Source organism: Podarcis gaigeae, assembly GCF_964106915.1.
Source record: "Podarcis gaigeae genome assembly, chromosome: Z".
Taxonomy (NCBI): domain Eukaryota; kingdom Metazoa; phylum Chordata; class Lepidosauria; order Squamata; family Lacertidae; genus Podarcis; species Podarcis gaigeae.
Genome location: NC_139691.1, coordinates 43,791,025 through 43,935,203, shown reverse-complemented (window position 1 = coordinate 43,935,203; position 144,179 = coordinate 43,791,025). Strand labels below are relative to the sequence as shown.

At 43.1% G+C, this 144,179-nt stretch overlaps 1 long non-coding RNA gene and 1 pseudogene across 2 annotated transcripts; one reads left to right on the top strand and one right to left on the bottom strand.

Moving 5' to 3' along the window:
* Positions 1-40,900: 40,900 nt before the first annotated feature.
* Positions 40,901-103,401, bottom strand: LOC310836126. Its single transcript, XR_014559875.1, has 3 exons — positions 103,205-103,401; positions 56,920-57,006; positions 40,901-45,523 (listed from the first exon to the last, which is right to left on the bottom strand). It is a non-coding gene; the product is annotated as an uncharacterized lncRNA (long non-coding RNA).
* On the top strand, positions 49,225-50,370 carry LOC310837113 (high mobility group protein B2 pseudogene; annotated as a pseudogene). The gene has a single exon. The product of its transcript is annotated as a high mobility group protein B2 pseudogene (transcript).
* Positions 103,402-144,179: the final 40,778 nt, after the last annotated feature.

The following is a 144,179-nucleotide window of genomic DNA, read 5'->3' as shown; positions in this document are numbered from 1 at the left end:
TTTCACTCCTCTACTCTTACCTTATTTGGGGGTACAACCCGAATCAGGTGAGTCTGAGGGCCAATGTCATTATATGTCCTTTAGTGGTGATCAAGTGCTAGACTTTACAAATTACCTCCTACAGCTGGGTGAAGTCCAGCCAATGTACCTTCCAGATGTTGTGGGCTACTGCTCCCATAACCCCTGATTGTTAGTCATGCCAAATGGGGCTGCTGGGAATTAAGGTCTAAAAATATAAGGTATTTTATGGAATATTTATTATGGATTGTTTTCTATGGTACATTGTGTGTATGTGTGCCACCCCCTTTTTTTGTTGGGCTCAAACTCCCCAGAGTACAGGATGAAATCCTAAGGAACCCATCTTTGATTAGTGTTGTACTCCAGCATTTGCCTGATGCACCTCAGTTAAAGCAAGGCTGGGTGCACAGTGGGTTGTTTTTTTAAAAAAAAAATCTTTAAGAGCAACTTTTAATTTTGCTCAGAGGTGGTACTGAACATAAGAATGATCTCTAGGTATTTTTTAGTATGTAAAATAAGCAGATTTCAGTTTTATATTCTAATGCCAAAAGACAAGTCCAGAATGTGTGTGTGTGTTTTTAGTCAAAGTGCTTCTCATCATCGGCATTCTGTTTCTGTTTGGAAAGACAGAATATTATTTCTACTCATTTATTTTAACATTTTCTGTTTTTGGTAATTTATTGGAGGTGTACAAAATTCATACCTCTTTCTTACTTACTTACTTACTTACTTACTTACTTACTTACTTTAAATGGTAACCTTGTCAAAATGATTTGTCATAATTTTGGAATTCTTACAGGAGCCTCCATAACATCTAGAACCAACTGCTACCATAGCCCTTTTCACATGCATGCAGGGCAAGTGCATGTTAACTGAGGAGCAGGGCTATGATTTTACCCAACCCCCAATTCCACAACTGCTTCCTGGAACAACTGCATATTGCATGCCCTTCTCAGTCTATGTGAGTTCCTGCACATGCAGGGGCTCCATGTGCTGGTACTTTCTATTATATTCTTGGGTTTATATGGACTGAGCATGGCACACTGATTGTGGAGAGGAAAACTGGAAAACCTTAGCAGATGTCCCGCCTCATGCCATTCTGTTCTAAATATGGACAGCTCTGTCAATTTTGTTTTCTATCAGTATGAAGTATCAAACTTTATTTCGGTCACAGACCAGCATAAGATAAAACATGGGTAAACTAAACACATAAGACTTAAAACAGGTAATGGATTAAAACTAGTAATTAAAAGGTGATTATATCATACATACTTAAAAAGATAGAAACAGGGTCAAACACCTAAAAGCTACTATAAGGGAGGGAGCGTGAATGAGCACAGGTCTTGCATTTCGGGCCCAGTTTATGGCACAAACCATCCTTCAACGAATATCCATCATGGCAGCGCAGAATCTAGCAACATGTATGTAACATCTGGGTTTTTATCTTGAAGTAGCAGGGAGGTATAAAGTTGTTCTGCGCAACCAAGGAATTTACGGTATGTAGTATAGGCAAGATGAACCTAGATGGTTTCTATCATTTATCCAGAGTTACGTTTGGCTCATCCCATTTCCACATATGTTTGCCCCTGCAAAAAAGCAGTTTGTATGAACATCTGTATGTATTTCTGCTTACATTTCTGCAAACAGACATATTTGTGTGTGTGCAAATTTCCTTCTTATATCCATATCTGCAAGCAATTTTTTTGGCATCTTATTTTTACTCATATGCACATTTTTGCATGTGCTCATATACTAATATATCCATGGCCAAAAGTCAGGGACATTTGACTGAAAACATCTCATTTGTGCTGAGTAGTCTACACTGTAGCTCCCCAGGATTTCAGATGGGAGTCTTTCCCAACACTATCTCAAGATGCTGGGGGTTGAACCTGGTACCTTTCTCATGGAAAGCACCGGCTCTGCTCTCTGAAAAGCAATTTGTCTACCAAACATATGCCATCACACTGGGTAAACTGAGCATGTGGGGAGATAGGTAGCCCCAATGCAGAAACACAAAGCCCTTAAGTAGAGAAATCTGGACATACACTGTCTCAATGACTGGATAATGTTGTGATATCTAAATACAATTACCAAATTAACCATCTGCATGCTGTGCAGAACTCTGCAACAAAATTTTGCTAGCCTTATTAGAAACCCTTTTCACTTCTCTTTAAATTTCTCAAACATTTCACTGAAGCCCAAAGTCTAAATTTGCTGAGGGCAATTTTTTTACCAACTCTCTTGCAAAGGACAAATTGACATGCCCTAATGGAATTATTCTTTCTAACCTTCACATTCACTAATCCAATTTATTTTTTATTGCATTTATATATGCTATCTGTCCTCAAGGCAGTGAATGTGGTTCTCCCCCATCCCTTCATCTTACTTGCACAACAAACCTATGAGGTAGGTTAAGCTGTGAGACTAGCCCAAGACCACCCAGTTGAATGGCTGAATAGAGATTTTAACCCTTGTCTCCCAGGTCTGGGTCTAACACTCTAACCACTGCACTACACTGGCTCCAATTCTATTGCTTAGTCTGAAGCTGTGGTTTCTCCTTGACTCCTCTCTCTCTTCACATTTACAATGAGGCAGCAATAAAACTGAATACACAAGATTACCCTGACTTCTTGTCCTCTATTCAAGGCCAAATACTTATCTCGTCTAGTATGTTGCTTCCAGCTACAGAGGATGCTTGAGTGAAACCCAGCAGTCAACATGGCCACTGGTGTGATACTTTCTACATGTACTGTAGATCAAAAGGCTTGAACTGCTTGCTAATGTTTCAGTGTGAAATTTCTACTGAGGAAAGCTATGCCTGATCAAAGGTACAGAGGGGAAGCAGTCCTTGCTGGTTCGCTGGCTTTGAAAGCAAAAATGGGGACTTTTTAAAAAAGAAAATGGTCCATGCAGCCTCTGAGCAAAAAAAAAAAAGTCATTGTTTTTGTGCTCAGTGTATATTTGGTACATGTCACTGTACCTCCCAACAGAGCCATAAAGCAGATGATTGTACAACTCTAAAGCAAAATCAGTCAATGAAATCAAGTGCCTTCCCCTCTTTGGACTCCACCTGGCTCATTCCATTTTATCTTTCCAACATCACTTCTTTGCAAGATGATGTTTTTCATTATATTTGCATAAGGCCCAACTCATTCAGACCCTCTTTTCACAATGGCCAGCAAGATACTTAAGGGAGGATCTGAGTGCATCAGTGATCTCCCCATTTGTGATTCCCAGCAAATGGCATATTGCCTCCAACAGTGGAGGTAGAACATAGCCATCAGTCTTGCCCTACATGAATTTATCTGCATCACCTAATGCATTGTATGCTGCAGCACCCGGGAATTTTTCACTTCGCCTTTTCCTCCCTCTCTGGGGTAATTATTGTACTTTTCCAGAGCTAGAGGCCAAATCCAACCTTTTCAGACTTGTCTCCATTTTGTCAGGAGGTGTTCCTGCTTTATTTGATTTCTCAGCATTATGTTCTTGTCCAACTACAATGCTTTGTTTCTGGTGTGGCATCAAGCAAAAGTTCAGCTTTCAAGTTCTCATGGTTCTTCCCCTCAATCAAAATCTCCACCTTTCACGCTGCAGGGACCGTCCTCAGGATCAGGCTCCTCTGTGGTCGGGAATCCCCATACACCAGCCCACTAAGATATCTCCCTAAATCAGACTCCTCCACTTTCCTGATCTCCTCCCACCCATCCTCATCTAACTGTGCTCTCCATGGTGCCTCCATGGGGCTTATGACAATGTATAAAAAGGTAAAGGTAAAGGTACCTGTCAGGGTTTCAGGGACAGAGAGCGAGGGGGAGGGGTCCCAGGGTGACGAGGAAGAGGACGACGACGACCCGAGGTTGTCAGTGAGTCCGTCAAGTGAATCCGAGGATTCCCAAAAGGGAGCCCCCCTGGTCAGGCCAAGGGGCAGTAGAGAGGAAAGCAGTCAGAAGCAGGGGAACGAAGAGGGAATCCCCAGTGGGGGTTGGAGATCGGGACCGGCCTCTCCGTCGGAACGGAGTGAAGGGGGTGGAGTGGCCAGTGTGTCAGAAAGAGCAGAACAGGAAGCAGAGAGGGGAAGGAGTTCGGAGCAGAACGTCCTGCCGGAAGGGGAGGAGTGTAGTACCGAGAGTAGCGTAACGGTCGAAAGGAAGGTCAGAAGCAACGTACGCGCGCCAAGTTCAAATGTGGAGGCGCGCGGAAATGAGGAGAGCCCTGAGGAGGAGCCTGGTCCCAAAGCACGAAGGAGGGGGGAGCAGGCGTCAGAAGACTCAGCCTCGGGAGAGTCCCGGAGGGAGGGAGCACAGGGGGGCAGGAAGACCCTGCGGAAAAGGAAGGAGAGGAAAAGGTGGAGCAGTACAAGCCTCTTAAGCTGGTGCAGGGGCGGGACTGACTCAGAGGGGACTTCAAACATCTAAGGGTAACAGATGCTGAGCCACGGAGCTTGGATGTAACGACAACAATGTTCTTCAATAAAACCTTTTGTATATAACTTGGACTGGATTTTGGTCTCTTGTGAGCTGGGACCTCGGGTGGCTCTGACAGTAAGTCCCCTCCCAAAGAACGCAAAATTTTTTTTGCAAAGCTCACAAACGGTGACAGCCATGAGTGCGGAGGATCAGCTGACAGCACTGCGAACTACAGTTTCCGAACTCACCGCTGCAGTCCTTGCGTCTCAGAAGAAGCATGACGAAATGGAGAAGCGCTGCCAGGACCTGCAAACAAGGTGGGAGCGTGCAAACAGGGAAGGGTTCCCAGGGTCCAGATCAGAGGGCATTGGACTTGGAAGGTGGGGGGGCAGCCTAGTCACCCACTTCGATGGGAACCTGAAGCACTACCCCAGTTTCAGAGCAGACGTTTTGTATGCATTACACTTGCTTCGTCATGACTTTAAGGATGAGGAGGAGAAAGTGGGGTTTATTGTTTCTCACTTGCATGGGCCGGCCAGAGACTGGTTGCGCAATTTGTGGCGTGAAGATGGCCCTGCCCGCCGCGATTCTGATGAATTCATTAAAGCGATGGATGCCTGCTTCCAGTCAACCGTAGATTTGGATCTTGCACGCAGGGAGATATTTGGACTGCGGCAAGGCAAAGCCACTGTGCGTCAGTACCATTCCAGATTTTTTGCTTTACTGACTGCGTTACGCTGGGAGAAAGACTGCACACCTGTGAGGGATTTGTTCTGGGAGGGTCTCAGCGGTCCCATAAAGGACGAACTTGCCAGGGGAGACAGACCTCAGACCCTGGAGGAGGTGGTGCAGAGGGCTCTGGCGATTGGGATACGTCACGAGGGACGTCCTTGGCACAATGAGGAAGAACGTCAGGTGCGTCCACCAGCGAGGATGTCTTCTTTCATCCCCAGGGAGTTCAGTCAGTCCCATCCCTCGCCGCTGGGGAGGCAGGGGGAGGAGCCGATGGAACTTGGTGGTGCTAAGGCTCAAGCAACAGCCAGAGCCCCAGTTTCCGGTGCAGTAAAGGCGAAGCCTCCTAGAGGGACCAGGAAGTGTTACATCTGCGACAGGGCATTGCACATGGCGAAAGAGTGCCCCCAGAGGCTCCAGAAACACACTGCAGCTTTAGCGACGGTAGCTGCAGAAGTGATCCAGGAAGAGGAACCTCAGGGAAACGACAATGCCTGGCTGCAAGCAGAATTGCTGGGGCTCAGCCAGGCGAATCTGTAGAACAGTCCCCAGCGTCTTTGCAACCCACAGACCCTTTACCACCCAAGCCAGCGGTGCAGCTCACTGCAACACTTCAGTTGCCAAATGGGACCACCCTAGAAGTGCCCCTCACGATCGATTCGGGGAGCAATGCCGATTTCGTGGGGATGCAATTCGTCAAGCAGCATCGCATAGCGCTTCTGCCCGCCACAACGCCTCTGAACGTAGTCACAGTGGATGGCAGGAAATTGCTAGGAGGGCAAGTTGTGCAACAGACACCTCCCATGGTGATGCGGATAGGAGATCACCGAGAAGTCATTAGCTTCAATGTCACCCAACTGTCTGACACGCCTATAGTATTAGGCATGAGTTGGCTGGAGAGACACAGTCCTGCTGTAGCGTGGTACCAACGCCAGATCACCTTTTGCTCATCGTACTGTGCTCAAAATTGCATCCAGTCCTGCCAGGAGGAGGGGGCTGAGCACCAGCTGCGACTTGGCATGGTGCAGGCAGTACCTAGCAAGTACGAAGGGTTCCTGGAGGTTTTCTGCGAGAAGGAAGCTGACCAGTTGCCGCCCCACAGACCTTATGATTGTGCCATTGACCTGGTGCCGGGGGCGCAGTTGCCGACTGCAAAACTGTATTCCATGTCTGAGGACGAGATGCAAGAGCTCAGGGAGTTCATAGAGCACAATTTGAAGCGTGGATTCATCCGGGAATCGAAAGCAGTGGGGGGCAGTCCTGTGTTCTTTGTAAAGAAGAAAGACACGCCCCAAAAAAGACTCATTGTGGATTACAGGTTCATAAACAGTATGACCAAGCCCAAGGCCTTCCCCATGCCCAAGATAGATGATCTCCTAGCAACCGTGAGGAAGGGGAAGATCTTCACCAAATTGGATCTGCGTGGAGCGTATAACCTCATACGCATCCGGGAGGGCGATGAGTGGAAAACGGCCATGTTCACGCCTCTGGGCACGTATGAATACAGAGTTATGCCGTTTGGTCTCCAAAATGGATCTCACGTATTCCAAGCCTTTATGCATCACGTGCTAGCGGGACTCCTCTACAAGAAATGTGTGTGTTTCCTCGACGACATCCTGATCTTTTCGGAGACGGAAGAGGCCCACGAGAGGGACGTAAAGGAAGTCCTGCAAAGACTACGGGAGAACAGGCTCTACGCCAAGTTAGAGAAATGCCAGTTTGATGTGACGGAGGTGGATTTCCTGGGCTACAAGCTGTCCGATAAGGGGCTGGCCATGGACAGCGTCAAGGTCCGCGCGGTGTTGGACTGGAAGAGCCCACGCAATCGGAAGGAAGTCCAGAGATTCGTCGGCTTCGCCAACTTCTACCGCAAATTCATCAGAGGTTTTGCAAAGGAGACAGCAGCGATCACGGACACTCTGAGTTCCAAGAAGAAGAGGTTCGTGTGGACGGAACAGGCGGAGCGCTCTTTTCGGAAGCTTAAAAGCCTTTTCGCCTCCGAGGAGCAACTGCTGCACGTGAATCCAGGCAGGCCCATGCGAGTGGAGACCGACGCGTCAGACAGGGTGGTTGGAGCTGTACTCCTGCAAGAAGATCCACATGGAAACTGGAGACCCGGTGCCTTTTACTCCCGAAAGCTCAGCAAGGCGGAGCAAAACTACACCATATGGGACAGGGAGCTGTTAGCCATTCACGCAGCTTTCAAAGCGTGGCGACACTTCCTCATAGGAGCCAAGCACACAGTACAGGTCCGCACGGATCACAAGAACCTAGAGTATTGGCGCACGGCGAAGCTCCAAAGCCAGAGACACATGCGCTGGGCGGAATTCTTCGCGGATTTCGACTTTCGGATAGAGTACATCCCAGGAGATTCCAACATTATAGCCGATGCGCTATCCAGGAAACCGCAATATCTCGATGAAGCGGCGCCAGTAGCAGCCAAGCACATTTTCGCACCGCAGGCGTGGTCGTGCGCTGCCATCGCAGTAGATCTGGACGCGGTGCGACGCGCGTTGCAAGTGGATCAGTTCGCACAGTCCAAAATGGAGGAGTTGCGCAGAGGTGTGCAGAGTGGAGAAGAGTTCCAACTGCGCGACAGACTGCTAACTCGCAAAGGTGCCCTCTACATGCCAAGCGACGAGCTTCGTGCAAAGGTTCTGCAGCAGTTGCATGACGCCCCCAGTGCTGGCCACTTCGGTAAGGAGAAGACAATAGAACTGGTGGCAAGGGACTTTTGGTGGCCCCGGATGCGCGGAGAGGTAGCGGATTACGTCGCCAGGTGTGACACTTGTCAGAGGTTCAAGCCAGTACACCAGAAGCCAGCGGGGCTGTTGGAACCACTGGAAACGCCACAGCAACCGTGGGAGAGGGTAGCCCTGGACTTCGTTACTGACCTGCCCAGCTCCAGAGGGAAGACAGCGGTACTGGTGGTTGTGGACCTGTTCACCAAGATGGCGCACTTCATTCCGTGCGCAAAGGTGGCGATGGCGGAGCAGACTGCCAAACTCTTCATTGATCACGTGTTCAAGGTGCATGGGCTGCCGCAGTCCATCCTGTCCGACAGGGGGCGCCAGTTTGTTTCCAATTTTTGGCAGAAGCTTTTAGGTATCCTGAACGTCAAGATCAACCTTACGTCGGCGAGACACCCACAGACCAACGGCCAAGCTGAGAGGGTCAACGCGATCATGCAGCAGTACCTGAGATGTTACGCCAATCAGCGACCCGCAGCTTGGGTGGACTACCTGCCGATGGCAGAGTTTGCCTATAACAACACGAAGCACGCGTCCACGGGGGTGACGCCGTTCTTCGCGAACAACGGTCGGCATCCCAGAACCTTCCCGGGGTTCGGGGCACCGAGAGAGGGGGTGCCGCAAGAAGCCGACCAGTTTGCAGCGGAGCTGCAGGAGGTGCACGAAGAGTTGCGGAGACATTTGGAGCTGGCCAAGCAAGCATACAAGGTGCAGGCAGACAAAAACAGGAGAGCGGGGGAGGAGATCCAGGTGGGGGACTGGGTGTGGTTAGCGGCCCAAGCGATGCCAGCCAAGTCGTTGGCCAAGAAGAAGCTAGGGCACAGGCAGTTAGGGCCGTACCAGGTGGAGGCTAAGATCAACCCTGTAGCCTTTCGACTAGCCCTCCCCGAAGGTTCCAGAGTGCATCCGGTATTTCACAGGTCGGTGCTCACCCCCTACAAGGCACCGCACAGGTTTCAGGAGTCTGAAACAGTCCCGCAATTACACACTAAGTCACAGGAGAGGGAGAGGGCGCCTAGGGTCGAACCACTCAACGAGGTCACAGAAATCCTGGACTCGAGATGGGGGAAAGAGGGGGTAGAATACTTTCTAGCCACAGAGGGCACTCCAGCCAGTGCCAACGGTTGGGTGCCGGGCTACGCTTTAGACGAACCTCTTCTAAAAGACGAGTTCCATGCCCTTTTCCCGCATAGACCCATGCCAGCCGAGTACTTTGATGACTGGCTCTTTACGCCCACACTCTCAGACAGTACTTTCCGGGGTTTTTCTTCAGCCGAGGAGAGAATGCCAGAATCTAGCCCGCCCAGGGGATCGTGCTCAGGGGTGGACACAGAACCCTCTTATTGGTGGGACGAGCAACCAGAGGAGGACTGGCGCAGGAAATGGCTGACGGGACCTTGGCCGGCAGCACCAGACGAGGTACCAATGGAAGAGGGAGAAGAGAACACTTTGGGTCAAGAACCCGAATTCGAACACTCATACACCGAACTGCAAGCAGAGGATATGGAGGTACACAACCTGTATCCTGCATCCACCTCCGAAGAGCTGCAGCTCCTACAACCTGCACCCGATGGGCGGGAGGGGGGAAGGGGGGGCTTCGAGGGGGGGATGGATGTCAGGGTTTCAGGGACAGAGAGCGAGGGGGAGGGGTCCCAGGGTGACGAGGAAGAGGACGACGACGACCCGAGGTTGTCAGTGAGTCCGTCAAGTGAATCCGAGGATTCCCAAAAGGGAGCCCCCCTGGTCAGGCCAAGGGGCAGTAGAGAGGAAAGCAGTCAGAAGCAGGGGAACGAAGAGGGAATCCCCAGTGGGGGTTGGAGATCGGGACCGGCCTCTCCGTCGGAACGGAGTGAAGGGGGTGGAGTGGCCAGTGTGTCAGAAAGAGCAGAACAGGAAGCAGAGAGGGGAAGGAGTTCGGAGCAGAACGTCCTGCCGGAAGGGGAGGAGTGTAGTACCGAGAGTAGCGTAACGGTCGAAAGGAAGGTCAGAAGCAACGTACGCGCGCCAAGTTCAAATGTGGAGGCGCGCGGAAATGAGGAGAGCCCTGAGGAGGAGCCTGGTCCCAAAGCACGGAGGAGGGGGGAGCAGGCGTCAGAAGACTCAGCCTCGGGAGAGTCCCGGAGGGAGGGAGCACAGGGGGGCAGGAAGACCCTGCGGAAAAGGAAGGAGAGGAAAAGGGGGAGCAGTACAAGCCTCTTAAGCTGGTGCAGGGGCGGGACTGACTCAGAGGGGACTTCAAACATCTAAGGGTAACAGATGCTGAGCCACGGAGCTTGGATGTAACGACAACAATGTTCTTCAGTAAAACCTTTTGTATATAACTTGGACTGGATTTTGGTCTCTTGTGAGCTGGGACCTCGGGTGGCTCTGACAGTACCCATGACCTCTGGGGTTGCACGCTCATCTCGCTCTATAGGCCGAGGGAGCCGGCGTTTGTCTGCAGACAGTTTCCAGGCCATGTGGCCAGCATGACTAAGCTGCTTCTGGTGAAACCAGAGCAGCACATGGAAACGTTGTTTACCTTCTCACCAGAGTGGTACCTATTTATCTACTTGCACTTGATGTGCTTTTGAACTGCTAGGAGGGCAGGAGCTGGGACCAAACAACGGGAGCTCACCCCGTCACAGGGATTAAAACTGCCAGCCTTCCGATCGGCAAGTGCTGGGCTCTGTGGTTTAGACCACAGCACCACCCGCGTCCCTTTGACAATGAATACTGGATGTTTTGTAAGACACTAATATATGACACTGTCACGTCACACAGAATGAGTTAGTCATAAATTTGTCAAAGCCGCTCCATTCATTTCTAGTTCTCTCATAAGATGAAGAAGACATTTAGTTCATGGAGAACTAATGCAGGAAAAGACTTTGGTGAGGAACTCGTCTGACACAGTGATTACAGCTGCTATAATTAAGTTTCTGGTCATGTTGAATTGAATATGGAGTATAGCAACCCAGACAATCATGTTGCAACTCTGAACCATTTAGGGATTTGTTTTTTGTTTTTCTAATATTAGTCTGGTTAGTTTCAATAAAATCCAATTCCACTGAGTTGAACAGGAAATTGTATTGTTGTTTGTCTCCTTTTTCCTTCTAAAATTGGATACATTTTGTGTGTTGCATTTGATTTAGGGGTAAACAAGATTAGGCCTCTTAACTACATGCAAGAGAACACAAATTGGGTCTAATGGTACAATGGAAAATATGCATCACTTCGTCCCAGATCAAAATATGATTAATTGAATGGCAGCCTTCACCTTAATAGGTGGAACCTGTTTGTGACAGGCCTAGAGCTGAAGGTGTTCTGTGAAAGTGCAAGTATAAGGTGTACTTGAGCATATGCATAGCATAGCACAATAAGCAAAAGCTCATCTCCACCTCAGGACTAGGTCAAGTTTAAAGCCTGGTTCTGTAAGAAAATGTAGCAAGAGCCATATTTCATTCTGCTGACGTTGATATATGGCATGGCTCCAGGCGAACTCTTTGAGTTGTCAACCTCAATTGCTGTCTTTTAAAATTTATTTTAAAATTTAACTCTCTCCCTTCAAGAGTACTTCAAATACCAATGGATCTGAAGGTTGGATGACAGTATTTTCCTATATTCGTGGCACACACCGTGTGTGCAAATAAATACTATCCAATGATTAATTTCAAGACAATATTCCAGCCAGGACAAAATAGTCTGGGTGCTAAGCTTGGCCTATGGGAGAGTTCTGTGGGTCATATAGAGAGGCACATCTGACCCCTAGTCCTGGGGCCATGGGCAGTGATTCATGGAGTCTTGTGCTTCCCATGAAGGAAGAGCCAGGGCTGGAGGGAAGCAATGGTCTGAGCATATGAAGAGATGGGACAGAAACAGGACATGGGACAGAAGCCAAGGCTGGAGGAAGGGCAGGACACACCAGGAGATGAGGAAAAGATGCTGTCTGAGAGGTGGTTCCCTTCCTCCGCTGTCCCCCAGGACCATGAGGGGCTTGAAGACATGGGGCAACTTCCACATAGGAGAAGTTGCAGGTTGCTAGTGTGCGTCCTCCGTTTGGATGGAGGGGTGGTCATGCTATTGCTTCAACCAGCCCAGGTTCAGCACAAGCCTAGGAAGGGAATACGAGCTACTTGGTCACCAGAAATGTGTGTGCATGTTCTGTGCACTTTAGGAGCTACCATATGTGCTCTGTCAATTAAAAAATTAACTACCTGCCATTTGTCCTCCTTGCATTAGGTGCGTTCAGGTCCTTCTTCTGCAAATTAAAACACATGGCCATCCTATCAGACTCTAGTAAAATGCCATTCAGCTTCTATACCGGTGTAATAGAATGGCCATGCAAATAGCCTCAATTCCATGTTTTTCTCACACTGCCTTTTCTTCTTTTGGATTGTGTTTATTTATTTTAAAAAGGGAGTCGCCCTGACTGCTGCAGAAGATAGTAGCATCTAAACATGGCAAGCACACAAGATATGCCCTATCCACAATAACTCCACAGGTTGACTTTACAGACCATAGGTAGACAAACACTTTGAACCTTAACTGGATTATTGGAATAACAAAGGGCTGCTGCAAATCTGATCAGGCCACAAAATATTTTCATTTTCCCTCAGTAACAATTAACTGTGGCTCCCCCTCCCCACTTCTTTTGGCACTATGAGCACAGCTTCCAACTCTGCACAGTTTTCTGCTGGAGAGGAGTAGATGTTCTTGGCGGATGACTGTAGCAAATTAGTCTTTAATGACACTTATGGAAGGGAGCACATGAGGAGGGATGTATCCATGCTTCTGTGCTCCAGTGCTTGAGAAAGTGAATGAAGCAAGCCACGGAACAGCATGGGGAGTGATCAACCTTGGAGATGGCCATCACACCAGCCAAGGAAACTCATTTTGAGCAGCATGATAAAGGCCAGTGACTGTCTGTCAGGAAGGGACCTGATCAAATTTGATGTGGACTCCTGTGAAAAAATATTTGACAACGTGCTATAAAATTGCTGTTCCAACTGCCTTGCAATTGGATTGATAACTGAGTAGAATGTTATAAGGAAAGGACTGTGATGCAAACTAATTTAAACTTCAGTGTTTTGTCAGTGGAAAAATCCTTTATTACAGTATCATTCATTCCTCAGTTTCTTTCTTTTTCTGTTGCTGAGTTGATACTATAGTCCAAGTCCTAAGCACAAACATAATGTTACTAGTGTGGTAACATTTGATTGTTCCATTCCATGGCCATCTCTCATCAAGTAAGGAAGAGGCTTGGTACAGAGAAGACTCTCTGGAATTATTGGACTACAGTTCCCATCATTCCCAGCCAGCATGGTCAATAATCAGGGATGATCAGAGCTGCAGTCCAGAAGCACCTGGAGTTCACAGTTTTCCACTTCTGAGATACAGCATGAAGAAGGAAACAGGCCATGAGGATGCAGCATGACAACATCTGCCTCCCTCATCCATGATAGGAGGCATCCTAGGCATCGACTATATAAGTCTACATTCAAGCTCAGTTTAGGACCCATCTCCAATATGCATTTAAAGCAATATCATGCCACTTTTAACTGTCCCCAAATTCATTTTAAAAACCACACACAAATAAATAAGATTTTATTAAAGTTTTTTCATAATACAATAACATAAAAGGAACTAATCTAAATAAAAACAAAAACACACATACAGAGAAACACAAAGTCCTCTCTCAAAGGTAGCTCTTAATCCTTGTCTCAGACAGAAAGTGGTGGACCCTCCCAGCTCTCACCTGGGAGCTTTCCTTTTATTTTCCTCTTCATTCTGCCTTTCTTCTTAAAACCAGACAGCAAAGGTAAAGGTAAAGGGACCCCTGACCGTTAGGTCCAGTTGTGACTGACTCTGGGGTTGCAGTGCTCATCTCGCTTTATTGGCCAAGGGAGCCGGCGTACAGCTTCCGGGTCATGTGGCCAGCATGACTAAGCCGCTTCTGGCAAACCACAGCAGCGCACGGAAACGCCGTTTACCTTCTCGCCAGAGCGGTACCTATTTATCTACTTGCACTTGACGTGCTTTCAAACTGCTAGGTTGGCAGGAGCAGGGACCGAGCAACGGGAGCTCACCAAATGTAAATTTCCACCAGCAGACAGAGAAACCTCTTTCAGTTGTAAATTATTACTGTCTCAGGGATAATTAAAAAGGGATGACTTTTGCAGATTCACCTCAGGGCTCTTATGTTGGGCAAGTTGTTAATTCCTCCATTAATAGGTTACTCGCCTCTATCAGGGTTCCCAGGAGCTGACAGCTTCTCAGTCTCCCAATGTAAAAAACAGATTAAGCCCCTGTTCACTCTTATCTCCAGAGTGAATTTGATAGCCAAGATTTATGCCTGGCTATTATCAGTCACCACATATTTATTTCAGTCAGCAGCCTACCAACAAAAGATGCTTAGTCTGCCATGTTCCTCCTCTGGAAGTCCCCCAAAGTAGTTTATTAAGGGCACAGAAAGTAGTTAGGAGACCCCTCTTGCCCTTTCAGAGCTGTAACTCCTAGAGTTCCTTGGGAAGAGATTCTCTGCTAACCCATTCTGAGTACTGTTGCTCTCTGGGGTGGAATAGGGGTGTCCCAACAAGTCTCAGTAACCTAACCAAACTAAAGCTCCCAATCCTAACCACATTTATTGAGAAGTAGGTTCTAGGACTTAACTTCCAGGTATTTAGGATTATAATTGCAATCTTAGCACAGACTTTGCAATTCTCCAAATGTTGCAACACTGCTTTCAGCAGTTTCGGTGTCTTGAATTACCAATTGAAAGCAGCATTTTGAAATGCTTAACTTGAGAGCAGATGATAGACATTTAAAGGTTTTTTTATTATTAATGTGGAAACAGAATTGAATACTAGGTGAAAATATGTCAAAGTGACACAAACTAAAAATAGATATTTGTCCATTCTGAGCCAGGAAATGGCTTCCCAGATGAACAGCATTTCCTGCGCATGCTCCTAATTACTTTCCCCATGCCATGGTGCTTGTCTCTGTTTTGAAAGAAGCTCATTTAGCTGTTCAACTAAATACATTCCTAGTTGAGCAATGTTTGGTTAAAAAAGAAAGCAGTAGCTATCTGCCATCATAAATAATTTACAGGAGAGAGATGAGAGAGAGAAAAGCTGGCTCATTTCCATAGGATTCCCATATCATTGCATGAGAGTGGGATGAGAGGAAACTGCTGATGTCCATTTTTGTCTTCTTTTTAGCAACAAACACTTGTTTAGGTTGTTGTTTTTTTCCAAAAAAATATACTCTGCATTGTATTAAAACAGACTTTCTTTTTCACTTATGCAGCACCAGAAGGATGCTGAATTAGCTAAAAGAAGGATATTCCTAGCAATTGCTTAGCATGCAAAAATAAGGCAGAACAGCTGGACAAACAAGTTTGATGTATGGAGTTATAGAACACAAGGGGGGGGGAGAGAGAGATGACCAAGCAAAAGTTAGAAAGTGGGAGGCACCAAGTGCCATCTTAGAGGAAGAGCCATAGCAAAATGGTACATCATCTTCTTTGCATGCAGAAGGTCCCAGGTGCAAGGTAGGGCTGGGAGAATATTCTGGTCTGAAATATTGGAAAGCTGCTGCTGGCCAGCATAGAAAATACAGATGTGTATATTTCATTTTCTCATTTTTCAAACCTCAGGTTCAGTTCTCCACATTGCCACATCAGTTTGTGATAATGATGATGATCATCATTATGCCATCATCTATTATTTAAAAATCTGCAATAATTACAATAAAAATAGCACAGCACCAGCCCTTTCATTAAGAGCTGTCAGTTCTCCAAAGCCTGTTGAAACAAGAAGATCTTCACGGAAGGACAGCAAGGGGCGACACATTCTAGCTTCTCCAGGGAGGGAACTCTAGAATCTGGGGGCAGCCACTGAGAATGCCCTTTCCCATGTCCCTACCAAGTTTGCCTGTGAGGGTGATGGGACCAAGAAAAGAGCCTTCCCCAAATATCTTGAAACCTGAGTAGGTTCATACAGTCTTTTAGAGAGCTTGGACCACTGTAAAACAGTGCCTTCACGTTCCATCCCAGCAAGGTAGCCCAGAAGGATACCATGGTTGATGGTAATGAAAGCTGCCAGGAGGTCCAGCAGAACCAACAGGGACACATTCCACTTGTCCAGTTCCCAGCATTAAGTCATCCAGGAAGGCAACCAAAGCCTGTGAGTTTATACCACACCAGGTAGTGATCTGACCATGACAATGTAACTAAAGGGAATCCCTCTAGTTTAAGATCACCATCATCTAATCCAGCACAGAAAATAAAGCCCAGAGTGTGCTCTGCAGCATGGATAGGGCCAAAAATTACTTTGGACAGACCCATGGTTCTTGTGGCAGACATGAAATCCTGAGTCACCCCTGGCAGGGTAGCCTCAACATGAATGTTAAAGGCCCCCAGCACAACAAGCAGAGGGGCTCCAGCACCAGCCCCAAGCTCGCCCAGGAAGGTTGGTGGTACACCAACAGGATCCCCAGTCTTTCCTGAGTACTTGTTTTCAGATCCATGCATAAACCCAGCAGAGTGCAGGACAGGGCACCTGGTGAGGGGGATGCAACAATGGTAGACACTGCAACTCCACACCCCAGACCTTGCCTGCTGCTGTACAGAAAATCCCGGAGAGCAAAGCTGAGATTACCCCACCACCACCACCACCACCAAACAGTTTCATCAAACCAGCTTTCTGCAATACAAGCCAGTTCATCATGTTCTTCCAGAACCAAGTCCTGGATAGCTGTTCTTTTGACCTGGCATTGACCAGCAGCATTTTCAACTCGGTGGACTGTTGCTAAGACTTTCCTGGCTATTTGAATAGGGGGAGAATATGGGTGCAACCAGCACCCTCTTGTTGTGCCTCCATTGATGATAATGGTACTGTTGCCCCACTCCATATCTCCCTCTGCCCTCTACAACTCCTCCCCTCCTTTGGAGTCACATCCCACTTATTTCCAATCATTTTTTCCTAATATGACATGTTTGCACATTATTTTTCCTAACATAATCATTATGTGTGTGTATAACAAAAGTATTTTCTTCCCCCAATACTTTGATTCATTATTATTTCTGAAAGCATTTGTGGTTGGATAGCTTTGTAGCACAATCTGGACAAGTGCACATTTCAAAGGAGAGCTGTGTTTCAGTTTGCATATTGGTTCCAGAAGTGTGAATTAGGTTGGTTCACAAGAATATTTATTACTCATTCCTATACCACCACTAGTACCATAGCTACAGATCTGAGAGTACTAAACAGCCTCAGGATCACACCAAGTCATTTTGGCTTTTTTATTTTGCCTATATCCCATCTTTTCCCTAAGGAGCTTGAGGAGGCATTCTCCCCCTCTGCATATTATTATCCCAACAAGGAAAGCAAGTATGGCCCTTCCTTATGGCAAGGAAACTATGCATGCACATGTGGACATGCAAGCACACACATTAAAGTATCAACCACTGGCATCAATCAGGGATTCAGGAAGGAGTCTCTTCCAACTCTACCCAGGAAATGGGGAATTCCTGCATGGAAAGCAGAAAGCTATGGCTTTATAATCTCATTTTGATACAACCCCAGTAGGCCCATGGAAGCAACTGTCCTAATTATACAAGGGTACATAGGAAGCTGCTTCAAACTGAGTAGGACAATTGGCCTATGTAGCTCAGTACTGTCCATTCTGATTGGTAATAGCTCTCCAAGCAAAGACATCCAGCCCTACTTGGAGATGCCATGGACCTGCTGCATTGTTAAACTAAGGAGGTCACTCCTACAGGAGGCTATGATGGCCACCAGCTGGGATGGCTTTCAAAGGAAATTGGATGAATTGATGGAAGAAAAAGCTACTAATGTCTACCAGCCACAATGTTTCTGAATGGCAGTTGCTGAAAATCACAGGTAGGCAGAGTGCTGTTGTACTCATGTCCTGCTTGCAGCTTTCCCACAGGGATCTGGTTGGCCACTTTGAGAACAGGATGCTGGACTAGATGGGCCACTGGTCTGATCCAGCAGGTTCTTCTTATGTTCTTCTGCATAAGCAGATGCTCTATCACTGAGCCATAGAGTGTGTGTGTGTGTGTGTGCGCGCGCAGGGCAATCAAATATCTACCCATTAAAAATCATGAAGGCAAAAAAGAAGAAGCAAGCAGCTAAATAAACATGAAAGATGTCACATTTGCTGTTTCCGAAGTTGTGGTTGGCCGTGGAAATAAAAACATATTATTTCTTTTTATCGGCGGGAGGAAACTGGCGAGCCCATTAGACTGCAGACAGCTGAATACCAGCAACAAACCTAATAGGATGAATCAGCTTTAACAACCTCCCTCACGTTGATTTCTTCCAGTGAGTTAAGCAATTTGAACTGCTGCCCCAGCATCTTGGCTGCTAGCATTTAATTTGAGATAAAAACACATGCGTAAACATCCTGTTAACTGATGTAGACTTAAAACTTCACCACCACCACAACAAAAAAGAACCATTGCAATTTCAATGAGTGGGCTGCTTGTTAATTCCAGACAAAAATAGGGGTTTTTTTGTTTTGTTTATTGTGGTAAATATCTTGCGGTATTTCCCCCCCCCCCCCCAAGTACTTCAAAGTCATGGTGTAGGGATTTTTTTTTTTCAAGCCAGCAAGACTAAAAAACAAGGCTATAATTTCAATGTCATTTCAAGGTGATTCCCTAATTGTTGTGACTGTCCTGTGCCAGTAGAGGTGACTCTAATTCCCCATATCATAATCCAAAAGGATTTTAAATGGCAGAGCTGGGAAATTCCTCTTTCTATATCTATAAAGACTGTTTTCATTTAGAGTGGACAGAACAAGGGCAACAGATGGATCAGTGGTCTGATTGAACCTATATGCATAAGAAGAGCACTGCTGGACCAGACGAAAGGGCAGTGATCTGGTCTCGCAGCTCCCTGTAACTGCCAATCAGCAGGCATCTTTGAAGGTGCATCTTCAAAGGATGTTGCTGTAGCTGATGACCGTGGGTGCAGTAACCTCCTTTGAACTTTGATAACTGACCATCACAAGACATTATCCTGTCAAAGTTGGCCTGTAGGGGATGAGGATTTGTTTCACTGACCAGATGCAGTTCCTTCTTGCTTGCATAGTACCTTCCACTACATATGAGGCAGCAGGCTGGTTTAGGAATGTGCAAGACAGGCCACTTGGTATACACAACTCCGTCCTCCAACAGAGGGGAATGGCCAGGAGAGCTTAAGATCATCTTGCATTAATTGACAATGTTCTTAACAACTTGGGTCCATGAAAGCTCAAGGGCCACCCAATAATGTAGTGCCAAATTCAGAAGTACAGAACAATAACTTCACATTTCACAGAGCCAAGCCCCTCACAGCCACATTCATTTTAAGATTCTACACTAATCTTATCATTATACAATAATAGTATTAAGGGATCCATTGCAATGATCAGTGCAGATCTCAATGTGCTGCCTTTCAGTTGGATCTACCATTTTCTGCGCACGCACATGGGCAAATTATTTGGAGTGCTCCATAATCTTCTTTCAGAGTGACTTCAGTTGTGTTTTCCATGAAGTATTGGGGGGGGGGGGGACTTGAATAAAATACTGGGGGGGGGGCAGGGCTCCCTGCCCTGCATAATCATTCACAAGACACAGAAAACACACACCATTTGAATGGTAATGTCAATCAGTTTGGTGTTTGTGTGGCCCCTCAAATATTTTATTGGGGGACTGAAGGGACCTCAGTTCCTAGAACTTGGCTCCTATGGTGAAGTTTCATTGCACATAGCAGAACTTGCACACCATTCTCTTGAAACTGAAACTCCTTGTGTTTTCTGTGCTCCTAAATGCTTGCCTTTGGAGCATGCAGCCATGGGAAAAAACTCCCCCTTCATGCCGATTGGGAGCTTTAGGATGTGGGAGGCAAGGATCCTGCTGCAGAAACAGTAATGAGTCTTTGACCAACCCACTATCCCTGAGCACCACACCACTGGGACTGCCTATTTTCTTATATCCCTGCCTAATCATTGTCAGTGATCCTCCATGGATTGTATCCACCTAGAGCCATGTGTTCAGTACAGTGTGTAGACAGGCCCTCTCCCTGTTGAACATTTGGCTCCTACTGACGACTACTTCTTCTTTTATTTTAATGTTGTATTTTAATTTTGTTTTTAAGTTGTAATCATTCAACTTGTTTTTATTATTGCTTGTAAGCCGCTCTGAGCCCGGCCTTGCCTGGGGAGGGCAGGTTATAAATAAAAATTCTTCTTCTTCTTCTTCTTCTTCTTCTTCTTCTTCTTCTTCTTCTTCTTCTTCTTCTTGGCGTTTTAACTGAATTCTAATTTTAAGTTTTACCTCATTTTAAAAATTATTTTCAGTTTATTGAGTATCCTGTATACCACTTTGCGATTTTATTATTTATTAAATTTATATACTGCCCTTCATCGCAAGATCTCAGAGATGATGGTAATTGAACAGAGCGTATGTTGCCTGAATAAACAAAAGGAATTACTTAGTCAGCAAAGGGCTGCCAGCACCACCCCTGGCCTCTACCACTTGCTGCCTGAATCCGTTGCCTATTTTGCCTAACAATACTATGCTTTCTCAGCAGAGTGAATGTCTGAAATGGGCTAGTACAAAGCAGCCTGATGTGTCCATGCGAGCAAGACCACAGATGGTTAAATATTTCAGTTCTGCAATAATTTATCTGGAGAATCTGCTCACCCCCAATTTTGCCCCTGCTAGAAGACACTTGACTCTCTCCTACTCTTGTATAATGTAAATGAATGGAAATGATAGGGATGGTCACAACATTTATACTGCTTTGCTTTTCCAGTTGAACTCTCTTCTCGGTGTCACAATATTGGCACAATCCACTCAAAGTTAAGCACTTTCATTCCCCATGGATCTCCGTGGATGAGTTAAATGCGTGCTTGGCAGAACCACATACTGGCCTGCAGCCAGTATTATTTACCCCGTAACAGAATTAAATTGCAGACATAGTAGAAACCCCTTGAGGGGTACCAACCGTACCATACAGCTGTTTCCTCTGTATTATTTCTGTCTTGAAATGAATTCTGGAATTTTTAGATCTTGCCTTATTTTCCCGCTGAGGCTGTAACAGAGAGAAGCCAGCTTGAATGCTCATTTCCTACAAAATAAAATAAAAATAAGGATGTCATTCAAATGAGGGGGGGGGGGATCCCATTTCAGAGAAGTGGGTATGGAACAATTGCAAGAGAAGACCAGCTACCTTTTAGCAGACTTCTTTGACCATAAAGAGAGCAAAATAGCTTTCATTCCTCACATCACAACAAATGTTGTTATTATTACCCTTTAATTTTGCATGTGTTAATGGAGATCATTTCAGCTTATCATCAAATAAAGTTATCTAGAAATTTCCATTAGCATACTTTATTGCATCTGGCCACCAGACATAATTACTATTTTTATTTCGTGCAATTGCAATGGGCAGGCAGAGGGAGGGGAGAGAACCTAGATTCTGCATTCAGCAGATGCTTGCCTGGAACACAATTTCAAGTTTGCACATGAAAAGATGGCTAAAGTGTGCCATGTGGTGATTGGATAAAAAAAACATCAACAGAAACAAAATCCACCTCTGGGGAAATATTGCATAATTTTGTATTTCCTGTTTGAAAGGCTCACTCACAATGCTGTTGGTCAGCAAGCCGGAGTACAAGTCCATAGGACACACATTACCAAGGTCCACCGCTGATTTCAGCCAGGTAAAATACTCAAGGAAAAGCAGGGCTGGTGGAGCTGGGGTGACCTGGGGAAAGGAAATGTGGACGTAGTTTGGTCAGGGAAGTATTCCATGAGCCAGAGCGAGCGAGTAAGAGAGAGAGCAAGAGAGAGAGGCATGGAGGGATGCATATGCCCCACCCACAGCCTAACATTCCTCACCTAAAGCAAGGCTCATTTCATATTATGAATCATTCCCAAATGGTGGAGCTTATATTCTGTACTTTCTGTACTTTCCCAGTTTGAAAATCCCCCCCCATCATTTATCACAATCAAAGACCAAAGGTCATGGTGGCCTGGAAGAGCTCTTAAGGTCCTAAGTTCAATCCTTTCCATCTCAAGCAGCTGGGCTGAGGAAGTCCTCTGACCTGGGGAACTACTGCCAGTTATAATGGACAACATCGGTCAAGATGGACTAGCAGACTGACCTGACTTGAGGCAGCTTACAATATTTGTAGATCATCTGCCCTGGAGGTTGAGGGATTCTGTGGTTTTTCTAAGCAAAAATGTCATGCTTCCCATGCATGCTTGCCTCTGTCATCATCATGGATCAATCAAGCTACCAATCAAGCTGGGATTTCAAAGCCCTGGCATGTCTCATCAGTTCACATCTGAGGCCTGGACATTCTGCATCAGAGGGTGTGTCCTTTCCTCCACTAGAGTTTCTAGGAGGCTTCAAATGGGTTTCAGACTGCTTCATTGGATTATCTCTGCCTCAGAATAGGGATGAAGAACTTGCCTCCCCCCAGCCCCAATGTTGTTGTTGGACTACAACTTCCATCATACCTGACCAATGCTCATGGTAGTTGGGCTAACGGAAGTTGGAGTCCAATAGCATATAGAGGGTCACATGTTCCTCATCTCTGGTCTGACAAGGTGAGAGTGCCTAAGGCGTGAAGAAGACACAAGTTAACAAAACACAACTGAAGCCAACAAGATGGAAAAATTTAAGTGCTCATGGGGGATGTCAGAAAGTATAGCCATGTTAGAGGAGACTTCCCTAACATGGTGCCATCCAGATGTTTAGGACTATAGTGTAATTGCCCTCATCCCGGTATGGGAAAGTTGTGGAAGAAGTGTTGGTGCAGAGGTGCTTACCTGACCTAGCAAGTGAGTCACCAATGCTCACTGGGAGGGATGAGGTGCTGGCAAGGCTGGCATGATGCAATCACACCGGGCAAGCTAGTCTGAGTTTCTACTGTCCTGCTCTCACTTTCCCCACCCTCTCTCCCTGTCTCCCAGTAGGCAGCAGTGATTCATCTCCTAGGAGGTGAAGTAAGTCCCTATGCCCCACCATGCCTCCTGCTGCAAGCCAGGAATTATTCTGAAGGGGACCAGATTAGGGTAGGCTGTGTTAGAGCTTTTGAAGATTAGACAATTTCCCCTCAGCCCTCCCCTCAAAAAAACTAATTTAGAAAACCATCGTCAATGAGAGAGGTTTTGGCCCTTGGTTCTCCAGCCTTAATAGTACAAGAGAATGCCAGATGAAAAATGTCGATAGAAGGACATCTAGGGGATATTCAAGAAGGAGCTGGAAGTACACCAAGCAACTATTGCCTTGACATCAGAATGGATTAGCACTGCCACTTCTGCTAATTCCAGTTCACTGTATCATACAGCAAGCTGGAAGGCTATTTATGTAATCAATATGTAATGACAGGTAATGGAAGGATGGCTTGAAATTTAAGCAGCTACAGCCAAGCAAGCAGATCTGCCTTGCTGTGAATACTCATCAGGCAGCACACTAGAAAAGAAACAGAAGTTGGGCAAAAGCAATTTTGCAACAGGCAAAAAGAAAAAAAAAGAATTAAGAGTAAATAAAATATCCTCCAGTTTTTATTTTAAGGGAGGAAAGCATTTTCCCAACATGCACAGATCAACCAAAAATTCACTTTTTCCCTGCCCACTGGTCATTGCTCCTCTGGCACGTCCCCCTTCCCATTCTTCTTAGATTGGTAAAATGAATGATCCCAGTAATTCAGGGATCACATGCTGGATGAGGTGACATTATAGTGCTACATAAGCCAATCAGTTTGGGACACATGATTATACCACATCTAAATCAGCTGAAAGGCAGAGAAAGGTCACATCCACACCACACATGTAAAAAATACCGAGAACTGTAATTTGTTAAGGTTGCGAAGAATTGCAGCTTTGTGAAGGGGAACTTCATGAGGAGTTCCCACCATTCTTTGGGGGAAATCATGCACTTGTGGATATGACCCAAGGGAACAATGTAAATGAATGTAAATTTTCCTCTTTACTGTGTGAGCCTAACCAATCAGTATTCATTTAGATGATGTACACACTATGTAGCCAATAAGGTTCTTTTGTGAACACAGAGGGTTGCCTAGACAACCCCGGAATGTGTTCCACCCTTTCTTCATGCTAACCCCACCATGAAGCATCACCCAAAAGCTCTTTTCAAGGCATAGGTGTGGGAGGTTGTTGCAATTCAGCCTTACAATTAAAAGCCTCAGAATCTCAAGAGAAGATCCTGACTCTTTTGCAAGGTTCTAGGTGCTTCCCAGATCTTTTTGCCCTCAAATTAGAACTTTGGGTCTCTCTCATTCATCACTTTACTATCTGCTCAGTACACAGGAGGACAGGCTTCCTCTGGTATCATCAAACCACCACAGAACAAGGTGAGCCTCCATCTTTGTTGGAAGATTCAGAACAGGAAAAAGAATGCATGGAGAACTATATGCTTCATTCAGCACATAGTGAAACTATGGAACTTGCTACTATAGGAAGCAGTGATGCAAGCCAACTTGGATGGATTTAAAAGAGGATTAGACAAATTTGGGGAGGATAAGGCTATCAAAGGCTACTAGTCCCAATGGCTATGTTCTGCCTTCACTGTCTGAGGCACCATGTATCTGAATACCAGATGCTCAGAATCACAGGTGAGCAGAGTGCTGTTGTTGCTTGTGGGCTTCCCATGGGCATTCGGTTGGCCACTGCAGTAGCAGGATGCTAGACTAAATGGGTCATTAGCCTGATCCAGCAGGCATGTCTTACATTCTTGTGCTCTTGTCTTCTTCATCAGCTGCCGTGAGCAAACTTTAAATGAAATCTTCTCCAGGGAAACTCTGGAGTAGCAGAAACTCAGGTAGGCTCAAGAAGAAAGGAAACAGCCTCTACAGTAACCAAGGGCAATGAAAAGAGACCAGGAAAAAAATGGTAAAATGCAAAATCAATACAAATAATTCTGAAAATAAGTATGCTGATCCTGTTATGCACACCCCTGCTCCAAATGCAACTTTTGTATTTGCTGTAGAATTAATGAACACAGTTGATTTATAACATCAATATGTTTGATAATTACATATTTTTATAGTGGGGAAAAAACTACTTGCAGCCAGCAAATACAAGGACACCTTGAGAGAAAGAAAATAAAACTTTTTAAAAAGTTCCATCTTATAAAACTAAACTGAAATGTGCTGGATCAGAGATTATGGTTTCACATGGCAGGATCCAACACCATATGAAATGCCAATGCCTTTCTTACTAGAAGAACAAGGAAGCATTTGAATACTTTAAAAATATGATATTCATGGGTTGCAAACACACTAAAATGCTATATACATTTTCTGTTACCAAAAGCATTCCTCAGAGAAGACCACTTTTGCTTGGAGGTTTAAAATCCTTGAAGAACCATGTCCTTCCTTCAGCCATTTGCTCCAGAAACTGAAATGTGTCTGCAAGTCATTTAGTATTATAAGTATTGTGTATGCAGCTTTTTCTGAACCATACCAGGGCTTCACTTTCTGTGTGTGTGTGTGTGTGTGTGTGTGTTGCTTGAATGTCCAACCAGGATCACCTATTGTGCAGTGGTAGTGATCTCAGATTGCACATGCTGGCCGTTGCAGAATTCTTTCTGCCTGCTCTGATTTCAAACAGAATCTGTTGCTAGTCTTCTCACTCCTGCTGGGCCTGTGTTAGTCCATCAATCACTAGTAGCCCATTTATTTGTGCACAGTGTTAGTATTTCAGAGGCATATATAGGCTATTTAAATTGTTAAGCTGCTGCACCACAGGAGTGCCCATGAGTGGGAAACTCCCCTTTAGTTTTTTAAAGAAGCCATTCTCCTCCCATTAGGAACCACAAGTTCCCCAAATATGGCCTTTGTTCAGCAGTGTTTAACCAGTGCTCCTTAATAATGCTGTTAGGTCTTCTGGGCAATAGGAAATTGAGGATCAAGACTGCATACCTAGGCAGTCATATATCTCCTTTTAAGCAGTCCACCCTATATATGGGCAAGGAAATCAGTGAAACTATTTCATTATATTTCTTCGGGAGAAGGAGAAATTTGCCAACAGTATCTCAAGTGTGGCTCACCGTTTGCAATAATACTAGAGCAACTCTTCTTGCTTGCTTGCTTTTTGCTGACTCTTCTGTACTAGAATGACCATTGGTCAACTCCAGGAGGTCCTTTATTAATGTTACTGAGTCGATGGTGCCCACAAAAAGTCATTACTTGGCACCACCAATGGAGTCCTTTACCTGCCTATGTATCTGACTGGCAAGTGCTATCATCTGATGATTTCATTTAGCAATATATATACTGAGAATAATGTTGACTCTATGCATGTCTGATAAGTGTGTGTTAAATGACTTAGATCACAGAAGGTCTCTTTGTCTGATGTCAATTATGGAAGACTTGCTCTTAGAGCAAGGATTTTTCATAGAAGGAAGGCTGTCTCCAAGGGAGAAAGTTAATTAGCTCTGCATTAGAAGACATCACTTAGCAGATTCTGTAGCTGTTGTGCTGACAGTACAGATACAATAGGAGGGGTGGCAGTGTGTTCAAAGGCAGGGAAAAGAAATAGCATCCATAAAATGAGGCAAGAGGTTATCAGAGCCATGTGAAGTTCCAAACTAATCACTCCAGCAACATTTCAGAGCATTACAGAATTGATTACTAGAAGTAGCTTCGGTAAGAAACCACATTTTCCTGTTACATAACAACTGTGAGATAGCTTGACACTCTCTCTCTCTCTCTCTCTCTCTCTCTCTCTCTCTCTCCATATATAAATATATAAATTTATAATTTATTAAAAAACAGTTTAATGATCTCCAAATCAATAAGTAAATAAACCAACACATGCATAAACAATCTATATAAATCATCATAGTATTTTACCATTATTTCCAACATGGAAAAAGTTGCCTGAATTCCTGTACATTCTTGTACATTATGTAAATACTCAATTTTTCCATCAATGGATTTTGTGTCTGTTGGCTTCCCAAGCTTTCTAACTTAAGATGAGGGACCTATAGCCCTCCAGATATTGCTTGATCATTGGCCACGCTGGTTATGCTGGCTGAGGCGAATGAGAATCGGAGCCCAACACAAATGGAGGGTCACAGGTTCCCCATCCCTGATATACATTGCATCAATAAGTTGCCAGTGATGACGGTCACTGCTGCAAAAGAGGAAGAGAAGTCTAGAACCTGGGATTGAAATATCTACAATCCTCCTGTTGAGATCCCAAGAGATACCATCATCACCACACCTCAGACTAAGTTGGATACCCCACCATCCCATAGCACACGGAGGCAACTGCTTGCCCAAGGTACTACTGTTAAACACATAAAGAGTCCTGATGGCCAAACATGTGTCTAGTTTACCACCCTGTTCTCACAGCAACCTCCAAATGTTTCAGTGAAGCCACCACTAGTACTCTCCCCACTTCTGATTCTCAGCAAGTGGTATTCAGAGGCATAGTTAGCAGCCACCAATTGCCTTAATCACCATGAATTTGTGTAATCCCCTTTTGTGTAATCTTTGGTAGCCATTTCTGCTTCTGTGTGGGATCAATATTTTAACTATGAAGTACTTCATTTTGTCTGTACTAGAACTTCCAACCTGCAGCATCATTGGCCAACCCTGAGTATTATAATCACAGAGGAAGAAAAAACTTATTCCTTCCCACTTTCTCTGTTGGTAGTGGTCATGTGGCAAAGCCTGGGTTTTTCAGTTTATTTTTTAAAAAAATCTGCCTATGTCTTTTTAATGTTGCATGTGGCCAATGAATAGGGTTAGATACCTGCATCAGACCTTCACACTAAACTCATGAAGGCCTGAGATGAGCTTTCACATATGAAGCATTGGGGGAGGATTGGGTTGTTCAGATGTAGGCCGTTGCCCTTCTGCATATTGAAAAAGGCATTACATTCAATGATATAATCAGAACAGACACACTGAAATTAATGAAGTGAAGTCCACTCATTTCAAAGGATCTACTGTGACTATGACTAACATTGACTATCACCCATTCTTTTTATACAACTTTAGGGAAACAAAACAACATTGACAAGAAGATAGTTATACATCTCCATATATCATGCATGTTTCCTCCTAAGGTCCCATTCACACCATGCATTTCAAGAAACTTTGTGGTGTCATGGCTCCCCACAAAGAATTCTGGCAGCTGTAGTCAGTTACAGGTGTGGAGAGTTATTAGAATAACCTTATTTCCCTCCCAGACCCAAAATTCTTAGTGTGGTCTAACTATCCCTCTTCACAAATAACTCTTACTATGTGACATTTGTTTATTTCCAGGTCAACATTTTGTTAGGCAACTCAGATGTTTGTATAGCAGAAAGATGAGATATAAATATTTAAAGATATAACTAAAGATGGTTCAAGCCTGCCTGGAGGAGAAAATGTCCGCCAACAGAAAGAGACATAAATCTAAGCAAGAAGATTGAAGAAATCTTTGTGCTCTTCATTATCTCATGTTGTTGGCATCCATCTGTCTTGAAAGAGAATGGAGTGTGCAAAGTCAAACCACTGGAGAATCACAGTACCTGCTGTGGCTGCAAAGACCCGTAACTTGTAACAACTATCTTCCACATTGTTTTTGCTGCATTAGCAGCACTGAAGTGACCTCTCCAATGCAACGCTTTTCATTACCTATAGATATGTAAGAAATAGGAAGATGTTATTTTTAGTCTGGCCATTGCTGTTAAACTGTAAGGAAAGACAAGGAAGTATTAGTCAAATGAGAACGTGTTGCCCATTTTAATTCTGAGTGTTGGCAAGGTGGATAGTTTAGTGAGATGGAATGCAGGATAAAAATAAAACTGGGATCAAAGGGGATTCAAGTCTTGAAATATCAGTAGCAGCTGTTGCAAACCTGGCACCTTCTAAATGTTTTGCACTACAACTCTCATCAGCTCCAGCCAGCGTAATTGTGTTGGATGAAGTTGTAATCCATAACATAAACAGAACACCAAACTGGTGAGGTCCAGTTAATAGTATGGATGGGTGCTTACTATAGAGTCATATGTTCCATCTCTAAATAAAGAGGTGGAATTAAGCTGCTGTTGCTCTTGTTGTCTTTGCTTGTTTGCTTAGAGCAGGAGCTAATGCTCTCCAAAAATTGCTTCACTCCAACTTCCATCAGCACCAATACATCATGACCAATGTTGGAGTACAAAAACATCTGGTGGGCACCACATTGTCTCCCCAGTTTTAGAGTCATGATAGTCTGTTAAATGTGCTCCATAAGAGCATCAGACTTGTCTTGGTGGATCAAAGCATGAGCCATCTGGTCCAGCCTCCTGTTGCCAATAACAACTATTCATATGCTCACAGACACTGTTGTTTCTGTTGTTTGTTGTTGTTTTCAAATAACTAGAACGCAAATAGGGGAAGTTGTACCCACATGTGTACAAGAGGACACCTGTGTTTCAGATCAAAGAGGATGATTCTGAAGATGCATCTAGATTTTTGAGCATAATGTGGTATAAAAAGCAACAAATACATGATGCCTACATCCAAGGACAGGTTCATGTGTTAATCTTGCAGTAAATCTCTTCCCACAACAAAATCCCATGCATTCCAACCACTTTTATTTTATAGACACAGTCTCTGTTTTCTAATCCCTCTTCCTCAGTAAATCAATATTATTTTGTGGGGTGGGGCTTTGGGAGTTGCTCTCCTCCTATGCTTTCTAAAATAACTCTTTAATGAACACATGCATTTAACAAGTAAATTATTTTAACCTGCTAGGTTCAGGTTTTGAATGGCCAAGCCCCTTATTTTACTTTCTGAATCCATCTGTGCTGTGTTTTTTGTTGTTGCTTTGTCCTTGTCCTTGTATTGGTTTGAGAACTTTTGTTTTAAAATGGTTGTTTTGAAGTGGTGGTTGTCTCTGGCAGAGGGCTTTCCCACTGTAGAGGTCATAGATTGCACTTGGGGCCTTCTGCATGCAAAGCAGATGCTCTTCCTTGGTGGTATGGCCCCTTCCTTTTGGAAGGTCCCATCAAATCATGGTGGTAGGCTTCATGAAAGCACTGATTGTATGAGAGCCGCCATATTATTATTATGATTATTTATTAAATTTGTGTACCACCGTTCATCTAAAGTTCTCATGGTGGAACACAAAACAAGAGCACACCTTTCAAAACGTTTCCCTTTCTTCCTCAAAACTGTGCTGTTCCTTTTTTATATTTCCCCCTTCCACTCCCTGCCCTCTCTTTTACAAGGGGGGTTGTGCCATTCCATGAACCCCTACACCACTGGCCGGCTTGTTGTTTCCCCTTCTCTGACAGTTGCCCAAGCAAACAGTGTGTTTTCTTAAATTGCGCTCTGACATTAGACTCCCCTGCCAGCTGTTCTAGTTGTTTCCTTCTCCTGATAGCTGTTGACAGTGGCTATAAAAAGCATAATATATTCTTTTTCAAAACTCGACTCGAACATCAGGCTCCCACGACAGCTGGGCTAGTCATTCTCCTGTCCTAATTGCAGTGTGTTTAAGGGAAGGAGGGAAATTCGCTTTTGTTCAGCCTTGCAGTTTTAGCTCCACTATCATCTGATCCTGCGTTTCCCTTTATGGTTTTTCTTTAACGCCACAGCGTTTCCTTCAAAGCCACTAACGAAGGAGGCAGACAAATAATTGCATCACCTGCCTCTTGTTAAAGGGACAGGGCAAGGAATAGCAATAAATACAATACAGTACAGAGAAATTGGAGAGGAGTTGTGGGTTGTTGTTTTTTTACCCCTTTCTTGTGTGATTTTTTTCTTCCTTCTTCCACGTGAGGAAAAGGAGAGAGATTAGTGTCTATTTCTGAAAGTCCATCTTGCCCAACATTGTTTTCACTGACTGGCAGCTGCCCTCCAAGGTTTTTAGGCAGGGGCCATTCTCAGCTCTACCTGGACATGCCAGGAATCGAACTTGGGACTTTATCCATTACAAGCAGATGCTCAGCCACAGAGCTATAGCCCAGTACATCTGATTGGAACATCGGAAACTGCCTTACATTGAGTCATGTTTTTGGTCTATTTAGACAGTGTTGTCTAATCTGATTTGGCAGTGGCTCTCAAAGATTTTGTACTATCATCTCTCCCAGACAGGAATGAGAGTAACTCAGTCAGTAGAGCATGAGACTCTAAATCTCAGGGTCGTGGGTTCAAGCCCCATGTTGGGCAAAATATTCCTGCATTGCAGGGAGTTGGACTAGATGATCACTGTAGTCCCTTCCAACTCTACAATTCTTTGATTCTATAACTGCAGATCTCACAGACTGGACCTAGGACCTTCTGCATGCAGTGCAGCTATGGCCCTTCCTCATGTTTCATGATTTTGGTAGCAGGAGAAAAAATGGGGGGGGGGTAAACAGCACTGGAGTAGGCTGAGTCCAAAGCCCAGTTGGGGATGCCCATCATCTCTCCCCAGTCATCAGATTGACTATTTGATGAGCAGAGAACAGACAATATAACCCAATTCTTCAGCTAGAGAGGGAAGGATGTGCCATTTTCAATTCTCTCTTTTCCTCATTTTTCCAATCTTAAATTCAGCTCTTCACATTTTTTCCAGCAATTTGCTTTGTTATTATTTTAAATATTCATGAACATTCATAAGAATTTTACTGCAAATTGTAACCTGTGCACACCTTTTTGTACATTGTTTTGCCTAATGCACGCATTTCTGTTTTTTTTTTATAATAATTTTTATTAAGGTTTTCCAAATTAGAACAAATCAAAACAAATTAAATCCAATCTATTGCCAATAACTAGGACTTCCCCTCCCTACCCCCTCTTGTGTTCCAAATCTTCCAAATAAGCAATTAAATTCAACAAATTCTTATCCCCAAATTACACTCTTCATCAATAACCCAATTTATCCAAATTCCCATCCCCTAAGATCGATCTATACCCTTCAACGAGTTTCCCCCTTTCAAACATAGTACAGATGGAAATAAGATAAATATAAATAGTAATTTTACAGCCTTTGGATTCCAAATTTTCCCTCCCCTCTTTCCCCTTTGCGTTTCACCTATCCCTCCACTTCTAATATCTTCCTGGAGTTCCCACATTACACTATGTCCCTCAGGTTCTTTGCCAGTCTTTAATTACGGATGTCCAATCGTAGAAGGAGTCTATCCAATAAGGGCCCATTTCTTCTATCCAGGTTTTTATATCCAGGAGTAAAAACTCCAATTTTGTATCCATAAGCTTGTCAAACCTGAATATCCCAAATGTTCCCCCAGTTCTGTCCAGTTCTTGTTGTTTCCTTGTTCTTATCAATCATTCTCCTCCTTTTTATTTCTCTGTTCTCCCACAGAAATGTTCTTTTTCCAAAAGTTTCTAGTGTCTCTGCAGAGGTTTGTTATTCTTGAAGCAAAGCATTACATCATGTTCCTTTCATTTTCCAACAAATAGTTCCATTGTTTCCTGTAGTGTGTAGACCTCTGTAGACAAAATAGTGTTCCATTCCTGCAGTTTCCCAGGAGATTGAAAGTTCCATTCAACTGTTCACATTTCCTGTGAAAAACACATGCAATGTCCCTCGGCTCCTCTAGGTGGATTGCAATAACAAAGTTCCCTTCCAGAATCACATCCACCAGACCAAGTAGCTTGTTGACCGATATTTAAAACAGTTTGTATTCAATTTGTAACAAATATAACCGGCAAAGTCCTTATAACAAAGTCTCTATTTTAATCTTCCTTTTTGACAGCTCTTTGACAGCTGTCAAAACCTCCATCACTTTTCTCCAGGCAGTTTCACGAATCGCTCCAGGGATTCCGGGGGGGTTGCTTTTTTTTTTAAACAATTCCACTTTTCTCCTCCAGCTCGATCTTATAATTTTCCCTCGCGAAGTTGCTGATTCGGCAAGATAAGGTTACACTCGATCTTAGTTGTCCAGTCCTTTGTTTTGGCTCTTCTACAATTTAGGGGTAGGCTGACTTCCTTTTTTCCACCTCCCCCGTTCGCTCCGAATTTTAAAAATTTATCCCCCTTTTTTTTAGTCCATATTCCAATTACTCACGGGTTCTTCTTTAGAGCCGAATTTTCAATGGAAGAAGTCAGCGCTCTCCGCCGGATGGCATGCGGCTGCGCTCGGCAGGGATAGCAGAGAACTCAAAGCACCACACTTCTCCCCGGCACCCGATCCGTAGCCTTTAAAAAGGCTCCTTCACGAGTCGGGAGGGCGCTAACGGTGCCAGCCGAGTCTCCATGTCCACGGCCTCAATCTGGCCGTGGTTTTTAAGGGTCCCCGCATCGCCGGTGCGGTAGGACCCAGCCCCCGCCATTCGGCGATGGCGCCGACCCGGAAGTCCGCACACATTTCTGCAAGCAATTTCTCCTAATACAATAATGCACATTTGGAAGTTATTTACATTAATATATTCATCTCTATCCACTGTTCCCTAATAGATGAATATTTTTGCAGACAGTGGCTAGAGATCCGCGTCACAAAATACAGATAAGTGCAAATTTCAAGTGATGCTTGTGTTCCAGTTATCCTATTGTTTCAGAAAATGCATATTTGAGAGATTTGAGAACAGAATCAAATTCTCACCCAACCCTATGTTGATCAGCTGCGGAGGCGGGCTGTGTGCCTGTGTGTGCCCTGAGTATGTCTATGGGCAGATTTGCACCATGCATTTAAAGCAGCATTATACCATTTTAAGCAGTCATGGCTTCCACTGCAGAATTCTGGGAGATGTAGTTTAATAAGGGTGCTGAGAGATGTTGGAAGAAGGGATTTCTGGTATCCGATTCCTCAAAGAAAAAGGTTGGCTGGGTTTGAAAAGGTTGGTTGCCTAATCCAAAAATCCAGGGGAAAAAAGAAAGAAGAGAAAGCTACATGAGTTGCCTCTGCTATCCCACAATGACTTGTGCTGAAAACAGATATCTGAAGGATGCTGCCTTTGGAAAGTGTGTTCTAGTCAACAATTTCTGTTCTGGGAGGACAAACATAGTCACATTCTGCCCCGAAGCCATGTGTGCCACATCCCTTAAAGTGAAATCACACTAAATGGCTACTTAAAACACACACAGCTGTATTGCACAATGCCAGGAAAACCACTTGGGCAGCTTCAACTGGGATATGGGTTCTAAGTCTAAGAAACAATTAAAGAAATAAACTGCTCCAAAATTCAGCTGGCAGGGTCATTCTCCTTGGGATGGCAAATGGATATGTTGTGGTGCCTCACATATCACACAGCAGAGGACTGAGTTTCTAAAATAAGGCTCTGTAATTAATCTAATGTTTTTTCCTCTCTCTCTCCTGCTCCCAAAGAAGGGGGATGATATTATGATGGTGCTTTTTGCATTCTGAATGGAAAAGAAAATGTGTGTACAGAACAGACCAAGAAAGATAATCCCCTGGAACATGAATGTGGAGCAGCAGTTACAAAGTCATTATGTAGTCCCCATTGCCTCAATCACTCCTAAGATATAAAGGGACTATGAAAAATGTGCAGGCTTCTTCAGCCCCACCAGGGGACTGGGATGCACTTAAAAAGAATTGCAGATGCAGGCTTGGGACTTTCCTTGCACTGCTCTGAATATATTTAGAGGAGGAGGAGGAGGTGTTGGTGGGTGTGGGGTGGGAGGGAGGTGGGAAGCTGCAAAAAAAGTGCTGCCTCACCAGCCTGGAGATTGCCGTAGCAACCACTGAGGCTCAGCGCAAATAAGTGCTGAAATGGGGCTTCTTCTCATTCTGGGGAGGATTAGATTATGCAGCTGAAAAATATTGCAAGATTAAAAGTAATTGCTTCCCATCTATTTTTTTACGCAGCTTGCAGAGTTGAGCGGCCACTAACATTTAATGGGCAACTATTATTGATTCCACATTTGTAGAGGTGTGAGTGTGTGTGAGAGAGACAGACAGACAGAGATGTCAGTAGATATGGAAGGATCATTGGACCAGATTCTCTCATTTTCCTCTTCTTTTCCTGACTATTACACCCCCTCTATTTTTATTTTTATTTATATTTCATTCAGTGAGTTCAGAGTGACATAGCTGCTTCTTCCCTCTATTATCCTCTCAACAACCTTGTGAGGTAGCTTCTGGCTAAAAGGCAGTGACTGGGCTGAAGGCTACCCAGTGAGCTTCGTGGCTGAGTGGAGATTTGGACCCTGGTCTCAAAGGATCTAGTCAAATACAGGTCACTACACCACACTCATGATGGCCTCATGTGCCTTCAGACCTGGACCAGTTCAAGCAGCTCTTGGGATGGTCAATGGTCTCCTTGCTGTGGAAAGCAGCTCAGTACCAGAGGTCCAATGATGCCAACCCCTGATGCCTACCTGGAGTGTGGGGTGGGGGTGGCGAATCAAGTATAAGACATCCAGCCATGCAATTTAGCTTACTTTATACATATGCATTACATTTATATCCCACCATTCCTCCAAGGAGTTCAAGGTGGCATCTATTATTTCCTCCCTCTCTGCTTTTATCTTCAGTCACAAATCCTCACAAGGATAAGTAGATAAATTCAATTTTCAGATTTTCAGAAAATTCTGTCCCTAGTTGGATCAGCTTAGCCTAGCAGGTTTGCTGGAGAAAAGGAACTTAACATAACAGAAATAAAGGGGCATGTACCAATGATTTGTCACCATAAAAAAAGTCAGATTCTTCTGAAAGGGGGCATATTGTTCTCCCCCGGTCCAGGCTCAAGGTGATGCCTTCAGGTGGTATTTTTGTGTGAAAGGGGCAATTGTTTGGTACTGTGAGAACTGAGTCTGGAAGAGACAGAGGCCCGACTTTCTCTTTGTGAGAATCCAAAGCTAGAGCATAATAATAATAATAATAGTAATAGTAATAATAATAATAATAATAATTTATTATTTATACCCCGCCCATCTGGCTGAGTTTCCCCAGCCACTCTGGGCGGCTCCCAATCAGTGTTAAAAACAGTACAACATTACATATTAAAAACTTCCCTGAACAGGGCTGCCTTAAGATGTCTTCTGAATGTCAGGTAATTTGACCTCTGATGGGAGGGCGTTCCACAGGGCGGGCGCCACTACCGAGAAGGCCCTCTGTCTGGTTCCCTGTAGCCTCACTTCTCACAATGAGGGAACCGCCAGAATGCCCTCGCGCTGGATCTCAGTGTCCCGGCTGAACAATGGGGGTGGAGACGCTCCTTCAGGTATACAGGACCGAGGCCGTTTAGGGCTTTAAAGGTCAGCACCAACACTTTGAATCGTGCTCAGAAACGTACTGGGAGCCAATGCAGATCTCTCAGAACCAGTGTTATGTGGTCCCAGCAGCCACTCCCAGTCACCAGTCTAGCTGCCGCATTCTGGATTAATTGCAGTTTCCGGGTCACCTTCAAAGGTAGCCCCACATAGAGCGCGTTGCAGTAGTCCAAGCGTGAGATAACTAGAGCATGCACCACTCTGGCGAGACAGTCCGCGGGTAGGTAGGGTCTTAGCCTGCGTACCAGGTGGAGCTGGTAGACAGCTGCCCTGGACACAGAGTTAACCTGCACCTCCATGGACAGCTGTGAGTCCAAAATGACTCCCAGGCTGCGCACCTGGTCCTTCAGGGGCACAGTTACCCCATTCAGGACCAGGGAATAATAATATCTTTATTGTCATTGCCCCCTCTCGGGGACAACAAAATTACTTTCGTTGCATTAGAAAGAGTTGCATTAGAAAGCTGCTGAAGAGCAATGTCCGTGGGCTTGATGTTGTGAACCCCATGTTATGCTCAGCCTATATAGGAACGTGTAAACAAAACTTTCTTTCACTGAAACAAGACAAGTCTCCAGTGACTATTCTGGAAGGAAACTGACCCAGGGTGCACACTAGAACTCCTAAAATATCTCACCGTTCAGAGATTGGGATGCACATGACAGTAAAACTGCATCAATATCATTTTTGTGTGGTGTTTCACCAGTTTGCACAATGGCCCATATACGGTGTATGGATGAAAAAATATTGATACAGAAGCAGTGTAACAACATTGCACGCATACAGGGTTGAATCCAATGCTAGTTCTCCTCAAAGTGGACCCAACTGGGGTGGGGAAGGACATGACTAATTTAGATCCATTCATTTCCATGAGTCTACTCTGAGCAAAACCAAGTTGGATATAGCAGGTAATGAAGGGGAAAGTGAAGTGCCTGATGTGAAAATGTTGGTGCCATATTGATTGCCTTGTGCAAAAATTGGGATTGTTGTTGTTGGTATTAAATGGATTATTGATTTGTTCAGTTCTGCTTCTGAAACAAACACCATGTCATTTGGGTCTGAAACATTCAGGAAGAAACTGGGATGATGAGAATTGTCGAAACATCCTTAATTGTGCATAATACACCATGGGTGCATTCAGACATGGGAAAATTGTGTTAGTTTCCCTTATAATGCTTGCACTTCTGTCTCAGAACATACCTTTCACACTGAAATACTTGTTGTATTATGGCACTGTGGCTTTTTGACCAATATACTGCTATGCAAGGCTAAAAGTGCTTCACCCCATTGGGTTTGGTGTGATGCAACAAAGGATATCACTGAAAAATGTTGCTACTCTCCCATGCTTTCCACAAGTGTGCTTCAAAACCTCCATGATTTCCCCCATAAAGGAAAGAACTGCATGTCGGTATACATATTGGCATGTTGGAAGGGGAATTATTGGGTGTTTTTTATTATTATTTTGATAATGTACTTTGTGGTTTTATATTCTGATTTTATCCTGTGAACCACCCTAAGACCTGCAGGTATAGGGCAGTATATAAATTCTAATTCTAATAATAATAATAACAATACCACACAAATTTTTGTCGCTTTACTCCTGTGATTCTCTGGGTTAAGTGGGTTGCAAATGGATTTTTTTTCTGGAATCAAACATGAAAATAAGCACTAAGGTTACGCTGTATTCCATTAGTTTCCCACAAGTGGTTTTTACATAATGTGAAAGCTCAAATGTAATGCAGAAATTAACGTTTAGAGAAACTTCGGGAAAATGGAACATACTATGATTTGAATGCAACCTGTGATACACTTTTGCACTGCCACCCAGAAATAGGTTGCACATAGTGCTTGGCAAGTGACATAATGTTCAATGTTGAAAAAAAGCAACTGTTTTCCCTTCACCATTAGTTTTAGAAGATTATTAATGTGCCTGGTTTGACTTTTGAAACAAAGTCCATGCCACTTGGAACTGAAAAATTCATGGAGACATTAGCAAGAAGAGGATTTAGAAACATCCTTAATAGTGTATAATACATTTGCTGGCACATATTTGATGGTCTCACTTACATAACCACCCACCAATGGCTTACGTATAGTGGTTTGCAAATGCCACAATGTTCAATGATGTGGGGGGGGACCCAATTGTATCTCCCCCACTAATAGTTTACCTCTGTTTTCTATTCCTCAGTTCTGGGATCTCAGGAAATGTGGCAGCATTGCCATTATCCAAGGCTGTGAGTGGTGAGGACAGCTATAAATGAGGTGGTTGTTGATGTTTTTTTACTCCTTCTACTCATAGTGCATGTTAGCAAAATCCAATTCTATTCATTATTGCACTCTGGTTTTCTCTCAGCTTGGATTAAGGCTAAGACCCAACAAGTTTGCTATCCTAAATTGTAGTTGCCCGGAGAAACATTTGTGATCATCAGCCATCTCCTTCAAGTTTCTCACAAAATGAGTCAGCAGAGCCTAGTCATCTCTGAACCAAGTGTCTGAGCATGATAAAGAAAGGGGGGGGGCACACACACCAACAAACCAATAAAATGCAATAAAATATGTCCCCTCTGTGTTCACATACAAAGTGAACATCCAAATTCAGGTACTTTGTCCAGCACAGGGGTGGGGAACATAAGTCCTGGAACTTAATGTGACCCTTTGGACCTCTCTGATCCTCAAAACTTTCCACAAGGTAGACATACACCCCCCCCCCCCCCGCTGGCCACATTTCTCAGCAACACAAGTGTTTCCTTGAGTGTTTGTGCCTGGCTGGAATGTGTTCTTGAACTCTGGCAATGCCTCTGCCTTGCCTGGATGGAGTATAGAGCTGGGGTGTATGTAAAAGTCAATATTCATTTGTTGCTCTGCAATCCTTTGTCTCTGGACTAACCAACAATTGGCATGTGTCCCCCAGAAGGTTTCTTAGAAGGACTGTGGTATGCAGGCCCCCCCCCCAATCCCTACACTGGGACTAGGATTATTAGGGCACCCCTCCATTTCATGTAAAGAGAGGCTACTGGAGCTCTTCTACGTACCTTTTCCTTTTATGGATATGGATAAACAAAGCAGTAGCAGCAGCAACAACAAAAGACACCAACCCAGTTGTGACATTTTGTCTGAGAAACATTGAAATCCCAAATCAAACAGACATAGGCTCTCATACATGCACACGGACAGCTTCAGTGTGTGTGTTAGAGTGGCAAAACCTTCTGTTTCCACCTCTGCTAGTGGTTGTGGCTATAGAACCATCCAAAAGCTGAATGATTAGCTGCCAATGATGCATTTCTGGTCAGGGGCAGAGGCTGGAGATAGATATGCGATATATAATTTTTTAAAATCACATAGACACCATCAGTTTGATGTAACAGTCGCTGTGTGATGATAAGAGGAAGGCAAAAATAGAAAAAGAAAGAAAGTAGCTAGGATTTGAGGCAACAATAACTGGCTTCTCCACTCGTAGCAGACGATAAGAAAGATTTCTATCTAAAGTTCACTGCCCGTCAGTGTAGACAGCACTGGGCTAGATGGACAAATGAGCGTAAGGCAGCTTTCCGTGTGTTTTGTGTGGTGGATGGGCAATATATTGGTCCCTTCTTTGTCTTATTCATACTTGGAAAGAGCTAGGCCATTGCTTCCCAAAATTTGAGGAAGCCTCCAAGGACAAAGTTGGAGAACCCCTCATCTGTGGTGCTCATCTTAAGTTGGTATATTTATACCTATGTACAAATGCTTCATAAATTTTGCCAACTATATGGTTCAACTCAGCCTCGCCTGGCTGGGTGATTTATCTCTGGTCACTTAATCCTCCTTCTCCTCATTCCCCTGTACCTGTAAAAACCATTGGTGCGACAGCATTTGACGCAACTTACAAAGCACAAGGGAGTAAAATGTCACCGTCCTTTGTGCTTCTGTGCATCCAAGATAAGGTGAGCAGAACTATACATCGATTAACGTGCTGCTCTTTTCCAGAACAGCTGTTTCCACACCACGCTTAAGGAAACACAAGTTGGGGAAAACTGTGTTTATGAGAGGTGTGAAGTTTGAAAAGATCAGAGATAATATGTCAGGAATAAGACCTGCCATCCCTGAAGCTATTTTGATATTTTGCCTTGAGGGGGAGAGAGAGAGATGATAGATGATGATAGATGATGATAGATGATAGATAGATAGATAGATAGATAGATAGATAGATAGATAGATATAGATAGATAGATATAGATAGATATAGATAGATGATAGATAGATAGATAGATGATAGATTAGATAGATATAGATAGATAGATTAGATAGATAGATATAGATAGATAGATAGATAGATAGATGATAGATATAGATAGATAGATAGATAGATAGATAGATAGATAGATAGATGATAGATAGATAGATAGATGATAGATAGATAGATGATAGATAGATAGATAGATAGATAGATGATAGATAGATAGATAGATGATAGATAGATAGATGATAGATAGATAGATAGATAGATAGATAGATAGATAGATGATAGATAGATGATAGATAGATAGATAGATGATAGATTAGATAGATATAGATAGATAGATTAGATAGATAGATATAGATAGATAGATAGATAGATGATAGATATAGATAGATAGATAGATAGATAGATAGATAGATAGATAGATGATAGATAGATAGATAGATGATAGATAGATGATAGATAGATAGATAGATAGATAGATGATAGATAGATAGATAGATGATAGATAGATAGATAGATAGATAGATAGATAGATAGATAGATAGATAGATAGATATAGATAGATAGATAGATGATAGATGTAATTGCCAGACTACTGTTTTTAAATCTTATTTATTTATTTTATTTAGTGTTCTAATTTACTTTTTATTTTATTTTTTACAGATTATAGCATGGATGGCAAGATAGAGACATCATCATCTAACTTTAACAATAAAAAGTCCATAAATCCTAACTTAAACATATAAAAGAATACAAGGCAGTCCATATGTCCAGATGAGTATCTAAACAAGATTGATGATTATAATCAGGCATTCAGATGTAGAAAGGACAGAGAGACCTTCCAACAACTAAATAGATTTGCAATATAAATCTCTTTCCTATCACATGAGCATGTGGGGCACATTTTTTGTTGTCTGTTAGTTAGCCCCCACACCACAACGATATAATTTAAGAGTTTGTGAACATCTGCAAAACAAAGTTACAATGAACAAAAAAATTCTGACCAGAAAGGCAACAACACAGGACATACCCCCAAATCATATCCTTCAAAGAGGCACTTGCAGCATTACTTACATCACCAGCTTTGAAGTCCCTTCTACTGTACAATTATATGATTTTATGAGTTATCTAAACCACCCAGGTCCTTCCTATACAGACACTGTGGAGTCCAACATACCTGGAGCAATATTTTTTGCTGAATCAATCTCAATTTTGAATATAAAGAGATGCTACATATAGATGCGAAGACAGGAGTGCCTGGCGTGCTCTGGTCCATGGGGTCACGAAGAGTCGGACACGACTAAATGACTAAACAACAACAACAACATCAACAACATATAGATTCTAATGCAACTTGCTTCTGAGCTGAATGAAATGTCTTCCGTATTCCAGTAACGCAGAGAAGGACTTACGATGCAGTTTTCCCCATTTTGTGAAACAGAAGTTCCATCAAGATACTGCATGCACCCATGATCTTGTACTTTCTGGAAACAGCTGAATATGTTTTTTGTTCTGACAGGCTTTCCACTTGTTAGGGATTTAAATTTTTTATATATATTTGTTGTTTTAGTATTTTTAAGTGCTTTTAATTATTGTATAAGTAAATCGCTTTAAGATAGTGGTTTAGAAAATGATAAATATATTACTGGTAGTAGTAGTACCAGTGGTAACAACAACAACTACATCTACAACTACAACTATTACAATAATTTAATTCACCTCTTAGGTCCTGAACACTCATTGTGTGACCAGGCCATGACAGCCCCAGCCCCCAGGGATCATAGGAAAGGAATAATGATTCTGACAACGTGTTATGGATTAAATTAGGCCACAACTTTATTAAACTTCCAAATGTAGGAAGACCTTGGCTTAGGCCTTGGACATGTATCCCTCCCAGCCCCCCAGCCAGGGGAACTGGGGCACATTAGGGCAAATGGGATATAGGGGTGCACTGTAAGACATATGTGTATGCAGGCAGCCCAGCCCATATCCCTGCACACAGGGTAGTTCACTGACAGCCTTTTGATCTATGGCCAGTGACACCCATATATATATAACCCCTTTTAAGAGGGGACCCTGGAATCAACGCCGCATGGGGGTGAGTCACCACTTCACACACACCCCGTTATAGGGAAGAAAAGACTAAAGGATTCCACCTTTAGGATTCCATAGCCGTAAAAGTTGTGATGAATTGCTACGGGGAAGACAAAACCTGCCAATGCAGAAAAATTTCTTCCTGGTTCTTCAACAGCAACGAGTCAATGACCGCAGCAGCACCTGCTAAACAGGAAGAAAAGTTAACCTGAAAACACAAAAACATTAAACTAAGGGAGGAGAGGGTGGGTGAATCTCCTGAGCCAACTGCCTGGCTACTGTCAGCTCCACCTCCTATATATAAATGGGACTGGCTCCACCTCCCAGCAGGGTAACTTGACTATTGACGCTGGGCATGAACCTCCAAATAATAACACTGAGAGGCAGGCAGGTCCCTGTTTGCCATTAAGTTCCCTGGGAACTGTAGCACTGCGGGCGATCCCGCAAAGGGCACCCAAAATGTAAAGTGTGAGTGCTCATTGTACAAGCTTACTTTTCTTCAAAGATTCAATTATTCTCTCCAGCAAGGTTTTCATATGACTTACATTTCCAGCCATTTCCCCAGATCATAGGATCTTCTGAATAGCTTACTGAACAGTATGGTTCACCTTATAAAGTGAGAGTGAGCTCAGGTCCATGGCCAGGATTCAAAGATGCAACAGAATGTGTGGATTTCCCCCTCCTTATAGCACCAACCCAGCCTCAACCACCAAAAGTCACACATGAAGATGAGGAACCCTCCAATGGGCTGTCCAATACATGTCCAGCTAGGAGCACAAATTAGGAAAATCCCATGTATGTATGTATGCATGAATGCAATCTTGTCCCATTGTGTTATTCCCACCCACAAGAGGTGAACTGGAGGGGAAGCTGTTTTGGTTGCCGTTTGGGTGGAGGGGGTGAGTTTTTGGCAGCTTTGAGGGTACAGCAGCGCCTGTGAAGCTCTGGTCACTTTCACTGCCATGCAAGTGCATGCATTCAAGTGCTCTTCTTAGAGGCTTTCAGGAAACTAAGAATGGTGCTGAGAGTGTCCAGAGCTCCACTCTTATTATATCAGCAAAAATGCCGCCACCAAGGATTCCTGCTTTTAAAAGTGCCTTAGCATGTTTTAAAAGAAGATGGGGGGAAGAAGGAAACTCTCTGCCACAATGGTAAGTCCTTTCTGCTACCTTCTGCTGCCTGTCAATTCGGTGCTTTCTATCCAAAGAGTGTGGTATTTTCATACACTGTACAGTGGATGCTCGGGTTGCAAACGTGATCTATGCGGGATGCACGTTTGGAACCTATAGCATTCACAACCTGCAGCAGCGCGTCTGCGCATGCAATTCAGTGCTTCTGCGCATGTGCGACCACGGGAACCTGGAAGTAGCCCATTCCGGTACTTCCGGGTTTTGGCGCATCTGTAACCTGAAAAAATGCAACCTGAAGCGCCTGTAACCCGAAGTATGACTGTACTTCCCTATTCCCCCAGGGCTTCAGGCCTGCAAATGTTCCTGTAGGGAAGACTACCATTCTCCATTTTGTACACAATATATACCTGTCAACTTCACACACACATACACACACCTTTTTCTCCCTCACTCCCCTTCCTGCTCTGTCTCACTGTTCTGTATAGGCTGTTCCATGGTATATCAGTTTCTCCTTCCATTAGAATCTAATGAAAAACGTGGAGTTCATTCATTTGAATTACAGTTCATTTTCATAATTAGAAGTAATGAAACAAATGAAATTCATTTATTTAGACTAGCATTTAGAGGACAGCAAAATAATTTCATAATACAATAATGTTTTCTTTCAAAAACATCTGCCATTAGGAGCCCACCTGTTAGCACTGAAGCCTATTGGGGGACTGGGGGGGGGGTATATTGTTGAACACTTATTGTGCACTGGAATGAAGGATTTGATTAAAAACCACTGACATTGATTGATAGATTTCCCCAAAACCTTAGCTGAAATGGGATTGCCTATAAAGAATGGGCTTTTCAAAGCAGCTTGTGGTGTTTGTTCGAAAGCAACATTCCCCCCATATAAAAATCACCAATTAAATAAGTGTGTGAATGATGAACATAAAAAATGGCCCTGTTCAATCAGAACAAAAGCCCATCTAATCTAGCATCCTGTTTCACAGAATCACCGTTTAGAAATCTTGTTGGAGGTGAGTCACAAGTTGAGAAGCCATGGGAGAAACTAGTAGCCAGGGTCAATGAACAAACAAAGCAGGATAAAGATGAAAGTTAGAACCTCCACAGTCAGAGGCTGTATAGGGTGGCGCTGTGGCCTAAACCACTGAGCCTCTTGGGTTTGCTGATCAGAAGGTCGGCGGTTTGAATCCCCATGACGGAGTGAGCTCCAGTTGCTCTGTCCCGGCTCCTGCCAATCTAGCAGTTCGAAAGCACGCCAGTGCAAGTAGATAAATAGGTACCACTGTGACAGGAAAGTAAACAGCATTTCTGTGCGCTCTGGTTTCTATCACGGTGCCAGAAACGGCTTAGTCTTGCTGGCCACTTAACCCGGAAACCTGTCTGTGGACAACTGCCAGCTCCCTGGGCCTGAAAGTGAGATGAGTGAGATGAGTGAGATGAGTGGCATAGTCGCCTTTGACTGGATGTAACCGTCCAGGAGTCCTTTACCCTTTTTCTTCTTTTTTGCTTCCAAATACGAGTTGCTGGAAACTGCAGGAGGGAAGAGCATTGCATTCATGTCCAGCTTGTAGGCTTCCCATAGGCCAAAATATCCCAAAGTTGGATTTTCTGTGTCACCTGCAGTAGCCTGCTGACCATTGAGTGGCATCTTTACTCATGAATTTGGTGCAGCTGTGAGACAGGATAGCCATCTGCCCAGACTCTGTATTCAGTACTAGCCCTCCAGGTCTACACTGTACAGCATGTCGCTTTCTCCTTCCCCCTGAAGTTATTCAGGTGTCTTGAGTTATTTAGATGAATATGACGACCTTGTTCCTTTGTCTCCAAAGCTAATAAGGAAGGAAGTTTTGATTCTCTGACTCATGGAGGGAGATAAGAGGCACTCTTGATCTTCAAGCAGCTGCAGAATTTGGCTGTAGATTTCTATAAATATTTCAGTGAGGCATTGATCATTCTTGCCCTTTCCTTTTCTTTCCCTCACATACCTGGCCAGAAAAGAAAAGAAAATTACCTGGAGTGATTTAGTATGTGGTTCTCCACATCCGCATACATTCCTACTGAGAATTTGGGATCCATTTCATTAAATCATTCCTACATTTCATCCTGTATTTTTTTTTTAATAATGCTTTTCATGATCACACAGAAAGTACAGTAAATTTTAAAATCTAATTCTAACATTTAAAACACAAAAGAAAAAGATATTCATTGATACAGACACAAAGGAAGGGGCTTGAATGAAGGAATGAGAACAAAAAATCAGAGGTAGCCTTTATCCCAGAAGTTGCCAAAATGTTGCCTGTGAGTTCTCATTGCCCCCCAAATCCCCTAACAGTTATGGAATGACTAAAGTTGGGAAATGGACTTGCAGATAAAGCAAACATATAATGGGGGGGGGGAAACAATTTATAGCAATGATCAAAACAAATTTATCAAAAGATGGTATACGTTTATAGAGTTCTGACAAAGCAGCAGTCAATATATCTCCTTATATATTTTTTTCACATTAATTTAATATTAAATTCACCTTCCTCCTTCCACCTTCCTTTCTTGCTCCTTTCTTATTAATACATGTTTCTATTCATATTTTCTATTATTTTTTTATATATTTATATTAACATGAATACAAACTATTAATAAAAAGAAAAGACGTGAGACTTTCCCCACCTCTACTGGAGATGCTGGAGATTGATCCTAGGACCTTCTGTATGCAGAACAATTGCTCTGCTACTGAGCTACACCCGTTCTCTCTTGCAGCCTGAGGCAGAGCACCATATGGCACAAAATCCCCAGGACAGGTGCATTGTCAAAAGCCACACAAAACCAGCATGTGTCACTCCCTTCATTTCCTTTTTCAGTCCAGATGGGAACAGTTTTCAAAATCCAAGAACTTCAAAATTATTACCGTCGTAACTCAGGAATGTTTTCAAAGTGCCCCAAGTTTCTAATTCTCTTAACTTTCCGGAAAGGCATTGCCAATCAGTGAAGGCAAAGTGGAACAGGCTGGGTCAGTAGACTGAGTCTGTTTAAGGCTGCATCTAAATCAACACTTTATTCAAAGAGGACTAAAATAAACTCAATTTTGTATTTAGTAACTGCAGTCATTTACAAATGCCTTTCAGTACACAAGCCCATTCTTCAGTGGCTTGCAAGTAATATCAGCATCCAATCAAAAAAATCACAATGATCAACATCAAAAATAAGCAAATAAGGATCTTTCCACAGAACAGCTGGCAGGAGATAGGCATGTTGGGAGGTGATGGACCACCTGGAACAAGTGCTAGGTTTTTTTCTGTATTTCCCACTCCTCTTTTAGAGGAGGACCATAAACCAGCACATTTTCTTCTTACCCAAAATGATATTTGATTCTATGGTTTCAGTGGTGATTTCTGAATTTACCTGGCCAAAACTGGAACCATTTGGACATTTTGCTGGAGTCTGTGCTTCAGGGAGCTTCTGCAACAATGAAAAAGGGTTCTCACATTTCCCTTTCTCATTATGAAGACAGCAAATCACATTGATCAATTGCATTGATTTCCAGCTCCTCTCATCAGTGGAAAGGTAATGTCACATGGCTCAATTATTGGGCTAAATTTAGAAGGCTTTGTATTATATGTGGCTTATGAGCCTCCTAATCATACTACAGATATAAAAGCCAAGGCAGAGCAGGTCACCCATTAGCCTGCCAATGAAGAATCCAGTATAGGCATAGCCAGAAATTCTGGTAATTAGTCCCATTTTTCTGTTGCATTTGAAACTGGTTTGCAGTGTCAAGGTGGATGTTAATAGGTATAACTAGCATCACAGATGGATTTTCAGGAGTGGGGTGGGAGGGGAAAGTCTGTACATCTTAGCCATTTGAGGTTATCTGAGCCTTCCTCTCCCTATATTTATTCTCAAAAGCTTTAGATGATATGCCTTCTTCCTGCTTTCAAACAGTGCTCAGAAAAGAAATGCTATTTGGAGTTCTCTCTCATATTGAATCCTGTATGTTCCTGGGGGCTTTCAAGGGGAAACCAGGTTAAAACACAGAAGGCTGCAATGAATTTCAGACCAGATTTCTTCTTCAATATGCTATTAGGCCTTTAAGCAGCCTCCAAAGACTGGGTGAATCAACTTAATGAAGCAAATCCAGAAATTGGGAACAAGCATTTGTGGAAACCCAGAGAAAAAATTACACACCAACCCCACATATATGGAGTTCCATGAAGGTACATCTACAGACACTTGAGGAATAAGTGTACAGTTCTTCCAAAGTAGAAATTGAGACCCAGAAAGATTAGGATGTAAGAACTTAAGAAGAGCCTGTTGGATCAGGCTGATGGCCTTATATAGTCCAGCATCTTGTTCTTATAGTGGCTGAACGGATAGTTGCCTGTGGGAAACCTGCAAGCAGAACCCAAGTACAAGAGCACTCCCCACCCCCATGGTTTCCAGCACCTGGTATTCAACAGCACTGCTGCCTCCAACTGTGGAAGAAGAACATAGCCATCATAACTAGCAGCCACTGGTAGCCATATCTTCCCTGAATTTGTCTAATCCTCTTTTAAAGCCCTCCAAGTTGGGGATGAACTATGAAGTAGCCAAGTTTGCTTATGATACCAAATGGTTCAAGGCATTTAAAACAAAAAGTGATTGCAAGGAACTCCAAAAGGAACTCTTAAACTGGTAAATGGGCAATAAATTGGTGCATTCAATTCAAAGTATGTAAGTGTAAAGTGATGCACACTGGGGCAAAAACACCCTCAATTCCCATATATACTAATGGGACTGAACTGGTGGTGACTGGTGGTTCCACTGGTGCTGGAACAACCCCCCTCAGCAGGTTGTGGACTCTACTTGGAGGTTTTTAAGCAGAAGTTGGATGACCATTTGCCATGTATGATTTATTGAAATTTCTGCATTGCAGGGGGTTGAACTGGATGATTCTTGAGATCCCTTCCAACTCTAAGATTCTATAATTCTATAACCTGGAATGTGACCTTGGGGTCATAATGTCTGATGTATCATATGTTCTTTTATATTTTTTTGGAGGCCATTATTATTATTATTATTATTATTATTATTATTTGAAGATGTTGAACCATTGTGAGGCAGCTATGGAAAACTGTAAATTTTATGTTGGAGATCATTAGAAAAGGGGCTGAAAAGAAATTCCCCACTTCCCTCAATCCCTTAAAAAAGGTGATCTGGAGGCAGTAGGTCTGAGGGCACTGTACATGCATATCATGGACTAGTTAGATGCAGAGGAATGTTGGGAGGAACCAGCTGGGGAACCTTGAAGGAAAGAAGTCTCAGAGCCCGAGGGCTGGTGATGGGACAATGATGCATGGTCAGAGGGAGTAGAGAGAAAGGAGGAGGAGGAGGTGCTGAAGAGGTAAGAGGATTTAGTGAGCTGGCAGAGTCTGGAGCAGAGAAAAAGACCAGAATCAGAGGCAGAAGCTGAAGGAGGAGCATGGGACAAAGGAGGCCAAGAGGCAGAAATGAATCAGACTGGTGCAGAGTTGCAGGTGTCTCCCCCTCTTGCTGCAACAAGCTTCCTTCCCAGAACCAGAAGAGACATGAAAAGGGCAGATGAAAGGATGGCTTCACCCAGGTGAAATCTCCAACTGCTTGGAAAAAGCTCTGGAGAGGAGGGGTCTTAGACAGCTGTGGGGAGGCAGAGATTGTCAGTCTCAGTAACTGCTTCATGGGGGTCAGGCCTACTGGGGATGAGCTGCTGTGCTCATTAGGCCTGCAACTCCAGCAAGTTTGTGCAGATCGTGTCTTTGCTAATGAAGAATTAACTTCCCATACAACTGCAGTGAAGGAAGGTGATCCATGCGCTTTACTTGACCCCCCTCTCGACATCACCAATGGCCGCTGCTTCTCTTCCTCAGCTCCACCAGGTGAGGAGCTAAGTACCACAAATGTCTTTTCCCACCGATCAGGGACTGTTACCGCAGCCATTGGCAAAGGCAACCTGAACAAGCCGCTGTACATTTATTTCATGCAAATGTGCCACAAGGAACATAAGAAGAAGCACCTGGACACTTCGGTCAACTTTTCCAACTTCTCCAAGAAATGTTCCGAGAAATGGAGGACAATGTCAGCAAAAGAAAAAGGCAAGTTTGAAAACATGGCAAAGGGTGACAAAGTTCATTATGATAGGGAGATGAAAAGTTATATTCCTCCTAAAGGGGAGAAGAAGAAGAAGAAGAAGAAGAAGAAGAAGAAGAAGAAGAAGAAGAAGAAGAAGAAGAAGGACCCCAATGCCCCCAAAAGACCACCATCTGCTTTCTTCCTGTTTTGTTCTGAGCATCACCCAAGATAAAAAGCGACCACCCAGGTTTGTCTATTGGTGATACAGTAAAGAAACTAGGCGAAATGTGGTCTGAGCAAACAGCAAAAGACAAACAGCCCTTTGAACAGAAGGCAGCAAAACTAAAGGAGAAGTATGAGAAGGATGTTGCAGCATATCGTGCCAAGGGGAAGGGTGATGCAGGAAAGAAAGGTCCAGGTAGGCCAGCATGGCTCCAAGAAGAAAGTAGAACCTGAAGAAGATGAGGAGGAAGAAGAAGGAGGAGGAGGAGGAAGATGAAGATGAAGAGTGGAGTTATAAAGCTGCTGTAAAGATTTTGTGCTCAAAAGTCAATGATTTTGCTAAGAATGTGAAGTCGAATGCAGCTCATTGTTAGCTTCAGTATAAAAACAGTACAGAATTGTGTATAGGTAATGTGATTGTTGGGAGACCTGTACTCTAATTTAAGCAGTAGATGAATGCCACTATTCTTAGATTTTTAAAAGCTGATATTGTCAAATGTTCAGTCATATTTAATGGTTCTTTGGATTCAATGACAGCTTGATTTTGAGCAAAGTTTAAAAAATGGTAGTAAAATTGGTAGTCAACTTTGTCTTGCATACTATTGCATTGTATTACTTTTTTAAACAAATTTGAAAAAGAAAAAAAGAATTAACTGCAACTTGCACAGTGTCATTTACATCCAGCTCGTTCCTGATAATGAACTTGATGTTGACATTGTTGAGGGCTGCCAAAAGACCTCATGGGCCATGTGTGCCTGGGGGTCATGTGTTTAACCACCATGGCTTAGGGATATGGGCAATTGCTCCCCACTCTCAACTATATATAGCGATATGGTGTTCAGGTTCAGAGTTGTCAGCAATGTGGAGAAATATTTTGGAAAGCGGAGAAGGGGGAATGGGGGGAGGACATTCTCGTCTTCCAGAGGATATCCCTGTTCATCTGGCTGCAAATATATAACACTCACTTCCCTTGCCTGAAATAAGTACAACCATCTGGCTATTTCTGAAATTGAAGTTAACTACTGGTGACCCTCAAATCTTGGAGAAGAAAAATGATTCATAAAAAGTGGAAACTTGGAAGCATGCACAGCAAGAATCAATCCACGCAGTGTTTATATTTATTTGAATGCACCATCTTTTCTTCACTCTCTGTCTTCTGACCGAATCCCTGCAGCCAAGCTGTGACAGCTCAAGTCTTTCCCTGCCAGCCACCATTCAAAGGGGTGTCAGAAATCTAACTAGTCGAAATAGCTTTCCCTATAGAACAGCTGTTGCATGAGCTAAGGCACAACATTGTGCCGAATGCAGATTCTCCTGCTGCTTCACTGGCCAAAAAAATTCACGCAGCAAAGATCTTAATGTTATGTAGGTCACACACGCTTTTTTAAAAAAAGGGATTTGCTCTCCTTTTGAAAAATAAAGGGACTGCTCCAATAAGAATCAAGGGTAATAATGTATTTATTAGGCGTTCCTTGAGCTTCTAGATGTAAATAAAATAATAGAGCTATTTGGGGATCTAATTGGACCGGACATTTCATAATTGTACTGGAAAGAAAAACACAAAATTTTATGAAACATATTGAATATGCACAATTTATTGAGTATGGCTTCCATCTGCCAGCAATGCACAAAACATTGTGGAATGATAGTTTCATCTGAATACTGTACATCCAGTGATCCTCAACTGAGACTGCCTCTGTTATATTTTTCCCTCTTTGTGATGGCTCTGCACTCTGCCTTTTTGTTGCTGTTGTTGATATAATTCTCTTTCTTTTCTTCTTTTTACATCTAATTAATTTGTAACTGATGATCAATAAAACACAAATTAAAAAATAATAATAAAAGAAAAGACTCAAGGGTGCTAGGTCATGGGGAATGGTTCTAACTTATGGTAGTTGTAGTCCAACAACCCCCAGAAATCACCAGGCTGGGGGAAGCTGCCTTAAAGAATGACTCTAAGGAGTCTACTCATTGAAATATCCACAGAGCATACACAAGCGAAGAAAAATAGGGTTGGGTGAAAAAAAGCATTTATCCAGTGGTCTTTTTCCATCTCCACTCATGAATTTCTTAAAATGTTCTGGGTCTCTGAGCAACATTAGTCAATCCTACACTTCCCCTAGAAATGAAATGAAACCTACAAACTATATAGTTGGTTGCCAAAGCTTCCAGTAACTGTTATGGAGTTTACTTGTTTTTATAGTATGATATGTTTATTTTATTGTTTCTAAATGTGTTGCTAGTTGCTTGGAAGCCTTTGGGGCAAGTAACATGTTTAATAAATTATTTATTAGTTATTATCATCATCATTTGCTTTCCAGGTGATAAACAATGAAAACAGAAGGGGAGAAAACAGTTAAAAACACAGCCAATAAATAAACAAAAACAATATATAATAGACACTCACAGCAAAGACTCATTTATTCAGCTCAGAAAACCTGTCGGAACAAAAAATTCTTCAACTGTTTCCAGTTGTGGGTCCCTGGCATGCCTCAACATAAATGCTGTTCCACAGAGCAGGGGCAGCCACACTAAAAGCCCTGCTCTGAGCTACTGCAGAGTGAGCTCCTAAGACCTTGGGGACTTGCAGGAGACACCTTCCCAACATGGCTTACTAGGTAGCTAAGGGATAAACCAGGTATAACTTCACAAGCAAGTGGTAGTTTGTGCCATATGAAACCTAACTGCTGTGTTCTGAACTAGCTGCAGTCTCCAAGCCAACCCCAAGTATAGCTCCACTTAGGGCACATTGCTGTAATCTGAAAGGCTACCAATGGATGGACAATAACAAACTAGCTATATATAAATTTTGCGATATATATATATATATATATATATATATATGTGTGTGTGTGTGTGTGTGAGAGAGAGAGATATGATATTCAGATCTTATCCCATGTCAATCTACTAATTTTTGGTAGGCTTGGAGCCTAAGTGAGTTCCGTAGCAGCTCTCCCCAACTTTGTGCTCCCCTGATGCTCCCCTGATGCTCCGCATCATCCCCATGCACTGTCCATGTTGGGGAGGGCATCTGGGAGTACAAAACTCCTATAGGGTACTGAGCTGAGAAAGGTTGTTCTGTAGCATACCAGAGATACACCATAACAAGCAGAGAGACTCAGAGAGAAATGCCATTTCATGACCCCGTACAGCTTTCAATTATTGGAGAGTGACAAGCTAATCAAAGCTCCAAGGAGAAGGCCTCAGAGGTATAAGGCTGCCCACTAGGAGATAACATCTGAATCGTTTTGAATGTCAGTTGTCTTTCTTAGGATGCAGTCTAGCAATTACACTTGAAAACAGGGAGGTATATCCTGTTTCCAGCATCTGCTTCAATCTCCCACCTATCAGCTGGCCTCTTAGGCCATATCTGGCCCAAGCAGAGAGGAAGAGAGCAGCTGAAAGTAAACTCATATGGATTGTATTATTTCCAAAAAGCAACAAGCCAGACAGGTGCAGAACTTGAAGCACCTCCAGAAGTTGCTTGACTACAGTTACTAACTTACCTGACCATTGACCATGAACACTGGAACTGATAGATGTTGTAGTCTAACATTTGGAGGACCAGTCACTGCCCCCCCCCACCTCTAGGTTAAGGTAAATAATGAAACATGCAGCTACCAGCAATTTACCTCCACTATATTACCCAATAAGAAGTTTGCAGAGTGCATGAAAGGATTTATTGTTTGATTTGGACTATTTGTTCTACTGACAAGGACCAAGTGCTGTTGTGGCAGGCACCATGGGAGTTTATGAGGGATCCCAAGATGAGCAATGCAGTAAGAATGACTCTGAGAGGTGTATGCAGAAACTGATGCCCCCATTGAAGCTGTGATTCCAATGCAGAAGCTTTGGTCAGATGAAGAAACTAAATTTATCTCAGCTACTGCATTGATAATGGATAGCTCAGTTAGAGCATGGTGCTGATTACTCCAATCCTGTATGGGTCAGCTGCATATTCCTGCATTGCAAGGGGTTGGACTAGATGATCCTCAGGGTACCTTCCAAACACTACAATTCTATTCTTATAAGACTATCCCTGATGCTGTGTCCCACAGAGTATTCTCTTCTTAATTACTAAGCAGTGCTGCTTGAATCAGTGACAAAGCTCTCTCTTGCTTGCTTGCTTCTCTCCCACCCCCTCTGAAATTAAGAACACAAGAAGAGCCTGCTGGATCAGGCTAATGTCCCATCTAGTCCAGCATCCTGTTCCCACACCTCCTGTAGTTTCAAACAACTGGCATTCAGAAGCAAATTTCTTTCAACTGCGAAGACCAGGGAGACAGCGTTTTGACAGGCAAAAGCCAAGATAAAAAACACTTTAATTTACAAGTATGCTCTGTGACGTTTTAGAATGACATATCTTATATCATTCTAATATCGTTAAACAGGTCAGTGTAGATCCAGCCTAGATAGAGATGTCTAGAGGCCCATAGCATACCCCCTCAACTGTCTCAATCTGACCAGGACATCCCAGAATTATACAAGTCATCCCAGCTTCTTATTGGATCCCAGGATGTCCAGTTTTGGCTCCTGCAAGAGGACAGCCCCATAAGATGCCCTTTTTTTGGGGGGGTGCTCTCGTGTGAGTCACCTGGCTCCTGTGAGAGCATGACCCCCCCCCAAAAAAAAACCCCATGCATTTGGGGGCATTCTCATGCAAGTCACACAACTCATGCAGGAGCACGGATACAAAAGATGCGCATCCCGGTTTTCCTCTGTGGCATGTTGGAGGGCATGCCACATTTGTCCCTCAGGCCTGACATTCCTCACTGCTGCTGTTTTGCCTTGGGAAGCACCTGACCCATACTGTGCTACTTGGGGAATTGTCCTATGAGTTAACCCACATCTGTTTGTTTCTTACATCAGCAGCTAACACTATATGACTGATAAATTCATATATACATAAAATAAAATTTCACTCTCCAAGCCGACAGCAAGACCAAATGTTTCAAAGCTGTCATACAAATGTAAATGTGGTCTTCTAATCCATAATATATCAAGGGAGATAGGAAGTAGGGGGGAAATCAGGGTCAGATTCTCACTATGATAAAAACCAATAAAAACATATCCTTTGGGCTTAGTTGGACTGTGTGAGCCAGTTATACCAAAGACTGAATTTCACATCCATGGGTCAACACTCCCTTTGAGGTTGTTGGCAACCTGGTGTGTCAAACACCACACAACTGCAGTCTTCATATTTTATTTAAGCAGCTTCAACTTATTGATCCAGTAAGAAAAACAATAGTTCCTGGGGTTTTTTGTTTTTTTTTTGCAATAGGAAGAACGAAAGAAAACAAAAAAGTTCATAGCCTTTCACACCAGGAAAAAGAAGCAAACTATGCCTGTGGGATCTTGGTTTCTTGTGAATCTTCAAAGTGGAACACAACAAGCTGCCTTATACTGAGTCAGACCTTTGGTCCATCTAGATCAGTATTATCTACACCACAGTTTCCACCTGTGGTGTCTACCTGGGTCTCCATGTGTTTTTGAACTACAACTCCCATCATCCCTAGCTAGCAGGACCAGTGGTCAGGGATGGTGGGAATTGTAGCCCCCAAACAGCTGGAGACCCAAGTTTGGACACCCTGGTTTACACTGATTAGCAGCAGCTGTACAGGGTTTTAGGCAGGATCTTATCCTAGCCCTACCTAGAGTTGTTGGGGATGGAAGCTGGAACTTTCTGCATGCAAAGCAGGTGCCCTACTACTGAGGGATAACCAACATATGAAAAGGAACAGAGACATCTAGGTAAAGATGCTCTCATGAATATAAGGGTTTCCTAAATAATGCCTATATCAGGAGAAGAAACTTGGAAGACATAGGCTGCACTCCTGTACCCTGACCTGTTTGTAAGCTCTATTGAGCTCAACTTCTGAGTACACTGTAGGGCAAAGTTCTGCAGGTTGCCACCAATAACCCCCATGTTTGTTTGGTTCTGCTGCATTCCACCCCCATCCTAATTTCTGCAGCAAGCTAGGGAGAGGGGCAGCATTTCTGTTTGGCCCAGCATACAACCAGGTTTACCACACTAGATCACTCATTCCTCACAATGCACTTTTTAAGAAACATTTCCTTGGGATACAACCATTTTTTGCTTTTTTCAAAAGTTTTGAAATGTATTGTTCTGGCCCATGTGTGGGGACTGTCTGAGCTAAGAGCTGGCTGCATCCCTCCCCTTAATTTCATGCTGTCCTGAAGCATTTCCTAGCAGCTGTTCTCCATTTACTCAGTGGGGAGGGCTGGCAAAGAGAGTGGCCAAGCAGGTGGTCCTACAGCAAGGTGCTCCATGCACTTTTAACAGCAGCATCCAACCCTTCCTTCATCACCTGCTTGCTTTGGCAAATAATAACAACAGTCCTGGTAGAAGGATCTAGCACGTGTTTTCACCCACCTTTCCCTCCAGCAGGGCTAAAGAACCTGCAGCCTTCCAGATGTTGCTTGGACTCAACTCCCATCAGCCCTAACCAGCATGGTCAATCATCTGGAAAGATGGGAGTTGTAGCCCAATAACATCTAAAGGGCCACCAGCTCCCCATCCCTGCTTTCCAAGTGTAGTTGTCATGGTCATTTAAGCAGATCAGGATCAGAGTAGCAAGAGCTTCAGGATATGGCAACAATACACAGTAGTATCTTCTTAGGCTGTATATTTTCTCTCACACACAAATGCAATTTGTTGCCTAATGCAATTGGAGTAATTGGCTAATTGTTTGTGGCCTTCAGGTGAATTTTCTTGTGGGGTAATGGTCCTTGGTAGAAGAGGATATCATTTGCCTTAGCGGAAGTCTCCAACTCTACCACCACTGTTGGAGGCAGCATGGTTCCAAATACCAGTTGCTGGAAATTGCATGAGAAGAGGGTGTTGTTGCACTCAGGTCATGCTTGCAGTCTTCCCATAGACATCTGATTGGTCACTGTGAGTTTAGGATGCTGGACTAGATGGCCCACTGGCCTGATTGAGCAGGTTCTTCTTATGCTTATGCTTATGCCCATCCTCATATAATGTTGTGTACACAAAGGAATATGCACACCCCACCTGTAGATAAAAATGGTGGCCTTGTTGAAATTCTTTCTTGCTTACCACAAATCTGTTATTCTTGGAGGACCTTCAGTGCTCACATACATCTCTGTTGCCTTTTTCTCTTCTTCCTTCACAAGGAATACAATTCTGAAAGGGATAGTAATTACCAAATATTCCATGAGATTGCAGGCATCATCGGTTTTCCCTTTGCCCCTTTGAAGCAGAGGACCAAACTGTCCCTTTGAAGCGGCAGACCAAAGGGAAGTGCATGGCAACTGAAGAGCAAACTAGAGATGTGTCTACATGGAAGGAGGTTCTGAAGCATGCAAATTGAGGCATTTTAATGTACCATGAATCAGAAAGCTAAGGTTGCTTTCTAGTCTCACATCTCTTTTGCGTGGACAGGCGGAGTCCTCAGATCCCGAGTGGTCCCCCCCCCGTCATGTGGAATAACGACTCTAGACAACGTGCTATGGGATTAAATTGGCCACAACTTTATTAAATTTCAAATGTGGGTAGACCTTGGCTCAGGCATTGGGCGTTCTCCCTCCCCAGTCCCCAGCCGGGGACCTAGGGAGCATCAGGGTTATCCAGTGTGTGGGGGGGGGGATGGGCCGGCTCTGGAGAACATATGTTCAAGCAGAGATAGCCGCCCCCGTTACGCCACCGCAGGGGAGAGCAATGACGACCTTTCGGCGTACGGCCAAAGCCTCCCTTCAAAAACCCCTTTAACGGGGAACCCTGGTATCGCTGCCGCAAAGAGGAAGATGGACTAAAGGATTCCGCCCAAGGCCTGATACCGCCAAAGTTGTGACGTTTTGCTACGGGAAAGGCGAAACCTGCCAATGCAGGGAAATTCCTTTCCGGCCCTTTAACAGCGACCTTATCGTAGCAGCGCCCGCATACCTGTGGAGACAGGTTAACCTGCAAAACCTATGAAGAAAAGTTAACCTGCAAAAGAAGACATTAACTGAGGGTGGGTAGGGTGGGAGAAGCTCTGGAGCCAAGTGAGGATTACCAATTAAGATCCACCCTCTATTCTGTGGGCAGGTAATCCCTCCCCCTACCTGGCCTGGTTTCCCTGGCAACGCTTCCCCCAGGTGGGATTGGACAACTCACTGGGGTAGGCGGGGACCTCCAGGTATCCCACCTGAGGGAAGGCAAAGCCTATGCTGATGGGGCCACTCCAGATCCAGGGCTGCACGCGTCCCCGCAAAGGGCGCCCCCCGTTTTAAGTGGGGAGCGGTCATTGTAGCAAAAATCTTTTACTGTCTTGTATCCATTTGCAAAGCAGAGACAAAATCAAGCATGAGCAATGTGTTAAAGAAATCTCTTAATCTCTTTTGTGGCTTTATCTCCCCTTTGACCTATCAGAACTGAAGATGAAGATGAAAAAGAATGAAAGCATCTGCTAGAAGCTCCAGCAGTCACTAATACAAACAGTATATACTTTCTTTACATTATGCCACCTTAGCACAATTATAGGGCAGCACTACTCACAGTTTACAATAGAGCCCCAGAGCATTCCCTGTCCTCCAGGTTCACCTGCTGGGTCTTCAATGCCTAAAGGGGATAAAGGTCCATGCTGTGACTCCTCAGAGGTTAGCTTTACAAAGAAGAAAGTCAAGCAAATTACTGGCTCACTACTGAGCTACCTCAGGGAGGGGAAAACAACAACTACTGCAACACATAAATGCTCTGGAAATTGAGCTAATTGAGCAATCTATTACCGTTAAAAATATTAGTGTTTTTTGTTTTTTAACAATGTGTTTTTTGTGTTATTATATTGTAAACTGCCCTGCGATCTTCTGATGAAGGGTGGTGTAGAAATTTCCCTCACAAGCTGGCAGCTCTGACATCAATGCTATATATTTAAAGCACTATAATACCACTATTACAGTCATGGCTTCCCCTGAAGAATTATGGTAATTGTAGTTTGTTACAGGTGCTGAACATTGTTAGGAGGCCCCTGTTCTCTACCCATAGCTACAATTCCCAGATCAGTGCATTAAATGTATGGTACAGTATAAAGCTGCTTCTTATCTTCCTAAACTTTAGAACAAGATTTCCTCCCTCACATGCATATTTATGCAGATTTAATCATCTAATTATTTAGATAACATTTCTTTGATTAATTAACTTGGATGTTGTTGTTAGTGGTGAAATGTTTTTATTGAAATTCACTAAAGCTCCATATCTTATAGGTACAAGCATAAAATAAGGCTGTTACAAACAAAGAAAAAGAAAAAACAAAACACAAGAAGAATATACCTGCAATCCCCAAGTATGATGTTAAAAGTATCAGCAAAAGATTCCTGCATTGCAAGGGGTTGGACTAGATTACCCTCATGGTCCCTTCCAACTCTACAGTTCTATGATTCTATGGTTCTATGATTAGTTACTGTTCTTTAGAGAGCAGAGAATGCCATGCTGCTGCTGTTCTTGTTGCTGTTCTTCTTGTTACCTGCCCTTCCCCAGGGTAACAGGGTAACAATAATTTAAAAATCAGTATTAAAAACAGTTAATGCATCTCACGGTCACAAGAATAGGGTTGTCCTAAAACACACACCTCAGGTGTCAAAGGCCAAGGTCACATAGAAACAGCCAACAGAGGCTGTGAGCAGTGGCGTAGCGTGGGTTGTCAGCACCCGGGGCAAGGCAAGTAATTTGTGCCCCCTAACCCGTGGATTTGCGCCCCCTAACCCTAACCCCCAGATGTTGTGCCCGGTGCGGCCGGCCCCCCCTGCACCCCCCACGCTACGCCACTGGCTGTGAGCTATCTTGCTGTGAAATTGTACATATGTTTTATTCAAAAACAAGTCCCTCTAAGCTAAATAGGGCTTTATCCTGATAAGTCAGGGTTGGGCCTGCAGCCTTAAAATCCTGTGCACTTCTACTCTGAAGGAAGCTCTCATTGAATTCAATCGGAGTTATTTCCTGGTAAGTGTGTAGAAAAAAAAACACCCCAGCTTGACTGTGTCAGAATGGCAATAGTAAACTGCTGTTGTGTACCAACTCCACCTTTAGGGACAAGGACCCTTACAAAAGACAAACTGCATTTGAACAGCTGCCCCCTCTTCTCCTTTGGGTGGTATCTGTTTCCTTTTTTGTACAATTCTTTACAAATATGGAGACAGCCTAACTGGCAAGGAAAAGAAGAAGTAGAAATGCTGTGCAACAGGGCTACATATTATGGGCTATCTGTGTGTGCAGCACCTTCTGTCCACATGAAATGGGACAGAAGACAATAAGTGTGCTGCACACAGCAGATGTGATTTCTTTTCAGCTGTTGTCAGTGACTGGCTGCCCAATAGCATTCCAGAAATTAGATTGCTCCTCACCTCAAGTCATTACCGAGTAATTAAATATAACATCAAACAAGAGCCTCCTTTGTCCTAGATATTAAAAAATAAAATGAAGGCGAGGGAGGTGAAGAGCAGCCCTACATTAGCCCAGGATTAGAAGCCCCTGCGAATCTCAGCATGGCAATCTAACAGAGCTGATAATAGAAGGAAAGAGATAACAGAAAGAAGAATGAAACAGCAGGAAGGAGAAAAAAATCGCTGGTGGAAACTGGCAATTCTGGAATTGTTATTGAAGTGATACAAGGGAAAGACATTTCATGAAATGTTATGTCCTGGTTCTAAAAGCTGGAAGCAAGCTGGGAATCAGGAGGAGGGGTGGTGTGTGCAGATTGCAAGTTTTGGTTTGGACCCCTATCTGGTTCTTTTGTAAGACAGCCTGATTGGCCTCAGCCCAATTTGGAGGTTGTACAATTCAATTCTGGGGTCTGAGCTCTCTTTGTTCTCCCACATGTACAATCCCTATTCTCCCCACTCACCCACTGATTTAACGGGGGGAGTGAGATCCTATACCTTTAAAGCTTTTTTTTTTGGAGGAGGGAGTTTATTCGGGGGTTTTTGTCATTTAATAAGTTTTATGTGTAGGAATTCTCCAAGCATAACAATGCATGTACATTGCCTGAGGTCCATGTACAAATTGTAGGTCCATATCGTTATGCTACAGACATGGGATTATAGAGACAGCCCATTTCAACATTTGCATGAGAAACACACCCTGAGGTGGCAATTGCAATTCTACAGGATAGTTTCAAGGGACTGTGAGAAATGTCACTCTCTCGGTTCCTTCAGTCACAAATAGTAGCTGTGAAACGTACCTCAGTTCTTCTGCCAACTAATGATAATAGTTTTGCATACAGAAAGGTATGGCATGCTATCACTTCATTGTCCGCAACCCACTTCCAGGGCTTATATTTAAATGAATTAAATGAAGCTAAGGGGTATGTCACCCATCTGTTCACTGGGTTGGATCCAAACTTCCCATCATGCTTAAAGTAGATACATTGTTGCTAAAGTGAGTCCAATTGTTCTGCTCTATGCATGATAAAATCTGGTTCCAAACCATTATGTGTGAGGTGATGCTTGGTGACATGAAAATTTTACCTGTGCAATTACTGGAATTCCACTTGTGCAAGTCAGCACTGGGTATGAACAGAAAGAGCATACTTATGCAAATCAGTCCAAAGTGACCCCCTGCAAGTGGCAAGCCTCAGAGAAGGGAAGCAATGGATAAGAAACCAATAAACGTAACCAAGGCCAAATTCTTACATCTAGTTAACTTCCAGCACTCTGGGAAACATTCCACAGCAAAAGGATTCTATTGCCAGAAAGATTAATGAGCATTTCCACAAGGAAGCTTGTAATTTTAAACTTGTTATATAATTACAGGTAATGCTAGGGTCAGTTCCTTCCTTGCTTTTATTCAAGGAGATAGGTAGGCAGAACAGTTGCTCAGGGGTCAGCTGGAAAGAGAGGGGGAGGCAATACAAGGAATGACAGACAAGCTGTAGCAAAAACAAAAATGGACCACATGATGGTTATTATAAAGAATGATGCCTTTAAGAGTAAAGCCCTCAAGAAATGGGAAAAACAGTGGGAAGATTTTAAAATGCACATCGAACTGGTCTCCATACATATAATTTGTTGGAGTGCTTTCAGCTTCACCTAGCAAGGCCCCTAGATTTGCTCCTGGCAAAAAAATAATTAGTGGAGTGAGTTCTGTTGTCTCCTCTCATTAGCCAAGTGGGAACACTTTAGCACTTCCTACTTAGCTCTTGTTTCATAAGCAGGTGGCAACAAGCAAAGGGCTAATGAGAAGAAAACGCTAAGGCTGATTCTCCTGGTAACTTTTTTTTTGGGGGGGAGTATTGTTATTTATCCAAAAGTAAATATGTAATAATGTTTATGCTCAGTAGAAGAGATTATTCTAGTGATAACTGAAAACAAAGTGAGCATTTTGCTAGACTACCAGCAGCCTAGAAGTCAGATGATGTGACTGTTTCTTTGCAAGGCAGAACAATTTTATTTTAGCATGAAGTCCCAGTGTGTACCCATTGGTTGGACTAGCAGAGAGATGGGCCAAAGTTCAGTGGTAAAGCAGAAGGTCCCAGGTGCAATCCTGAACATCTCCAGATAGGATTAGGAATGCCCCCTGTCTGAAACCCTGGAGAGTCACTCCAAGCCAGGGTAGACAATGCTGATCCAGATAGACTTATGTCCGAATCAGGATAAGGCAATACAGTGGTACCTCGGGTTACATACACTTCAGGTTACATACGCTTCAGGTTACAAACTCTGCTAACCCAGAAATAGTGCTTCAGGTTAAGAACTTTGCTTCAGGATAAGAACAGAAATCGTGCTCCGGCAGTGTGGTGGCAGCAAGAGGCCCCATTAGCTATAGTGGTGCTTCAGGTTAAGAACAGTTTCAGGTTAAGAAGAGACCTCCAGAATGAATTACCGTAAGTACTTAACCCGAGGTACCACTGTATCCTATGTCCCTTTATATAGTAGGCATTTCACTTTGTGTGCCTTTCTCATGTTGGGTTCCTGGTGAAGTATTTCACCCTGTTCTGCAGGAGGTGTGGACTCTCTCAAACACACACTCTCCCTTTTGGTTTTCTACAATCAAGTGTGATGTCATTTTCATGAAATGATTGATTATAGATAGATGACAGATAGATATGGGGAGGAATTTGTTTAGTGAACTTTGCATAGTAGACTGGTCCAATTCATCACTCTTGTACTTGCTTACAAACCATAATGCAACTCCCAAATGGATTTTGCAGCATTTCTCTGGGAACTGGGAACTTTAAGCATGCGAAAAGAGTGCACAAAAATATCAATTTTATAAAAGATGCGTGCAAAATGTGTGTTTTACTGTTGAATGCATTGGGCAGCATTGAAAAGTGTGCGTTTTACATCAAAAGTCCAAATCGTACGTAAGAAGTGCATACAAAATGTACACAAAGAGGTGGAACAGTATACAATGGTAAGGAATGAGATATAGCGGGACAGAACAGAAAGCAACAATCCAATGGCTGAGTGCCAGAGGGAGCAAACAGGGATGGAATAAGTTGCTCAACCCATCCCAACTTGTAATAAAGGAATTTAAACCTCTAAACCTTGTGAGTATGAAATGGAGAGTCTATTATAGTGCCTGTAAAAGAAAAAGAAGATGTTGGCTCTGTCTGGCCATCGGCCAAGGATTTTGCCTTGCACTAAACCTCCAAAGGCTACTTAATGACTTTAATATCAACAGACACATTTGGTGTGCATTCCAAACTTCACCCTAAGGGGAACCTCAATAGAAAACAAAAATACTGAATTGCTAGCATGCACACACACACACACTTTAACCACATCTTCCTACAGAGATTGTGTGATCAGGCAGTGACAGCCCCAGCCATCAGGGATCATAAGGAAGGAATAAAGACTCTGACGTTATATGGAATTAAAATTAGGCCAAAACTTTATTAAACTTCCAAATGTAGGAAGACTTTGGCTTAGGCCTTGGGTTCGTATCACTCCCACCCACCCCCAGCTGGGGGAAACTGGGGCTCATCAGGATAAATGTGATATGGGGGTGCTCTACGAGACTTAAGTGTAGCAGGCAGCCAAGCCCCGCATGCAGGTTCACTGATGACCTTTCAGTGTATGGCCAGTGACACCCATATATATAACCCCTTTAAGAGGTAGACCCTGGAATCGCCGCCACAGAGGGGTGAAACACCACTTCACGCCCCCCCCCCCATATAGGGAAGAAAAGACTAAAGGATTCCACCCACGGCCATAACCATCAAAGTTGTGACAAATTGCTACGGGAAAGACAAAACCTGCCAATGCAGGAAAATTTCTTCCTGGTCCTTCAACAACAACCAGTCAAAGACCATAGCAGCGCCCACTAAACAGGAAGAAAAAGTTAACCTGCAAACAAGAAACATTAAACAAAGGGAGGGTAGGGAGGGTGAATCTCCTGAGCCGACTGCCTGACTATTGTTGGCTTCACCCCCTATTTATAAATGGGGCTGGCCCTACCTCCCAGCAAGAAACTTGATTACTGAGGCTGGGCATGAACCTCCAAAAATTAACCCTGAAAGGCAAGCCAGCCCCTGTTTGCCAGTAAGCTCCCTGGGAACTGTAGCACCATGCGTGATCCCGCAAAGGGCACCCACAATGTAAAGTGTGAGTGCTCATTATCTATATAATCACTATATATTTATGCTTTTTAAAATGTAGTACCTCTGACCTCAGAGTTTACACACATATTTGATAGTTTTCTTAGTCTTTGTGCCTCTGCAGAACCAGGGTTGTCTATGTTGTTAGGTTTGTGGTGGTGGTGGTGGTGGTGAGGATTACCATATAAAAGGAGAGCAAAAGTGTCAGCAATGTGCAGAGCAGTTCTATGGCTGTTTATTTGGATCTCATTCCCATTGAGCATGATGGGACACTACCTAAGAGGTGTTCACACATTACATTCTGTATAAAACATCTGTACACAAACAGATGAGCTTCACAGTTGTTCAAATGCAAGGTACAAGGAGTGTTGAGTCTATGGACACAACAAAGTTGTACAAATCGGTCATCATGAAGGAGAAGGCCATTCATGGAGGAAGAGGAGGCTGTACTCTGCCTCCAAGGCTCAAGACAGTAATATTTCTCAATGCCAGTTGCTGAAAATCATGGAAGGGAAGACTACTCTCATGATTGTGGGTTTCCCACAGGGATCTGGTTGTCTACTTTGAGAAGAGGATTCTCAGGAGGGCCATTGACCTGATCCAGCCAGGCTATTTTTAATGGCCAGGGCTCCCCCCCCCCTGTACATGTGTTTCTCACACACACACACACACACACACACACACACACACACACACAGTGGACAGTATCCAATGTAGTGTTTCTGCTAGTATTACTGAGAGAACTTTTAGCTGTGCTACATCTCCCTTCTTTTCCTCCCCTCCCCCCAATATTCCCACACACCTACATCTGTTGTGAAGTTTTCCCTATGCCTCTGCAAGAGATTTGGGAAGGGTGTGTGTGTGTGCATGCACAAATGTGCACACACAAGTAGGAGACAAGGAGGGAAAGTTCTCTTGAGCTGGCAGAAGCACTTAGTCGCATACCAATGTACCGTATATATTTGAAACCTCTAAATAAATGCTAGGTACAGTATTATTCGAAGGGATGCGGGTGGCGCTGTGGGTTAAACCACAGAGCCTAGGACTTGCCAGTCAGAAGGTCGGCAGTTTGAATCCCCGTGATGGGGTGAGCTCCCGTTGCTTGGTCCCTGCTCCTGCTAACCTAGCATTTCAAAAGCAAGTCAAAGTGCAAGTAGATAAATAGGTACCGCTCTGGCGGGAAGGTAAACGGTGTTTCCGTGCACTGCTCTGGTTTGCCAGAAGTGGCTTAGTCATGCTGGGCACATGACCCAGAAACTGTTCGCCGGCTCCCTCGGCCAATAAAGCGAGATGAGCGCCGCAACCCCAGAGTCAGTCATGACTGGACCTAATGGTCAGGAGTCCCTTTACCTTTACCTTTACCTTTACAGTATTATTCTACAGTAGTAGCTCGGGTTACCGACGCTTCAGGTTACAGACTCCACTAACTCAGAAATAGTCCCTCAGGTTAAGAACTTTGCTTCAGGATGAGAACAGAAATCGTGCAGCGGCGGCACAGCAGCAACAGGAGGCCCCCATTAGCTAAAGTGGTACCTCAGGTTAAGAACAGTTTTAGGTTAAGAACAGACCTCCAGAACAAATTAAGTTCTTAACCCAAGGTACCAGTGTAATAGCATAACGGTAGCAGAAATCACAAGTCCTCAGCCCTTGTGGAAGAGAAATATTTGGATCAACTTTTTAAAGGCAGGAAAGCATTTAGAGAGTAAGGTTCCTCAGGAACGGAATTCCAGTCTTAAGATGCCACAACTGAACTGATTCTTGATAGTGATATCCAGACATCCCAAAATGAGGAAATCTTATACCTACTTAGTGTGGTGGTACAAATGGATTTCCTGCTGTTAGGAATGTTGGCAGTCACTCTGACCAGCATGTGGAGATGGTGCCATCTTCCTAACGCACATGAATTTCACCAATAAGGATGGCAAATGCAATTTACTTTAATTGCCTGATGCTCTGCACTGATGTATCATCACATTAGATCAGGAAGCAAAAGCCAGATTTCTCAAAGTGAGTTCATGTGCCTGCTTTGCTTTTTAATTTGTTCAACAGTGGGTCAAACAGTCATTTGATTTGTTTGGCCATAAGCTGTACCACCGCCATCATCATTACACTGCTTAATGCTGGAGTAGGCTTCTAAACAGTTTACAAACTATAAAGGCAATAATAAACAGAACCATTAAAATATAACTTTCCACATTCAAAATGCAGAATAGAAACAACACCATTAAAACAATAAAGCAATCATGAAAGGCAGGAAGTCCAGATCAAGAAGTCAAGGCAATGCCTGTGAAAACAGATGCAACTTCAAACGTCATTATAATGCCAAGAGTTTAGGAACTTATTTTCTCTCACATTGTGGTTAAAAATTAACTATACTTCACAGTTGCAGATTCTTTTTCTTTCTTCCCTAGAATAAGAAAGGGGGAGGACTCTTGCTTAATGGTAGAGCAGGTGCTTTCCAGGCAGAAAGTCCCAGGCTCAATCTCCAGGCATAGCTTGGGAGAGACTAAAGGTAAAGGTAAAGGTACCCCTGCCCGTACGGGCCAGTCTTGCCAGACTCTGGGGTTGTGCACCCATCTCACTTAAGAGGCCAGGGGCCAGCGCTGTCTGGAGACACTTCTGAGTCACGTGGCCAGCGTGACAAAGCTGCATCTGGCGAGCTAGAGCTGCACACGGAAACGCCGTTTACCTTCCCGCCGGTAAGCGGTCCCTATTTATCTACTTGCACCCAGAGGTGCTTTCGAACTGCTAGGTTGGCAGGCGCTGGGACCGAGCAGTGGGAGCGCACCCCGCCGCAGGGATTCGAACCGCCGACCTTTCAATCAGCAAGTCCTAGGCACTGAGGCTTTAACCCACAGCGCCACCTAGGGATGGACAAATCTGCTCATTCCAATTCCTTCTGTTGCTCATTTTTCCAATCTTAAATTCAGTTCTTCACACTTCCATTGCAATTTGTGATGTGTGTGTATATTTAAATCACGGTTTCCCAAACTTGGGTTTCCAGTTGTTTTTGGACTTCAATTCCCATCATCCATGGCTTCTGTTCCTGCTGGCTAAGGATGATGGGAGTTGTAGTCCCAAAACAGCTGGAAACCCAAGTTTGGGAAACCCTGATTTAAATCCTCATGAAAATGTTAAAGCTCTATACATCTAGGTACCAGGATAGCTAAGATTGTCTCACCTCTTATAAACCCAGCTGATCACTGCAGGTGTGAGTCTCCTACAGATACCATTATATAGTTAGGTCCATGACACACAATGTAGGAATTGGGCCCTTATTATTGAAATACATCCCCTTCGGAATCACCTCACCTTGAGTATTAGACAGATGTTGCCTTTGTTGTCTTTTTAATGCCTACTGAAGACCTTCCTCTTTCAACAAACCTTTTAAGCTGAGAACTATTCCAGTGCACATCAAAAGTTCTTAAGATGTTTCGATTGATTGATTTCTTGTTATTTGCCACCCTAGGCTCCTTTGGGAGTCAGGGCAGGATAGAAATTTAATTAATAAATAATAACACACTCTCTCGCTCTGGATCTTGAAGTGCTTGTACATCTTAACATTATATTTACTACTCTGAAATATCTATTGGCTTTGAAGAGGTGGTTGCTTAAACTGGAAATTTTCTATTTGTATTCTTCAAACAAGCTCTTTCTGCAAGTTTGCTCACTGCTTTGAGCTGAGGACTGTATCATTACATTTTGGGACAGTGTATAAACTGAAGGATAACTATGTTCTGATGATTTTATATTGGAGGTTGCTGCCCACACACTTTGGCTGCGATTGCTGCTGGTGTGGTGGCTCCTCTGTAAAATCGCTTTAAACAGCTTGAAGCAGAGTTTCTTCCTGGCGGCAGATGACAAGAGACTACGAGACTTGTGCAAAATACTCAGTCAAGGGTTACTTTATTTATTGGCTGGTTCACAAGCATTTTAGTTGTGACTATATACAAATCGATTTACATAACTTCCTTCCGCCATGGTATAAACTCACAGTGTGTGGATACCCCTTTTCTCGTGCAGGCAAGTCCAACCTGCAACTTCCTCTTTTTTATTTTCACCCCCATCTGTAACTAATCAGCCTGGAATGTCACTCCTAACTACAATGGTACCTCAGGTTACATACGCTTCAGGTTACATATGCTTCAGGTTACAGACTATGCTAACCCAGAAATAGTACCTCAGGATGAAAACATTACCTCAGGATGAAAACAGAAATTGCGCGGCGGTGGTGCGGCAGCAGTGGGAGGCCCCATTAGCTAAAGTGGTGCTTCAGGTTAAGAACAGTTTCAGGTTAAGAACGGACCTTCAGAACGAATTAAGTTCGTAACACAAGGTACCACTGTAGTTGTTTATGACTTCTGAACACTCACAGGAAGGCACAGTGAAGGAAGAACCACCCCAGACATGCTGGTTGTATACAGCAGATTGCTTGCATTTGGACCATGTGTGCTGGTTGGCACAAATTCATAAACCTTTCCCCCTCTGACAAAAATGAGAGAAAGAGAGATAGATAGAGCATGTACCCAAGAATTTGAGACTGCCTGTTAGAGGCAGGATGGGTGTTGCTTTGATCACTATGAGCATAGCTTTAGCACTGCACTTCCCTCCACTGTAGTTAAGCTTATTGAATTGATTGCAGCAGGAGAAGTTATAAGTCATTCTGCTTTTTATAGCCACTGTTCCATTCTAGTGGAGAGGAGAAAAAGAACTCCAACATAAGCTTTCCTTTTTGGAATGGTGGTAAGCAGATTGTGTCAGGAGCCAAACTTGTTTTTGGTTTATATCAGAGGCACAGATAGAGCAGTAACTTCACAATTCTTTCTAGAATTTATGAAACAGCAGGTAGTATAGGGGGACACAAATCACTGACGCAACAGGATAAATGGGCCTGCAGGTTTTCTTTTTCCATGTGGCTTCATAGCCCCTGTATGCTTCTTCTCTATCTGCAACACCCAGTGAACCTCTCACTCTGTTGAACTCTGGGCTCCTCTCACCCTTAAGTACAGTATTGGGATGCAACACTGAATTTCTATGTTCCAGACACTCTGTTTCTGTTTAGGTTCGGAAACCTCATTTCCTAACACTATTCTCCACCTGTATGACACACTACCAAAATGCCCTATGTACTCCCCTTTTTGCTTTTTTTCCTTAAAAAAAGTTTAGGGGTACTCTCATTTTGACTCAAGAAAATCACCATTTTATACTTGAAATCAGGGGAAATAAATACAGTAAGTGGACAAAAGTACAATGATTCACAAAATGTTTAGGGGTATGTGTACCCCTGTGTCCTCCTGGAAAAAGAGCACTGGCCTTTTACGCAGTTCTTTCCTGCTCATTTTTTTCATAGCTCCCTCATAGATCTGCACTGCAACCACTCTGCTTCCACTCTACACACACACACTTGTATAACAATGTTGCATCCATTCCTTAATCTTTCTCCCTGCCAGCCGCACACACACTCCTTCCTCCCTTTCATGCTCTCATTCCCATCTGCTGGAACACCCACCCACCCATCCTTCTTAACTCACCCTTCTTTACTCAGTCTTTCATCTTCACTGTATCCATCACTCGAAGGCTTCTCTGCTTCTCAACCCTGCTCACTTCCTGTTTCAGCTGTACTCTCACATGCCCTCTCTTTCTTCTTCCAATTCCTTTGCTTTCCATACTGGCTTTTCCATATTCCCACTGCTTGCACAAACCTCCACGGCTTTATCTCTCAGCTTCCCAGGCCTGGAGGCTTGGTTGGCATTTCTTATCTGCTCACCTATTTCTAGGATGCTTGGCTCAGCATCACAGAGCCATACTTGTCTCCTGGACCTCCTGGAGGACAGTGAAACCCTTCACAGTGGGATTGAGACTACATTATGCCAGCAATTATATCTTAAATGTACTATAAATCAATCCTTTAGAAATCCATAGTCTTAAACACTAGTGGCAATAGTCTTCTAACAAGTGGAGGTGAGGAAAAAAATTACAGAAGTGCTATCCAATGAACCATTGGTTCCTTATTCTCATTGCGTGGACAGGCGGAGTCCTCCAGATCCCGAGCGCCCCCCCCCGTCATGTAGAATAACGACTCAAGACAATGTGCTATGGGATTAAATTGGCCACGACTTTATTAAATTTCAAATGTGGGTAGACCTTGGCTCAGGCATTGGGCGTTCTCCCTCCCCAGTCCCCAGCCGGGGACCTAAGGAGCATCAGGGTTATCCAGTGCAGGGGGGGAGGATGGGCCAGCTGTGGAGAACATATGTTCAAGCAGAGATATCTGCCCCCGTTACGACGACGCCACAGGGGAGAGCAAAGACGACCTCTCGGCGTACGGTCAAAGCCTCCCTTCAGCCTCCCTGGTATCACAGCTGCAAAGAGGAAGATAGACTAAAGAATTCCGCCCAAGGCCTGATACCGCCAAAGTTGTGACATTTTCCTACGGGAGCAGTCATTCCCACCTAATCCATGAAGCCTACAGATGCCATGGTTAAAAACAGTTAGGCTTGATATTATGGGATCAGCTGCAGAGGGACATTGGAAGCTGCTCAGAGATGCTGGTGCTGGTGCTGAAACTGGTAATTCTGTCATCTGAGGTACACTGAGCCCCATGTTCTGTCATGTTGGGCAAAACAAGAATAGATCTATCAATGCACAAAGGGAAGTGGTGTGATCTGACAAAACCAATATCTTCTCTCTATACAAATCCCATTTACTGAAATAAACATGTATCAAAACCCAAAAAATCTAGTCCACATTTTAAGTGGTGAGAATGACTGATTCTTTTACTGCTTAGGAAAATTCAACCATGTGTAATCCAATCAAGTCAGATTGCCTCAATTTCTGAAGCAGTAAGTGGCCTACAATATTTTTAAAGCTGATTTACCATTGCATGCATGTGTATGTTTTTGTATTAAGGGTGTGCGTGGGTGCTAATATTTGCCTTGTATCTGTATTTGTGCTCTGTTTAAAAACAAACAAATTGATTTTCCTCTGAGCTGCTGTGTACTTTGTTTCAATTTATGATTCTAGCAGCAAATAGCTAAAATATTATTATTATTATTATTACTACTACTACTACTACTACTACCACTACTATGTCATCTTTTAATACATTAGAAGCATGAAACTGGCTAGAAAAATGTTTGGACCTGTAGATGACAAGGGAGTCAAAGGTGAGCTAAATATAGAAAAGGAGATTGCAGAGAAGCAGAACATATTATATTCATCTGTTTTCACTGAAGATGTGCATGAGCTAACTTTCTTAGGAAGTCAGAAAAATATTGTAGGCAAGAGACAAAAGCATAGGCCTCACTGAGAAATAAACATAAATATAAAGATTGTTGGGTCCAGATGGCATCATCCAAGAGTTTGTAAAGAACTCAAAAGTGAAATTGCTGGTACAGTGGTACCTCGGGTTACAGACACTTCAGGTCACAGACTCTGCTAATCCAGAAATATTACCTCAGGTTAATAACTTTGCTTCAGGATGAGAACAGAAATCGCACGGCGGCAGCGGTGCATCAGCAGCGGGAGGCTCCATTAGCTAAAGTGGTACCTCAGGTTAAGAACAGTTTTAGGTTAAGAACGGGCCTCCAGAATGAATTAAGTTATTAACCCGAGGTACCACAGTATTCTGACCACACGCACCCCAGAAAAACTTGTTCCTAAAAATGGCTTCCATCACTGAAGTTAGAAAAGTAGCCAATGAAAGGATTTATTTTTTTAACTGGACCCGGGGGAATCCTGGAAATTACAGGCCTAATATCTATTTCAAGGAAAACAGTATTCATGGTAAAATTCTCAAACACAGAATAGCAATTCAAGCTGAAACAGAATTTGGGACAGAAAAAATGAAGTATTTTCATCACACAATGCACAGTTGAGCCATTTGCTGCCCCAGGCTGCAGTAAGGGAAAACCTGGGCAGTTTAAAAGTGGAAGATTTGGCTGAGTATAGGAGATAGTGTGCTTCTAATCATGCAGACAAAGAACATTATCAGGTGGACTCTGATGAGGGCCTTTCATGGTGGACCCTGGACCTTCTGACTCTTCTCTATTTTAAAGCTTAAAATAAAACTTTACTCAGTGCAAAGCCAAACCATGTGTGCTCCGATCCCCAAAACCCATCCCTCATGGAAATAAAGACACAGTGGAGACAGAATTTAGTTTAAATGTTAATGGGGAAATTTTGGGCACAACTTTATTGAATACACAAATGTGACTGGTATTGACTTAGGCAATGGTATCAAAACTCTATCTGGCTCCTGCCCCACCCTGCAGGAAGCCTGTAAGGGTAAACAGCCAGCAGGGGGAGCTCCATCAATGTATATTGACTGGTGCTCACCCTTGGGGTTCCCGGGGGTCCTGGCATGGCCCTAGCCCCTCTCTGGGCTTCGGATGAGATCCAGATCCCCAAATTCCTTTAACAGAATACCCTATGCATTGGAGGGGCAGGTGATGGCCACACCTCCCCTCCTCACATTCCCCTAAACCAATGTCTAACCACCAAACCTTACAAAGTTGTCACGATTGCTAAGAGGTAGGCAAAAACCAAGTGGCCACAGCCAATCTGCCACATTGGGAAATATTCCTACCCGACCCCCGTTCCAAAACAGGTGACCAACCGAAGTCCAAAGCTAAGCCAAACAGGACCTAATTAACGGATGGGTGGGCAGGTGTTCGGCAGCGCAAAGCAAAAGGAGGTCCCTACGTTGTGCTGCCAAATAGATATGCCCAACCCCCCACCTTTGCCATGATGCCGATTGGCTAAAGGCCAGTGGCATAACTGTGGCACCACTGGCTTGGAGCAGGGCAAGCCCGGCCACAAGCTGGTTGGGGAAGAGTTTCACGGGCCGAGCACAACATGGATCCTCTATTAGGGGGCTCCAACTTACCATTTTAATTTTCTAGTGGCATCTACATATGCAAATCAGCATATGTGCATTCAGATTTGTTTCATGGGCCCTGTTCTTTGCGTCTTTTAAACATCTAACAGTGCCTCTGTATGTAAAATATTTCAGAAACATAAATAATGAACATAGATAATGAAACCAATGCACATTGCGACACATTTCTTAACAAAATCGGAAGCTCCTAAGGCCAAGAATGAACAACTACAGAAGTACAATTCCCCAAGAAATAAGCTGGTTGTATAATTATCATCCAGTCATTTGAGGGAAGGGCGACAGCTCAGCTGCAAAGCATCTGATTTGCCTACAGAGGCTTCCAAATTCAATCCCCAGAATCTCCATGTAGAGTTGGGATAGTTCCCTGCCTGGAACCCTAGAGAACTGCTCCCGGTTAGGGTTTATCCACACTTACCTGTGGTGGAAAGGTAACTGTGGACAGTACTGACCTAGATAGAGCAATGATCTGATTCAGTACAAGTCATCTTCCTATCTTCCTAAGACATAAAAACAGAATTATTAGATTTTTCTTTTTTATTGTTGGCATGAATGAAGTGAATGAGTGAATAAAGGAGTGTGCCTTTGGGGATGAGGTCAAACTGTTGGAAGGTTGCAGCACCTGCTGTGGTTGTAGAGACTGCTATAGGAGAGGCATGTTTTGTTGCAGCTGGGGCAAATGAAGACATCTGCTTCTGTGGATGCAAATGCACTGTGGCATTTATTTTCTCTGTGCTTCTCCCAGTGGCCATCCCTCCTCTGGTCACTGCTATGGATGCACAACCTGACTGTCGGACTCCAGGCATTGCAGTCATCTGCAAGGGATTCCCACATGGTGAGGCTGATGTTGCCAGCCTTCATGGCACTTTTACAGACATTTTTGTAATGCAGGGTCAGTTTTCCAATGGACCTGGTGCCTGAAGCCAGCTCCCCGTAAAGCATGTCTCTGGAACCCTGCCATCCTCCCTTCTGAAGAAATGTCCAAGCCATCATAGATGTCACTGAGAAAGGGCTATGGAGAATGTGGGCTTGAGAGAGCACTTCTTTGTCTGAAACTCTGCCCTGCCATGTGACACTCAAAATTTTGCTGACAGGTCACATGTAGAAGTCATTGAGGCAGCAGTCCTGGTAGATATACGTTGCCCATGTCTCCCTACCATAAAACAGAGTGCAAGAGGAAGCCATGGAGGTATATCATGAGGAAGGAACTGAAGCCAGATGTCAGCACTTCTATTGAGTTCTGCCCTGTCCCAGGGCTTTACCACATGCCTGAGAGCTGATGGCATCCTTCAGCCAGGTACAGTCTGAATACTCTCAATTGCTCATTATATTCACTCTTTTTTCTATCCTCTCTTTTACTTTATACTTAGGGTTTTATTTTATTGGTAAAGTGTTATTCATCCACTCACACCCTGGTCTCATCCACTCATGCACCCAAAGCCTCTCAAAAGAGGAAAAATCACTCATTCCAATAATAAATACGTAGCACGATTTGTAAAGACAATTAAACAGGGAATTTTTACAGAAGATGAATGACGGAAAGTAATGGTTGTTTCAGTGGGCCAAATCTGTCTCCTACAAAAACAACAATAATATGAGATCCATCCCTATCGTGCCAATGGATTGACTGCTGTAATTTGTCTTTAGTCATTCCCAGAGATAATGGATCAAACATACTTTTAGAGAAAGCTACCTCCAGAATTCATTGTACCTTGCAGAAGGAAGGTGACTTTCAATAGTTTTGAACTTTTTCTACCTTACATTAAGAGTTGATGAAATATTTGTGCCAATACACCACATGCAACTCTAATGTTAGCTCTGGGATTCAATAACAAGTCTAAATCCATCATGGTTTTGAATTTCCTATATTTTTTTGTAAGTATGCATTAGGAACTATCCTGCAGAATGATCCATAATGGAACAACAACCTCTGAGCAATCACTCAACCTGATTCACTGAAGGACTAGTGGAAGAGGGAAATGTTTTGACAGAGATCAAGTGTGCCCTTATTAGTCTCCTCAAAAAAAACACACACACAAAAACAAAAAGCATCCATTTTATCAGTCCACAAACCAAGCTTTTCAGGTAGCGAAACAGCAATGAAAAATAGTTGCACATCAGGGATGGAAAATATTCGTGGACACACACAGAAACCTCCAGTTTATATTGATGTGGTATCACACGCAGCGGCAATGGCCAAGAATCCATAATCTAATGGATGCCTTGAAATGATTAGCTTTGCTTTTTCAAGGGACAGATCAAAAGCATTTGGAGAGCCCTGTTTAGGTAGCATGTGGGCATTGTGAAACCGCAATCTGATTTTTCATTGATCTGCCAATAGGGTATAATGTATTGGATATGAGAGAAAGAATTCTAGGTTCAAATCCACAATCAGAAGTTAAGCTAACTGTGTAAACTTGAACCAGTCATCATCTCCCAGTCTCTTACCTACCCTTTAAGGTGATTATGATTAAAATGAGACAGCCCCGTGCTTATCCCTTATACAGTGGTACCTCAGGTTACATACACTTCAAGTTACAGATGCTTCAGGTTACAGACTCCGCTAACCCAGAAATAGTACCTCGGGTTAAGAACTTTGCTTCAGGATGAGAACAGAAATTGTGCGGTACAGCAACAGCAGGAGGCCCCATTAGCTAAAGTGGTGCTTCAGGTTAAGAACAGTTTCAGGTTAAGAACAGACCTCCAGAATGAATTAAGTTCTTAACCTGAGGTACCACTGTAGTTCCTTGGAGGAACACTAAACCATAAATAATTTTGATATTATCAAATCTTTCTCCCTTCTTTGTCTTTGTTTTTCTTTTGAGTAGAGAAGAAGAGTTTGGATTTGATATCCCACCTTTCACTCCCCTTCAGGAGTCTCAAAGCGGCTAACATTCTCCTTTTCCCTTCCTCCCCCACAACAAACACTCTGTGAGGTGAGTGGGGCTGAGAGACTTTAAAGAAGTGTGACTGGCCTAAGGTCACCCAGCAGCTGCATGTGGAGGAGCGGTTCCCCAGATTACGAGACTACCGCTCTTAACCACTACACCAGACTGGCTCCCTAAGTGAAATAGAGCTTCAGTTTCCAGGATGCTTTGCAGGAAACCATAACCATCAAAAGTGCTATACATTTATAATGCCTTTTGCTTGCCTAGATGGAAGGTGCGTGAGTGTGAAGGAACTTCCCCACTTTTGCATCTGGCTATGCCCCACCAAGGGCATATGGCCCACAGAAAGTTGCTCATGGTGGAATGTGGCCCTTGAGATGTAAAGTGCAAGGGAAAGACATGGCAAAGTTCATTGGTATATCATCTGTTTTGCATGCAGGAGGTCCCAGGTTCCATCCCCGACACCTTTTAGGCAGAGATCCCCTGCCTAAAAAACATGGTTAGCATAGACATTACTGAGCTATGTGGGCCAATGGCCTGACTCAGTATAAGGCAGTTTCCTATGTTCCTAAATTGTCCCCAACTTATCTGTCTTTGGAATGACAGGGCAAATTCTTATGACCTTATCAGATCTATATGGCCTTTTAAGGGAACTTCTGAGCACTGAGAAAGGATTTGTTTCTGCTGCATTCCATGTGTGGGTTTGTTCAAAGCACAATCAATGTATCTAACAGCACGAGTTTTCTGCTTTTGCTTTATAAATCATGCCCTTTATAGCTTCATCTAACTTGCTGTTCTCCAGGCCGCGAGGAGGTAGGTTCACAGTGTGATGCCAAAAAGATTTCCGGGGGTGGGGGGAATCTATGCAGAATAGATAATGTGATTTTAAAAGTTGAGAAAATCATATTACAGAATAAAATTATGCCAGTGAACAATAGGCACCATTGGACTTTTGATATGCATTTATATCCCATTTGAATTTCCAAGCGGAAATTGCCACAAAAACAATTGCATATAATCAGCCTGGCATACAAATTGGATCACAGCCCCCAGCATTGATTTGTAAGGCTTCCCAAAAAGCATGTGGATTATAATGATATTGCAATTAGAGATTTGAAACACAACCATACATCAGAGAAAATGTGAGATATTTTATCAGCATTTTACCTGCTAGCTAAAGACAGATTAATGAGTTGTTTATAGCAATCAGATACAAAGTATGTTTTCACCCTGAAAGCCGAAGCACAGTGAATCAAACACGTACAAAGTCCTGATCTCGGAGCATTCATTATTACACATTCTTCGCAAAACACCATTCATGTTGCAACACTTTAAAGAGCAAGAGAAAGAAGTAAGCTTCTCCTCTGTGGGGTTTGCAGTTTAGGGTTCTGACTAGCCATGTAAGGTGATGCATATCAGGGCAATATATATATATAATAATAATAATAATTTCACATGGAGTCTGGACTCCAAACGCATTTGGAATACTGTGTGCAGTTCTGGTTGTCTCATCTCAAAAAGAATATTGTAGGGATGGGGAGGGTTCAGAAAATGGCAACCAACATGAACAAGGGGATGGAAAAGTTCCCTCTGATGAAAATTTGCAGCATTTGGGACTTCTTAGTTTAGAGCTGTGGTGGCCAAACTTGGCCTACCAGCTGTTTTGGAACTACAATTCCCATCATCTCTGGCCACTGGTCGTGTTAGCAAGGGATGATGGAAGTTGTAGTCCAAAAACAGCTGGAAGGTCAAGTTTGGCTACCACTAGTTTAGAGAAAAGGGAAGTAAGAGTTGACATGACAGACGTTTGTAAAATTATGTAAGGCATGGAGAAAGGGGATAGCACATTCTCTCATAACACTAGAATTTGTGGGCATTCAATAAAGCTGGATGTTAGAAGATTCAGGGCGTATCAAAGGAAGGGAGTATTCTTCACACAGCACTATGGAAATCGCTCCCACAGTCGGCAACGATGGCCACAAACTTAGATTTCTTTCAAATACGATTAGACAAATTCAGTGCATAGTAGGATAAAGAGATCCACCTAAAAGGCATGTTGGAAAAGGGAGGCCTTCAATAGATGCTACAATTTAAAAAACAACAACAAAGGGTTGGAATACATATGAAATGCATGATTCCTACATGATATGGCGCAGAACTACTGATAAGCTGGTGTCTGTAGAAGGTCATTTCCTTCAGAGTGAAGTGATTGATATGGTATATAAGGGTGAAACTATCCTATTCTGTTCTTTTGTGTCATCTGCAAAAATGATAAGTATCCCTCCCATGCCCTCATCCAGGTCATTTCTAAAAACCATTGACGAGAGAAGGGTCTAGAGCAGAACCCTGTGACATTCTATTCAAGACACAGCTTTACTCCAGAGTTTTTTCTCTGAACTTCAGAACAGCCATCTTTGCTTCCATGATCTTAATAATATCTCTGCAGAGGATTGTACACTGAACCAAATGAGCTAATAAACACAACAAGAGGCAATGAACAGGAACTTTATTAGCAAGGCCTTCTAGTCTCCATGCAATCAGAGAAAATAGTCTTGACTTTCTTAAACAAGGTCGTAATTGACATTCTGCAAAGAAAATCCAGGTGATACTAATGGCTTGTATGACAGTTGAAAGAATTTAGAAGTGCATGCACAGCAATCCAAAAAGTAACAGAGGCTGACTAAGTGTAACATTGCAGAGACATAACCATCCCATACCCCAGTGACTGGATTTATAAGTCCACCAATTACATCTATGTTGAGGCTTATTACTTTGGTAGAGGTATGATATCCAGAAAGTATTTCTGCAGTAAATGGATGCATCAAATTTTTACCAAACTCACTGGGAGATAATGTTTTGGTGTATTCTCATATAAATGTGACAGCCAATGCATAAATGACAGTCAGTGCAGTTGACTTCCCAGTCAAAAGTGTTAGGGAAGTGTTGTGTTGGGGTAGAATTGACCTGTCTTGGTATATATAGCCCTGCTCCTCCTCCCTCCTTTTGCATTGTGGGCTTGCCAGTCACCTATTGATGGGGCTGAGTATGTATTTTGAAGGGAGCCCCCAATTGCTCCCCATTTTACCTACTACACACTGTTGGGAGTAATTTTAAGAGTGGTGTAATTTCTTAATCTGACCTTTGGTCTAGGAAGGAAAAAAGGCTTTAGATCTGGGGACATTTAATCATGAGGCATCATGAGATAAGGGCACTCTGGCATTTCCCTACACTATATCTGCTTAGTGAGTGACAGGGTTGCTTTAGGGGCTGGGCATGCACAGTGGGGTGAATGCCAAGCTAGTGGGGCCATGATGTCTTTGTCTGGTTCACAAACCCAGGGCTCAGGTAGCAAGGAGAGAGAAAATCTTCCAGTCCTTACTGCAAGACACAGGTTGTGATTTCCATTGCCCCAGGAGTTGGGAGGGAGATGTCAGGAGACCAGGCTACCGTCTTGATAACACAGCACTCAAGTCATAATTAGTTGGAAGATTTATTGCAATATAAACAATTAGCCTTGGATGTCTAACTGAACGTCTGTGGCTTATGAATCTGCTGACCCTTCTGAAGAATGCTTCCTGGTTCTGCAGAAGGGTTGAGCTTGGACTGCCATCACACCAACCCCAAGGAAGACTCAAGATACCACTTCAAGTTGGGGAATCTGCGGAGAAAACCAATTACACTAACTTAATTCAACCAAGCTCAACCCTTCATGTATGTTGCAGTTACACGGTGGTTAGAGGGAAATCACTCTTTGCCTGTTCAGAGATTGCTTTTCTATATTAGTATCTTTTATGTTTCACGATTCCACCCTGGAGCTAAGTGCTGGAGATCACTGACATAATTCAAGCCCTGAAGATGGCTGTTGGTGAGGTGGAAGAATCATGTGCAAGGCATACAAAACCCAAGCATGTGGTTAGGGATTATCAGTTCATGTCTCGGAAGCTGCTCTTCCATGGAAAACCTCATCTATTATTGATGTCACTTACCAGCAAAGCAAAATAAAACAGGTACAGTCAAATTCACCAATAGTATTCTCTACAGGTTGCATTATGGAGACAAAGAAGGATAGTCAATGCTAGTCTACTCACAATAGACCCATTGATGCTAATGGGCATGACTAACTTGGGTTCATTCATTTCTGTGGGTTTGCTCTGGGTACAATTAATTGAATGCAACCCAGAGGCTTGACTGATCTTCTTCAAGGGTGATTATGTGTCCTGCTTTACATAGGACAGTCCCCCCATCTGAAGATCTCTCAGAAAATTTCTTCTGTCTTAAAATATTTGTTCAGTTTAAAGGTGAAGAACATACTAAGCAGACACAGAGGCGACCTGGTCAGTCTTCATCAATAGGATGGGATTTATTGTATTTCAATTTATTTATTTATTTCTAAATACATATGTATAGATTAGAACATGCAAATCTTAATTCCATTTTGTCCTCATTTATCCTTATGCATTCCCCCCCTTTTTTGACCATGCATAAGAGGCCACACAATAGACTTCAAAAGGCCACCCCCCCCCCACAACATGAGATGCTGAGTCCTAGGCGTCTGACCATGGGGTGAGATGACATTAAATTATGCACCCCAAAGACCAGACTGAGGTTGATTTCAAAAGGCAGTTCAAACTGGAAAAACTTTTAAATTAGAAAAATATCCAAAAATAGGATGGAAAGTATATCCAGTCTCTTTTATTATTGTCCTCATTCTCTGACTTTCCTTATGCTTATCACAAGCCACAATAAAACTAGAAAGCCACATTACTACCTTATTTCCTTGCAAGAGCAAAGATAGTCCATAAATTACCCTGGCGTTCCAACAGATTGCATTACTGATTGTGTACTGAAAAAGTCCTGGAGCTACCCTCCCTTGAGTATGTACACACACACACACACACACACACACACACACACACTGCAACTCTGTTGGAACTGCACTGGCCTTCAGGGTTCATGCACTTAAACATTAGAACTTAAAAAGAAGACTATTACACAAACTCATTAAAATTTAGCTCACTATAAGTAATGGATTTACCCTAAGAGAGTTTACTCATCCTTTCTATTATCTTATGTGGAGGTTTCTTAACCTCTTAACTTCACAGTCCATCCTATGACACTCTGTCCATCAACATGCCCTTTTGAGAGTTCTTTCAAAACCTTTGAAGCACAAACTAGCATATTGAGAGTTAAAATTTCCAACACTCTAACATGAGGATTTAATTCAGCGTTAATGAAAAGTTCAACATTATTGTCATTAGAACAAACTTCATTACCAATTTGCAATTGATCAGTTTAAGTATCTATTACTTCTAGTAATTAAACCTCCAATCTCTGTAGATGTGGTGATAAATTGTTATGTAACGCTTAGCTACAATGGCCATCCAATTATTTCTCAATTATAAGGTTTGCAGGATTTGAGTTAAAGCACCACCTCCCCTTAATCACCCCAACCCTACAGATGGGTTTGAGTTCTTTGACTCGGCAGACATTCTTGCAATTCATTCAGTGAAGACAGTGCAAGATCAGACCTTTAAAGAAATAATGAATAGATTTATGATAACACTCCATTGAGCCTGGGCCAATCCTGTTCACAGTAGAGACTCTGGAAGGACAGTACACTACTACCAGTACACCAATAACCATCTCCTCTTTTCACGCTAGACCCTGTGAAGCAATAGTCCCAATTGCCATACTTTGACCATTGGCAAATCCCTAGAACACTGTTACCTGGATTTTAGACAGCTATAAGATACTTCTTGCTGAATCCAAATTGGAAGTGAACTTCACTCCTATAGCTGAAAAGATTGACCTTTACACTCTCAGATAAGCTTACTACTGTTCTATATTTCTGCAAGAGGTATGCTTCCAGATAGGTTTCCCTCTCTGAGGACAAGTAATTATGGCATATGGCAATGCTTGAACTAGTAGAATTATCTAACCACACTAAAGATATATACAAACTTCTACCCAGATTCTGGAATCTGAATTTGCCTTGTTTCCAAGGTGAATAATAATAATAATAATAATAATAATAATAATAATAATAATAATAATAATTTATTTATACCCCGCCCATCTGGCTGGGCCTCCCCAGCCACTCTGGGCGGCTTCCATAAAAACCAAAAATACAGTAAAATATCACACATTAAAAACTTCCCTGAACAGGGCTGCCTTAAGATGTCTTCTGAATGTCAGGTAGTTGTTTATCGCTTTGACATCTGCTGGAAGGGCGTTCCACAGGGTGGGCGCCACTACCAAGAAGGCCCTCTACCTGGTTCCCTGTAGCTTTGCTTCTCGCAATGAGGGAACCGCCAGAAGGCCCTCGGCGCTGGACCTCAGCGTCCGGGCAGAATGATGGGGGTGGAGACGCTCCTTCAGGTATACTGGACCGAGGCCGTTTAGGGCTTTAAAGGTCAGCACCAACACTTTGAATTGTGCTCGGAAATGTACTGGGAGCCAATGTAGGTCTTTCAAGACCGGTGTTATATGGTCTCAGCGGCCACTCCCAGTCACCAGTCTAGCTGCCGCATTCTGGATTATGAAGTCACCTTCAAAGGTAGCCCCACGTAGAGTGCATTGCAGTAGTCCAAGCGGGAGATAACCAGAGCATGCACCACTCTGGCAAGACAGTCTGCAGGCAGATAGGGTCTCAGCCTCCGTACCAGATGGAGCTGGTAAACAGCTGCCCTGGACACAGATTTGACCTGTGCCTCCATGGACAGCTGTGAGTCCAAAATGACTCCCAGGCTGCGCACCTGGTCCTTCAGGGGCACAGTTACCCCATTCAGGACCAGGGAATCCTCCACACCTGCCCGCCTCCTGTCCCCCAGAAACAGTACTTCTGTCTTGTCAGGATTCAACCTCAATCTGTTAGCCGCCATCCATCCTCCAACCGCCTCCAGACACTCACACAGGACCTTCACTGCCCTCACTGGTTCTGATTTAAAAGAGAGGTAGAGCTGGGTATCATCCACATACTGATGAACACCCAGCCCAAACCTCCTGATGATCTCTCCCAGTGGCTGCATGTAAATGTTGAAAAGCATGCGGGAGAGGACAGAACCCTGAGGCACCCCACAAGTGAGAGCCCAGGGGTCTGAACACTCATCCCCCCACCACTTTCTGAACACGGCCCAGGAGGAAGGAGCGGAACCACTGTAGGACAGTGCCCCCAGCTCCCAGCCCCTCAAGACGGTCCAGAAGGATGTTATGGTCGATGGTATCAAACGCCGCTGAGAGATCCAGCAGAACTAGGAAACAGCTCTCACCTTTGTCCCTAGCCCGCCGGAGATCATCAACCAGTGCGACCAAGGCAGTATCAGCACTAGGAATTCTCTGTTGTTGTTGTTGTTGTTGTTGTTGTTGTTGTTGTTGTTGTTGTTGTTTCAGAACAGGCCCTTCTCTGTGTTTCATCTATATAAGAGAACAAAGTTCACTATACAAGTGCATAAGAGAAGGGCCTTATCTGTAGTGGTGCCCTGATCTTGAATATCATCTCATAAGACACACAACCATTACTAACACTGTATTCATTTGGGGGCTAGTTAAAAGTATTTTTTAAAAACAAAACAAAAACAAACCCCAAGCATTTTAAAATATCGAGCTTGACAAATACTTGCACCCCTCTTAATTTTATTTTATTTTAAAAAAGAAATTGAGTAATTTTGTTTTAATGTTTTAATATTGTACTGTGGATTTTAAGTTCTTGTGCACACCACCTTTGGTCCCCACTTTGCACTCAGTGACAGTGGCCACACCTTGGGAATTGCTTCGACTGGCTGGCTAAACCACGAGAAAATAGGCTCTGGCAGATTGAGTAGAGGAGACCAGTGGTGGGTCCAATGGTCAAAAAAGTGGTTTTTGCATGTGCTGTAGAGAGGGGAAAATGGGGCTCATCAACATATGAAGGTAGCTCATCTAGGAGAAGGAAAACTCTGGTCCCACTGCCTTGTGCGATATCTTTGGGAGAAGAAAAGGCTTTGTATGCCTCCTTCTGGTAATCCTTGCAGTCAAGCTGGCATGAAACATATTTCTCTGTCTTTGTTTGGACAACATCAGTGAATCCAAGAGGGGCTCTTGTTGTCTGGGCAGCCCAGGATCTCCATACACACTGCCCTGGGAGGCCACTTCAGTGCTGCTAACACAGAAAAATAATGCAAGAGGTAGCAGTTATGATTTACAAGTCTCTGCAGCGCCTCTACAAGTGATTCTCCAGTGGCTTGACTACATCCCCGGAGGCACCCTCCATTGGCTCTTGAGACAGATGGATGCCAACAAGGATATAGAAAGTCACATGTGCTCTAATTCTAGAGCTGATTTTAGAGCTTGAGGTGAATATGTGCAAATCAGGTGCAGGGCCAGGAGACACAATCCCACTTCACCTACCATGCATCCATACCCCAGATTTGACTCATCAACAGAGCTCCTGACATCCAGCCTACCAAATGGTTTGTCCACCTTTAATTCCCACCCTCCACTCACCTCTCACCACAGATACACACAGATACACAGTTTACCTCAGTGGTAAACTAGCACCATGTTCACCCATAGTTAAATTAGGAACTACCGCTTGTGTTCTGTTCTCTTTAATGAATGGAAAACTGTGATATTCTCTATATGACACTGTTTTTAAAATCAGTTATTCTTTCAGGAGGTGCAGAATGAAGAATGCTAGTGCCAGACTACTATCACTCAACCAAAGTGGCATTTTTAGTATAAAATACTTCCAGCAGCAATTTCACCTGGGGGGGGGGGATCCATCTCTTAAAAAACATTAAATATTTTAGCAGTGCTCAGTTGAGAAGATCCTTGCATTTTGTGTTGATGTGAACCTTGAGAAAATGCCCCTTTAGGAAAAGACTGATCACACATTAGAACTTTATTTAAATGACAGTTATTTTTAAATGTCACAGTAGCAGAGCACTCAGATAAAAGGTCTTTCAACAAATTTAAGGGCAGTTTAAAGGTAAAGAAAATATGGGAATAGCCATCTGAATTCTTGCTGGAGATGGGCCTACATTAATTTGTGCAAGCCTGCAGGTAACCAACCAAGCACTTGAAATACTGTGTCACCCCTTAGATGCCCAATTGTTCACTATACTATGCTGGAGATGGGCCTCTGAAGATAGCATCTATTCAGGAGGTCCTTTCATTCCACACAGTGTAGGAATCAGTCCTCTAGTGTTCTGGCAGCTGCTGTTGTGTTTGGAACCTACTGAAGAACTTTCTCTAACAATAAGTCTTTCTAATACCTTTCCCAGTCTGGATCTGTATTAGATTTGTTTTTAGGATGTTTTACGGTTGTTTGAAACATTTGTATTGCTTGCTGATCCTTTGGGACTAAGGGTTTACCGTATTTTTCACTCTATAAGAGGCACCAGACCACAAAAGGCACCTAGTTTTTGGAGGATGAAAACAAGAAAAAAAATATATTCTGAATCTCAGAAGCCAGAACAGCAAGAGGGATCGCTGCACAGTGAAAGCAGCAATCCCTCTTGCTGTTCTGGCTTCTGGGATAGCTGCGCAGCCTGCATTCGCTCCATAAGACGCACACACATTTCCCCTTACTTTTTAGGAGGGAAAAAGTGAGTCTTATAGAGCAAAAAATACGGACTCTCCTGTATGTGAGTGTCTGAGGGCCCTGCTCCTTCTTGCCACTCACCATCTGGCCTGGGGCGGGGCCTGAAGCCTCATAAAGGACTGCTGGATTCTGTTGCCCGGGAGGACTCTCCTGTATGTGAGTGTCTGAGGGCCCTGCTCCTTCCTGCCACTCACCATCTGGCCTGGGGTGGGGCCTGAAGCCTCATAAAGGACTGCTGGACTCTGCTGCCCGGGAGGACTCTCCTGTGTGAGTGTCTGAGGGCCCTGCTCCTTCCTGCCACTCACCATCTGGCCTGGGGCAGGGCCTGATGGGCCTCACTAGAACAGTTGCTGTTACTGCTGGAGGGGTGCAGAGTGCTTTTAAAATGTTTTAAAATATTTATTTTGAATTTTTTGTATGGGGGGGTACGGTGGATGTTTATTGGGCCTGGGAATTTGTTTGATTTTATGTTTTTGTAATTTTTGTAATTTTTATTGTTTTTTGTTTATATTGTTTTATTTGTGTTGTTTTGTTTGTTTGTTTGTTTGTTTGTTTGTTTTTTAAAGGGGTTATTTTGTTCTTAAGGGGAGGGGTCAGGGCTGCCGGGGAATGGGCCCCAGCCCACAAAATGGCTGGGATATGCTTCACAGGGGGGAATGCACTGGGACAACCGATCTCAGTGATCACGGGTAGGAGGAGGAGTTACGCTAAGACCAGACCATGTCATTACAGAGGAGGCAGGTTTAGTCGTTGTCTGAGGACTATCCCTGCCTCTGGGTCTGGTCCTGACCGGATGAATACTAGAATCAGCAAGGGATACCCACATGACCTGAAAGTGTTGCTGTGCAATGCCAGGTCAATGATTCATAAGACCACTGCCATCCATGACTTGATCATGGATGGAGGACTTGACCTGGCATGTGTAACAGAGACTTGGTTGGATGAAGCAGATGGGCCTGTCCTTGCCGCTGCTTGTCCACCAGGTTTCTCTTACGCACAGCAACCCAGGTCATGTGGGCGGGGAGGGGGGGTTGCAGTGATTTTTAGGAAGTCATTAGTTTGCACCAGGCGTCCTATTGGGAAGACCCAGTTTTCTGAGTGCATGTTCTGGAAGTTGGGCAATAGGGGCAGTACAGGATTCCTTTTGGTGTACCGACCTCCCCGCTGCACCAAGGATTCCCTGCCCGAGCTGCTTCAGGTCGTGGCGGATGTTCTCCTGGAGACACCTAGCTTGGTCGTCCTAGGGGATTTTAACATCCATGCCGACACGACATTACAAGGGGCCGCTCGGGACTTCGTGGAAAGCATGGCCTCCATGGGGCTGTCCCTGAATAAGTCTGGCCCAACCCATAGCCGCGGACATGCCTTGGACCTGGTGTTTACCTCTACGGATGTTGGTGATCTGACACTAAGTAAAAGTGAAACGAAAGAAGTGCCATGGTCAGACCACTTCCTGGTGCAACTGGACTTCTCTGCGACCCATCCCCTCTGCAGGGAGGTGGGACCGATTCGGATGGTCCGCCCCCGCCACTTAATGGATCCAAATGGTTTCCAGAGAGTGGTTGGGGATGCTTTATCCCATGTTGATGGCCTTTCAGCCGATTCCCTGGTGGCCCGCTGGAATGTGGAGTTAACCAGGGCTATTGACTGTTTGGCTCCGAAGCGCCCTCTCCGATTGCATGAAGCCCGGAGAGCTCTGTGGTTTTCCACGGATCTGAGGGCAATGAAACAATCGTTGAGACGGCTAGAGCGCCGGTGGCGGATAACTCATTCTGAATCTGACCGGACACGGGTTGGAGCTCAACGTCGAGCCTACCAAGTGGCGATAGCGACGGCGAAGAAGACTTTCTTCACCGCCTCTATTGCATCTGCAGAAAACAGCAGCAGTAGACTCTTTCAGGTGGTACGCAATTTAGCGGAACCACCTGTAACATCGGGGCCCAGTACGGGCCACATGTTCTCCTGCAATGATTTTGCAAATTTTTTTGCAGATACAATCGCTCAGATTCGGGAAGAAGTAGACTCCACCGTGGGAGCAGGGCCGGGGCGGGAGAGTGCTAGAGTCCTGTCTGGTCAAGTTGTGTGGGATCAATTTCAATCTGTTACCTCCGAGGATGTGGACAGGCTGCTTGGACGAGTGAAGCCAACCACCTGTCTCCTGGATCCTTGCCCATCCTGGCTTATAAAAGCTAGCCGGGAAGGACTGGGCGATGGGCTTCGTTGGGTGGTGAATGCTTCCCTCCGTGAGGGAGCCTTCCCAGACCCGCTGAAAGAGGCGGTTATTAAACCGCTTCTTAAAAAACCATCTTTAGATGCGGCCACGATGGCCAATTATCGCCCAGTCTCAAACCTTCCATTCTTGGGCAAGGTGATTGAGCGAGTGGTTGCTGAACAACTCCAGGCACGCCTGGAAGAAGCGGACCATTTGGATCCCTTCCAGTTGGGATTCAGGCCTCATCATGGGACTGAAACTGCCTTGGTCGCACTGGTTGATGATCTCCGGCGGGCTAGGGACAAAGGTGAGAGTTGTTTCCTAGTTCTGCTGGATCTCTCAGCGGCGTTTGATACCATCGACCATGACATCCTTCTGGACCGTCTTGAGGGGCTGGGAGCTGGGGGCACTGTCATACAGTGGTTCCGCTCCTTCCTCCTGGGCCGTGTTCAGAAAGTGGTGGTGGGATGAGTGTTCAGACCCCTGGCCGCTCACTTGTGGGGTGCCTCAGGGTTCTGTCCTCTCCCCCATGCTTTTCAACATCTACATGCAGCCGCTGGGAGGGATCATCAGGAGGTTTGGGCTGGGTGTTCATCAGTATGCAGATGATACCCAGCTCTACCTCTCTTTTAAATCAGAACCAGTGAAGGCGGTAAAGGTCCTGTGTGAGTGTCTGGAAGCGGTTGGGGGATGGATGGCGGCTAACAGATTGAGGTTGAATCCTGACAAGACAGAAGTACTGTTTTTGGGGGACAGGAGGCGGGCAGGTGTGGAGGATTCCCTGGTCCTGAATGGGGTAACTGTGCCCCTGAAGGACCAGGTGCGCAGCCTGGGAGTCATTTTGGACTCACAGCTGTCCATGGAGGCACAGGTCAAATCTGTATCCAGGGCAGCTGTTTACCAGCTCCATCTGGTACGTAGGCTGAGACCCTATCTGCCTGCGGACTGTCTCGCCAGAGTGGTACATGCTCTGGTTATCTCCCGCTTGGACTACTGCAATGCGCTCTACGTGGGGCTACCTTTGAAGGTGACCCGGAAACTACAACTAATCCAGAATGCGGCAGCTAGACTGGTGACTGGGAGCGGCCGCCGAGACCATATAACACCGGTCTTGAAAGACCTACATTGGCTCCCAGTACGTTTCCGAGCACAATTCAAAGTGTTGGTGCTGACCTTTAAAGCCCTAAATGGCCTCGGTCCAGTATATCTGAAGGAGCGTCTCCTCCCCCATCGTTCTGCCCGGACACTGAGGTCCAGCTCCGAGGGCCTTCTGGCGGTTCCCTCACTGCGAGAGGCCAAGTTGCAGGGAACCAGGCAGAGGGCTTTCTCGGTGGTGGCGCCCGCCCTGTGGAATGCCCTCCCATCGGATGTCAAGGCGATGGACAACTACCTGACATTCAGAAGACATCTGAAGGCAGCCCTGTTCAGGGAAGTTTTTAATATGTGACATTTTAGTGTATTTTTTATCTCTGTTGGAAGCCGCCCAGAGTGGCTGGGGAAACCCAGCCAAATGGGCGGGGTATAAATAATAAATTATTATTATTATTATTATTAAAAATACGGTATATAAATCTAATAAAGAAATAATTAAGTTAAAGCTAAAGCCCCAAACAGCTGAGGCTGACGTTATAATACTTCTGTCTGTACAATGGACAGAGGTCCATCTCATGCAGGGGGAAGTAGTTAGGAGAGCTGAAAATAATGCCAATATATTTCACATCTGGCAACCAATGCACCCCTTTGGTTTCAGATAGTACATGGGTACTGGTAAAGGTAAAGGGACCCCTGACCATTAGGTCCAGTCGTGACCGACTCTGGGGTTGCGGCGCTTATCTTGCTTTATTGGCCGAGGGAGCCGGTGTATAGCTTCTGGGTCATGTGACCAGCATGACTAAGCCGTGTCTGGCGAACCAGAGCAGCGCACGGAAACGTCATTTACCTTCCCGCCGGAGCGGTACCTATTTATCTAATTGCACTTTTGACATGCTTTCAAACTGCTAGGTTGGCAGGAGCAGTACATGGTTAGACAAGTCTAAAAAGGCCAGGATACAAATTTTCATGGCCCTCTAGCAGCCATGGTGGCTCATTTACCAGAAGTAATGTATTTAGTGTTAACTCTGGAACTATATACTTGATTCTGACCAAACTAAGCCTCCTGATGCTCCAGAACCATTTAAAGCAGGGAAAGCCCTCCAGATGTTACTGGACTACAACTTCCAGTATCCCTAACCATTGGCCATGCTTATGGGAGTTGAAATCAAGCAAAATCTGGATAGCATCACATTGGTAATCCCCAATTTAGAAAATTCTGATGCTTTACCCCATGTGAATATATTTTGGAAGATAGAAGAGGGATCATGGGAAATTTGTAGCATTTATTTACTCACACTTAATTGAATAATCAATTCCTTCTCTTGTCAAGTAATGAACCATTGCCTACTAAAGAAGAGAACACCTGTATTTTTCTGACCTTTACATAGGTGACTTGAAAGGCAGAGACAAAATAATTGCATAGTTCTCAGAAGGTTATAATAGAGATATTAGCCACGTCCTATGCTATTCATATGAACCCTTCCTCTAATTGTTCTCTATGCTTATGTACTCTTGGAATGTGGCCAGCCCAAAGCTGAGTTTAATGCATACACATTAGTAGCATCAGTACATTACAAATAGTGCGGAAACAAAGATGCAGGTTGTGGGACACGCTTCTGAAACTTATGCAAACCAATTTGCATGTCTTAATTATGGAGGAACAAACTTGAATGCACAGGGGAAAGAGTCATGCTTGAGCTTAAGCCCTGTCTCCTTAACTGCTTCAGCTATTCTGAATGGCAATGTGACTTTCCATCTCTGTTGTTCACCCCTTAATTTAAAAGTGCTTGCCAAAAAGTGGATATCCCATGCAAGATAGAAATGGCTGTAACCAATGAAGGGGCTGCATAGCTCAGTGACTGAGTACATGTTTTGCATTCAGAGGGCATCGAGTTGAATTCCTGGCATTTCCAGTTAGGAGAACCTAAAGCAGCAGGACTGGCAAAACCCTGTTCCTTTTACATAGTGGATGCTGGTATATTAGGAAGAATGGGACACTTTCCGACAAAACTCAGTCTGCCCTCATCTCACACCCAACTACCTGTTGTTTTACTAACCAGCCCAGAAAGCTATGCTGACTGTCAGCTCCATCCTCTACACTCAGTGTTGCACATATATAACACAGCAGGACAGGGCAAAACTAGAATTAGTTGTCTCTGTCTGTCCTTGAGTCCATCTACCATTGGTCTCCCTGCTTTCTGCATCCCAAAGGACACCAGCAACTACTGCTTACTGAACTGCTGGACAGAGGAAGCAGACAAAACTTGACTAGATGGATTGAGGATCTGACTGTCAAAAGCTGTATCCTATGCTGCTCATTAGTTAAAACAGAGATGAGGAATGTATTCTTCATCTACAACTCACTCCACATCATTGGCCATATTGACTGGCACTGGTGGGAGTTGGTCCATTGACTTCTGGAGGGCCACAGAGTTTTCCATTAATGACTTTAAAAATGATATGATTAAACAAGCAATACAGCTGTATAGGAAGGCTTACACCCCCATTGCATCTCTTGAAAAAGCATTCCAGGACAGGAGACTCTCTGAAGTGTTCTTGAATGCCACATTGGAGCAGAATTTTTAAAAATTTACTTAACTTGAATCAGATCATTGGACCTGTGCAACCAGAGCTTGTCTTGATTGGCAGAAGGCGACTCTCAGACAGAGGGACCTTGCAAGAGATTGGATCCATAGTTTGCTGCCTCCAGAGCATGTGAAATATGACTGAGCTATGGGCCAACCCCTTGCTCCCTTATTTGTTTAAATATTTATAAGCCACAGTTTTGTGAAAGAAAATGTGGAAAGGCATTACACACCATGCTAAATTGCAACAGAAAAATAAAAATATCAATTAAAACATCTATGAATACTAGCTGGTCAAAAAAAAAAAATCACATTACAAAGGTCTGTCTGGAAAATGCAGTTTTTAGGAGATGTCTAAAAGAAGGCAAGGATGATTTATGCCTAAGCTCCCTGGGAAGGTGTTCCAGCAAAGTGGAGCCTGCCACATGAAACACTTATTCCCTAACAAAGATCAAGCAACCCTTGGGGGCATAAGGAACCACAATAAGTGCCACAGCAGAGGATCTCAATGATTAAGATGAAACATAAAGAATCAGATAGTCCTTAAGGCAATTTGTTCTGTAGTTTGTGAATTAACACAAAAAGCTTGAAACGGGTCCACTAGCAGAGAAAGTCTTAATGTGCAATTGGAAGTGTTTGTGATTTCAAATAGAGCTTTCAAGACCTTGCCCAATTTGTTTCAACATCATCTTAATGTATGACATTATAGCATTTAAAAATGTACAGCAACTGCTCCCCAAAAAACAAGACTCCTACCACTGATTGTTTACAAACCTAATATGCCAAATTCACTTCAGTTTGCATTTGGAAAACTGAGGTTGAGAGACTATGTGTCAAGAAAACCTATATAATGAATCCCTGGCAAAAGTTCTACTTGAATCCATGTTTCCCAGATTGTAATCTAATCTGTTACATAGTTGTCATATCAAACAGCAATGTCCCTCCAAAGGATGTTAGGGGAAGATCTAGTTGTGTCCAAAGTAGCCTCTTTCAGCATTTGTCTGAAGATTAATGACAACCCCTTACTCACAACTCCCAGGGCTTTGAAGTCAATGCTATATATCTAACAAATGATGTATGTATGGCCTCATGAACATTTGGCATTTGAAAGTGAGACCAGCTTGTAAGAGAGAAATGCTCACTGGACACCCATCCCTGGGTGATCTCACTTGCATGATTCACATCACATAATATAGCAGATCAAGGCAACAACACAGCTCACCAATTCCTCTGGACAAGAAATATCAAGGTGGTGGGTGTAGATATTAGTCAGAGAGGATGAAGGGATTCAACTCATTGTTAAGTAAGCAAATTTCACTCTACAATGCTCTTTTTTGTTGCATTATCAACTGATGAGCTTTAAGTTTACAAAGCAAGAGTTGTGCTCCTCTGCAGGGCTTGCGGGCTTTTAAAAACTTTTTTCTTTCTTTCTTTCTAAATAAATAAATATAGTTTTATTGATTTCCAATAAATAAATCCAGAAAAAGAGAGGATACAAAAACAAACCCCCCCTCATCTCCTTCTGTCCCTCCAGGACAAAGCAGTTGAGTTAAGTTTGCCATTCTTCAGGATTATCAAGAAAGTATTTTTTTATAAAATGATGTCATATTTTCAACATCATTTATATCATTCAATGCAAGCAATCTCTTGATTAATTTTTCTGATACAGTAACAGAGCATACATTCTGTTTCCAACGTAAGATACATGGGTGTTCCAATCATTTCCAATTCCATGAGTAGGCATGCCGCTACTAAAAGAAAAGTAATTAGGTCTTTATAGCAAAGATCAGATTGCCTATCTCTAAAAATAGTCAACAGTCCTAATCTTGGGGTGCATTCCACATGTTGACCCATAATATAGCCTGTTTCTGTAAACACCCTCTGCCAGAAGGCTTGGCAGAAGTAATATAATCCACTGCACTCATTCACAGAAACATACAAAGCAGCACTGCTTATTCTGATCAAATAAACAGCACTCTATTTCTACTGTGGTCAGCCACATGCCTATGGAAAGCCTACAAGCAGTACATGAGTGCAAGCAGGACATGATCTGCTATTGCAATTGGGGGAATACAAACTCACAGGAATGTGGTAAGGAGAAGTGAGGAGCCCAGTTCAGGGTGCACAGTACCATCAGCATCTGACAAAACCATCAACCATTCCAGGCCTGAGAGGTACTGGGGCAATTCCTCTCCCACCTTCCTTGGGACTACCTCGAGGGAAGGCAGAAATGGTGGAGCCCAGGTCAGGGAACATAGATACCACTGGGTTTCATTTGTCCTGAGAGCACACCATCCCTTTAAACTCTATATAATGTATTTAAAAATTGGGTGCCTTGGGAAAAAAGATGGCATATAAATCCAATAAATGATAAATAAATCTGAAGGACTTGAAAGCACTCTACAAACGCTTCAGGTTACATACGCTTCAGGCTACAGACTCCGCTAACCCAGAAATAGTGCTTCAGGTTAAGAACTTTGCTTCAGGATGAGAACAGAAATCGTGCAGTGACGGCGCAACGGCAGTGGGAGGCCCCATTACTTAAAGTGGTGCTTCAGGTTAAGAACAGTTTTAGGTTAAGAACAGACCTCCGGAACGAATTAAGTACTTAACCTGAGGTACCACTGTATAGCAATGTTTCAGCTATGCATTGGAGGAATTTGTCAGACTATACACTTGGCAGAGTTTGAGTCACAACAAATATCAGGGAAGTTGAAGTCCCCCATGATTATTAATTCTTTCCTTTATCACAATCGGCTTTTGAAACTCTTCCACATTTCCAAAGTTTGTCACACATTGTTGGGGAGATGGGCATCAAGTAAAAAACCACAAATCAGAATCCGCCTTGGACTCACAATATTATTTGCGTCTGATAGTTGCAGTTGTTAGAATGCTAGTCCATCCTCATTTAAGCCTTGTTAGCACTTAGTCACTCGCAAGGTCTGGAGCAAGCATCAGCTCTCCATAGGCTATGCAAAAAGTTACACTGAATCTGTATACTAGAACATGACACCAGCTTTCCCAGATATTACCTGCTCAAGTTGGCATATCAACCTGCTCTTAATTACCTGAGGCAAAATCATGTTGCTGTTTAATGTTAACTAAAGTTTAGAACTATCACATGAAATGGTTGAAATGCTAAGACCATTGATGAAAGGAAATTATGAGGGGCTAGGGAAAAGGGATTGAGTCTGCCAGGGAAGAAAAGGATTAATCTCTCATCTCCATCTGTCAGACTTAACTGACCATAAATCCATAAGGCTTATTTCTCCAACATCTGCTACTGGCTGTTTGAACAGTCCTTTCTAGTACTTTTTTTTTGTCATTATGGTTTATGATGTTGCTCATCAGAGTGGCATTATTTCTCTGTGGATTTTGCACATGTAAGGGAGAGTGAAGCCTTGCAGTTCTGTTCTCAAAAACTGAGGCCTTGGGCACTTATTACAACCAGGGAGAGGATGCTGGTGTAAGGATACGAGGCAATGAATCACCATCCTGCCCATATTCTTAAAGCCTTTTAAAGTTGAGGAACATATGTGAGTTTATGCATAATTTTATGATACAATCATGTGAGAAGCATCATTAGATTTGTGATGTTTTGCTGAATTATAATTTCAACAGTGCTGTGCTTGAAAATGGGGTTCCTGGCCAGATTTAAGGGGAGACTGTCAATGTGGCTATCCTGAGGTGCAGGGCTTGAGGACTGTGCCAGGACTGATGTATATATAACATTGGTTATATGTTGAATCCCAGCCCAGGACAGGATGTGCACACATGCACAAACGTGTGTGTGCATGCTCATACACACACCACAGATCCCTGTACAAAACCTGTTTGGTGGCAGTTGAATCCTACTTCAGGACTGGTAATAAGACAGCACCCTCCACTCAACCAGCTGGCAAATTCAGGGGGCCCAGAGCAGGCCACATGTTCCATAAAGCTCTGTCTTTCAGCACTGTGCTGTCACTACCATCCCATAATTTCCTGACTGAGGTATTTGTCTATCTAATGGTAGGGCCAGTCCTTCCAACAAGGAATTGAAGTGGAAACAGACTTGCCCCAGTCTTTATGCGCTGAAAAATTGTAACCACAATCCAACACATGGAAATCAATGTACTTCAGCATGACCAGGTGTTAGATGGATAGCTGTCATTCTGTGAAAAGGCCACTATGTGTTGGACTAGGACCTGGGAGACCAAGGTTCAAAATCCCATTCAATGGGTGACCTTGGACCAGTCCCTGACTCTCAGCTTTACCTAGCTGAATTTTACACTGTATTTTATTCAATGTATGTTCTGAGGAAGTGAAGTACCATGGTTTGGAAAAGACAAATAAGCCCAGGATGCATGAAGGAATCGGTTGATCATCTTGCTACATTATAAGTAGGGAGGCTCTGATTTATGGTATCTGGGAAATAAAGCCATTTCATTTGCCTCTTTCTCTCACCTCTTGAGCTTTTGGTTTTCTTACTGTCATTTTAATTCACTTATCAGAGAGAGAGAGAGAGAAAGAGAGCAAGGGAGGGGGGAATAAATTCAAACATGTTGCGTAGACTGAAAGCTTGGGCAAAAGAATTTGTGGAGAAACAAGATATAGCAGAGATATGGAACAGGGAAGAAAATTACATTTGTCAAACACTTCTGTAGAAGAAAGAGTATCAAGCTATAGTAATTTATATATAAGATCATGACGCACCACATCTCAGAAACAAATGGGCATGGAATACAAATTTAGGGATGGGGAAGCAATTTGGTACAGTTCATATTCAAATGAGAGCCTGCCTGCCTAATTCACACTTCCCAAAACACTGTGTGAACCAAAACAGAGCTATCCTCCTAAATTCACCTTTCTACAAATTTGACTATACAGTACTCCAACCAAATACCCATACCTATAAAATGCATATATTAGGGGAAAGTGTGCATTAAATGCATTTGCATAGCTGATACCACAGTAGCTATTGTGGTAAGGTTGTACTGCTCACCTGATTTCTGTTTACCTTAGTCATGGCAACGTATCAGGAAGAATAGAGGGAGGGGAGGGGCAGTGGTGAGGTCCACACACTTGTACCTTGCTGGGAGAGCCAATCTAATGAGGAGGGTGGCACATTTGTACCACGTCCCTCACCTCCCCCTCTCTATCCTGAGAAGTGGCAGTTACTCATAGCATCTGGGGTGATGCCCCCACCACACTATTCATTCCTCTTCCAGAAATGTCTGAGAGGTGTTAGATTCCAGGGGTTCCAGGGGCTTACTCAGTTTCCTTGGAATGAGGGACAGCAGAGACTGTAGTGCCTTTATGATATCAGGTTTACACATACATACAACCTGAGCCTACGGTGGAGGGGCTCACACCAGAAGGTCTTGCTTCCTTGGGGTTTGAAAAGAAACCATGCATGTCTCTCTTTCTCAGGCTTCTACCTGCTTCTAGCCAGCTTTCTCACTATTCTGGCCTTTGCCTTTCTCACTACCAACCAGGTGAGGCAGGGCCCCCCACCAATTTGCCCTTTGGCATAGGGCAGCTTCACATCAGAGGGCAGCAAATGGGAAAGAATGGGGGGGGGGGACCTGAAACTAAAATTCAGAGATTTACCCCCTGTCCCTATACAAATGCATCAGGGTTGGTTCAAAGAATTGATTTAGTTCAGCATAAGATTGCTAATGGTGATTATAAACCCCTCCTCTTTCTAATTCTTACATCCATGGTGGGGAGTTAGCAGCAGGTAGTGGTGATGGAGTCTTCATTCTTATGGACTAGACACTTCTGTATATTATCACTGGTAAGGAATGGCAGAGAAGAGGAGGAAAGAACAGGTCACTCCCCCACAAGACTAAAAATAGTCAAAAGGAAAGCAACAGAGGAAGAAGGAACAGTGTAAACATATTCAGTTATTTCAGCTATGTGGATTTAGAATTAAATACAGGTAGGGAGTCTTTGCTCACTAGTGCCCTCCAGAGGCTTCTGGATTTGGGTTCCCATCAATCCCAATGATAGGCCATGGTGGCTGGAACGGATGGGATTTGTGACTCAAAACCTCTGAAGGTTGGTCGGGGAAGGTTGCAATATGGCTATGGGGATGAGTGAGCAATTCAAAAGGCTTTACTCTAAACTGCCCTGTGATACACATATGAAAGCTGGTATATATAAATTTAACAAATAAAATCATGGAAAGGGTGAATTTTCAGGAGGGGTTGGAAGGAAGGCTGGAAGGAGGGAAGGAGATGGTCTCCTGAAGTATCCTGAGAGGCACAAGATGCAACAAGTCTGGTTGGAGGCTTTGATGCTTCTGAGTACCAGTTGCTGGAAACCTCAAGAAGGGAGAGTGCTTTTGTGCTCCCGTTCTCCTTGTAGATTTCCACAGGTATCTGGCTGGCCACTTCTGTGCATGATACTGGATTAGATGGGCCATTGGCTTGATTTATTTATTATTTATGTTTGTTTGTTTGTTTGTTTGTATTTATTTATTTATGTTTGTTTGTTTTTTTCTGAAGAAGCATGGAATGCTGGTGACTATGGAATATGTATATAAAAAATAAAATATTGTCCAGTAGCACCTTATAGACCAACTTATAGACAAACATATCTACATGCTACCATCCCAAACATACCAAACAATCAATTGTATATATAGCCAGGCTCTACATTACAGCTGCATCTGCTTCAAGGTCTGCTCTGCTAGAACCACTATGGATTAAACTTAGCCCTTCTGTGATTCCCTATACTTAAACATCCATAGCATGGCCTAATTAGCAAAACCTACCTGGCCACAAAATTTGCTTGCTCTTCTTTTAGGTTGGCTGTCAGATGGAATAACGGTAGGTGTGCAATTAAACAGGAAGGGGGAAGTTGCTCTTTTGTGCCTACTGAGGTACAAAATAAAAAGTGACAAATGACTTTATTAGTACATGACAGGAAAACATACTCTTAACTCTATGGGTTAATCACAACTCAGCTGACTGACAGCTTGTACAATGGAACCATCATTTATAGACCCTTATCACCAAATATCCCAACACTTCTGTGGATAAATGCAGGTGTCTGGACATGAAACTCAAGCAGGTTGTGTCCATTCAGTTGAGACATTCATTTATACATAATTTATAGAATAGGATTGTTCTGAATGAAGGTACATTAAACAATAGTGCATTCCCAGGAAAGGACAGCTAGCCTGAGTTGTCTGAAATCATGCAGGGCTTTGTAAGAGTGTGCCAAATCATTTTGAAAGGTGTATGCTAGAGTTTCTCTGCTATCTCACATAAAGCAAGCCTTTGAGGCAGACATGGAAGTTTCTATGTAAGAGGTGTGGGATTTCTCAAAAGAATTTTGCACATTTTTACCCAGAGACAGGAATGTTGCAAAGTCCTTAACTTGGGGCTCAGGCCAATGACGTAAGAGTGCATATGCTGCACACAACTGCTCCCATGTGTAGAAATGAGTGAGGGGCCTGCACAGGCCAGGTGAAGATGTGTGTGCACTGCTGCCTGCAGGAGAAATGCCTCGTCACCAGTGCATGTTTGGCCAGCATGAAAAGGGTTCTTTTATGTGCTGATGTATATACATAGTGGTCCTCTATGCAAGAAGATGGCCTTGATTGTTCTAGGTCCCTCTTTGAATGGTTGCACACACTTTGGTACATGCATACAACTCTTTCACATACTGGAAAAACCATGGATAGTGACTGTGTGAACCTTTCAACCATATGTGTACATGGGGATAAATAGAACTTATATATTTTGTTTGTTTTAATATTAAGCAATTGTTATCATCATCACCACCACCATTTAGGCAAGGGATTAATAAACCAATTTTGAATGAACTGATATAGTGACTGATGAAACAATAAGGAATTTTTGAGGCACCTTCAGGACTAAAAGATATTGGTATTGTCAATATCTAACCTTTGTGGACCAGCAGAGTCAATTTCATCACATCCATGATAAGGCTATGAAACCATTTTGAAAAATTCACAAAAGCAGTTCGAAAGACTAGCCTTTGATAGTAGACTTGAGGTGAACATTTAAGTAACACTACCAGTCATGCCCACTGAAACTTAACACTACCCTGCAGAAGATATAAACAAGGAGAAAATGCAGTCTGCTCAACTAGGAGAACTACTGTACCTCCCCTAGTTTCCTCCTGGCAGCTGCCAGTGCCTGTAAAATCAGACAAAGATCCTTTAAGTCATCAAAACTAGCAACTATGAGGCCAACAATAGTATAGCCCTTGCCAGCATATATAAAGCCTCAGATGGCCCCAGGTTTTGGCTGAGATCATTCACAGTTCAGCTAGCAGGGCCTTTAGGGATCTGACCATGGTCCTGAACTCCTTAAAAAGCTTTGTCTTGACTTTGCCTCACTTGATTTTGCCAAGACTTTGCCTCACCCAACTTGACCTGCTTGGAAGTAGCTCTGCTTATTCCTCTCGCTTCATCTTCTAGCCCCAAGTCTCAGAAGAAGAGGTTACTCCCCATTTTGCAATGACGTTTTTTTTATCACGTGGTGGACTTTTTGATGCAAGTAGGATTTCATCATACTTGAGGGTCTGCCGAATAGTTACCTTTCGAGTATTTTAACTAGAGTGAGGTATGTGAATAAAACAGAAGATAAAAAGGATTCAGATTGGCCTGACTTTTGAAAAACAAACTAAAGAAACAAGCTAACTTTATCAAAATGATTTCTATCAGTGTGCTGGCAAGTGCAGGGTGGGAGTGAAATATTTCCTTTGTAGGCAACATGCCTGAGGACACGTCCAGGTCCTTGTATGCACTAAATCCATCTTTTATAAGCAGAAATTCACTGTACAGCCATAAATATTTAAGTAGTCAAAAAGGTCAGACCCTGTTTCCAACAGTGGCTGCCTCCTGAGCATGGACTGAAAATGTATATTTTCTTTTTAATTAGAACTGTCAACTAATGAAAAATTAATCATATACAATTGTTTCATCATGAGTTATTCATTTAAATGTAAAACATACACTTGCATGTCACCACAGCACCAATACAAGCACCTTTTTAAGGCATTTGAAAGAAACACATAATCATTCCCAAATCTGCAAGAATGGGCTATTGGCATGAATTTAACTGGTAAAGCTGGCAATCGGGCTTCCTTGCCTCTAGGGGGATCGTAGGAAAGGCACTGTTCTGGAAAAGTTAGTTATAATAGTAAACAAGTGCCAGTGGGGGGAAATGGGTAAACTCCCAGGCACTGAACCAGAGACAGCTAATTAAATCATAGCCCAGTGTCTTTGAAGTCAAGATTACAAGCCAGTCGTAACTATTTCACTAAGTCCTACTTTTTTCAATGAGACGGAAGCTGAAATTCTATACTCACTTACTTCTAACTACCTAGAAGTAAACCTAACTGAACTCAAAAGGGCAGACTTCTAAGTAGGCACTCATAGGATTGCACTGTGAAGTAGAAGTAACTTCAGTAGCAATCTAATCGACCTTTCAACCCAGTTAACGTTGGATATCCACCACTATGGCATTTCTGACTGCTGGCCATCTGACTTCTGCTTAAAAACTTCCAATAAAGGAAAGTACAACTTACAAGGCATTCTGTTCCACTGTCAAAGTGCTCACCATCATGATTTTGTTTTTAATACTTCTTAATTTCAATTTTTTTCCTGGTAATTTGAACCCATTGTATGTGTCCTGCGTTGTGGAGCAACATAAAACAAATCTGCTCAGTCATAAATGCAGACATTCAAATATTAGATGATGACTTAATCATCTCTTCTCCAGGTGAAAAAATCACAACTCCTTCACTCTTTCTTCAGAGATCTCGATCTGCAGAGCCTTCGCTGTTTTTGTCACCGTTTCCAGAAATGTCGCAGTTTGTTCACACCCCTCTTAATCTGTGGTGCCCAAAACTGGACACAGTACTCCATGGAACTCAGGGTTGGTTAATATATGTATGAATGCTTACTGAATAATTAGCTAAACATCATAGATACAAGTTGTCCAGTAGCGCCTTAGAGACCAACTAAGCATGTTCTGGGAATAAGCTTTTGTGTGCATGTACACTTCTTCAGATACACTAAAACAGAATTCACCAGACCTTTATATATAGTGGGAGGGTGGGGTGGGGTTTTTCTCAGGCGGGTAGTAAGAGATGGGTGATTGACTCAATGGGTATGGTAAACCTGTTGACGACTGTTAATTACTGCAATTAGTCCTACAGGAAAAAGCATGGGATAGTATTTATATATTTCGACTGTGTCAGACCAACACAGCTACCTACCTGAATCATAGATACAGTGGTACTTCTGGTTATGAACTTAATTCGTTCCGGAGGTTTGTTCTTAACCTGAAACCATTCTTAACCTGAGGTATCACTTTACCTAATGGGGCCTCCTGCTGCCGCCACATGATTTCTGTTCTCATCTTGAGGTAAAGTTCTTAACCCAAGGTACTACTTCCAGTTTAGCAGAGTCTGGAACCCGAAGTGTTTGTAACCCGAGGTACCACTGTACAACTTCCATATAATCTCAGACTAATTGAAACAATGGGACTAAAGTATGATTAATATAGTTTGCAATTCTAACTCCATTTACCAAGGAGTACACTCCATTGCATTCAATAGGACTTCTTTTGAGTAGGCATAGTTAGCATTGTTCTGCAGGTCTGGATCCAAGTCATCCCCCCCCCCCAGTGGAGACTTTTCACAAATTTGATCTGAAGCTATTGAGGGAATGCATGTTTGACAGAGCCCAACATCTCATAAATGCATCAAACATACATCTGGTCCCCCAATTAGGAATGGAACAGTTAAGTTCTCTGTCTTTTACATGATGCTTTTATTAGCTTAACTAAATCTATACTCCATAATTTCTGGTATTGCATATAAGTCCTGAGAGACCTAATGAATACATACATTTAATTTTCTGTTATCTGTTATGGCACTTGATAACTTCCTATCAAATGACTGCATAATCAGTTGGTTGTCCCACCTAAATCTAAATTTGTCAATCTGCATTTCTCTCATTTTCTCATTTCTCCAATCTTAAATTCTGTGCTCCACATTTTCACACCAGTTTACATCCTTTTAAAAAGAAATCTTTAGAAATTCATCAACATTTTGGTATAGATTTATTCTAAAATACACATGTATTTTCTCACAATGCACGCATTTTGGTAAGCCCATTTTCATTAATATAATAATGTATCTTTGTATGTTCGTTTAGCTAAAATATGCATTTTTTGTACACATTGCTTGACCAGGGAATGGCACTGCAAAATAAGTGTTAATTATTATTATTATTAAATGTGTTGTTTTTAATTTTTAATAAAACAAGTAAACATAACACGGGCACTGCATGAACAACAGTTCATAAACATACAAGCACAACACTGTATTAAAGCAACCTGTCTTATAAGACACGTCCAACAGTCTCTCAATATCAATCAGAATGAGGTGAGTTCTGGGATTAATGTTACTAAGAAAGCATTCCTCTCCCCTTGCATCTGATAGAACACACACACACACAAACAAACAAACACACACATACATACACACACTGCCGTGCATGCCAAAGCAAAAGTTATTGAGGCACTCACAGTTGATTTGATCTTCAAGCATGAGCTCTAGATCCTGCACTGTCATTTTGAGAATCTCCATTTCAGACTGTCTCCAGATCCATTAGCTTTCTTAGTTACATCCAGCATTTTAGGTGAAGGGGTTTCTATTCTAGTTTCAAGATGCTGAAAGGCCTCTGTCCAGGTTGCTTTAGGAGCATGCCTAACCTATGAAATATATTCACTGGCTCATCTGACATGTAAGTCATTTTCAAGCCCTGCCTTGCCCTTGAGCCACCTCACACCATTTTGGCCAGGCCTTCCTTGTCTGAAGTGTCAGTGGTTTGCTTTTCTATTACGTTGTCTGAGTGAAGTTTCTGCAACTTTGCTTGCAGGGTTCTCGTGCTCTTCTGCATCCCCTTTCCAATCCTGTGGGTTCTTTTTAATCGAGGTCTGTTCTGTTTGATCATTCACAGAAGACTTTGAATTCCTGTGGTTATTGAAACAACTAGGCAGCCATTAGGCTTGCATGCTAACCCTTCACCCCAGTAAGTGTGAATTATGAAGGGTGTCTGTGTCTGGGTTTGCATATTGTTTCAGAAAAATACTTTTCCTTTAAATGTGAACTGAATTTCTTCCTCATTCATTGTGAATTAGTTTAATCCCTCGTGTTGATCTTTAAATTTAGCTTATTTGAAAATAAGCTGCATCATTACATGGGACATTCTTTGCTGCAAACCAAGTTCTTATTAATGCAGTGTGAGGACCTTGTGGTGATCTCATAATAAAAACACGACTATTTTTCCATCACTTTATATTTAAAATACCATGCTTCATTTTTTCTATAAATGTTTATGTGTCATAGAAATATGCATGGAACTCCTTGTCCTCTTTTTTTAAAGGCATCATTATTAATCCGCATTGATCAGACCACCCTGCTATGCCTATTTATCAAACTTTAAAAAATCGAAGTTTTCACTGTCCATAAAATCTGGCTTATTTTCCCTCATTATTTCCTGATATTCATCCTTCAACTCTCATTTAATGAGAAAAGGTCTTCCTTCTCTCTCTGACCTCTCCTTTAAATCTGACATCAATCTTTAGAATTTTTTTTTCTGGTATCACATCTCTGCCATTAATCTTAAAGGTGTGTGGATTGTTAAATGCATTTTTGAACATGATTGCCACAAAAGAGTAATTGCCGTAGTGTGTGAAATTGTTACCTGGACTTACATCTTCATTGGAAGAGATTGTGGCTGTTCAAAATGTTTTTAAACAATGTGGGGTGGGGTGAGGGGTAAAAGGGTGGGGAATTCCTTAAGTTAATATCTTGCAATTTGGTTGATCTTGCAGTTTGAGTGCTCTTGCAATCCATATAGTGCTGTAATCCATATAGGTTTCTCGGTACACAAGAGGTACAGAAGGAGGAGAGGGTGGGACTTGCTGTGACTGGATGGAATAGAAGCCTAGACTTCCCCCCTCCCTCCCTCCCTCCCTCCCTCCCTCCCTTTCTTTCTTTCTTTCTTTCTTTCTTTCTTTCATTGGTTCTTAAATGCATGTTCTCCTATAATCTGATATCTTGTAAAGCATAGGAAAACAAGCAAGCAAAATAATGGCACCTTTTATCTTCCTTCCTTCCTTCTCATTAGTGGGGAATTTCTGGCCATGGGCATGATTAAGATTGCCCAATTAGAAGTTTTCCCTGAGTCATACTCACCTCTTATTTCATCTTCTTCTTTGGCGATCACTCGTAGCTGAGTAAGATTGTCTTCCATGAACACGATCTTAACAGTGAGTTGGTAAGTGACTGTGGAGGCCAATTCTGGAGGCCACAGTGGGGACATAGGTTTCCAGGCAGGAGTTGTTCATAGTGAGGGTTTGCCAAGCATGCCTATTTCTTTGCACGATTCTCCCTTTTGTTCTGAGTTCGAGCATCTTCAAAGCCCATGACACCTTTGGTAAAGGCTATTCTCCAATTGGAGCACTCTCAGAACAGTGTTTCCCAATCTTACAGTGGACCAGAGGTGTGGTGTGTGGGAGGGGAGGGTCATATTGGGGTCATTGCCCTGAGCACAAAGAAATTTATGGGTGCACCTCTGTGGCTGCCATTCTGATGAGAAGCGCTCTGTGTCCTGTCTGCCTATTTCACTTCAGGAGCTGAGAAAGGATGGGCCCTTGTATTCCTTGGCCATGTGGCATCCCCTGCTTGCTGGGGAGGCAGGCGGACAGCAAGAATTGTGGCAGTGGTGGTGGTGGCACCCCAGCCCAAGAATGCGTACACACATGTCCCAACGCTGCTCCAAAGCTCCATCCAGCAGCACTGCATGGAGCACTGCATGGAGGCACCGGTTAGGGGCCACATTACTTGTCTTAGGGGTGCAATGCTTCCCTAGCTCTTGGCACTGGCAACCAACACTATGCCACTGCACTGGGTGTCATCTGTACAGCCAGTCCCTGCTGAAAGTGAAGCGTGTAGTCTGTATGACTCTCAGGCTCAAGCATTACCTGAATTACAAGCAAACTCAGGCTGGGTCCTTAAACAGAGCTGCAGCTCCATCTGTGTGGCAGCTTCAGTAACTGAATCCTCTTTAGATTAAGGACCCTAGTTTCTTTCAGTCCCTATTGTCCTCCAGTGGTGCTGGGAGGCCATAGAAACAATATGATTTGAGTCTAGTTGAGCTCACTCATTATTACTTTAACCAATTCAACAATAATTCAATTTGTCATGGTGATGTGTTAATATTATATGGAAAAATCAAGATCATATCGCGAATTCAATATGAAAAATCCGAAATCATATACTGTATTTTTTGCTCTATAAGACTCACTTTTTCCCTCCTAAAAAGTAAGGGGAAATGTGTGTGCGTCTTATGGAGCGAATGCAGGCTGCGCAGCTATAACAGAAGCCAGAACAGCAAGAGGGATTGCTACTTTCACTGCTTTCTTGTTTTCCTCCTCCCAAAACTAGGTGTGTCTTGTAGTCTGGTGCATCTTATAGAGCAAAAAAATACGGTAAAACTTCATGGTTTTACACAATGCAGAGGTACTTAAACATGGCATTTCGAACATTTTTTTTTTAACCAAATAGAACTTTGTTAATTTTTTTTTCAAAGCCAGTCAGACATTGCTTTATCAGAACATACAGTGCCATGAAGTGAACATGACAACCATGTCCCTTTGGGACAGATGCAGATCCTCCAAACTCTTCACAATATTGCTCATACTTTAGTTGAGATTCCTGAATTGCAGGGTGGGTGGGGACCAGATGACCCTCAGGCAGAAGCATCAAGTTCTGCTTGACACACACACACAGACACAAAACATCATGAGCATCGAGAGGAGGCTACATGACCCAGTGAGGCCCACCTTCACCATGGGGAAGTCCAGCAAGAACCGTATTACTCATTCTGCCTTGCTGTCATGACAAGGAAATAAAATTACATTTACAAATTGAACCTTCCACATTTTCAAAAGCAGAATCTTAATCACTGAGACTCTAACCCTAGCATCAGTCTTACAAAAAGCTCTAACCAGCCAACACACACACAGAGACTTTTAAGTTTCAGCTATGTACTACAAAACATAATTGGTCCCTACATTACTTTAATGTGAGAGATAATAAATAAAACATATTTTAATCTTCCACATTCTGATGCCTAGGAGTTTGCAGGAATTATACTCTGGGATGGGTGGTTGTGCGATGCTTTATTATAATTATTTTAGTTTCTTTTTTGCTTCCTTTAATGAAAAATGATCAAAACATGTCTCATTAGCTATAATAAATATCACTACACTGATTATAGTCTTCAGTGTTTTAGGATTTACAACATATTCACAATGTTCTGGGATTTATATTATTTGTTTTATTATTAACATATTGGTCAGGATGGCCTCAACTTTGTAATCCTGCACTGGTAACTCTGAGGCTAGATTACTGCAATGTGCTCGGTGTGGAACTGCCCGGGGGTCTTGTTCAGAAGCTACACTTGGCGGAGAATGCAGTGGGCAGACTGTCAACAGGGACATCTGGCCAACAACATGCGCTACCATTGTTTAAACTTCTACACTGGCTGCAGTGGTGTAGCACACACACCCCAGCACCCATAGCAGACGAGCAGGAGCATCCTCTCCCATGGGGGATGGAGGCTATTGCCCCACGCCCCACTGTCAAGGGACAAAGGCTGCTGCCACTGCCAAATGGTGGCAGAGTTTCCTCTGCATCTATTCCAATCCCCGGTGCGTGAGTGACTGCCCATCAGCGGCAGTGTTAGAAACTGAAATATGAAAGCTAGGAGCTAAATGGCACATTAAACCTAGGTTATGAGTGCCCCAACATAGTATCTGGGTGCACTTTTTTATAACAAGAATACAAGCTGAAAATGAATGAACTGCGGCTGAAGACTGGAAAAAACAAAGCCATACTTCCCCTGCCCACCCCCTAATAGTCTTAAGAGGGTCCCTTCTCCAATCTTAAGAGAGTGGCTGAAAATTCCCTTCCAGCAGTGGCAGTTCTAATCCTAATTCTAAATCTTCGGCACGGTATTGTGCCCAGAGCTCAGAAACTGCTCGCATTAATGAAGTTCCCTAGAACAAGGGGAGTTTCGAATGTTGATCAGCAATGGGGACTGGGTGAGCACAGAGGGCGCCCTCTGCATGCTCACTTAGCCCTGGCACTAATGGTCTGGCACTCACAAGCTGGGTGGGGGCAGGGGGCAGAGTTTGAAGAGCACCCTCCATGCCCTCCCGGTGCTAAGGTGGGGACAGAATGCAGAGGGTGCTCACGTGCCAGGCAGGGGCTGGGTGAACACACGGAGCAAGTCCTCTGCACTCACCCAGTTTACACTGCTGACAGGGGGCGCTTGTGGGCCAGGGTGCTGGGCGCATATGGGGGAAGTGCCTAGTTCCCCCACCCCAAGATCCTGTGCCAGCTCCAGGACCACCTGAACCCTTATATCCCAGCTCAGTCACTGATATCATTGGCAGAAGCATTTGCTTAATATTCCCTGAGTTTGTGAGGCTTATTTAGCAACAACAAGAGACTGAGCCTTTAATGTCATTGGCCCAGTATTGAGAAATATTCAGCAGGCACCTTCCATGCCAACTTATAAATGCCTTCTGAAACCTTTTCTGTTCAATCAGGCTTATTCAGGCAATTAAAAATATATCTTTCCACAAGAGTTAGACAATTTCTGACTTGAACTACTTTATATGGTTTTTGTTGTGTGGTTTTATGCATAACGGTTGTAAACCACTCTGGTTTTTTTATGACTAGCAGCATATAAATATTTTTTAGACTAATTAAATAAAATCTAATATTGCAGAAAGGGATGTATGGAGGCTGAGAGAATCTTGACCAGCTAGCTTTTTCTTTTCTTTTTTAAGTCTCAGTAATTATGCTGGGTCAGCTTTTTTGTAGCAACATGGACCTGCTGTGAATATGTGGTTTTCTAATTGATATAGTAGCTTAGGGAAGGCAGATGCATAAGGGCTAAGTTCAGATCCTCATATAGGTAGCATGGGATTCACAAGCAGACCTGGGACCATCACATTATTTCAGCTTAAACTGCCTAACAGGGTTGTTGTGAGGAATAAACAGAAGGAAGCCCTTGTATAGGTCCCTGAGTTATTTTTTAAAAGGGTGAGATTTCTATATGCCATGAATAAACAATAACTTTAAATAAATTGGAACAAATGTTGTTTTTGAAGAGAATGGACTTCAGCCAGTTGTTGTTGTTTTTTCAGTGAACATGACCTAAGTCATGTTCCCTTCTTCACAACCTTCTAGGGGCAGCATGCCAGAGGCAAAAGTGTATGGAGCAATGAATTCTATTTTATTTATTTTTTTACCTTTGTACAGTAGTCTGGTTTCTACACACCCACACCACTCTGTCCACCATCCAGGCAAACAAGAGTTCAAGGACATGTTCCAGCCAACTAGAAACACTCAAGAAGAGCATGTGTCAGGTTGATGAGGGTCATGGTCTAGAATGAAGAGGCATGGCTAGGGTGAATGTATTGCCTGGTGAGATTCCTGAGGGGCAAATAGAGAAACATGGAGGGCCGCATTCCCCACCCCACCCCGGCTCTAAAATCTTTGGGGACAATTAAATATATGTCTGACTGTGTCTCTGGCCATATTCATGCCATACATTCCAAGCACTGTGATACCACTTTGAATTGGCATGGCTTCCACCCCCACCCCCCGAATTCTGGGAGCAGTCTTTGGTAAGGCTGCTCAGAGTTGTTAGGAGACCCCTATCCCACTCACAGAGCTACAGTTTGTGGAGTTCCCTGTTTAACCATTCTGGGAATTATATCTCTGTGAAGGGAATAGGGGCTTTCTGTTAATTCTGAGCACTCAACACAAGCTACAGCTCCCAGAATACTTGGGGGGAGGGGAGCCATGACTCTTTAAAGTTGTGCCATAGTGCTTTAAACATATGGTGTGAATGGCCTAAGTCTGCCTCTCTTACAAACCTTACATGATGCTGCTTAAACACATACACGGAAGTTTGCACAGTAAATTTCCCTTGAAGCAAAGAAGGAAGCCCACTGGGAATTCTAGGTGTCATACCTCATGCTTGCATGCGCGCGCGCACACACACACACACACACACACAAATGTGAAGCAGAGTGACTTTCAAGACAAAATGTAAAATAAAGCTACTTTGCAGACAACCATAGGCAGGTTTCAAGGAGAGGGGGAGAGGCATACAGAAGAGCCAGCAAAGCTTTTGAGCACAGGAAAAATCCTGACTGGGTCAGCATAAAGCATCTAAGACAATACATATTTAAGCAGTGCAATCCAGGTAGAAAAATTGCTTGACAGTTGCGTAGAAGCCTTATTCTTTCAGCAATAAATTGTCAAGCATTGTCAAAGCAGTAAAGGTTACCAGTGAAATATTTGCTGGAGCATTATCCAAGATTTCAATACATACAGTTTAGAAAGAGCAATTTCCCCCCAGTTCTATTCCTTTGTTGTCTCCTGGGTTTGTTCTACCCCCTGACATTCCAACTCCCCTTGAATTTCCTAGGAAAGCCTTCTAACAGCAACCACAATTTGCTGAAGGCTGGTCCTGATAGCTTGGGTGGGGGTTATTGGGTTGTTGTTTTTATGGTAGTTTGTGGTTTTCTATTTTGATTTTATTCTGTGAACCGCCAAGAACTCCAGGTGTAGGGTGGTATATAAATTCTATTATTATTATTATTATTATTATTATTATTATTATTATTATTATTATTAGACAGCAGCAGCTATCCATAAGACCTGAGGACAAGGGGCATGGGGTTCAAGGGAGTCACAATATTTTTCAGAAATGCAAAATATTTTTATTTCAAAGAAAACTAAGGGGAAAGATGGAATTTCTGCAACAGCCTAATGAGGACTGAGCATGCTCAGTGGGCCTAGATTACCAGTAGACCACTTGCTGATGGTGAGGAACCAAAGATCAGGTGAGAGGAGAAAGAGAATGGTGTATCCTAGAAAGGAGCATAGTTGATTGACTGGAACCCTGAAGCACACTGCACTGTTATATTACTTGCAGGCCTCATTTGTTACCACAATGAATTATGGAATTTGAACATGAATTTGATGCAGATTTCAGTTCCACCATCTCCCTTGCCCCACAAGTTACTGAAGCACACAGATTGATAAAAGAGTGCCTCATCATCATCATCATCATCATCATCATCATCTCAGTGTGATTCAAGGAGACATCAGCAGAGAGGACAGGCCTGTCTGTGCCACACCCTGCCATGCATGTCCTCAGTTATTGAAGAAAGAATTGCCTGCTGGTCTAGCCAGCTTCTGTATATCCTGTCCTTTGCCTCAGGCAGCATAATGACTTTGACTGGTCCTGTTGTGACCTAGCATAGCATTGCACCAAGATTATTTTTGTGCAGTGTTACATTGGCATCTGAATGAAGTCAAGTACGTTGGTAAAACACCGCACACAATCACATGGAACACAGACAAACATACAGCCACATCAAGAGTGCATAATGTATTGTGCCTCCCTACTTTTGAAAGGGGGAAAGCATGAATTAACTGAAAGTTTGTATTCTTTACAAAATTCTCTCCCTCTTGAGTGAATAATTCTATTCCTCATATGACTACCTCAGTCTACAGAAATGGCAAGTGTAATGGGAAAAGGGGGCTGCTCGTGTGTAAGCGTTTAAGTCCTCCTAGCTTCACATCAGTTCCTAAACTTTCCCAGTTCGAGGAGCCATGGGTGCGTGGCTACCTCAATCGCTGGCAGAATCCGTCAGTGGGCGTTTCCGGAATTTACTCCAACATAAGAGTTCCTTGACGGAAACTCTTCTTCTGGATTCTCTGCGTGACAGTTTCCTCCACGGAGTGGGCGTCCCCAGCGGAGGTCCTGAGCCCTCCCCGCTATTCTCACTGGAAACATCTTGGAGCCCTTCCTCCGATTGAGTTTCTGCAGGAACTCTCCCTCTCCCCCTACTGGTTCCTTCCTCCGCATCCGAGGCTCTCCTAGCCTCCTTGAGCCCTTCCACCACCTGACTCTCCGATGGCAGTTCCCTGACAGCAAGGTTACCGGTGCTCACAATAATTGCTCCACATTGTAACAAAATCAGTCTTCAGAAGAAGTCCTTGCCTGTTGAAACCAGGCAGGCACCTTTTCAGCACATGCTTCAGTGTAATATGTGAACAAACTTACTATTGAATGGAGTTCATAAAAGAATCCAATAAATCAAGAAAGAGCTCACACATTTGCCTGCTTTAAGAAGGAAAGAATGATAGTTTACATTTAACCCATCTCACAAGGAACAGCGTAACAGTGGGATACAAAAGGTCTCTGAGCAGTCTTTCGCTTTAGGATGTATTTCTATAGATCTTGAAAGATTTGTGAAGAACATTTAAATTCTAAGCAGTTGCTTCAGCTCATATGTATCCTATGCACATAAAGACTTTGCACTGTTCCAAGACTATGTACGTGAGAGAAGGGAAGCCACAAATAACACAGAGAAGTGGGCATTTCTATAAGTCAAATTGTATGCTAACCGCACCATGAACCCAACCAAAACATTTGCCTTCTGGTTTGAGAGTTTATGCTTCCTTTGGGTAATAAAATGAAGAAAATTCAAAGCACTAGTGACACGTCCTTTGGGGTCCCAGTGACCTTAAGCTGCAGTCAGCTTTTCTGCTCACATTTGTTCTTAGACAAGGAGAACAGAGCTGATCTAGGCAGAAAACACCAGAACATAAAATGAGTTCTGCTAGATCAGACCAAAGGTTGATCTACTCTAGTCCAGCATCCTACTTAGTCCAGCATCCTTTTCCCCACAGTACTGGACCAGATGCCTATGACAAAGTAGAGGCCTCATTGAGATTGGATGACTCTGCCTCCTCACTCTAAAGCCAAGAAAAAACTGGCCAGTGAGACTTGCAGAGAGTCTCAGTGGAGAGCCTGACTCCAAGGGGCTTTACTGGGAAGGCTCTGAACCATGGCTTCTTCCTCTGCTACAATTCCCAGAGTTCAATGCAAAGAGGGATTGCCTGTTAAGCCACGCATTGCAACTCTGGGAATGTAATAGGGGTCTCTTAAGAACTCTCAACACCCTTAACAAACTACAGCTCCCAGAATTCTTTGGGGAAAGCCGTGACTTTTAATAGCAGTATGATAGTGCTTTAAATGTATGGTGTGAAGGTAGCCTTAGTCACAGAGGGACATTTTGCATGAGCCCTGCTGAAACTCTCAACCTTACAAGTAAGTCCTTAGCTCATAGCTGTACAGTACATTTTAAAAAAAACAGTATTCTCTACAATTTATATAAGGAAATCCCACATGGAATACAAGACAGGTTTCTTGTTCTGCTACCTCCACGCGCCTTGCCATTTATGTCAAACAGTTGGTGTATTTAACTGTCAGACAATGAAGTCTATCAAAGCATATTGCATTCTTCATATCCCCATATGTCATATGTCTTCATTTTCTCCTCAGCATGTCACAATTGTTTCAGCATGTTGTAAAGCATTTCTTCCTTTCTTTCCCCAAAGTTAAGCATCCTTTGTGATAATTACTTGCCATTGTGGAGAAAAATAAAGATGGGAGGGGGAGAGAATCCCATTGCCTGTCAAGCTTCCCAAGGAGTCTTTGTGACATCTGACTCTTTCTGTTCACCTCCTCTTTCTTACAATTTGGTACATACAACAATTTTTAATTGCAGGAACTTAGCACAACACAAATGCCTCTGTATATTTGCATGCACCCCAATGTCTGTGCAGAGAGAGTTTTCAGGAGCTCCAGCACTTACCCAGGGTTGATGACTATTGGTCTTGTGCCCATATTTAGCCTTAGATGGAGTTTACCACCAGCTTTGGGCTGCATTCCCAAGCAACCCGATTCTGAGAAGACGCAGTCCTGGCATGCCAGGGGCCTCCACCAGCCTCACACAGTCCATGGGCTGTGCTTCAAGCTTTAATCAGAAGAGCAGTGCCGGGGAGTGGGTCTTCTGTACACCACATTTCCTGTGTCCCTTTGAACTCTCTTCAAAGGTCTTTTCGACTTTCCCTTACAGTACTACTTACCTAGGGTTTGATTTTCTTAGTATGAGGGTCAATGGAGACTGTGGTGTCTTTACAATGTATGTTTTTATTTACACACACATATATGACCTGAAATGGGGTGTGGGTGGCGCTGTGGGTTAAACCACAGAGCCTAGGACTTGCCAATCAGAAGGTCGGCGGTTTGAATCCCCGCGATGGGGTGAGCTCGCTTTTCTTGGTCCCTGCTCCTGCCAACCTAGCAGTTCTAAAGCACGTCAAAGTGCAAGTAGATAAATACCGTATTTTTTGCCCTATAGGACGCATTTTTCCACCTCCAAAAATGAAGGGGAAATGTGTGTGCGTCCTATGGGGCAAATGCAGCCTTTCACTGAAGCCTAGAGAGTGAGAGGGGTTGGTGCACACCGACCCCTCTCGCTCTCCAGGCTTCAGGAAGCTATCCGCAAGACTTGCAAGCCCGGCGGAATTCCCGCGGGCTTGCAAGGCTTGCGGGCAGCAGCCGGAAGCATGGGCTTCCCCCACCCCCTGCCCCGCAAGCTCCGAGAGCGATGGGGAAGCTGCGCGCAGCTTCGCCATCGCTCTCCGACCCGTTCTGGGGGCTGGGGACGGGGGAAGCTCGGGCTTCCCCTGCCCCCAGCCCCACAAGCTCAGGGAGCGATGGCGAGGTTGCGCAACCTCGCCTTCACTCCCGGACCCCCAGCCCCAAGGCTAAAAACGAAGCCAGGAAAGCGAGCGGGATCCATCCCGCTCGCTCTCATGGCTTCTTTGCTCTTTGTGGCTGTGGGGGAAAAAATAATTTCCCCCCTTTATTCCCCCCCCCCCCAAATAAGTGCGTCCTATGGGCCGGTGCGTCCTATAGGGCGAAAAATACGGTAGGTACCACTCTCGTGGGAAGGTAAATGGTGTTTCCATGCGCTGCTCTGGTTCACCAGAAGCAGCTTAGTCATGCTGGCCACATGAACTGGAAGCTGTACGCCGGCTCCTTTGGCCAATAAAGTGAGATGAGCGACGCAACCCCAGAATCTACCACGACTGGACCTAATGGTCCATATGACCTGAACATATGACCTGAACATATGCCTTCCCATTAGCTTCCTCAATCCATAGTTGTGGGTCCAGTACAGAGCAAGACAAGCCTCTGTTTCTCCATCTTGCAGAACCTGTCAAAACTCTCTCTCCCTTTGCCCTGTTCTTCCTTCTAGAATGATGTAGCATCCAGCCACACCCCCTTCTCTCCTTGATGTGGAATCAAGGCTGCTCACTTGGGCCTTTCCTGTGGTGGCTCACTGCTTGTGGAACACTCTCACCAGGCAGGTTTGTCTTGAGACTTCATTACATATCTTTAGGTACAAGGCAAAAACATTCCTTTTCACCCAGGCCTTTGGCTAATTAAACAATCTATGGCCATTTAAGCTGTATTATGGTAAAAGTTTTGTGTTTTTATATGGCAAACCACGCTGTGATCCTCAGATGAAGGGCAGTATAGAAATAATAATAATAATAATAATAATAATAATAATAATAATACATTCCTATAACAAAGTGTTCAACTTTTCTCTGTGTGCTTTTTAATGTCACCCATATCAAAATGTTACTATATTTTGAGGTTAGCATCCAAGGGCAAAAGCCATGATTTGGGTGAGGAAGGTAAGGCTGAGAGGGTGTGACCTGCCCAACCTTGCCCAGTGGCCGAGAGAGGATCTTGGGCCTCCCTGCTCCCCTTGTGCCAGATTACAACTGCATCCTAGGAGACTTCCTGTTCTGAAAGCGTATGGAGCATTCACTCATTCCTCTGCCTTTTCACCAACATGTACTAGAGTGAAAAGAAACAGCGTCTCTTAATGGAATCTGTAGGCAAAAAGTGCAGTCTGTACAAAGACCCTGAGATAAGGAGCTTAAAGGGATGAAAGTGTCAACAAATCTATTTTTCTTAAATGATATAGAAAGAGGGGAGGGCTCCAGCAGATAAAATCCAATTGAGCTGGGAGAAGAACTTAGCAAATAAAGGCAACACAGTAAGAAGTAAAGTAAATTGGTGCCAAAATCTTTACTTCAGATGAGTAATTTCTATCTGGAAGATTCAGAGTTGCTTAAGACATGAGGAAACAGTGTAAGATTGGACATAAGTTCATGGGAGAGTTCTCTCCCCCACCCTACAAGTTTTATTATCTGTTTTAGGTCTCCAATCATTTCTTCAGCCACATACACCCACACAGTAACCTCTTTCGAGATAGGTCACTTCAGGAATGTATAGGATTCATTAGATTGAAACCCAGGTTGATTAGATGAGTCCCAGGGCAACCAAGACCAATTCTCCCACATTCCTTGTTGGCCTTCAGTGTGCGGGTTCTATTTTAAAATAAAAGGCGGAAAGATACAGACATACATATTAAATCCTAAATGGGTTTCTGCTGCTGCATTTTCATTTGATAACATTTTCATTATTTTAATTTTTTGCATTAACAAACATTAACATCAGTAAGGTCTGTTCTGGTGGGATTCATGTTGGAGATGGGTATTAATAGAAAACATATCTATCTTAAAGGAGAACTGGGGCAACAGAGCAGCCAAGAGTTTTGTGGTGGGGGGTTGGAGGGGGTTTGCAATGATTCCCCCCCCCCCACATTTCAGAATTACATTAATGCTTGCTACATAGAACCTTATGAAAGCCACAGTCCTGTGTATACTTCCCTGGGACAAATTCCCACTGAACATACTAGAACCCATTGTTTCATGAATATGTGGTTTGTTCTGTGTTTCATTAATGAATGAATATTTTGTAAAAGAACACGCTATCATCTATGAGTCATCACCCCACCCCTGTTTTTTTTTAATTCTTACAATAATTCTTCCTGCTGGTGAAAGTGGAGGAAAAGCATTGACTCTGCAGCTGCTCCTAGAATTAGCCATTTCAGGGTTTTCCTAGAATGCCCTTGGAAGTGAGAATAGAGTAATGGCTAAATGAGCCATAGGGCTGGTCCAGAGATCTGTCTCTTCTTGGGTTCTTAAATGGAACCTACTACAAAAATGGAAGCCTGCATTGGGGGGACAGGGACTTTCAAAAGAAACTGCAGCCCATCATGTTAACTACAGGTAGAGACAGGTTCTATGTGGGGGGGGGACAGGAGGGGTGAAGTAGAAAAAGTGAGTTCACAGGGGCTATCCCCTAGTAAGGGGAGGGGGGAAGGCAATGGAAATATATGAGCTTCCCACATTGAGTCCCTTAGATCTAAGGACTGTATGGTTTGGCCCTACACAATTGCTTTAATAAATCCAAAAGAAGTGGGACTTTCTTCCTTTTTGTTCATTGCAGAGAGCTCTGGGGGCTTTCATATTTGCTGCTGCAGCAGTACAATCCAGTTTGTCTTCTGATAAGGAGTTAATGAGCTCTTTCCAAAGGAGCCTTTGAAGGCGTTTGAAATGGTTCAGTTACATGAAATGGGATATCATTTTGGAGATTTGCTCCAGGAAGCGCCATGCCGTTCCATGAATAATTAATGTTCATTATAATGCGAGGCTTTCTTTTGTTGGAAATTGTACTCTGTTCCCTACCTGTGAAGTGCAATTTTCAATCCAATAAAACAGCACCGGACAAAGGTATTATTCTGTCTTATCTAGGTTGGCATCTTTATTCCACCTTCATGTTCCATTACATAACAGGGGCAAAGCTGGACATACATGCTGTAGTGTTCGGGGAGGGGGAATCCCTTTGAAAGACTATAAGCCAACCTTCTCCAACATACTGTCCTTCAGATGTTGATGAACTATAATTCCTTTCCATGCAGGCTATGTTAGCCAGGGTTGACAGGAGTCAGAGTTGGCTTCTGTAATTGTTTTTATATGCTGAAAACCTCATGAAGCAAGATGGAAACATGCAAGGACCAACACAGGCACCCTGTAGTGATGCATTTCACAATTTAGTATATAGTTAGACCTTGTAAGTCATGGTCAAACAACCAATTCACCATGGGCTAAAAGCTAAAGGTCACCACATGCAAATTCCTTGTGTACTTATGCATCCTGCTGGTTGTGTGAATGACTCCTCACTAGACCTACAGGGTTGCTTGTGGGAAGATATTTGGAATAGTAATTCATCTTCCTTTTTTATAATCCATCTTCACAAGCATTTTTAAAGGTTCTTTAAAAAGAAAAACCCTTGCACACTCACCCAGAACCTCTGATTTACGCTTGGAACGAGACTACAAAAGCTGTCTTCTCCACTTAAAATTAATAAGTACTCTATTTACATGTTCATTGTCGTAACTGAAAGCCCCACTTCCAGTAAGTGACTCCACTGCTTTTCCCCATAAAGATTAAAAGAAATAAATAAAACCTAGCTGAGAGAAATCTGGACAGCTGGTGAGGGAAGGGTCACATCCCTTGGAAGCTGCAGCACAAAGGTTTCAGCTAGGAATAAGGGAGAAATCTGATTCAATTCCCATTTAAAGTCAAGCCTACCTAATTCACACCTTCATACACAACACAAGGACCGAACCACAGCCACCTTTCAAATTCCACACTTCTGAAATATTGCAATGCAGTTCTCCATTCACGGTATAAAATGAAAAAATAAAAAATGCATAGATAAGTGGTAAGTGTGAGCAAAAATGTGTGATGCAGCAGCAAAAACAGCTAATATTATTCTAGGTAGGATCAACAGGAGTCTAGTGACCTTGTCAAGGGAAGTAATAGTACCACTATATTCTTACTTGGTCAGTCCACACCTAGAGTATTATGTTAAGTTCTGGGATACCACAATTTTAGAAGGATATTGACAAGCTGGAAAGTGTGTGGAGGAGGGCAACCAAGATGATGATGGTGATGATGATGATGATGATGATGATGATGATGATAATAATAATAATATGTTATTATTCATATCCCACTCATTTGGCTGGGTTGCCCTAGCCACTCTGAGCGGCTTCCAACATACCGTATATAAAAAACCTAATAAAGCATTACACATTAAAAAGCTTCCCTATATAAGGCTGCCTTCAGATGTCTTCTAAAGGTTAAACAATCTCCTGAAATCTGATGGGAGGGCATTCAGCAGGGTGGGTGCTACTACTCAGAAGCTCCTCTGCCTAATCAAAGGTCTGAAAAAACAAGCCTGTTGAAGGAATTTGGTAAGTTTAGTCTGAAAAAGAGGAGTCTGAAAGGAGATATGATAGCCACCTTCAAAAATCTAAAGGGCTGTCATATGGAAAATAGAGCAAGCTTCCTTTCTGCTGCTCCAGAGGGTAGGACAAGAACCTACAGATTCAAATTACAAGAAAGGAGATTACAACTAAACATTAGGAAGAACTTCAAACAGTAAGAGTTGTTTGGCAATGGAATGATCTCCCCCAGGAGGAGATTTTAAAGCAGAAATTGGCTGGCCATCTGTCATGTATGATCTACTTGAGATTGCTGCATTGCAGGGGCTTGGACGAGATGCCCCCAAGGGTGGGATATAAATTAGGAATAAATAAATAATTGAAAATAACAAACAAAATATATTAGGGGATATTGTTTTGCAGAAATGGGAGAAATTTGCGATATAATGCTGGTGGATTTTAATGAGGACTTAAAAAATAATAATCACAAATTGATGTGGGAATTTAAAACTGGAAAAATAAGAAACCAAACTTGACAGATTTGCCCGTCCCTAGCTCCAGACCAAGTGAGCTATGGATCCTTTCAGGGATGTGCAGGATTCAAAAATTGGTGGCAATTCGGTTCTGGAGGTGCTCTTGAATATGATTAGAGGGGACCGGTTGGTGGAAGGAATTCAGGTCGGAGCGAAACAATATAAACTTAAAGCTTTTGCAGGTGACCTAGTTTTGACCCTGCAGGAGCCAGAATCTAGTACGAAAAGAGTATTACAATTGATTCAAGACTTTGGTCGGGTGGCGGGATTTAAATTAAACAAACAGAAAACTAAGGTATTGGAAAAAAATTTGACAGATACAGAGTCAGAACGGTTTCAGAGAGAGACAGAATTAAATGTGGTTAAAAAAGTAAAGTACCTAGGGGTAAACATAACAGCAAAAAATCTGAGTCTATTTAAGGACAACTATGAAAAATGTTGGTCAGAAATCAAGAGAGACTTAGATAGTTGGACAAAATTGAAACTTTCTTTGTTAGGCCGAATTGCTGCTATCAAGATGAATGTATTGCCAAAAATGTTGTTTTTGTTCCAAACACTACAGATTGTGGACAAGACGGAGTGCTTCCGGAAGTGGCAGAGAGACATCTCTAAGTTTGTCTGGCAGGGCAAAAAGCCCAGAATCAAGTTTAAGATATTAACTGATGCGAAAGAAAGAGGGAGCTTTGCCCTGCCAGACCTAAAGTTGTATTATGAGGCCGCAGCTTTCTGCTGGCTAAAAGATTGGCTACTTCTCGAAGACACTGATGTACTGGATCTGGAAGGTTTTAACAATGCTTTTGGTTGGCATGCATACTTATGGTATGACAAGGCTAAGATCAATAAGGCCTTTAAGAACCATATTGTCAGAAAAGCAGTGTTTAATGTCTGGACAAAATATAAAGACTTATTGGAAAACAAAACTCCAAGGTGGCTTTCACCTCTGGAAGCTAAGGCCCGAAAAAGACCCAATATGGAGGCCAAATGGCCAAAATATTGGGAAATACTAGAAAAAGATGGAGACAACTGGAAATTGCAGAGTTTGGAGAAAATGAAGGACAAAGTGCGAGACTGGTTACACTACGCTCAGATTAAAGAAGTTTTTAAAAATGACAAAAAGTTAGGGTTCCAGGTGGAGAAATCGAAATTGGAAACAGAACTGTTAGAACCTAAGACTAAGGTACTTTCAAGAATGTATAACTTGCTGTTAAAATGGAATACACAAGATGAAATGGTTAAATCGGTTATGATAAAGTGGGCACAGGATATCGGGTATAATATCATGTTTGAGGACTGGGAAAGGTTGTGGACCACTGGGTTGAACTTCACTGCATGTAATGCTTTGAAGGAAAATGAAATGAAAATGATATATAGATGGTACATGACCCCAGTTAAACTTGCCAAAGTATACCATTTGTCTGATAACAAATGCTGGAAATGTAAAGGAAATGAAGGAACTTTCTTTCACCTCTGGTGGACGTGCCCTAGAGTGAAGGCTTTCTGGGAAATGATATATAATGAGTTGAAAAAGGTATTTAAGTATACCTTCCCTAAGAAACCAGAGGCCTTCCTCCTGGGCATTGTCGGCCAGAGGGTGATAAAGAGGGACAGAACTTTTTTCCTGTATGCAACAACGGCAGCAAGGATACTCATCGCTAAGCATTGGAAAACTCAAGATCTACCCACACTGGAAGAATGGCAGATGCAACTGATAGACTACATGGAACTGGCTGAGATGACCGGCAGAATCCGAGACCTGGGAGAGGAGAAGGTTGAAGAAGACTGGAAGAAATTTAAGATTTATTTACAAAAATATTGTAATTTGGTTGAATGTTAAGAAGGATGCTAGATCATGAATAATTGAGCACCACTAAATTAGATGGAATTAGGATGATAAGTGAGATTGAGGAAAATATAAAACTTTTGGAGATTTATTATATTATATTTAAAAGAGCGGGACATAAGAACGCAAACAAGATGATAAATTGCTGGTAAATATCTATACTGATGTAAGTGGGAGCGGGAGATGTGAGGGAGTCCAAAGAAGTTATGAAACTATGTTAGGATATATGTTATATTTTTTTATTATTTTTGCATTTGTATTTAAAAATTTTAATAAATATTTTATTTATAAAAAAAAATTGGTGGCAAAACCAGAGTATAATTCTGTCTGAGGCAGCCAGACTATTCTTATGTATTACTTTAGCTTGTGAGTGGTGGGTACCATTTTTGAAAAATATTCATAGAAACTCCTTCCTGTAAGTGTTGTTGTTGGTGTTGTTTTGTTTTGTTTTTAAGTTCTTCATCAGAAAGGAAAGATTCTAAAGCAGATAGCTTTCTACTGCCTTTGTTGATGGTGGTGGGTTTCTGTTTGCTGTTTTTTGCTGTTTTTATTTTCTGTAGTGAAGTATTCAGAAATGTAACGTCCCACCTGTAGGCTGCAATTGTACAGTCCAGTCTACCCCCTCTTTACCATCATGTTCTGCTGCACATGTAGACCAAGCTGAAATAATAAAGGATAGAGTGATATTGTCTTGGCAGTTTTTGCTTGGATGCCCACTGCTAACAGTCTAGCTATCAACCCACAAGCATCTCATAACCTACTTGTGGGAATCAAATACCATTTTGGAAACTGGTGGGCTAGATAATATCTAAAGTCCTCCCAACCATGCTATTATAAAAAGTAGCTTGAAATAAAATTGCATATATGAATGTTTTACTGCAGAACCTTCATGGTACAATGACGATAGGGTGATAATCTTCTTTTTCTCCCTACTCCATGCGCCATTACATGAAAATTCAGAATTTCCAGGAAAATGATATTCATTAAGACAGTTGATTACCAGTTCCCAGAAACAATTTTTGTTCTTAGCAAAAATAGCATTTGAAGCAAGTTGTAAATTATCCTAAATGGCATTGATTATAGTGTTGGAAGGCTCCATGGTGATCATCTAGTCACACTCCTGCACAATGCAGACAGCAACTCATACATGTGTATATGGGCTACAGGTTTCAACTTCTATCTGTTTGCAAAACAGCCCAAGCTGGCTTTGAGCCATTTTGTGCCTTTCCAATTCAGCTTGTCATTTGTGACCTAATCAGATTTGCTAAAAACAAATATCATTTCCCCTCATTCAATGCAATGCAGTGGGAAATGTATAGCAGCTATAACTTTATTCACAGAAGTGGATGAAATTTGCAAGCATCAAATGTGCATGTGGGTGAAATTTGCAAACTATAAGGTGGACTAAATCCACCAAATTGTGCATAGATATATTTTGTAGGCAGGTTAGTGGGGTGTTGGTGTGTAAGGCACCTTTCCCCCCTTTTTCTCTTCCTCTTTCTTTTCAATGCACTCAAGAAATTGAGAGCTGAGGGAAATGATATGGGCATGATCACAGGTAGGAACCTTTTTCAACCTGAGGACCCCATTCCCTTATAAATACTGTTTTGTGGGCCATATTTCAGTGGTAGGCAGAAAGAGAATCAAAAGTGAGAAGAGGAAGTTGAGGGAGGTCAGGGGGAAGGGGAAATTGGGAGATTGCCTTATTTGCCTAACATTTTGCGTTTTGCTGGTCCATGGCAGCCATTTTGCCAGAAAACGGGATGGGGGGGAGAAATAAGAGGCCTCCTCCCTCTTTCCTTCCTTGTTTGCCTTTCACAAGGTTTCAGATGTTTCCCCCGGGTCTTAACGGGTCTTTTCATCATTTGGGGGGTCAAAATTCAGTGGTCAGGGACACATTAGAATTTTCCCCATAGGACTCAGTTGAAATACTCACCTAACAATTTCTTGAGAATGCATTATATTTGGATTGTGAGACTGGCAGGTAGAGGGATGCATTTGGTGCAGGCAAAAATACTCAAGGAAGATGCAAAGCATAGTTGTGACTTGAAGAGAAGGGGTGTGGCCTCAGAGAGTTTTGAGGGACAGATAGAGGGATGGGGGAGGCTCCATTCAGGCACTGAGCCAGAGATTCCCCATATCTGCTCTGTATAAAATATGCAAAGTGAGGATACAGGGGATTGATTCATAATATTTTTGCTCACAGGACCCACAAGAAACCCTACAGACAGCTTCAGTAAAAAGGAAGAGCCTGCTGAACCAAGCCAGTGCATAGCTATCATGGTGAGTAGCCCTTGAAAACCTTGCCCCCCCCCCCATGAATTTGTCTAGTCCTCTTTTAAAGCCATCTAAGTTGGTGGCCATCACTGCCTCCTGTGGAAGCAAGTGGCATAGTTTAACCATATCCTCCATGAAGAAGGACTTTCTTTTATCTGCCTTGCATCTTCCAACAGTCCATAGACGTTTATGAGTTCTAGGGTGAAAGCTCACAAAGTATCTTGAACTGACAAGCAGATAAATTTAAGACCAGAATTCTATCCCCACCCCCCACCCCCAGGCTAGACATCAAAATCACAAGCAATGTTAAGTGTAAATAAATATAAAGTGGTATACATTGGAGCAATAAAAGTAAAACACATTTCAATTTCACATGCATTGTTTAGCCTACTTTTTAGTTGTTGTAATTTATTTGATTCAGCTATTTTATACTGCTTAATTACCAAAGTTCCTAAGTGGTGTATGTAGCAATTACAAACACACACACACTGGGAAAAAAATCAATTACAATTCATCATAAAAATATAAGTATTGCACATAAGTAAGATTAATATTATTTTATAGATTATAATTACTTTTAATTGTTTTATTATTTGTTAATGGGATTATATGACTTGGGAGGGCCAGCTTGCTCTGGCCCAGGTATCCTGGTTTTGATGTTTTGTGCTAAAGCTGTGATACTTGATTACATTTATTGCTGCTGTTGCTGCTTATTGCTTGTAAACTGTTTTGGGATTCACTGGAACGGAAAGCAGCACAGAAATATAATAAATCAAATCCAAACTAGGTACACCAATAAAGGGTTCATATTGAAGGTGATTAGTCAAAGAGAGGATTTTGGGCAGTGGCGGCTAGTTGAAAATACCAACTTGGTGAACGACAGCTGAGAAAAAGGCAACCGCCATACTAGGGATTGTCAGGAAAGGATTGAAAATAAACCTCCCAGTTTTGTCATGTGTTAATCAAGACCCTTTTCTGCCAAATTGCTTTCTCTTTATAAGAATAATGTTTCTGCTGCTAATTCATCAGGTGCCAGTTGTTTTGTTTCTTTTAATGATATTGTGCTGAGTTGAATACTGCTGTTTATTATTGTTGTTTTGCTGCTGTTTTATTGCCACTGCTTTTTAATTATGGCATTTACCTCCTTTTTTTTGTTCTGTGGCAGTTTTGATTCTATTGTGATTTGTACTACTGTATGCACTACTATAAGATGGCTGAAATGTGGTGTGTGAGTGTGTGTAAGCATAGCAGGATCAGTCAGGGGTTTAAAGCATTTGCCCTCCAGACCTGATGTTCCTTGTCATATACGAAAGAGGCAGGAGGAGAAAGAGACTATTTGGAATACTGTGTGCATATTTCCTCACCACGTTTCAAAACAAATCTGCAGAGACTGAAAAGGTGCACAAAGAGACAGGAGTTTGAAGGGCTTCCGCTCTGAACAAAGGCCTGAGTGTTTGGGGCTTTGGCTTATGAAAAAAGGAACCTGACAGATCAAATGGTCAAATGTGAAACCTGGCACCCTCTAGATGTTCAAGGACTAGAGCTCCCACTGTACCGACCACTGGTCATGCAGGATGGGGCTGATGAGAGGGCATCTAGGGGGTGAGACACCATGCTGGATACTCTAAAGTTTGGACTACTGCAATGCGCTCTATCTTTGAAGGTGACTCGGAAACTACAACTAATCCAGAATGTGGCAGCATGACTGGTGACTGGGGATGGCTGCCGAGACCACATAACATTTGTCTTGAAAGACCTACATTGGCTCCCAGTATGTTTCCGAGCACGATTCAAAGTGTTGGTGCTGACCTTTAAAGTCCTAAACGGCCTCGGCCTAGTATACCTGAAGGAGCATCTCCACCCCCATCGTTCTGCCCGGACACTGAGGTCCAGCGCCGAGGGTCTTCTGGCGGTTCCCTCATTGCAAGAAGCAAAGCTACACGGAACCAGGCAGAGGGCCTTCTCGGTAGTGGCGCCTGCCCTACGGAATGCCCTCCCATCAGATGTCAAAGAGATAAACAACTACCTAACATTTAAAAGACATCTGAAGGCAGTCCTGTTCAGGGAAGTTTTTAATGTGTGACATTTTAATGTATTTTTAATCTTTGTTGGAAGCTGCCCAGATTGGCTGGGGAAACCCAGCCAGATAGGCGGGGTACAAATAATAAATTATTTATTTATTTATTTGTTTATTTATTTATTTATTTTCGCTCTCCAGTGGCATTGGGTCTTGATTATATTACCCCTCACACTTGTATTGCCCTGTTTCCCATGTGCAGGATTTACACTGCCTGCATCGTTAAAATGCATCCCTCAAATTGTTTAAAAGAAAACACAAATGTGGAGGGGGGGGATTGCATTCAGCGTGGCATGGTGACAGAGTACCAGCATTCTAATTAATTAGCTCCCTCCTCTCATTTTCATAATACATTTTCACATTAACCCATACATTTGTTTTTAATCTCCTTTTGTTATATATAATATAAATATTTTATGGAAGCAATCTAGAATTTTTGAAAACAATGTGCACCATAGCCAGTTGTGATGCTTTCATTGCCATCACTTTGTATATGTCTGAATCTTAATGAGAAAGTTTTGGCTTTTATCTCAAGAGATGACAAACAAAGTTTGCCTTCATCTTTGCCACAAACTGAACCCCCTTTCCCCTGGCGTGCTGCACTTTTTGAGGGTTTTGGCATATTGGTTGATTTAAATATCTCTCAGCAGGAGGCAGAAAATGGGGACAAAGCCGGTGCTGCATCCAGCAGGTGGTGAAGATCAAAAATGAAGTATATCAAAGCGGATGTAGAACAGTTGCAGGCATTATTCTTCCATTCCACATCTGATACTTTAGTTAAAGATGGGCCATTGGTTTCATTAGGCACAGAGACGTGTTACCTGCTTGGCTTTGAAGTCAAAATTCCACCAATGTCGGCAACACATGGAGAAATATCCCTACACATAAACCTTCCCTCCATTGAAGCCTATTCACTCCTACTCAGAAGAGACCCATTGAAATCAATGAACATGTCTACCTTTGATCTATTCATTTTAGTGTGTCTCCTCTGTATACTCAGAACTGGCCTATGGAAATGAATTCTGTCTATCAATCAGTAGTAGTGTATAATAATTTCAATGGGTCTATTCTGATTGTTATGAGGACTGAGGAATCTCCCCCTTCCAACACACACACACATTTGACAGAAATGTTTTCATGTAAAGAATAATAGCTATAAGTGGGACCTGCAACAAAACGTTGCACTGTTGAGCGTTTCGATTGATAGTTTCAACCAATCAGCCATACTTTCTTCTAAGATATTCCATTCCATTCCTCCTCCCCCTTGTTTTTCTCCTGTCAGTCAGCATTCCATGACTACTGAGCATGCTCATTGTCAATTTATGCCTCCACCTTAGAGTTTTTTCTAAGTCCCCCCCCCCCCCCGTATTTCCCCAAGTCATCCCTGTTCAGGAACTTCTCTCTATCTTACTATAGAAGGATCCACATAAAGAACAAGTTCACTATTAGCATATGATGGTGGTTGTGATATAGACTCACAATGAAAAGGCTGTTTCTAACCATGGAATTTCAGGAATAGATAAAGCCAAGAATTATTATCAAGTAATTTCGTTGTCCCTGAGAGGGGGCAATGACAATAAAGATATTATTATTATTATTAATACTTATTAATTTATAGCCTGTCCTTCACCTTCAGTGGTACCTCGGGTTACAAACACCTTGGGTTACAAACACAGGTTACAGACTCCGCTAACCCGGAAGTAGCACTTCAGGTTAAGAACTTTACTTCAGGATGAGAACAGAAATCATGTGGTGGTGGCCCAGTGGCAGTGGGAGGCCTCATGAGCTAAAGTGGTACCTCAGGTTAAGAACAGTTTCAGGTCAAGAATGGACCTCTGGAATGAATTAAGTTTGTAACGAGAGGTACCACTGTACAAAACAGAAACATTCTAAAAGAGTTCAAGAAACTTAAAATCACTTGCAGTTAATGCAGCCTAGAATTGCTATAGTTTTCTTCTTTCTGCATCCCACTGTTGACTCATGTTAAGTTTGTGGTGTAGTAAGACCCCTGGATGGTTTTCATATTTCCTTCTGTCAAGCTAGGTGTCCCACATCCTATAATTTGCATTTACTTGTGTATCCTATATTTCCCCACCTCCAACATGCTGGGTTTGTTTATCATGCAATTGTTTGTCTTGTTTACCCTACAATGCATTATCAGAAGCTGATAACTGAGTTTCTAAAGTATGTGAAAAGACAAGCTGTGCCTTAGAGTTCATGCATACCATGCATATGGATAAGAGACAGAATATAATGACCCACCATCTCCCCTGAACATAGGGACAGGCCAGTAGCCCATCTAGTCCAGCTTCCCATTCTCACATTGGCCAACAAATGCCCATGAAAAAACCTGTAAGCAGGGCCTGAGCACAAGAGCTCTCTCCCCCCCCCCCCCCGGTTTCCAGCAACTGGTATTCAGAAGCATTACTGCCTCTAACTCTGTAAACAGAGCAGTAGCTATGGATCATATTGTCCTCAATGAATTTGTCTAATCCTCTTTTGAAGCCATCCAAGTTGGTGCCTTCTGTGGGACTCCATTCCATTGTTTAATTCTACATTGCATGAAGAAGTACTTCCTTTTTTATGTGTCCTGAATCTTCTAAGATCCAGCTTTATTGGAGCCCCAGCAGGGCAGTTATCTTTCCACAAGGGCCAACATTGATGCTGAATTGCAGCATCACATGAGCTCTACAAGTGCAGCTTTCTCCCAATTGAAGCACAGAGTGTTTGAGGATCGGGACATTCACAAGGAAACCAAAATGCTCATTTACAAAGCTATTGTACTACCAACTTTATTGTATGTTTGTGAAATATGGATCACTTATAAGTGCCATGTCCAACTCCTCGAAAGATTCAATCAACGGTGTCTACAAAAACTTTTTACATATTACTTGGAAAGACAGGCAAACTAATGTCAGCGTACTGGAAGAAGCAAAGATCACCAGTGTCGAAGCAATGATTCTTCAACTTCAACTTTGTTGGACTGGTCATGTTGTTCAGATGCCTGCTTATTGTCTTCCAAAGCAACTACTCTATTCTCAATTTAAGAATGGAAAGCAAAATACTGGTGGACAACAAAAGAGGTTTAAAGATGCTCTGAATGCAAATATATTTTAAAGATGTAGTATAAGCACTGATAACTGGGAAACACTGGCCTGCGAGCACTCCAGTTGGAGAATAGCCTTTACCAAAGGTGGACTTTGAAGAAGCACGAACTCAGGGCAAAAAGGAGAAATGAGCAAAGAGGAAGGCATGTTTGGCAAATCCGCACCATGATCAACTCCCACCCGGAAACCTATGTCCCTACTATGGAAGGATGTGTGGATCCAGAATTAGCCTCCACAGTCACGGACTCACTGTTAAGACAGTGTTCATGAAAAACAGTCTTACTCGGCTATGAGTGATCATGAAAGAAAGAAAGAAAGAAAGAAAGAAAGAAAGAAAGAAAGAGAAAGAAAGAAGTGTTATGAGAGAGGGGTGGTAGCTTTTTCTTTATCCCCCATTTCCATGCTATGCATCATTTTATAAGCTACTATCATGTTGCCTCTTCCTTGCCTTCCTTGTTCTACCCCCTCATCATTTTGGTTGCTTTTTTCTAAACCTTTTCCCAACCTTACAAGAACCTTTCTGAGGTGAGGTGACCAGGACTTTACACAGCATTCCAAGTGTAACTCAGGGCCAGTGACATCTATTCCTGGCCTCTTGTGGAGTTCAGAGTTGGTCCAACTAGGAAAGTGGAAGAGACACACTTACGCCACAAATCCCACAAAAAGTTCTAAATTCCATTATCCCCATCTCATCATACATACCGGTACCTTTTTTAAAAAAATAAAATAAAATAAATAGTGATCAATATTTTGCTCTCTGGAAATGCTTACTTACAAACATATAGCAGGGCACGATAGATAACAAGTGTCCAAAGTGAATGCCAGTATGGTGGAAAGATCAAACTCATCCGTTGGTAGAAGTTCGGGTAATATTCTAGCAGCCAGCTTTATTCACTTACAAACGTATTGATTTGTGCCTGTGAGAGTAAACGAACAGGACTGCAGTGACAAATTGCATGCAGTATATTCTGTTCTCTTCCCATGGTAGTCATCTCTGTTGTCTGTCAGTCGTGGAAAAAACAGTGAAGTTTGACCAAAGTGAAGACCTCTTAATCAACATAGCACAGAAAACAAATAAAATCTCCAGTCTGACAAAGAATGTGGCTCAACTGTCAAGTGAAATGAGATCTTAATTAGTGTTTTGGAGGACTTTTCTGGTTGTAGATGTTTTTAGTGAGATGAATTGGGTCTTTTATTCCCAGGATCTTAAACATTTCAAGATTGCCGTTTCATATCAATACACTTGGAAAACATGGCAGTGAAGACAGGGCTCTGTGACAAAAAAAGGCAAAACAAAAAGAATGGCTCTGAGAAGCAACTAGGGACTTCAATTCCGTTGACATGGAAATGTAAATCTATTAGTTCATACTTTCTGAAAAAGAACGTGAAACAAAACATTTCAATCCTTCAAAATTCACACCACTCTGAGTTTTACAATGCAGTGCACCTAAGTCATATGTACAAAAATGCATGTACTGTTATAAAGTGTGCATAAGAATGAATATCAGTGAAAATAACATATAGAAATGAACTATGCTGGGGAAAATTGATTTGCAAAAGCATCTATTCAGGAAAATGGCATATAAGCATGTGTATATTAAGAAAAACTTGCATTAAAATGTGCAGTAGAATGCTGCTGAATAGACTTGATTACATTTTTTAAAGTGATAATGTGAGGAACTGAATTTACAACTGGAAACAGGCTGGGCAAGGGTTAAGACAAAAAGACGTCACTACATCATCACAAGAGTCCTGCCCATATAATCAAGAAAACTAAACTGAAAATGATCCACAAGATGCATACTCATCAACGGTCCCAGGACATCCCATATTGTTCGTGCATGAGCACACCACGATCTCACACCCAAAATGCACTTTTTGGGGGGCTGTGATCTTGCGTGAATCACATAACTCACACTGGAGCATGGCCCCAGAAGACAGAGTCTAGATTTTTCACTTTGACATGTTGGAGGGTATGAATGTGAGCTTTGAAAGTCCCTGATCCAATCCTTGGCATCTCCAGACAGAGCTGGGAAACGGCCCTTTCAAAACCCAACATAATCTCTGCTTGCCAGTCTAAATGAGGGATGTGGCACCTGTTGCCTTCCAGGTGTGTTTTGGACATTTCATCATCCCTGACAACTGAACATGCAACCATGCAGGCTGATGGCATTTGGTCTTGAGCAACATAGGGAGGACCTCAGGGTTACTACCCCTGTCTAGACTAATTTGACCTAGAGTAAACCAATGCTCTAATTTCATTCACCAATGTGTCAGGCATAAACCCCTGTCCATTGTCTGGTGGTCATCACCTGTCTCCCGCACAACCTTTTCCCTCCAGGCGCAAACCCCAGAGTCATATTTGCAGAGGAAGAGGGGCTGAGGGCAAACTCGCCCCCTACTGGCAGCACCAGATTTTCTAACCTTCCTAGACTGGAATCTCTCTCACTTTTAAACCTCTCTCCCCTCACTCCTTCAAAGTTAGCATTTTGTAGCCTGCAAGGATATCTGCCTCTCACAGCAGAAGAAGCAACCTTATCACAATGGTTTAAATTGTGATTGCCTTATCACAATGGTTTAGATTACTGCAACGTGCATGGGGATCATTCAGTTCTGATTTGCCTTTAAAAATACGTGCACACAATGTCTTCTTAAGCAACATTTGCATCCTGTGGGGCCCAACAGAGCCATTGCACATCATGCAAAATGCATTTCAAGCAACCAAATAGTGTGGCATACTGTCTGCAGTGTGCTGCATTTCTTTATAGCAGGAGTGTTACTTTTTAATATCTATTTCCACAGACCCACTCGAAAGAGATTATTTTTTTACCAAGGTGTACAGGAGATGCTGCAGTGTGCTCCCCTCCCCCCCCCCACTGTCAGAAATGTAAGGAGCCGTGAATAATTATGAAAGGAATCCACCTTGCTGCTTTCCTCCTGGGAGAGATTCCTGCTTCTACATGTTAGGGAAATAGTATCTTTCATGCAACACGTTAGCCTTTCAGAGTTCAAAAGTCTGGCTTCCCCAATTAAAGGTGATTGTATTCGGTTGACATGAATCACATTTCAGGAGAGGGAGAAATGATGAGGTTCCCCCTGAATTTAGAATGCCTCTGGGTTTAAGTCAGAATCTCTCCAAAATGTAACTGTCTGACATCGAGGCCCAAAGTACAGTACCTTTGGAGCAGAGAGGAAGTCGGCAGAGAGGTGGAAGGCCAGCTTTCTGACAGCACAAACAGTTAGCTTTGCAGCTGAGGAGCAGGGGAGCAGTTCTCAGCACATCTTCCTGCAAACTGAACAGTGCACCAGAGCTTAAAACCTTGTCTTTACATCTAGGGATGAGGGGAGAAATTCAGTTCAGTTCCAACTTTAATACAGTGGTACCTCGAGTTATGAACTTAATTCATTCCAGAGGTCCAGTCTTAACCTGAAACTGTTCTTAACAAGAGGCATGCTTTCACTAATGGGGCCTCTTGCTGCCACTGCACCACCGGCACATGATTTCCATTCTCATCCTGGGGCAAAGTTCTCCACTCAAGGTATCTCTTCCAGGTTAGTGGAGTTTGTAATCTGAGGTGTTTGTAACTTGAGGTACTACTGTACAAACCTACCTTATTTGCACTGCCCTGGGGGAGGGGGAGGGAATGCACAAAATCTATTTGCATTTCTCCAAATTGAGTGGTGTAGTGATCCATATAAATATATGTGTACAAAAGTGCACAAAAAAGTAGAAAATGATGAAAATAAAATGCCTATTTGACACTGTACTGTTGGGAAGAAACAGTTAGCTGTGGGTGCTGGATAATTAGACTGATTAGTTTAATAGCCTTTGTCACTTGGAAGGTGTGTGCGGTAAAGGGAAGAGATTCAGACAGATGGTGAGTATCTGCAGCTTGTTTAACGTGAATAGTGATGCAATAAACTTGCACATAAGGCTTTGTGACACATGGGGCAGGGTATATATATAACTTCTGAAGTTAACCTGTGTCTCTGACTTGGGGTTTTACAGCCCCGTGGGATTCTGAATCAGGAAGACCTCCTTCACTTTAAGGGTGTGGCAGATGGGAGGACTTGGAATTTAGGGCCACCTTTACTCACTTCAGGGCAGCGTAGGCTCATCTAGTCAACAGGCTTCAAAGCCTGAAGAGTTCAGGGCTCCTTCTCACACATGGTTTTTATTTACCCCCTATGCATTCATTATGCTCTCATGTTATTCAATGAAATGACTCTGGTTTTGCCCTGAAACTTTTGTCTTGCCTCCTTATTTCTGGTCTCCTAATGTAAATAACTATATAAGAGTCATAGATTGCTTTCCCGCCCTTTCACACAAAGCATCATATTAAGTATTTCACATAGGGAACAGGTTATCTGCTACTTACCTGCAGTTGCAATAGAATTAATTTTATGCTCAGTGGCCTTCAAACTTGGAAGGTGCCCCCTGACTGCTTTGAAGCTCATCAGCCTAATGAAATAGTCCATTCAGTTTGGGCATCTTTTGGAATACATATCAGCTTTCAAAGGGAACACTACGTGAGGTCTGGAGACACTGTTAAGGTGGTGCAGACATAAAATCATTTATTAGCTTGGCATTCAATGTGACCAATTTGGACTTTTAGCCTTGAATTTTAATGGAGAGTTCTAATCAATTACATGTCTCTCTTTGTCCAACTCACTGGGAGGTTTTGCATCATCTTTGTGATGCTAAAATTCAGCAATGTGTATCAATGTGCTCTCATTCTGGTCCATGTTAAAATCTGCACAATAAGAATTTCCATAGATTTGAACACTCATGGCTCTAGAAGCAGGTCTACCTACCTGGATTTCTGTTTTAGTTTTATTAGGAATTCACTGCATCTTTCCAGTCAAGGTGAACAAGTCCACTGGGACTCAATTAGAGGTGAACTGAAATGATTAGTATTTTTCTCTCTTCATGTGTGTTGAAAAGCACCTCCAGATCCGGGCCACTTTCAGCACCCAGGGTGAATACTTTTGTATCATTTCATTGCTGTTTATCTCAATATCATTTTTCCTTCTGCTAATTTGCCCACCCTGCCAAATTGGCTCTGCTGACAAATATTATTGTCACCACAATGATACACCTGACGTGATATGATGTCATTATGGATTCACTGTGTTTTACTGGAAATTAAAACAAATTTCCATCAACAGTAAAACATAACCTCTGGTTGTCATTGAGCAATGTGCACTATCTTTCAATGAAAGCAACTGCAACCACAGATAATTTTATTTATCTATTTACTTGTTTATTTTGGAATTTGTTGGAAGGCTTGCCAATATGCAACTGTGTTTTGTCTTTGAAACAATAAAAATCTAAGTGTGAATCAGTAAAACATAAGAACTTAATACAAAATCATTAAACACAATAACATGAATATCTGAAGGGCTGTCATGTGGAAGAAGGCACATGCTTGTTTTCTGCGGTTCCAGAGGGCAGGAGCCAAATCAATGGATTCAAATTACAAGCAAGGAGATTCCAGCTCAACATAAGGAAGAACTTTCTCATGAAAAGAGCTGTTCAATAGTGGAATGGACTACATCAGAAAGTGGTAGACTCCCCTTCATTGGAAGCTTTTAAACAGAGTTTGGCTCTGTCAGAGACTCTTTAGCTGAGATTCCTGCTAAATAACTAGATAACCCTTTGGGTCCCTTCCAACTCTACAGTTCTATGTTTCTGTGATAAAGAACACAGTTCTGCATCTTTCCACTCAAACCAGAAGGGCTGAAACTCAGTGGTGCAGCGTATGTTTGCATGCTAGCTCAGCCATTTTATGCCCCCGAACTGGGATCCCCCAGCCCATCAGCCAAATGGGGGGTTGTTGGTATTGCTCACCAGCTGATTGGCGCTGCCTCCAAAGACCCATGCACAACCAGCTGACTGTCAACACCTACATTGTCATTATAATGTCAGGTGATTGACAGTTTGGTGGCTCTACTCACCTGTCAAATTTGGACTGTGATGGGTGGGGGAGATAAGAATCAAGATCCCCTTTCATACCCTCACTCTGCCCACTTGCTTCGGAATTAATCCCCACTGACATCAACTAGAACTTGCTTCTTGGTGGACATGCACTCAGAGGCTTAGCCAGCATGTATTTCATGCAGCCTAAATATTTAGGGATTTCTTGGGGTTGGGTGGTAAGAATATGTGTATATTTACAGAAAACAGGGGAAGATAGGCTGTTCAGCTGTACTATTAAATTGCAGATCCCACTATGGCAAACATTAGCAAAATCCACAGGCTTTTCCCAGTTCAGAGTTGCCTTGCCCTTTTTTCCTGCCATCTCTCAAGCTTATCTTATCAATTTACATGCTACATGTGTCATTAAAAACGCAGCATTACACAGATGCCACTAAGGACAGCCATCAAAGGGAATACAGGAAGCTGCAAGATGAAGGACACCTGAGTTTTGGTTAGGTGGGCAAAGTGCAAAACATGAACAGAAGAGGGAATGGGAAGATAAACAGATAAATTGAAGCAAAAGAAATCAAAGCAAAGCATAACAATGTGTCTTAGAATGTCAATTTCACTGTAATTCTGTTTCTGTCTATAGACATAACTGTATTTGCACAGTAGCGACAACAATGTGTGCTCTGAGAGGCTGTCTGCCTTTCTAATGAGATTGTCCATGCAAGCCCCTCACCAGTTAAGTGTATGTCAATGGCTCCTGGGGGAAAGCCTTTTTCTGCAGTTGCACCCCAACTGTGACCATGGGCGTAGCCAGGATTTTTGTTGGGAGGAGTGTTTGGGGGGGGGCAGAAACTCAGTTAGTTAAGTATTTTTATTGATTTTTTGTTTATTTAGGGGGGCAGCTGCCCCCTGCCCTTCCCTCTTGGCTATGCCCATGCCTCTGACACAGCTTCAGAAGAGAGATCCACCTAGCACCACCTCTGCCATTGTTTAGGTGCAATGAAAGCCTGTCATTTACACCAGTGCCTTGCACTTATCACTTGCATCATTTGGTTGTTGAGGGTCACTGTGGTTGTCTGAATGATTTGGTAGTGTTGTACGTGACTGCCACAGATTAGATTTCCCCACTTTATGGACGGAATTCTGTTCAGCAGTAAGCCTCACTGGGCTTGATTGAGTTACTCTCCAATAAGTACACGGGTTTTGGTTTTGATGTTTTGATTTTGGGTATAATAGCTCAGTACAGCTGCTGTTCTGAAATACAAGTGAAAGCAACTCCTTTCTTATTTTAGTGTTTTACACAGAGCAAAGGACACACAGAGAGAAAGCAGAATTCATCAATCTATTCTCAAACAGCTGGGGCTGGGGGAGAGTTGGGGAAAGGAGATGTTTGTTTACCATTATTATTTTCTGGTTCTAGAGTGTAACATACAATGTTCTACAATTCCCTTCTGTATGCTCATTGCATTACTTAACTGCACTGGGCATTAGAAACTTTCCTGTGCACAGCATATGTTGTGTAGAATGGCTAGATTGTTGAACTAGAACCTGGAGACCAGGCTACAAATTCCCTCAACCATGAAGTTCACTTGGGCTAATCACTGCCTCTCAGCCTAACCTAACTCACAGGATCATTGTGGGGATTAAAGGAGGAAAGGAAAAGGTAAAGGACCCCTGGACAGTTACGTCCAGTCAGAGGCGACTATGGGGTTGCAACACTCATTTCGTTTTCAGACCGAGGGAGCCTGCGTTTGTCCACAGACAGTTTTCCGGGTCATGTGGCCAGCTGGACTAAACCACTTCTGCCACAATGGAAACACTGTGCCAGAAGCCAGAGCACATGGAAGTGCTGTTTACCTTCCTGCTGCAGTGGTATCTATTTATCTACTTGCACTGGTGTGCTTTATGAACTGTCAGGTTGGCAGGAGCTGGGACAGAGCAATGGGACCTCACTCCATTGTGGAGATTCGAACCGCTCACCTTCCAATTGGCAAGCCTAAGAGGCTCAGTGGTTTAGACCACAGTGCCACCCATGTCCCTAAAGGAGGAGAGAAAGAACTACAAACACAACTTTGAGAGCCTTGGAGAAAAGATGGGATATAAATGCAATAAATAAAAACAATATTTTTAAAAAATAATAAAATTATTTTTAAAAATAAATAAATAAAATGTTGGGGTTTCCAGTTGTCCTGGAACTATACATAAAGGGAGGGGGTCTTTTAAAAACCAGGAAAACAAAGGGATGAAATGAACAGGGAGGAATAAACTCTGGTGGGATGGTAGAATGGAATAGCTTTTGAAGGCTATGGGGGCCACATTAAATGAGGTTGGGGCCACCACCTGAGCTTTAAATAAATGCATCTTGCTGTGTCACTTGTGTTATTTTCCTTGTCAAGATCATTAATATGGTCAAGGCCCATGGCTATTATTAGATGTGATAATAACTGCCTCCCAAGTGCAGCATTTCTCCATGGTTTAATTTTGAAAGCGATCGCTCCCAAATGCTGATATGGAAATAGCTTTAATCAGGGGCAGTCCTCTAGGGCTGTCATGATCCACATCTGAGTCCCTCCGCCCTGCCAACCCAAGTCCTCCATTCTCATCAGGATGAAAGATAATCACTTGCCATTATTGTTACATCAAAGACTTTTTGCTGCATTAAAGCAGCAGCACAGAACATACGTTTGGCCTTTCTGGACCCAAAAACAAAAACAAACAAACAAACAAACAAACAAGTAATAAAGTGTAGCTAAGCAACAGAGGAGACCCCTGGACATTGATGCCATTAAGGTCAGACCTGGGGGCAGTTGCCTGGGGTGTCTCTCAGCAGAATGTGAAGGAGGATCCCACAACAGCAGCAGGGCTTACATACCACAAAGTTAATGAAGTAATATTCACTGGGCGGTGTGCTGTCCAATATCCTTATTCCATTAGCTCAAGGATTTGCAATTGTGAAATGGAAGTTTCTCCCCTCTCCTTCCCCTGTACATGCTCTGTGTCCTCCCCAGGATTGGGGGCTCAGGGGGAGTATGGGAAGGGAGCTCCATTGTGCAATCTGTAAATCCTTGCCCTACAGAGTGCTCTGTATTGATTGTGTCATTTGATAGATTGGAAGATGGAAGCGGGAAGGACTGTAGCTCAGTTGTAGAGCATCTGCCTTGCATTCAGAAGGTCCCTGGTTCAATCCCTCACATCTCCAGGTAGGGCTGGGCGAAAATCATGCCTAAGACCCTGGAGAGTCACTATCAATACTGAGATAGACAGATCAATTTTTGTTTGTTTGTTTGTTTGTTTTATTTTTTAAAAAAGATATTTATTGAGATTTTACAAACAAAGAAAATTACAATATATGAAAAGAAAAAGAAAAAGAAAAAAGATACAAAAATACAAAAAAGGTACAAAATATGTGAAAAATAAAAAATTAAAAACAGATCAATCTTTTCATGTCTTATATTTCAATTACTCGTTTCCTGACCTCCTCACACCTCCCTTTTTCGTATTCCGGTTCACATAGTTAATTCAGCAAATCCTTTCCCTCTTTATTTCTATCTTAATTATAAATCTTAACATATTGAACATCATATTTTCATCTAATTATCAATCCTTTTTTGCATATTCTTTTAACTTTGTTACTAAAACCATCTCATTTCAATCCTGCGCCATTCTAACATTCATTAATTTTACAGTGTTTCTGCAGATAGTCTTTAAATTTCTTCCAATTTTCTTCCGCCAACTCTTCTCCCTGGTCGTGGATTCTGCCAGTCATTTCCGCCAATTCCATATAGTCTATCACTTTCATCTGTCATTCTTCCAAGGTGGGTAGATCTTGTGTCTTCCAATACTTTGCGATGAGTATTCTTGCTGCTGTTGCTGTTGTTTGTTTTATACCCCATTCTCCCCAGCCAAGACCAGGCTCAGGGGGGCTAACATCAAGTATAAAAATTGATTAAAATACAACGTAAAAACAGGATTAAAGTACAACTTAAAATGCAACCTCATTTCAGTGGAATCCCAGATCAAAAACTGTTTGGGGGGATAAAACATCAAATCTTCACCAAGGCCAACTATCCAGACTGGTCCTACGTGGGCCAGAGAAAACCCAGGGAAGTCCCCAAGTAGGGGTTCCATCACAGAAGGAAAAGGAAAGAGGGGGAGGGGATCAGGATGATTCCAAGCCAAATGCCAGGTGGAACAACTCTGTCTTACAGGCCCTGCGGAAAGAAATCAGATCCCGCAGGGCTCTGGTCTCATGAGACAGAGCATTCCACCAAGCCGGAGCCATTGTTGAAAAGGCCCTGGCCCTGATTGAGGCTAATCTGACTTCCTTAGGGCCTGGGACCACTAGAGTATTGCTATTTATGGACCTTATGGTCCTCCGCGGGGCATACTGGGAGAGGCAGTCCCGTAGGTACGAGGGTCCTAGGCCGCAAAGGGCTTTAAAGGTCAAAACCAACACCTTAAACCAGTGGGAGCCAGTGCAGCTGAAAAAGCACTGGGTGAATGTGGTCCTGCGGCGAGGACCCCGTAAGGAGCCTCACCACAACATTCTGCACCCGCTGGAGTTTCTGGGACAACGTCAAGGGCAGCCCACGTAGAGCGAATTACAGTAGTCAAGCCTGGAGGTGACCGTGCCATGGATCACTGTGGCCAGATCAGGGTGGGAAAGGTAAGGGACCAACTGTTTGATACAGTGGAGATGTTCTGATTTTGTATAAGGCAGCTTCCTTCATATTGAAAGAGTGGCATTTGGGGTCTGATTCTAGATATGACTAAAACTGCACAATTTCATGCAGGAAAAGCAGCACTGATGGTGACTAAGTGCTGTTTGACCCTAATACTTTTATTCAGGTGCACGTCTAAGGAAATATGTATCACATGGAGGTGGGAGACACTTCCCGGTAATGTATTTATAATTTTAAAATAAAATAATAAAATAAAACAATAAAGCAAGCTATCTAGGAGCCAGAACTGATGTCCAACTCCAACTCATTTCCCACCAAGTCCCTGGGATTAATCATGACTCTTGCACCCAGCTAATTAATACAGAGTCTCTCTCGCTCCGTCAACTCCTCACCTTCCGCATTGAGCCTGAATGTATTCTTATGCATTGGAAGAGAACACTGTAGGAATAAATCTATAGGTCAGCAAGTGTAGTCTGCATAATGCTATTAAGCAAAAGAAAAAAGGAAAAGGAAAGAAAGAACGCACAGAAGCCCGTAAGGATTTCTCCCAAGGATTTGGAACAAGCAGTGCTGATCCCACACAAGAATTCACAGTGCTTTCAAAATCCTCCCCTCTCTATTCCTCAAGAGATGCATAAGGGCAGAAGCAGCTGGGTTGATATTAATTATGGGCCAGTTTGCAATCTCTCTTTGGTTTTAATGATAGAAGCCCCACCACCTCCACTTTCCCTTTAGGAAACCTCAGTTTACTCAAAGGCAAACCAAGTTAGTTGGACCACATGTGACAAGGAACACAACGGGGGCTAATGCCTTCCCCACCCCCATGAGCCTTCAACCTGACCTCCTCATTCAGGTCACAACCAGGGTTGGCCCTACCATTATGGCAGAGTGAGGCAGGTGTTTCAGGCAATAGGGGCTAAGACAGGTGCCAATAACCTGGGGAGTGAATACAGGCCCACAGCACTTTCTCCAGACCCTATGTGTTTTTGCCTGGCTGGAGCAAGTCCTTGAATTCCGATAATGCTCCTTGCTTGCCTGGAGAGAGGACAGAGTGAGTCTCTGTGTGCTGAGAGTAACATACTGTACAAAGGTAAAATTTATATTCATTGCTCTGTCCTTTTTTGCTTCTTGCTCCTTCCACCACTGGCATGCAACCCTCAAGGGGCAGTCTGAAAGGAAATGTGGCTTTTGGCTGAAAATGACTTCCTGTTTCTTTGCTAGGCAGTAGAAGGCAGTGACGTAATCTCCTTTATCATTGCTCCTGATCCCCTTTTGGCCATTTTTCAGAGCTGTGTGTGCCACACCACCAAACCTGCACCCCCTAAGTCAGTGTTTTCCAACCTTGGGTGTCCAGCTGTTTTGGGACTACAACTCCCATCATTCCTAGCTAGCAGGACCAGTTGTCAGGAATGATGGGAATTGTAGTCCCAAAACAGCTGGAGACCCAAGGTTGGGAAACACTGCCCTAAGCTATGCAGCTGCTCTCAAGTGCAGGGATGCAGTCCTATCACTATCAGTGAAGTAAAATTCAACTCCCAGTCCAAATTGGAATAGGTGGCACCATCAGAAGTGGACTTTGGTCTTCCAAATTTCAGCTGAGCCCTGTGCAAGGCCAAAATTTGATGCCCCTGGCCTTTGCCTTCTGTTTTGCGTGTGTACTATGTCATAACTGCAAAGTCCTGCTTGGCGCCCAGTGCAGGGGGACCAGTTGTATTGACCCAAATCCATTTCTGGCAACATCCTGTGCTTTGCCTCAGGTTCCAAATTTCTTTAGTCACCCCTAGGCAGCATTCAGACATGGGGTTTATTGCATTGGTTTTAATGCCATAGTGGTTATAATGTCCCACTACCAGCAATGAAGTAAAGGTCCAGCTGCCTTTGTCCAATCTGCTTCAGTACTCAGAATGGTGGAATGTGCTGTTGATGGTCTTAGAGTAGACATGAATCCTATATATACTGACCAGCGAGCAGGGCTATTGGATAATTTCAACAAAAACAGAAATGGGAGCAAAAATGGATGACATTCACTTATTCAGCCCATGTCTGAAATGGAAATCTATCTGGCAAATGCAATTGTTTTGTGCTGCTGCTTCCAGTATGCAAATAATGCATAATTGATTACTCCCCCAGCCCATTTGCATTGTGTTTCCATTGGATTGGAATAAAGGGGTGGAATAACATAATGGAAATTTTATTTTTTACATAATTATGTAAATTATAATAGTTACATGATTTCACCACAATGGGCAGCGAGGTGGGAAATGTCGTTTAGGTCAGAAAGCGAACTTCAGTGGAAATGAAACAGTGCTGCAAGTGACAAAAACAGGGCAGAATTGTAAATGGGGCGTTCTTAAATCAAGCAAAGGCAGCCTTATCTCTGAGCAAGCATGCACAGATTTGGGTGGATAAAAGCAATCCAACTAACTTGAGGCTTTATAAAATGTCTCTCTCCCAGAGTTCATGTTATACAATGAGAAACAGCTCATGGCTCATAAAGTTAAGAGTGGTATTGGAATCCACTCTTCTTATAACGTTCCTATGGCATTGCATCTGGCAAAGCAGTGCATAAGTGACTGTACCAGAATGCTTGCTGATGGGCTGGACAATAAGTGCAATTTTATATTATACTGTACCTTGTACACGAAAAAGAGAAACAGAGAAAGTGTTGTTGCATCAATAACCTCATTGCTTTAGTTGTCCATTGCAGAGAAGCACTTCTAAATTATTCTTATACCAGTTGCCAATGCCCCTTTAATAATAATCATAATAAAAAACACAGCTTTATTTTTGTGAAGGAAGATCAATGGCTCAACAGTCAAGAATCCATTGTCCATTCAAAAGGTCCCAGATTCAGTCCCCAGCAGCATCTGCAGGTAGGGCTGAAAATGTCACCTGCCTGAACCTCTGGAGAATTGCTTCTGTCAGTTTAGACAGTGCTGAACAAGTGCTGGCCGGAATCCAATATTTGCATACCATGCACAAACCCCAAACCCCAAAAACATGAGGTATAATAGTTCAGTGGTAGAGCTTCTGGTGTGCATGCAGAAGGGCCCTAGCTCAATCCCCGATATCCCCAGGTAAAGCTGAGACTCCCTGTCTGAAACCCTGGAGAGCTGCTGCCAATGAGTATAGACCACACACACACCTGGCTTGAATATCTCTTTGAACTAGGCTAATGCTTCTTGCTTGCTTGCCTGGATGGAGGAAGGATGCATACTTCTCTGGTTTCCGTCTGGCTGAAAAGTAGACCAGCGCACAAAGGTAAGAGTGACATTCACTGGTGCACTCAGTTATGTCTCTGACCCTATCAGTAGACGGTACGTGGTCCCCGAAACATTCTTCCCCACAAGAGAATGTGGCCCTTGATCTGGAAAAGTCTCCCTGCCCCTTGTGTAAACAATGCTGAGCTAGATGACATAAGAATTTGACCTGGTGCAATACCGTTTCCGTTGTTTTTGCAACCATTTACTTAAAGTGTGTTAAATATCACTGAGGTCTTAACACGGAGGGACCAAACCAGCCTCATCTGAGATTAAAACGCCCACCAAGGTGAGCTGCACAAAACGCCCACCAAGGTGAGCTGCACAAAAAGGTTGCTGTAATAGTTTCCTAATTATGCCTTGCAAAAAAAAACTTGTTTAAGTAGTTCCTAGCTGATTGTACCTGAAACAATTTCAGATTACAAACAATGTATTTAACTTATTAGAGGCAGGAAGAAGAAGAAGAAACATTAAAAGCTTATGTTCAATCTCCTGCCTGGTATAATGAGAATTTTTCCCCCTAAAAAGGCATTCAATTACATTTCCAAAATAAATGGTGTTTATTTTCTTTCACTTAATGAAGTAGGAATGACAGTCACCTACTGCTGTTGCCTGTGGGCCTTTAAAAATGATTACTATAGGGAGGAAATTATACTGGCAATGTAATGGTTTAGGTTTTTTTGTATCTTTAAATTACACACATGAAACTCATGTGAAATGCAAAAAAAGAAATAAAATAGGCCACTCATTTAATAAATAAAAGTCATCTTAGCATTGGGTAAGCAATGCTACTGCTTTTGAGCAGGAACAAAGCTCATCTCCCATCTGCAGTGGCCAGGAGCCTTTCTGCCCAAAAAGAAATGCTATAGCCCATAGTTCTATGGATTTCACACACCTGTTGTCCTGGAGAACGAGGGTGGTGTCATGGTTAGAGTGTTGAACAAGGACCTAGGAGACTGGGGATCAAATCTCGACTTGCACATGAAGTTCACTTGGTGAAATTGGATCAATCACTGCCCCTCAGCCAACCTCACAGGGTTGTTGTGGGGATTAAATGAGGAGGGGGAGAGCCATGTAGGCCACCTTGAGCTCCTTAGAGAAAAGAATTGAGCTATGAATGCATAAACAATAATTAAGCAGCTGCACATCTCCAGCATCTACTGCTTTGCACAATGGTAGGGCTGGTCATGTTTGGATTGCAACTTTTTGGTAAATGGCACCAATAAAAGTTCAAAGGTCTGACTCAGTGTAAATTAGTTTCCGTATTTCTGTGCAAGCAGTTGTTGCCTTGGTAGCATAGTGGAGGAAATCAATGTAATGGGCCTAAGAGCTTTGAGACACAAAACAAGTGGTCTACTGCTTGTAGCTTTGACAGACCCTTTTGTTTTTTGTAGAAATAAGGGAGGACGACGCAGGAGTTGAATGCATGTGAGCTGTGCAGGAGCAAGCAAGCAAGCTGCCAGCTAGCTTTGCAGAGCCTCTTTTTATTAGCAGAAATAAACAGTTGGAAACAGCAGTGAAACCACCCTGAACTTAATGTATTTCCAGCAAGGGCACATTTCTAGCACGAGTGATACAGGCTTCAAACCAGGTGCTTCCCCCAAACATTCCCCTGATACTTGAAAGTCTGCCTCACTCATCATGCTCCAGCCAAGTGAAACATTAAGCAAAGCTTTCTGCGAGGGGGG